At 35.4% G+C, this 122311-nt stretch overlaps 14 protein-coding genes, 1 long non-coding RNA gene and 1 pseudogene across 18 annotated transcripts; 8 read left to right on the top strand and 8 right to left on the bottom strand.

The window, feature by feature from the left end:
* Positions 1–4997: 4997 nt before the first annotated feature.
* Positions 4998–11100, bottom strand: LOC143452851 (uncharacterized). Its single transcript, XM_076953989.1, has 9 exons — positions 11081–11100; positions 10229–10337; positions 9447–9596; positions 8898–9256; positions 8713–8809; positions 8231–8378; positions 5828–5959; positions 5499–5616; positions 4998–5323 (listed from the first exon to the last, which is right to left on the bottom strand). The coding sequence occupies exons 2-9, from the start codon at positions 10317–10319 to the stop codon at positions 5183–5185; spliced, it is 1236 nt and encodes a 411-aa protein (XP_076810104.1). The 5' UTR covers positions 10320–10337; positions 11081–11100; the 3' UTR covers positions 4998–5182.
* An 8457-nt stretch (positions 11101–19557) lies between these two features.
* Positions 19558–24334, top strand: LOC143451521 (uncharacterized). The gene is made up of 8 exons (XM_076952141.1): positions 19558–19738; positions 19894–20040; positions 20743–21200; positions 21320–21419; positions 21488–21641; positions 22630–22761; positions 23383–23497; positions 23691–24334. Exons 1-8 carry the CDS (start codon positions 19648–19650, stop codon positions 23835–23837), a joined length of 1344 nt encoding a protein of 447 aa, XP_076808256.1. The 5' UTR covers positions 19558–19647; the 3' UTR covers positions 23838–24334.
* A 5005-nt stretch (positions 24335–29339) lies between these two features.
* Positions 29340–30051, top strand: LOC143452987 (V-type proton ATPase subunit C 2 pseudogene; annotated as a pseudogene).
* Positions 30052–32262: 2211 nt separating this feature from the next.
* LOC143453191 (uncharacterized) lies at positions 32263–34787 on the bottom strand. The gene is made up of 7 exons (XM_076954377.1): positions 34164–34787; positions 33951–34078; positions 33679–33779; positions 32913–33368; positions 32703–32802; positions 32476–32610; positions 32263–32402 (listed from the first exon to the last, which is right to left on the bottom strand). The coding sequence occupies exons 2-6, from the start codon at positions 34010–34012 to the stop codon at positions 32565–32567; spliced, it is 765 nt and encodes a 254-aa protein (XP_076810492.1). The 5' UTR covers positions 34013–34078; positions 34164–34787; the 3' UTR covers positions 32263–32402; positions 32476–32564.
* Positions 34788–37530: 2743 nt separating this feature from the next.
* On the top strand, positions 37531–41997 carry LOC143451522 (uncharacterized). The gene is made up of 8 exons (XM_076952142.1): positions 37531–38037; positions 38193–38339; positions 39038–39420; positions 39540–39639; positions 39708–39861; positions 40478–40609; positions 41247–41361; positions 41555–41997. Exons 1-8 carry the CDS (start codon positions 37947–37949, stop codon positions 41699–41701), a joined length of 1269 nt encoding a protein of 422 aa, XP_076808257.1. The 5' UTR covers positions 37531–37946; the 3' UTR covers positions 41702–41997.
* Positions 41998–45354: 3357 nt separating this feature from the next.
* On the top strand, positions 45355–47572 carry LOC143452010 (V-type proton ATPase subunit C 2-like). The gene has a single exon (XM_076952818.1). The coding sequence runs from the start codon at positions 45433–45435 to the stop codon at positions 46582–46584; it is 1152 nt and encodes a 383-aa protein (XP_076808933.1). The 5' UTR covers positions 45355–45432; the 3' UTR covers positions 46585–47572.
* Positions 47573–47621: 49 nt separating this feature from the next.
* LOC143452009 (coiled-coil domain-containing protein 102B-like) lies at positions 47622–52857 on the top strand. The gene is made up of 11 exons (XM_076952817.1): positions 47622–48145; positions 48487–48616; positions 48815–48982; positions 49540–49597; positions 49760–49883; positions 50194–50302; positions 50383–50499; positions 50608–50817; positions 51073–51243; positions 51453–51556; positions 51921–52857. Exons 1-11 carry the CDS (start codon positions 47625–47627, stop codon positions 52024–52026), a joined length of 1818 nt encoding a protein of 605 aa, XP_076808932.1. The 5' UTR covers positions 47622–47624; the 3' UTR covers positions 52027–52857.
* A 2665-nt stretch (positions 52858–55522) lies between these two features.
* LOC143453289 (alpha-L-iduronidase-like) lies at positions 55523–58744 on the bottom strand. Its single transcript, XM_076954564.1, has one exon. The coding sequence runs from the start codon at positions 57897–57899 to the stop codon at positions 55971–55973; it is 1929 nt and encodes a 642-aa protein (XP_076810679.1). The 5' UTR covers positions 57900–58744; the 3' UTR covers positions 55523–55970.
* A 5028-nt stretch (positions 58745–63772) lies between these two features.
* On the top strand, positions 63773–68342 carry LOC143453288 (transcription factor CP2-like). Its single transcript, XM_076954563.1, has 3 exons — positions 63773–64866; positions 65155–65718; positions 65977–68342. The coding sequence occupies exons 1-3, from the start codon at positions 64081–64083 to the stop codon at positions 67036–67038; spliced, it is 2412 nt and encodes an 803-aa protein (XP_076810678.1). The 5' UTR covers positions 63773–64080; the 3' UTR covers positions 67039–68342.
* A 142-nt stretch (positions 68343–68484) lies between these two features.
* LOC143453291 (uncharacterized) lies at positions 68485–70504 on the bottom strand. The gene is made up of 2 exons (XR_013115155.1): positions 69818–70504; positions 68485–69452 (listed from the first exon to the last, which is right to left on the bottom strand). It is a non-coding gene; the product is annotated as an uncharacterized LOC143453291 (long non-coding RNA).
* A 521-nt stretch (positions 70505–71025) lies between these two features.
* LOC143453285 (sodium/hydrogen exchanger 3-like) lies at positions 71026–92435 on the top strand. 4 transcript variants are annotated; one of them, XM_076954558.1, is made up of 21 exons: positions 71026–71893; positions 71989–72039; positions 72506–72613; positions 72781–72882; positions 73408–73722; positions 73857–74026; positions 74960–75216; positions 75478–75698; positions 76475–76677; positions 77015–77104; positions 77456–77526; positions 78221–78360; positions 79566–79668; positions 79925–80048; positions 80381–80518; positions 80740–80812; positions 82306–82344; positions 83622–83726; positions 89900–89986; positions 90983–91105; positions 91380–92435. In XM_076954558.1, exons 1-21 carry the CDS (start codon positions 71797–71799, stop codon positions 91562–91564), a joined length of 2802 nt encoding a protein of 933 aa, XP_076810673.1. In that variant the 5' UTR covers positions 71026–71796; the 3' UTR covers positions 91565–92435. The 4 variants fall into 4 exon arrangements, with proteins under 4 accessions (XP_076810673.1, XP_076810674.1, XP_076810675.1 ...); XM_076954559.1 differs by lacking the exon at positions 82306–82344 and having other exon boundaries at positions 71027–71893; XM_076954560.1 differs by lacking the exon at positions 89900–89986 and having other exon boundaries at positions 71027–71893.
* Positions 92436–95401: 2966 nt separating this feature from the next.
* LOC143453290 (cell cycle control protein 50A-like) lies at positions 95402–101112 on the bottom strand. The gene has a single exon (XM_076954565.1). The coding sequence runs from the start codon at positions 98333–98335 to the stop codon at positions 97271–97273; it is 1065 nt and encodes a 354-aa protein (XP_076810680.1). The 5' UTR covers positions 98336–101112; the 3' UTR covers positions 95402–97270.
* A 5573-nt stretch (positions 101113–106685) lies between these two features.
* On the top strand, positions 106686–109747 carry LOC143453286 (zinc finger MYM-type protein 1-like). Its single transcript, XM_076954562.1, has one exon. It carries the CDS (start codon positions 107013–107015, stop codon positions 109515–109517), a length of 2505 nt encoding a protein of 834 aa, XP_076810677.1. The 5' UTR covers positions 106686–107012; the 3' UTR covers positions 109518–109747.
* Positions 109748–109909: 162 nt separating this feature from the next.
* Positions 109910–111051, bottom strand: LOC143452188 (uncharacterized). Its single transcript, XM_076953057.1, has 4 exons — positions 110891–111051; positions 110625–110795; positions 110298–110460; positions 109910–110194 (listed from the first exon to the last, which is right to left on the bottom strand). The coding sequence occupies exons 1-4, from the start codon at positions 110987–110989 to the stop codon at positions 110016–110018; spliced, it is 612 nt and encodes a 203-aa protein (XP_076809172.1). The 5' UTR covers positions 110990–111051; the 3' UTR covers positions 109910–110015.
* A 4317-nt stretch (positions 111052–115368) lies between these two features.
* Positions 115369–116217, bottom strand: LOC143452237 (uncharacterized). Its single transcript, XM_076953125.1, has 3 exons — positions 116059–116217; positions 115697–115828; positions 115369–115566 (listed from the first exon to the last, which is right to left on the bottom strand). The coding sequence occupies exons 1-3, from the start codon at positions 116131–116133 to the stop codon at positions 115384–115386; spliced, it is 390 nt and encodes a 129-aa protein (XP_076809240.1). The 5' UTR covers positions 116134–116217; the 3' UTR covers positions 115369–115383.
* A 2754-nt stretch (positions 116218–118971) lies between these two features.
* LOC143453501 (uncharacterized) lies at positions 118972–120316 on the bottom strand. Its single transcript, XM_076954854.1, has 4 exons — positions 120068–120316; positions 119740–119910; positions 119457–119622; positions 118972–119270 (listed from the first exon to the last, which is right to left on the bottom strand). The coding sequence occupies exons 1-4, from the start codon at positions 120158–120160 to the stop codon at positions 119092–119094; spliced, it is 609 nt and encodes a 202-aa protein (XP_076810969.1). The 5' UTR covers positions 120161–120316; the 3' UTR covers positions 118972–119091.
* Positions 120317–122311: the final 1995 nt, after the last annotated feature.

The raw sequence follows: 122311 nt of genomic DNA, 5'->3' as shown, positions 1-122311 counted from the left end.
ATTGGATTGTAACCAAACTTTCTTTGACCAGGAATCTTCCCGCTCTAACGGCTAGTCACTTAGCCGGTTTTGCCTTGTTAACTTTTAATGGCATTTTACTTAATAAAAACGATCATCTCTCACTAAAACCCAAAACGTAACTGCCGACAACCGTCGCCCAGCCGCGCACAGTACTACACCAAACAAATTCCACGCGATGAAGGAATCAACGTGGAACGTAAAACACGATACTAATTTAGCCTTTGGGGTAACTACGTGAGACGTCACAAGAGATTTGATAAAAACAGGTGTACAAGAACAAGTAAAAGAACATAAACAAGTAAAATACGGCAGACCGTGAACATGCATAAAAACAACACAATGCAAAGAAAAGACGGTATATAATGTGGTGTCTACAAAACAGGTGCATAAAAATAATCCCGTGACAGGATTACCTTGATATAAAGCCTAAAAATTCCAAACAATTCAATGAAGAGATTTTAATCAGGTTAGTGTAAAAGAATTCACATCAAATTCGATGCAATTACAAGGCAAATAGCAATCACTGGCAAACAACAATCATTAAAATTTAATGTTACCACAATTATCACAGAAGTAAAAGTTGGTATATATAACGTCTGCACATTCTTCAAGAATACATTTTAAGCAGCGGCTTTTGCATCAGTGGATTTCTCGCATAGAGTGCAGTTGTCGGCACATTCTGTAGTTTTGGACTTCGTCTTCTGCTTCGTTCTTACAGGTAGGGTTTACAAAACCTGTTTCAACCTATAAAACGGCAGCATGGTGTTGTTTTTTTAGCCTGGGAATTCCCTAGCAATTTGCGCGTTTCCAAGTTCCAGGTCGTGCGCAAAACTTTGATAGAAATTGGCATGAAAAAGTGAGAAATGTGTGTTTTTAGACCAAAAACTCCACTTTTGACTTTGGGTAAGTAACGGAAAATAGTGATATTTGTTTTTTTGCCATATTCCAGTATGAAATAGTATCACGCTTGAGAAGGGAGGGTTATAAGTAAAGACGTGAACCGTGTATGTGTGTACAAACTTACTAAACACAATAAAAGGAGCCACAAGTGGCATATCAATAAATTATTAATACCAAACACGCAATCACACATTTTGTACAAGAGTGGCCGCAACAATACAGGTGGAATACGTCTTAAATTACACCCAAAAAGCGTCATGAAATACATCTAAATATACATCCAAAAACATATCAAAGTGCGGTCCTACATTAACACGCTTGCCAGCGTGTTTAATACATAAAGAATACCCAAACGTGAAATTTGGTAGCATTTCCCAGGTCACAAAACAATTTCCTGTACAGTTGTGGATGAAAATTCAATTGAAAAACCTTACGTCCTATAATGTAAAGGTTTCTGAAAAAACAATCATTTCGTCTAACATAAGAATACGATTAAGGCATGGGAAAATTTCACATAGCAACATAGGCCTAGGCCTATTGCATAGGCACCTGAAAAAGCAAATTTAAGCTTGCCAGAGTTGATAGAAATTAAAATTAACCTTTAAGGTGCTACGTTATTCTATTATTGCTTTTACATACTGCATACGTTTTATTTTCATTTCGCCATACAGGACTGCTTGACAGCTGTATGTCAAGCAAGTAAAGATTTGACAACCAAACCACGCACCTAGAGGCTTATTTTTTTTTATAAAAGCTTGCGTATTCCGACGGACCGATTTTAGTGAGTGGGGAGTTTTAGCATTTTTAATACTGTAGAATTTTTAATTTTGCCATCCTGGAGATGGCGGGCCCTCTAGTGGTTATATAACTTACTGTCATACCTTACTCTGCTGTGTCAGCTATGTGCAACCGAAATGCCTTACTGAACTAAAGTTTTACATCGCTTTTTAATGGTGGCTGCACTTTATTGTAAATAACTTGTTACACATCCATGGCCAAGGTTACCATAGATTTTTATGAACAAGAATTAATCAATTTGATGATTCCTGCTGCACTTGGGGCTCGCCAGTAGAAGGAGCAGGTCAGCACGTAGTTTAACGAAACTTTTCACTATTTTAGCCCACACCCTGCAGCGGCTATGTTTTTCTGGACAAGTAGGCCTAGTTGTTCTTTGTTAAAAGTAAAACATGTTGTTATTTTTGTGTACTTTACTACTGTGCATAAATACCAAGGAAACCTCTTTACTAGGACACACAAACCCTCAGCTGGTCGGCAAAGGCCACAGTTGGATAGTGGATCCATGTTGTCAAATGCTTCATTGAGCCTGCGGAATGCAAAAATCTTGTTCCCAAGTGCTAGCCTAATGATTTTTCAACGTTATTAAACTGCTTTTCAAATAAACCGAAAATTTTAATATTTGTATTATCTTTTTTATTTGTGTTTGAACGAGATAGTGATTTAATGTAATTGAATATGGTTATCGGGTAAAACAACAGTAGAAATCGCCTAAGTCGCCGCCAATCGCATGGTTCCAGAGGAAAGCTTGTTTTCTGTAGTATCAAGTTCGGCTAAACCGTCTTCGCCTAACTCGTCTATTCGCATAACTCGCCACCATTCTTGGTTACTATGAGCGGAGTAATTCGCTTAATTCGCCACAGTTCTTGCTACTATGATGAAAATAATTTGCATAAGTATTCAGGTCTTTAAAACACTTAGTCATCGTGATAACATGGTAAATTTAATCTGCTAAGACTACACTACCGCTGTATCGCCTAGCTGTCTGCGATCCTTGTGCAATGGTCGGCAAACTTTTATTACGATGGTCCAAATTTTCACTTCATTAGAAAATGAAGGCCCAACATCATATGCAAAATGTACTTAGCCTAACGCGGTAAATATTACTAGCTAACCAGTAATGTCAATGTTCGTTTTTTCTTTTCGCAGCAAGCATTATTTGTTGAAGCTATATGCATATAACTTCAATTAACTTATAACCTAATTACGTGCTTTCTACAGGTTTTAGCAAGATACTGTAGCCTAACATTAATAGGCAGTTAACAAATGAAAATGCACTCGTATCATTTACGTTAAGTTGTATTGCATTGCGGCTTTGAAACTAAAACTTTCATATTTTTGTGCGAGCGTGGGTTAGAAATCCACCAGCTAACCATAGCAGTCAGTTCTGAACTTCTGATTACCCTAAATTTAACATCTTAATTATGAGATATGAAATATAAATTCATTTTTTCCCAATTTAATGGAAATTCTTGTTTCATCGTTACTAATAAAAAAAGCTTGAAATTCTGTGTATATCTGTTCGCTGCCTGAAGTGTGACTTAGTTATCCTTAAAATAAAATATAAGGTTGTAAAAAAAATAATATAGGTTGGCACTCTGAATGTTAAGTTTATTTTTGATTTTTCTACACGAGTTTTCGCAAGCATAAGTTTGCTCCTTTTGGTTTACTAACAAATCAGAAATCAAATTCTTAGTACACCTGAAGAAACAAGCTTATGCTTGCGAAAGTTATAGGTATCTTTTGTACACTCACTGTGAATTATTCAACTGTTGTCACAGTTGGTAAAGAAATGTGGAAGGGTAGTGAATGATTAGCGTTATATCATATAAAAAATAGGCTTGCACTGTCAATATGACGTAAGAATTAACGCCGTGTGAGTGGACATTACTGGTTGCTTTTTCCAGATGTTTGCCGTCATAGCTGTAATTAACCATAACTTAAGATGGAAAAAACATCCAGAAGTTTCCTAGTGCTCCGATTTAACCGGACTAATAAAGAAAACACTGAAACTATCATTCAGTGCCAACATAGTCAACAACCACCTGCAATCAATCTTTGCTCGCCGTGGTATACCTAGGAAGAATTAGTCTCAGATAATAATGGGCCTCATTTAATTCTTTTGTGTTTACTGATTATTCTGACAGATTCGGCTTCAAACATACCACGAGCAGCACTTGCTTTCTTGGAAGCAACGGTGAAGGGGAGAGGGCGCAGTGCAGAGAGTGAAAGAGAGTGAGACTTACTTGGCAACCGATCGACGCCTCTTGAATTCGATCTCACTCCATCTCAACTGCTTATGGGAAGGAAGCTTCGGACGACAATTCCAATGTTATGAGTTAGTACCACCGTGGAAGAAGTACTTAGAAGAATATCGAACTGTTGAAAAGGACATTAAGGCATGACAAAAACACTACTTTGACAAGCGTCATCGTGCAAGAAACCGCTGTAGAGCCCGGCCGTTGAGACTTATGTGTGGATTGACTCGGAAAATCGCATAAAACCCTGTCGTGTAAAGTCATTTCTACAACAACCGCGTTCTTATGTTGTGTCCTGTGACGGGCAAAATTATCGTCGTAATCGCAATGATGTTATACCCGTACCTATCGAATGTATTCCACTTCTAGTAATTCTAATATTAAAACAACGCGCTCTGGAAAAATGGTGAAACCTCCTAACCGTCTTGATTTGTAGATCCGTTTCTCATAGTTTTAAATCGTGTTACTGATTAGCTACAAAAGTGGGTGTAGTGAGGTCTCTATATTATACTGTTACCACAGTATTTGATGTCTATTGAAAGTGCCACGCGTGTTACAGTTCATCGTGATTCTCATTTTTATGTTTCCTCTCTTGTGTTTGGCTCGGTTTATCTTGTAATAAACTTACCAGATCACATTTTTATTTTTCTGCTTCTGTTGCTGTCCCCTTCAATACTTTACATAGATTTCCCTCACTGTTTTTAAAACTACCTTTTTTTTGAAATATTTACGCTAAGTTAGTAACCGCATAGCCAAAGAAGTTTAGTTTGCAATAACGAATCAATTTCGAAAGAAAACTTTTGACGTTTTATCTGATTTCAACGTGCAAATTCCTCTACAGTGAGTAAATTAACAGTGATGGCAAGTGGCAGCTGACGGTTGATGAATTAAGTACTTCAGAATTACCTTATTTTTGCACGGGCCCACATTACACTCTACACGGCCGAGAGAAGGCTTGCACTATCTAGTTGTAACTTCAATATTTTTGACGGCATACCTACAAGGGATATTCCCCAACAAATATTCAAAACATAATTGTTTTAGTTTAAGTTGAATGTGTTTAATAAAATACAATCACGATACAAGCGAACAAACCACAAATCACTATATAAACCATGCAATGAAATGAACATTGACCATTTAATGAAATGACCATTTAAATGAAAGTTGAATATATTATAGTTTTTTTGCGATATCTTTATTAGGGTTTATGTGCAACTGTCCAACATGTCCGCCCATGATTCAGCTACGCAGTTTTCGTCATAAATAGTATTGATAAAATTATTTTGAGCAAAATCCCATGACTCAAGGAAAAACTGCTCAAAGCATCTCCTACCCGTGTGCAAGTCCTATAGAAAATAAGAAACAACTTTTATAAAGCTGTTTAAAGAAGCTAGAGCAAATAAAACAATCGTTAAGATATAGTTATACTATAACTTCACAAGGCTACAATAAAATTGAAATCTAAAGTACGAGGACATTCGCATTGTCCATACAATTGTCATCAAAGTTATAACAGCGTACCATAATTTTCTCATAACATCCACCTTCCATTCGGCCAATATAAATGGCAATTATGCCGATTTTATCGGCTTTGTATTTGTCCATAACGCTCTTAAGAGCTCCGGGTCCATTTGCGCATCTGTAAGTTGAACTTTTTAACTTTTACTGTAAATGCACATTTTTTTCAAGGCACAGGTTTATTTATAAATCTAACCGGTATTTAAAAATTGTGGTTTAGATTATATAATGGTTAACGTAAAAATTTTTTATCATGCTAGCATCTCAAATTCAATGAAACGTATTACCAATTAAATCTAAACCTTTTGTAAATTGTTTTGCTAATAACTCACCCATCTGTGATCAAAACAAGCAATTTTTCTACGTTAGGGTTTCCAACCCTTGCACCCTTGCTGATGTCATTCAAGAAGTGTGCAGCACTTCTCATTGCGGTTGCCAGGTGAGTGTTACCCGAAGCTGGAATGCTGTTCACAAAGCCTGGTGTTATTTGCTTAAGTTTAAAGCTTTATACTCACGCCGCTATGAAATAACATGTAATGGGATAAATAGTAACGCTTATTGTGATAAAACATTCCTCTAATTCCTGCGGTGTCCAGACACGTTTGCTTGTGCTTTTAAGGTTGTGGAAATATAAACTACGATCGAGTTTATGGGAGCTCAAATTTTACGTTTATGAGTATTCGAGCACAAACGTGTGACGTCATAATAAAAAAACAAAGTAGTTTGAATGTAAGCGCCATGCCCTTGCCGTTATACCGTACACTGCGTCTGCTCTAGAATCTAGACTGTAAAGTATAATGCGTGTTGGTAGCAGCAAGCAAAAGCACACAAATGTGGGAAACTCGTGTCCAACGTCTTCCTCTACTCCTACGTACTACCTCACACATTGCCTCGTCTTCCCCTACTACCACACTATAGCACACTTGTGAGGCATCTGTTCGTGGCCCCAGGACAACGACCCCATGACCCCTTTTGAGAAACCCTGGTCTAGAGAATAATACGTGCTGGTATATGTAAGTATAATGGGTTGTATGAACTGTAACTATTTGATGGACACAAATTGTGTGATCGATCTTTCACGAACGTACAGTAATTGTTACAACGAAACGCACACTGACGTAAAGGATGTGGCTAGTTTTCTAAAAACGGTACGAATAATTGTTTGCACTGCCTTGATGCTCTTTCATATCTTTGCACTGCTTTTTTATAACAGATTCTACAAAAACAACTGCTAATAATAGCACATAATGGAAATAAGGTTTGTACCGAAATAAATGGTTGCATTTGATTAGGTTTGATAAGCATCGCACTTTGCATTTTGCGCGTACAATCGTACATATTTCATTTAACTCATATTTCTCGATTTGTCAACAGCGACGACACTTTCCAATGCACTTTGTTACTTTTCCTGCTCAATTTGCTTTTGGAGGGCTCTTGACCTCTTGTTACTACTTTTTTGTTAATTAACCATAACCAGCAAAAATGTCAAACAGCGTCATCGCCAATACTTGTATGCCTAATCAAACTATGTGCTGAAAAAAAACTTGTTTGTAATTAACAGTAAATTTTACAAGGCAGTGGAAATGTCGCTCTTGTATTTATTTCCTTACGACGTGTTTTCCTGTGCTAATTGGCGTATCTACTAATTGCTATGGATTAACGCCCAATGTGTTCATTATCATTAGTATTCTGCAAAGACCCAGTCGAGAAGACGTTGTCATTTTAGTTGTCTCGACACAATGTTGCGTTTCACCAAGTTTAACCAATGAAGAAACAATATAATCAAGGTAAATCGAAAGAACAATTTTGCTAATCGATACCAAGACAATTAGACAGCAACTAGCGACAGTTGTACAGGATTCAACACAAAACTAATCGTGTAAGCGAATTGAACAATGTGACCTGAAGTGACAGCTGAGAAATCTCTGCAATCAGACAAGAATAAATCTGCACGAACAGCGGAACTTTCTGAGTGTGAAAAGTTCGCACGACCTTGGAGACTCATCAATAGACCAGAAATTACAATCAACCACGTGCTGCAACTTTATAACTTGATGGTGTGATCGCCTTGCTCAACTGCAAGTTATAACTACAGCACCACCAATCTTTATAAGGCTATATTTATCACATACTAAATAGAGCTATAAGTGTGATAGATGCTGGCGGCTCACTTCAACATATTTGCATCAAAAGTTATGACCGAATGACGTCACGGTGGCTTTATTCACTGTATTGTGTAAACAACCAGATCATAAACAGGATAGTTTTCACACTTGAAGAGACTCTCGTCGTTAAGATATTCACAGTCGGTAACCTTAAGATGTTTATAATGTAACAAAGAAATCGTATTCTTGCACCAATCTCACCACTACAGTCATTGTGTGCACTCGTACCGTGCATTTGGCATTGAATATACCGCTTAAAAATAACCCAATAAAATTACTGAAAAGTGGCGTTGGACTTACAACGAATATAGAAAGCTGTTAAGGCTTACAAAGGATAAGTATGCTCTTTTTGTAGATGGTTGGAAGCTTCAAAGCGTTTTGATCCCTTTTATGAGCGCTTTTTGTTCCAGAGTAAGAGCACAGTTTTTATTTTCTTAGCATTTTAACTCGTCCTTAATCGGATTGCACAAAATTCGACCTATTACGATTACGAAAAACGATGAACACCGAATGCAGCCCCAGGTGTTATAATGTTAAAATAAAGCGTTTTCTATTGTTATATCCACTTACTTCAAACGTTCGATTACATTTTCCAGTTGCCATTTTGCAATCGATGACAGAAATTGATTAAATCTGACATGAACTTGGTACGTCGTGTCGAATGACGCAACCCCAACTCTTGTTCGATCTCGACCAATGTCAACGTTGTTGCATAAAGCTAAAGCAGAACGTATTATTTGTTAGGGATGGGCCGATACGAACCCGAATAGATTCGCCGAATATCGCCTTTATGGAAGATTCGGCCGAACACGAATACCAACAATGGCGAACCCGAATACAATATTACTAATAAATTTACTAACTTTAGTTAAAAATATGGTCTAGTTTCCCGACAAAGCTAAACTAAGGTCAGCAATACTTACAATGAAGGTCATTTTCCTAACGATTTTGCTTTGTCAATCGTTTTTTAAACACTATTTTTCGAAAGAAAGCGATTTGTTTATCGATTAAGTCTTTTAACTTCAAAGAAGTAAAGCATTTTTTCTACCTACCATGTACAACGGCAGCTCCAATGTCTTTTATAGTTTGCATGTGGTTGCCAATACTTCCGCTTTTATCGAGAAGAATCACCATATCCCTTGCTGTTTCCTATCAAGAGGTAAGAAAGCTTAAAGTATGTTGCCTTGAAGGTATGATTTACTTCATCTAAAAACGTAAGTTGTGAGTAAAAAAGTACCGTTGTGCGCCGAACTCTTCTTAAAAACTGAGCAGCAGCCGACACATCTACTTCTCTTCTCTGTCTTCTACGGGTTGTTTGGCAATTGCCTGACGCAATAATCGAACCTGATGGACTTCTAATGACGTCACAAAACTTTCCCGATTCTGATATTGCTTCTGAAACTAAATCGTTCTCCATTCTACTTCGATCAACGTCTTTGTTCACTTGGGATGTCAGTCCAGGATGTTTGGACAGATACGAAGTATCCAGAGGCAAATATGCGGCGGCATCTGTTTCCGTAGGGCTAGCTTGGCCGGATGACAATGCTGAACGAAAGAGTTGTCCAACAGTTGTACTGGTCACTCTTTGTTGACAGCCTTCACATGTTAAAATTAACCATATCAGTTATATTGCAAGCGTAATAAACTGATTTATTGGCTAAGCCTGTACGTCATAGAATTTAAACGAAATTTACAAGTGTTGTAGAAATTATAGGTTACTTTTGTCTAATTTTAAGTACAAATAATTTCAACAGTATTATTTTTTTCTCGCATCACAAGCTTTCACTTTGTGTTTTTGCAAGTTGAGTGTTTGGATCGCAAGGCCGACCGCCATTCCTTGCTCGGGCCATGAAACGGATTTGAGTTTGAGTGAAGGAGCCCAGATCGTTTCTCACACATTTTGACCATCTTCCCCAATTCGTGACTGTGCAGTCCCCTGTTAATTAAAAATTGTATGATCTATAACTTATTATTTAATTAGCATAATATTCGCGGATGATATTCTAGAGAGATTTAACTTGAAAAATATATAACCTAAATACCGGGATTGTGGAAAATTGAAAACAATTCGGGTTCGTGCATTAGAACACTTCAAAATAGCGACCTTAGTGCAGGACCTTTAGGTTCAACACATCCCTATATAAGCTACGTATGTATAATAGTCTGACCATCAATGTATAATAATATGTGTGTACATCAGAAAGCACCTGCAAGCAGCATTAGAGCTATAGCCAAACTAAGCGCTTAAAAAGAAGTAGCTTGCTAACGATTGCCAGCAAATTATACTATAAAGATAAATCTTTGTATTTTTTTGAAAAAATGTTTCTCATTAGGACAATAAATATGCCTTTGTTTTATTCGGCAAAAATAATGTAAACGTTCGAATGAAGCTAGATCGAGTTGGTGACAATATTTAAAAATTGATAGGTTCGTTCCAATGGTTTGGGCTGCGACGTGAGAGTTTGATAAACCTTTGTTAAACTAAGTTCCGCAAAACAAGAAGATTTGTTTGCCTCTCTAAATCACTAACAAATAATAGTAATAAAAGTAGTATATTTGTGCACTAACTTGGTCGTCTTTGGAAGAGCACTCCTTTTGCAAAATGGCCCTGTGACCATATAAATGCAAATGCAACAGCATTAATTAGCAGTAGTTTCATTATTCTGCTGAAATATTCCTGTAAAATACATTTCCGATATTACCAATAAAATACCAATACCATAATTATATCTTGTTGGCCACACGAACAATTCAGTTTATACTTTAGCTGAGCACGGGAGTCGTGCATCTTGTTTTTGTATAATGTGACGTCAAAATTAGCAGCAACGTTGCCATACTTTTCTGTCTTTTCTTTTCAGACATATACTGAGCGAAGCAAGCCGAAGCCACAGTAATCGATGTGAGTATACAATTTATATAATGAGGCGCTCAAAGTCAACCGCAATGGTAGTTTACAGTATTCACCGCGCTATAATGGAAAAAGTTAACCAGAACGACTTTCTTAACATAAAATTCTTATATGCTGAGGGCATGTTAAATTTGATATAACTTATTGCCAAAATGTTATTTGAACTACTTAGTAACATCCATAGTTAAGCATACTAATTTATTATTTACGTTATTCCTTAATTCTTATTGTATTAAATCTTTGGTTCCCAATCTTTCTTGTTGGCCGTAGTATTTTTTGTTTCTTATGAACATTCTTCATATCTTTATAATGTCCAAATCAAATTCTTACAATTGTAAACAAGTCAAGAAAAAAATTAAAGTATATTTCGTGTCCCTCGACTTCTAATGTCGTACTCCCATTCGGTACAATTACCCCAGATTGTTAACGTATGTATTAAATCATTCAAAGTGCTAAGCTGGAGTATTACAACTTCTATGGTGCCCAACTGTATTTATATTTTGACCACTTACCAATCTTTTCTTTAAAGCTGGAAATATTATTTTACTCAAAAATAGGCTATACTGCGCTACAAACCTAGTTTGTTTGTTTCATTTTCATCGTTCCCTTTCAATGTAAGCTTAACGTACAACGTTGTACAGTACAGTAGGTTACTAGATTGTTGAGGAGATTTTACGATCTGTTATATATAATTTTTCGAGTTGAAAATGTTTACCAAAAGTTGACCATGTTTATTTCCGTTTCAGTTGCGGAGAAACTATGTTTTCGAAACAATACGGATTTAACTTGCCCATGAAAAGATCAGATTTTCACCAATATAACATTACGTCACCTTCCTCAATAGCAAAACTCGTGTTTGTTTGGCCAGTAGGCCTACTAAAGATTTTTTTACAGAGGGACTAAATTGTTTCCTATTGATTTCCGATTGTTGGTCGTATTAACAAACTTCGAATTCAAACCCAATGTTAAATTCTATCCTCCCCGTTTTCGAGTACACTACATATGAGTCCTGCGCTTTTTGAATTATTTTCGATCACCTCCCTTTATATGTGCTGCGTGTTCACCGCTTCCGCTCATTAATGACGCAAATCTAGTTGCTCAGTTTTGTTTTGGAAGTGGACTTGAGTTCAGTGGCCTTTTGTTACTGCTGGAGAAGCCAATATTTAAAAACCTTGTTGTTTTGTCAGTGTTTCTTTTCGTCGTGAAAAATACATCATCCCCTTTTTCAATCGGCTTGTTACAGCAAAGGAAATAGCCAAGTTCAGGAACGAGTCAGCGAATCGTGGTGACATAGATCCTGTGCAGGCTTTCGCCCCAGCCGTCGCTAACGACTGGCGTATTTTACACCCACGATAAGTGAAAATGTTATGAGCTGTCAAGTGCCGCTTCCTATTTTCGTTATATAGCCCAGCTAACCACTTCCATGGGTTACGTGAACACAATCACTTGGCGATTGTTCAGCACTATTAATAAAGTAAAAAGTACATAGCTTGAAGGATATAGCATGTCCCTGCCCTGCAAGTTATCATTCTTGGCAAAATCTATACACTCTGCTACGCTCTACGGTCAAAGTAGTTTTCATCGTGAGCTCAGCGCTTTTAAATTTGATAAATTGTGTAACAAATAATTTGTTTTTGCAAATAATATTTTTCAAAGAGAGCAATTTCATTTTTCTTCTTCTATAAAACTCCTCATGAAGATGAAATAAATCAATCCATCATTTTATCTTTCGCTAAAAGCGTGGTGGGGACGAAAAATCAAGCCAATTGTTACTAACATGGGCCAATGAACAGGAAAAAGTGACAAAGCTGAAAAGGTTTAAAACGTGCGCAAGAAAATTAACGTTAATAATTACTAGTAACAACTAGCACGGCCACTAACCCTATAATAATTAATTAAATCCCTAAAACATAAGTTGAAAAAGCAAACATTAAGCAGTCGAGCAGGTGGTGTGTTTAAGCAACTCATGAATTAAAATTGTTTCGGTGCTGTACATCAGCGGATGGGAAAAGAAACTCACTGTAAAAAAAGCATCTCGGGCAAGAGCCCGGTTTCTGGTGGCCATAGCACTAAGGAAGGGCGTTGTTAATTAGCCCGAGTTTGTATAGCAAGAATGCACACCAATGATAATAATCTTTGGAATATGTGATAACAATAATGCTCGTTGCAAGATGGAACCCTCTCTGGTACATCGACAATGATGTACGGAAAAAGATGCCAATGCTGTCTAATAGATGGTAGTGCTGAAAGGTAACTCCTCTTGGTCCGAAGCTGAAGACTTGAGTGGTGCTGGTGGTGACTTTCAATTCAGTAATTGATTCCACTCTTATATCTCGAAAATATGTAAAAGCGATCTGCAGTATTTGCAGTAAATATCCGAATAGTTGTGTAATGAGTGTTGAAAATTTACAAGTTACTAAATAAACTGACTGACGTATAAATTTCTTAATCCGATTCGAAATTTTCAATACCATCATCTTGTCAAAGTACTTTATCAAAAGGTATTTGTCGTACGCATGCTTGATGCTTACTGCCTATGTCTAGAGTTTGGCAACAACCAATTTGGTGGCATGTGGTTGAGGAGAGCTTTAAGTATTTTGAAGTTAAAAGAAAGATACAACAAGTGAGTGTGTTTTTAAAAAATCAGTGAAACCTCGTCAATATGATTACAGTTCCAGTATTACCAAATGTTGCCTACACTTAATAACAGAATGTGATTAAAGCCAGTAAACATCCATTTTAGTAAATGGAAAATACAATTGAAAATATATACATAATAAAAAGAAAAAAAAGTGTAGGCCTATAGCACAATAAAATATATGAAAGTGCTTGGTGCTGGTCTGCTGGAATGCAGATTTACACCGTGCATAATTACAATTGTCACATAGTATCATGCAACTGTGATGATGAAGCAAAATAACTTTTCAATTTTTTATAAAAAAGTTGTCTTATTCTGCAAACGTTTCAAATCATTAGGCAGAAAATTCCAAATTGTTGGTCCCGTGTATCGAATAGTTTGTTGGGTTAAGGATTTACTATAGAAGGGAAGGCAGAAGGAAGAAAGAAGAAGGAAGGAAGGAATGGAAGGAAGGAAGGATTTTATAAATTCTAGTGAGGGGCGCTCTGCCGTTTTACAAAACGCCTTTAAACTAATCAAAGTTTCAAATTTATACAAATCGATTCCTTTATTAATACGTTTCAAAAACATGTTTATTTTTATTTCTGGTTTTTCCACTGACCTACTGATCGATAGAGAAATGAAACATACGCAACAGTTTTATAATAACAATAATCTCATAGCATTTGCTCTGGTGTAGTAATAGCAGCAAAACAAGGTTATCCTGCTTTAAAAACAAAAAGATACCATCACCTAATATTTGTTGTTACATGTGTTTGACCATATAATCACCAATTGCCTAAGGATGTCAATAAACACTGTAAATTTGAATTTGAGTATGATCTCAACCTTGCTTAAAGTTACCTATTTACAAAGATATATTTGAAATGACTTAAAAAGGTTTACCTAGCTGGAAGCTATTCACTTCAATCTATATGCTTACGTCGTTGCATGAATAAACAAGATTTTAACACGATTTTATGTAATAAGTGAATTATGTGTTTACTATGATATACCATAATCAGTCACTGTCTGTAAGGTTTTACAGTACAGTAGGCTACATCTTGGATTTACACACTCAGTTCGTGAGTCAATGACAAACTGGAAAAGCTTTTTCACGGCGGGGGTGCTTCGAGATTCCAAGTGTTCACAAAACGAGCAAAACGATACCGGTCAGGTTATAATGCCCTTTAATTGTCGATTTAGCCTTTCGCGCTAGGGCAGCTCATACGTGTGTAGGAAAAACTATAGTCAGTAATTATTTTAACTTTTTACTTTTACTCTGTTACGGTTTTAGCTCTCTATCGTGCTTCTGCTCTTACGTATTTGCATTGTGTGTTTCTTTGTGCCTCAATCATGTTACTATTGTGAAAGGCAAAGTGCGCTTAAACTCGGTAAACGAAGTGTTCCTTTTAATTAATTACTTCAAACTTGTAGCTGAGCTTACTATATTTGCTGTTATAATAATCTTACTTTGAGTTTACATATTTTGTAGGTATAGTTCCGTTATAAGTGTATCTAAGCCTTAATGAAGTGTTTAGTCATGTTACACTTCACACTCGATCGTTTATAGATTCGGTCAATTTTGACATCTCAAATATCTCCATAACATGGCAGCCCATACCACTTTCCAGCGAAATAAAATCTCTATTTTTATTCCAGCCATAATAACTTAAAAGAACGAACATTTACAAGTCTAACCTTTAAAAAAATTGCTTTAACTGTTTACGATTACTCCAATTACGTTTGGTGAATTTTGACAAACAATATTGACTGTCAATATTATTCACTGGACCAGCTATTTTGGTACTTTTCACTACAGCTATACTTTTCACAGTTTCTTGTTAACATGACTTAGATATTATAACATAGTAACTCAAACTTCTTATCTGTAAACTAACTCGAATTAAAACCAAAACAGCTAAAATTAAATTTTTATATCCATTTTTCTAACATATTTATACTTATAAGCATATCTCATACCATTTTATATTTAACAACGTGCTGCATAATGTATACATACGGTGAAATGGTTGCTTTCTTAATTATATCTAACCAGGCAAACATTCTTCATTCAAGCTATGTAATCGTTCTTTTAACTGCATTGATAAGCAAAGAAATCGAATATTTTTTATGAATGTGTAACATTTGACAGTATGTTTTAACATTACACAAATGTACTGTCACACAATTCAGGAATTAAGCAGAAATTTTTTTGGCAGAGGGAATTTTCCAACGAGAAGGCTGTGGGTCCTTTAATGTTAAATGTAGAGTGTGTATGCATTCCATTGACCGTAATCAGCCATTATACGGATATTATACAATGATGACATGACCTTATTGACCTTTATAGTTCAACTAATACGTCATCCAAACATCAGTGAACTTTATTTTTTCTCCGAAGTGTACTTCTCAAGACACATTTTTGATAAATACCCAATTTCTTCTTTCTCTTCCTTGGCTGAATGCTAAACCACAAGTTTTAAACTAATTTCAGGAAAGCAAACCTTTTAAATGTCAATTATAGTTTTACTGAAAATATTTTTCTGTTTTCTTGTTATCTATACTTTTAAAATACCAGCCGTCGGCTCATTATGTCGTTTTTGACATTAATGGAAAGGTCAATGGAAATCCCGTGGTTTTCTGAACTAATATATTAGTCGTTTACTTAAGATTACATGGCTTGCGTAAGATCTACTTACAAGCTTATGAAACAAACCTTTAAGCCAAAAATTACCCTGACGTCGGACAAATCTTTCCAAATTTTTACAAGGATGAATATTCGCCTCATACATCTTCTGATTGTCGCGCATTAGATTGAAAACGCTCTAAAGATCACTTGCTGTTTTGAAAATGAACCCTGTTTGATATACAGGGAGTCCACGAAGTCTTTAGACAATTTAAAAATGATGAATATTGATTGTCTGAAAACTCTGTGAACATCCTGTATTTTCCGATAACAACACTACGTAACAAAATTCAAAAAAATTTTTGTTTGGCTACATTTATTAAGTGTATCTGTATGATTTTCAAGCGCTGATTTCAAAAATGCTATCAGTTTTTTTCTATCATCGATCGTTTTCAAAATACAAAAATTTCCGTTTTTTGTGATTTTCCATTAACTGTAGGTATTTTATGCGGTTATGATCTGTGTCTGTCAGCACTATCATGTTGTAAATGGGCGTCCTATTTACTTGAGAAAGTGAATGGGAGTGGGAGTTTGAAATGCAGACGAATGTGCTTTTATTTCTTATCTCAGTTTTCATTTTATCTATTTATGTTAAATTCAGTATAGTCTCATTAGAAAGTCATGTTTTGTGTTTACAGAGAGAAGTATGCCATATAATTACATTTTGTACAGTTAAGTATTGTGTAAATCTTAGATTCAGTTCATCTTTTAAATAGTAGAAATCAAAATGTCTAGTAGAGAGTGAAACAATTTAAGTAAGAGTACTGCCTACCCCACAGGAATAGGCACTTGGAGTTTTCTGTCTACTTTGACATTTTTGAAGACCTTTGCTATTGCAAAGATGTGGAAAGGCCTGTTTTGTGCTGTTGGAATAGATCATGATCCTACTCAGTAGCGGCGTTTCATTGACAGTTCTACCAAAAGTCTTAAAGCAATGTTACTTCACAATGGCAACATATACCCATCAATTCCACTTGCTTATTCCTTACAGATGAAAGAAGATTATGAAAACGTCAAGCAACTGCTCATTAAAATAAATTACACTCAGTTTAAGTGGTATGTTTGTGATGACTTTAAAATGTTGGGAGTTTTGCTTGGTCTGCAGGGTGGTTACACAAAATACTCTTGCTTTCTGTGCTTGTGGAATAGTAGAGCTGACGGTGAGCACTATGAGAAAATTAATGGCCGACACGGGAAAAACTAAACCCAGGAATGTACAACGTTATTAGGGAACCTCTTGTAAGCCGGGAAATAGTTTTACTGCCTCCACTTCATATCAAATTAGGTCTGGTAAAACAGTTTGTCAAAGCTTTGGATTTTCAAGGACAAGTTTTTCAAGAAATCCGTTCAATGTTTCCCAGACTATCACTTGCCAAAATAAAAGGAGGAATATTTGTTGGTCCTCAGATAAACACAATGTTAAAGTGTAAAAGCTTGGAAGAAAAAATGAATAAAACAGAAAAAGAAGCGTGGCAAGCATTTCGAGGTGTGGTTGATGGATTTTTGGGAAATAAAAGGGACAAAAATTACAAAGAGTTGGTGGAGAAACTTATCAAAAGTTACCAAAACATGGGTTGTCGCATGTCTGTCAAACTTCATTTTTTATGTTCGCATCTGGATTTTTTTCAAGAAAATCTAGGTGACTTCAGTGAGGAGCACGGTGAGAGACTTCATCAGGATATTGAGCCAATGGAAAAACGATATAAAGGCCGCTGGGATAGTGTAATGATGGGAAACTACATTTGGTCTTTAGTAAGGCAAGACAGGAGTAGTCATAAAAAAAAACTCTCTCAAAAGTACATTTTTGAACGACTCTTACTGTTTGACAAAACTATGTTACATTTATCTTCAAGCCTTCCTTACTAACGTTTTTAAACTTGTTTTTGCGTTTAATAAACCAAACAGAACCTTGATGTGGAGCTAAAATCTACTGCAAGAGTAGAACACGATTTGCTGTACTTACAGCTATATCAAAATTTGAATATCTCAAAAAGTAACGATGGTACGAAAAAACTAACTGGATTTTTGAACTCAGCACACAAAAATACATAAAGGGGCATTAAAAAATGTAGCCAAACAAAAATTGTGTTACGTAGTGCAATCATTGCACTGCTACACATGTCACAATACTGTATAAACTGCAACGAACAAACCAGTTATATGCGGTCAGTAGGAGTGGTGCCATTCCTTTGTGACACAAACATAAATGACAGTTGTAAAAACAATTACCGAAAACCTCGATCAACGAATGTGATGAATTGGTGGCATCGCGAGCGGGCCCAATATATACGTTTGGGGCAATCAGCTACTGAGCATCATGTTACCAAGAATTGAATTTTTTCAACCGTTCTTAATCAAAAGTACATCAGCGAAGTATTTCTTGTTGATTTTAATGACAACTTTGTTTGTCGTAAAATTGCAAGGTTTAAATTAAGTTCAGTCCAGAAAGAAATCTGGAAATGCCCTTTACATGTTCAGTGAAAAAATGTTTTTACTTTTGCTTAAAAACTACAACAAGGTGAACCAGCTATACAAGTTTTCTAAATCTTGCAGGTTTATATGCATCTGATTAACTTTCAAGAAAATGGATTAAGGCAATAAGCTAAAAACATTTTTCGTAACTGGTACACTGACAATTGTGACGTCAATTTCGAAATGCCCTAAGCATTAAAAAATTATATTTAAGCAAATGCAAGCAAAGTGGGATTCGCAGTTACAAACTTTTATCGCCGCAATTGCTAAAGTTATATAATCTCTAACATCTCGTAATAAGGCAACGTTTCATTTTGGTGATACTTTAGAGGCGATTTAAGAGAAACATGAAACTTTTCATTGGCAGTTTTAGATGCAGTTGTCTTTCGTAATGAGTGAGCTGTAGGTTCTGGTTTTGCACTCTTTTTATACAGTACTACTATAAAGTAGTTTAACTTGTATGCAAACTACCTTGAACAAATGCAAATTGCGTCTCTGTAACTTAAAATTTGCTGTTTGGTTTTCTGAATGCAGTTTTCTGAATCTAGTGCAGTTTGATGTGATAAAGTGTTCGTAATTGAATACAACTAGCCCAAAACACCCAATAGAACCCTGACATCTCGACCATTATAGTCTAATATAAGTAAAGTCTGCAAAGAGTTTTAAATTGCAATTGTTAAATCATAAATAAATAATTGCAGCTGCGCCGTTAGCGCCTAAGACTGTCTTCTATAGCCTTTCTAGTGAAGCCAAGTCGAATCGAAAGTACCAACGTTGCATTATAATAATAATAAACATTTTTATAGCGATAAAAATACTGTCAAAGGCGCTTTACAGTCAAAAGATAAAACCTACAAGTAATTTACAAAATACAAAAGACTAAAAGCAGCAAAACATTACAATAAAATTAGGATTTAAAATGCTAAAACACAAAAGCATAGCGGAAAAAATGTTTGTTTAGCCCTTGTTTGAAAGAGATAAGATTTCACGTATCACGCACGTCTTGATGTAGATTGTTTCAGCAGGCTCTGGGAACCGCTACCAAAAACAGAGTTGTCCCCGTGTAAATTGTAAACAAGTAATTTTTTGTTTTTCGGTATGTAATGTGTATAACTGTTTCGACGGTATTTAGTGTTTACTGTTTAGTAATAAAGCAAAACTGATGTTGAGACCAAAAAGACAGTCTCTTAAAAATCTTTTTCCTAAAACTTTTAACATTGATCTTTTTATATAGTTTTTTTATTAATTTGTCATAGATTTTCAGTATTTTTAAAACTGTAAACGTTTTAAGATATATAGAAATGAAGCTAACAATCTTTTTCACACTTTTGAAAATATTCCTTGTTGCATGTTTAGCTTTATCTGAAGGGTTTTTCTTAAAGAACAGAAAAAGTAAGTATATCAGTCTCTAAGTAGCTATAAATTATAACGTATCATGCAAGTGCATGTCTATAGCATATCAAGACATAATGTTTTCTTTAATTACAACAATATAGTAAAATATGCACATTTATAAGTTATACTAATAAATTGACGTTGTACAACAGGAGACTGCACGATCACGCCATTCGGTTCCTGGGGGAAGTGCAAAAGTGTACGAGGGAGTTACTCTCAAACTAGAACCAGGCAACTAACCCAGCCTCGAAATGGCGGAAAACCGTGTCCAAAAAACACCGAACTTTTCCAAACACAAAGTAAAACTTGAACATATTTTTAAAACTGCAGTGTATTAGCCGAGGAGGAATCCTTTGGTTAATCCTATTGTTAAGTGGAGTAAGCATTAGCTAAAAACCAAGAGATCAGCAAATGGATATTATCATCCCAATAAACATGAAAAGTGACACGAAGGAGTGTTTAAATTACCTGGGGGCATCTCTCCGCTTAGTTTACCAAGTAAATGAAGGCGCATGTCACAAGCTTTGGAGCATTAGCTGCACTAGCAAAGTGGTTTCTTAATAATTTGGTTACAATAACAGTGTAATCTACCTAATGAAATAAAATAATGAATCACAAGATTTCAGCTTTTTAACGCATTGATTATAATTGCTGCATTGTGAACCTAACTATGATCTATCAGTTGCTTTGTGGCATACCGCAATACAGCCGGTGAAAAAAATTTTTTCAACGTTTTCATGCTTGACTGAACCAAAATTGGAAATAAAAACTCAAGCTTTAGGCCTCGAAATACAAGCTAGGCCTGCCATGCGTTGGCTACGCCTCTTCTTGGACAAGGACACGGGGAAAGAGTCATGTTTTGATGTCATACTTTGACTGCCGTTCTTTTGTACATTTTGCTTTACTCTCTGTGGAAGGTTTTGAGCCCCCTTTGCGCATGTGCTTTTATGTAAAAAAATGATACATCTATATATAGATACTAAAGATACATCTTGTCGCAGGCTGTTCACCTCCTGTTCCTACTACAGCTGATTTGTTTTTTGAGTCATTTTCCGGGGTGTTTTCTGCGCCATCCAGCGTATCTGTCTCGCCCGGAAATAATAGACAATTACCACCTGGAACTAGGGTTGATGTTGACATATCTGCCTCTGGACAACAATGTTTGGCCATACGTGTCAAGTCACCTAATCACCAGCGATCCAAACGTACATTACGACCATTGGATACAAGTCTTTTACGACCAGTGGATACAAGTCTTTTACGACCAGTGGATACAAGTTTTGCAAGATCATTGGAGACTAGTTCTCTACCACTACAAGAGACCACTGATGAAGAGGCCACTGATGAAGAGATCACTGATGATTGGAAACTAGTAGCGATCGGAGGCTGCGGTGGTTTTGGGAGAAAGAAACGATCCGTGGTTTTGGAAGACACTTTGCAACGTTTGCGACGTCAAACAGTGAGTTATCTCGTTGATTTGCAAATCATAATTAATAGGTGCGGTTTATGTTACCAGAACTTTTGCCAAGTATAATGTCATTTTAGCAAAAATTTTCTCATTCAAGCATATCATTTCAGTTAGAGCTGAGAAGAGATATGATAATATTGATGGACAAAAGTGGTAGCATTGGCAGTCACATGGAAACCGTTAAGGATATTGCAGCTGGGGTTGTGCGAGGTTTGTATCGAAATTAATTATTCATATACACTGTGCGTCAATCGTTGATTCAATTCAATTAATTTTAGCTATTTGCAATGGCATTGGAGTACATTTGGATCGAACAAGAATTGCTGTCGCGACGTTTGAAAACACTTACCAAGTCCATTTCAATTTCAACCAATTCGATGGCAGCCCGGGAAGAGGGCAAATAAATCTTGAAAGCGAAATTAAAAATCTAAGGTAAGTACATAGGCCTTCATCAATATACGTAAGAAAGCCGATATACCAGTTTAAATTTAGTAGTAGCTGAAAACCAAACATATCAAGTGAATATAACAGTTGAACGTATTTATGACAAAGCCATAAAGAATATTTGACGTTGTTGTAACCTTTTGTCGGCTATGTACCCGTACCTCACGGAGCAGTAGAGTGGCGGGTCGATGTCCTATAGGCTATCGGTTCGGTGTTCACTGAAATCACAGCACGGCTGTATCTTTGCAAAGCATACCTAAAGACAGGCATAAAAAATGGTTTCACTTCGCTTTCCGCTCACTTAAATTAAATCTTCAATAAGCAGGTTTTAATCCGGATAAGAAGAAAATAACCTTCATCTTTGTTAAATTAACACCATCAAAATTTGCCAATCAAAACATGATTGAACTTTTTTCATAATAAACCTGTAACCATGTATCCTTAAGGGACTGTAGGCCCATCCGGAGCCTTATCTTAAACAATGCAAAGTAACATATTTGAATTTGCTACTAAACAAGCCCGGTCACCTCGCTGAGTTTTTGTATCCGCCGAGATGTAGGATAAAAGAACTTAATGCAGTATTTTGAGCAAATTCTCCTATCTGGAATTCTCACACCAAATGCTTCAACTTTTAAACAACTTTTTTCCTTACATTTTTCAAAAAAATCAGCCAAAAATCCTTAATTTTGAACCAACACAAAATGTCAAATTTATCCTGAACCTACACTCAGCAAACGCCATAACAACAACAAACCATCACAAATTAAGGTCACATGCGCACTGGACCGGAACCATTTATACGTTTTCCATAGTGACGTCTTGCATAAGACCTTCGTCACAATCGCCGTGTTGCTGTTTCAAAACAGCTCAAAATGGTACTACAGACCCTTAAGAGAGAGGAGTACTGGCTTAAAAATAATGTATAAGTTTATGAACGTAAAACAAAAATATTCCTCACAAAGCATTGTCAAAATAGGATCCGAGCTTGGGGAGGAACTCACATGGTTGATGCAATGAACAAAGCCTTGTTGACATTTAAAGACACAAGTCGTGGAGCCCGACATGGAAATTCAGACGTAAAAAAGCTGCTGATGTTAATCACTGACGGGTAAGAATAAATACGATTAATACTTTTGTTTATATAACAGCTTCAAGTATGTGCTTGATGGTATCAAATCATTACAGCAATAACAAGTTCTATTTTGTGATGAAATTACTGTACAATGTGGTTTATTGTTTTTGATTTTTCGAATGGCAATCCTACTTCAATTACTAAATCTGGCCATGAGATACCAACAAAACGTTCAGAGGTTTTATATTGAAGATTTTGTAACCTGCTGGTTAACTATAATTATTACATGACTAACAGCTTCAACAAAGTTTAACACACCGTTAGAAAACTTGTAAGCCTTGAATTTATGAGAAGTAAGTTAGGTAACAAATTGGCATAATAGTGTTATGATATCTATGGTTTACACACTAACACACTTCTAAAATATGGCACTAATTCGTGAAGCAAGTTATGGAAAAGTTTAAATTTTTTAAAGCTTTTCTCGAGAAACTTGCGGATTTCATTGTCGAATAAGTATACATTATAGTTAATAAATTAGCGGGAAGCGTAAAGCCATATAAAGAGCCATAATGTACCAAGGAACGTTAAGTAATATCATCTCAAAACGAATTGTCCAAGTTTAAATTTGGCCATAACATAACTACATTTAACTGCAAGGTGCGCAAATGGCCCTGGTGATTTGAAGAGAGTACGAGATAAGTACGTGAGTGAAGACATTGAAATTATGGTTATATTCCTGAATGATGATCAAGATTGCAAAAGCATAATCAAGGTGTGAGATGTTTGAAATAAGTTATTTCTATAAACTTAATCTGATGTGAGCATAAGTTTTATTTGTACATTTTATAATAAAACTTAATTAAAAATTTTTTATTGCGATTTTGTTAAATTTTAACGTTAAATTATTTTCTGTTTGTTCACTTTCTTGTTGTTAATTTAAACCGCTTTATGTGTGGTGATTGTAGGACTTGGATACGGGACACCGCTGTTTTGAGCAGTTTTTTCTTAACTCTTGGCAAGAAGGAGAAGAGTTTGTTAGAGACCTTTATAACCATGTTCGTGATGAATCTTGTCCAATTCCTACGTGGGGCGAACTCTTGAACTCGTGTTAAATCATAATTATCAAACTATTAAACCATGAACCGGTGCAAATTTGTATTGAGTTATTGCTATGTTTTAGGCCACTTTTACACACCACTTGGACTCAATATGTTTCTCGACAGCACACCAGACACAGTTTTTAACCTTCACCAAATGCGTCTAAAACTTGCTGTTATTCTGATGCGGTGTCCTATGGTTGTGTTTTTTCAGTATGCTTACATTTACAACAATTCTGTGATATCGTTTATGATATTTCAACACTGCAATCATAAAAATATTTTTCTTTCGGAGTTTGCTAAACGGTTTAGAACTTACAAGTGATATTGTTTTGATTTTGAACTATTTTTGAGATACATTACACTCAGAAAATGCGTCTTTCTATGTGGATGTAACCAATTATCTGCATTTCACAATATCACAAAATTGCTTTTAATTCTTTACTTTTACTTTAAGCTCTTTCAAATAAAATGTTTATTACAGCTTGATAAATACAATGATACGTAGCACATAGCTGGTGACTTTTCTTGTATGTACCTTTGACGTAGTTGTTGTATGATTTGAAACAGTTTGTCATAATATCAAACTACCGAGTTAACTGTTAGTTTGCAAACGTCAAAATTTAGTTGAGATCAGATATCATTTGTAGGTAATAGCCTATACGTTTTCCGACAGTCAGTATAAGCAAAAAAGTTAATTTTTTGACAATTCAAACAAAACATCGATACCATGGAACACATTTATTCGGGGAGGGGTTTTTCCTTATTCCAGCGCAAGAATAATTCAAACCGGGTAATAAAAATGTAGCCTATGGGTAATCGTAGTCCTTATTCGTAATAGATTGCAATTGTCAATCGTAAGCGTTTTATTGGTAACTGAATTTGATTCGAATAAATTTAGAATACGAATTTAATACTCGGTTGATTATTTGGTTGTTTTGGCATCAAAGGCATGGTAAACGATTGTATATTTGTTTGCAGGGTACCGAAGCGAAAAATAATCGATTTATTTGTAATAAGTTTGCTGTTAAATCAATTTGTAATCCATTTCCCAGCCATATGTAACGATTAACTTTTATCCCAGGTAGATTTGAATTTAATCGTAACTATATGGCCAACAATAAATATTTGCTTTCCAACATTCCGACAGACTGTACTGTCAATCAAGCATCATATACTGTAGCGAACAATGTCATTGACGCTTCATAATAATGTAAATGTAAAACAACGTGCACTGCAAAAATATGAATTGTAATTGCAAAACTATTAGGCAGGTTTCGGTTGATAGATCTTTACCTACATTCTACAATAATTTTAAATTGTTACACAGAGTTCTCTAGGTGTGATATATGTATAACCTGTCGTAGTTAAAGTACAGTTAATACATTTCATTTTATTTCGAAGATAATGTAGCAATTTTAGGTGTTGTTTTGGAGTTAAATATACCACTTGTCCGATTAGTTATTGGATTTTGACGTCCTAGAAGTAATCACCTAAGCTTTAGAATAGCGGTTCCTAAACTTTTCTAAAAATTTTGCCTGGCGAACCCTTTGCAATTATTTTGATATTTCGTGGCCCTGTAAAAATCAAAGAATGGATCCTTTGAGATTATTTTGATATTTCGTGGCCCTATATAAAAATCAAAGAATGGTATAGGAAAATTGTAAAAACCACACAAATGAAAGAAAAAGCAAAAACTATCAAATACGATAAGCGTTTAACCCTTTGCGGTCCACCTACATCCCTGGGATGATAAACAAAATTATGTAATGCTGTCCACCTACATCCCTAGGATGACTTTTGTGTACAGCGGTTTTTACGGGTCTACCTACATTCTAAGAATGTTACAACATTTATTATCGATTTTGGAACACAGTAGATGGTATTTATTAGGGTTTTACCCTGACTTTTGTTAAGTTGAAGTGAATTTGGAACTGGAAACCAGTTAGTAAAACTGGGCTAGGCAAGGGCATTTCTTGCACTCAGCTATAATGAATTTTGCTTGTTATTGTATTTTATTACTACCTTACAGACGAGAGTTGTAGTAAATAGTATTGGATTGTTTATAGTAAAATGGCTGCTAGAAGGTTTAGTGCTAATGATGTACTTGAAATGCTTGATTCTGAAGATGAAAATAATTCAGACATGGAGGTTGATGAAGAGAGTGATTTTTCTGATTCAGATATGGAAATGAGTTATGATGGGAGCTCTGATCCTGATGAGCACTCAGACAGTGATGGATCTACCTCTAATGATGTTGTAGACTCTAATGGATGGAGAGTATGGCATGATAATGACAGTGATTTTCCTCATCACCCATTTACAGCTACTGATGTGGGACCAAACTTGGAAAAGATCCCAGAAACAGAATTGGAATATTTTCAAAATTTTATGTCGGATGAAATATTTATGGAAATTTTGGTGGCAACAAATGCATATGCAACAATACGACTACAGAAAAAAAGATTTGTAAAGACTTCTGTATGGTATGGTTGGCAAGATTTAACTTTGCCTGAATTAAAGAAAATTTGTCGCGTCAAGATCTGCCGTTTACATCGAGGATCGTGATGCATTTAGTTGGCAAGCTGCTGTCAAAAGTCAGAGCAAGTGGTTATCATATATATACAGACCGGTTTTATACAAGCTACACTCTAGCAAAAGAACTGCTTCAGAATAAAATCCACCTTACTGGAACTATCCAGAAGAATAGGGTTGGACTACCCACTGAAGTAAAGCGTTTGCGATTGAAAAATTTACAGTTGAAAGCATACCGTCATCCAGAAAATATTCTAACACTTGGATGGCAAGATAGACGCTTGATACTGATGCTCAGCACCTGGCACAATGTGGACACTGCACCCCACAGTCGTTGGCGAAATGGGAGGCAGGAAGATGTAGAGAAACCTGATGTAATCCGTGATTACACAGCTAACATGGGCGCAGTTGATCGTTCTGATCATTACTGCGCATCATACTCCTTCACACGAAAAACGCTGCGGTGGTGGAGAAAGCTATTTTTCTGGTTGGTTGAAGTATGCATGGTTAACTCATTCTTGGTTTACAAGGAGATGCAACACCTTAGAGATTCAAGACAACTACAATATAGAAACAAGGTGATTGTGCAACTAATAGGAGACGTCCGCAACAGGAAACCGAAACGAGGAAGGCCAAGTGAAAGCGATTCTGCTGAGCGCCTCAACAAATCACCACATTTCATCAAAAAAGGAGCAAGAGGTCACACAAAGAATTGCATGGTTTGCAACACCAAAGAACAAAGGAAAACCACCTTATTCTTTTGTGAAACATGCCAAAGAAAACCTGGTCTTCATCCAGGAGAATGCTTCAAAAAATATCACACCCAAGTCACCTACAAAGACTGACCAAAGTCCAGGCGTCATACAGGAGTTCACCAGAAAATTTCAACAGTGTGATAAGAGTGTGTTAATTTTACTTGTAAACAAACTGCATTTGTGTTTCAATAAACGTCAGTACTGTTTGAAATATGTGATACCTTTTGTCTAGAAAATACATGATGCAAAAAATTGAAAAAAATGCAAAAAACTGCGAAAAATAGCACTTTTAAAAACGCTAAAAAAAAAAAAACTAAAAAAAATTTCGCCAAAAAAATTTCACATCCGTACTCTACACATGAAAAACTACCCAAAAATGCAATAAAAAAAAATTGGACCTAGACTGACCGAAACGGTAAAAATAAATTGGACCGCAAAGGGTTAATGGGATGGGTGCACTTGTTTTGGTGCAATTAACTCATCAATGTTTGGTTTGGTTTTTTGTCGTGTACTATATCCTCCCTCTGAAACTGCTTTAAAGCTTTAAAGACTAATTCTCATTGCGGACCCTCTGAAACTTCTTTACGGACCCCAATTGATCCGCGGAATCCAGTTTGGGAACCGCTGCTCTAGAAGGTGTATGAAAATTAATCGATTTATTCATCAAAACACACCAAAATCTTAGAAAAATTTATTAATTTTATTGAATAATCCCGGGTTTTGAAGTAATTATTCATCTTATTCGTCACAATAACCTAAAAAAGCTGATTGAAAATCAGTATTGAAAATAAATTGAAAATAAAATTATTGAAATTAACGTTTACTGGATTACTTATTCAATCACTTTGTAGACGTTATCGCTCCAACCTTATCAAGTTACCACGAACAAGCTAGTTAACTCAATCCCGACAGAATCAAATAGTGTAAAGACTTTCTTCAATCCAAGAAGAAAGATTTCAATACAATTCTGGCATGCAATAAAAACGGATCTATGATAAACTGAACAGAAACCAGCTTAGAAACTGATTGTCAATTTGAAACATAAATAGATATCTTAAAATTATTTTCTTTTTTACCAAAACTTGTCAGATTTCTATTTATTTTCATGTGACTAAGTGACCCAGTATGAAAATAGTTCACTAAATTGAAAAATTACGTAAAATGTAATGGAAAATATTTCAATTTGTTTTAACTGTAGCATAGCGAACGCTATAATAATACTGCAGTATTTAGAAAAACTCAATCAGTTTCAATTATTTAGCGTTCAACATCTATTGTTTCTCTTGGGCTAAGTTTACTAGTATTTGATCTTGTTGATTTGAGTTGTATGATCTATAGCATACGGTTGTTTGGTATTGACAAGCAAGTCTGCGGCTATAAAGAACAAGCAGGCGCAGGGTTGGTTCATTTCTGTAACGAATTTGACAAAAAGTGATATTCTATGCTTGAAACTAACGAATCGTTACCAAGAAAAGTTCGTTATACAACGTTAAAATTCTTAAAATTTATCGAATATTAAAAGATAAAATTAGCGTTTTGTAAACCTAGTCCATATATCATGCACGAGGTACGAGCTTTGCTGTAGCCTAATTAGTAATTAGAAGTGACTATTTCACCGGCGTTGGGTGAGAAAAACGCAATGCGGTGGCGTAATGGTTAACGACCAGACTGGATGAGGACGCAGGAAGCATGGCAAGAGCAAACCTGAGATTTTTTGGTCGAAACGGCATTGCATACCGGGAGAAGATTGATATCTCTAATAAACACTTCTTCTTTCTCGGTTTTCCATTATAAAAGGCCGCACCTGCACTACCACAAACCCCGCGAAGCACACTGGCTGCTTCCTTGCACTAGTTGCACAGTTTGATGAAAACTTTGCCACTGTTCTGTGCACACACGATTTTTTGTGATGGTTCAGTTCAGTTGGCCTGCACATAAATGGCATCAATAATTTCGTTCCACTTTTTATCCTCCATATTTCTCACTTTCTTTAGACTGCATGCTGCTGTTAAAAGATCGTAATTTTGAGGTTGCTCATTATCGTTTCTTATTAACTTATAGGCCATTATGTTAGTCTAAATTTTCTATGGAAAGACTAACTTCGGCTTTTACATTATTTATTTGCTCTGTGTTAAGTTCCTTGTTAACTTAGCTTATATGTTGTTACATCATAAGGTAAACTAAACCTAAATCTTTCTTCTAAATAATCTAAATATAAGTTCAAAGCATGTCAGTTTGCGTTAATGGCGCTTACTGCAACCACTTGGAATGTAAAATGCAGCTTAGCCCTTCTAAAGTTACATTCATAATATCGCTGTTTCTAGTAGACAAATTGTTAGTGATTAATATAGCCTATGGGTTTAAAAATTCAATATTTAGGTTAAGCAAAATACTAGTATTTGCATTACGGTATATCTGAGTACTGGATAATCAGTGTTCCAGGAGAAAAAACAGCTCAACAAGCATGGGATCGACTAAACAAGGCAACGTCTGGACAAGGAGCGAATAATGTCCTTTCTCATAATTATAAATTTCATATTCCTGAATTAAAAGTCGGAACTTTGGATTCATTAATTGGACTTTCAAACGATCTCGGAAAGATTGATACATTTGCAGAAACTGTGTGCAAGAAAGTTGCTAATTACATGGGTGATGTACTTGAAGATCAGCGTGATAGGCTTTCTTCTCTGTTAAAAGCTGGTGATATGACGCTAACAAATTACTTGCACCATTTCCAGTGGAATTTAGCAAAGTATCCTGTTAAACAATCTCTTAGCAACTTATGCGACATCATTTCCAAAAGTCTCACTCAGGTTGATGGTGATTTGCGAACAAAATCACAGTCATACAACAACATAAAAACAAGCAAGCGGCTATTCTGCTGCATACGAAAATCACTTGTATGCGCGTCACCTGCGACAACCGTATTACATCATTAACGTTTGAATGTAGCAATTAGACGGTTCGTGGACATAAGTTTGTTTTTCAGGGATTTCCTTGAAAGCTTGACCATGCCTATTACATTTCACGAGCAGTTTGATAAAGATCATTCATGCCAAACTTTTCCAGTCGCCTATTATACATTAATCATGTATGTCTGTCACAGGATTACTTTCCTGGTTTCAGCGCAAGAAACATTGTTATAATCAACGCACGATTTTAGGAATCGAGTCGACGTTTTTGCAACAGATTTCGCTGAAATGTTACAAAAGGTATTTTTCATCAAGGCAACCGTGAAACGTCCAGCGCCAAACATTCTATTTGGAATTTCAGACTAATAACAATCAGGTTGATTTGGATCAAATGAAATTTAATCTTTACTTGTCATGATATGTACCTAATTAATGATGTTTCAACAAAAAAATACAGAAAGAGTTAAAAGCAATGTTTTACAAAGACAAACACAACAAGCTGAAAAACATTCAATTTGTCTTTTGTAATCACTTAGAGAATGGTAAAAAGGTTTTCGTAAGTCGGCAGCTTATGAAATTTGTAGCATTGGTAACTGCCAATAAAGTCTTTTTTCAGCACTGCGCTTTCACATCGATCAACGACCGTGGATATCTTATTTGAATATGTGATGATCTTTTTGCGAAAATTATTTGCTGTATAATTTTTTTCGAAGGAAATGTGGCCTTTCGAAAACAGAAATTATTTCTGCGCTATACCTTGTCACCAATTATACTGTTGACTCATTTCTTTCAGTAGAAGTACGAGTAAATCACGTGCCACGCGTGCAAGAAAATAATACTAAGCAACACTTTGGTTTGAAGCCATGACCAATAGGTGGTATGTACCGTAACTTTACGGGTGCAAGAGATTGGGCTTTCGGATTTTTAATGTTTATAACAATCTTAATTTATTCAGTTACGAAGCTTCACGTTCCTAATTTCTTTCCATGACGCCTAATTGGACATAGGCTAAACTCCTATGATCTACACTTTTGACTTTAGTAGGCTAAGGCGCAACGAAAACAACAGCAGCAGAATGTTATCAAGCCATAACCTTGACCTAGGTCACAATGAAGGCCAAAAACAGAAAATTTTTTGTAAATTTCTTATGCCGATAACCACATTTCATGAATTGAACAATTTACCATGTAAACAACTTCATGTTGAAATTCCTACAATGTCTTGTTAACGCAAAAAGCAGCCCACTTACAATTTTGTTATTTACCAAAAAAAAAAACTTGTGGTAGATATGGGCGGGGTAATTCCATGCAGTAGCTCAGGCAATTTCAGTGTTTCCGACTTCAATTGAAAAGTTTTGGATGTTGTCGTACTGCCAGCCAGCGATGATTTTTGTACCTGAATCAACTGTAAGGATAACGCAAGTTGGCGCTCTAAATATGGTTCACACTTAACTTAAAATCATCAGCGCGCGGCGTTGACTTAAATTTCAAAAGAATCCATCTGATTCCTTAATAGATTATTGCTAATTACTGTAAACTATAATCCTAAAAGCAGGAAAGCGAAACACAATTTCAAATAAGCACAGAAAATGTATTGCGAAACGTATGTTAATAAATTCATCATATAGTCTTATATAATAATAAATTTAAAAATAAAATTAAGATCTTCTAAAATCGTTCACATTGAAATGTAATTAAAAAAGAAAGAAAATAACTTACGAAAGTGGTACTTAAATTCCACAAACTTTGCTTTAAACAATAAAAGATCAGACTTTTTCTCGAATTCGCAAACGACAAATGGGACAAGTCGATGCGTTTTCAGCGCAACCAACACAACAAGCAATATGTCCGCATGGAATAAGCACAACAGTCGCACAACATTGCCATAAACTTTACACATTCTTTCCTCCTGTAAACGACGAATCTCTTGAAGTCCGGATGTTGTAGATAGATTGCTGGATGATGTTGAAGGAGTTGCTTTATTTGTTGCTGATGCTGATCCTTCTTCTTCAGATCTATTGGAAGCAGATTCTTCCTCCATCAAAAAAATAGGCTCAACGAGGATTTCAAGCCTTGAAAATCCATTACCAGTGGCTTCGTATTTCCTGTAGAAAGATCGGTTTTCAAATTAATTAATAAATTTAATGTAATAAAAATTAAAAAAAAATAGGACGACTTTCTTGACAAAAACATAAAACAGTTACAAAATTTCACCTTTTGAAAGCAGTTTTTATCATTCTCTCATCGAAACCCATTAATTTTGCTTGTTCCACCAACTCAGATGAAGACATCTCCTCATCTACTTTCCTCTCTAGGGATCTTACCTCTTCTCCTGGATCGATGATTTCAGGACCACTATTTCGATGTCCGTTATGTAAACTAAATAAGTAAATAGATTATAAAAAATAACAAACCAAGATTACAATCAAGAAAATGACTTCACGAAGCTTACATTGGTCCTGATTGAACATTCCTGAGTTGTATTGGATTTGCTGGATTCCGAATTATCGGTCTTCTTAGATTAGGGAATCGAGAAACGATTCAATGAACATAATCAGGACCTTTTTGTTGAAGAATGAACTCGCACCTGCGGACAAAAGATAGAAGTTTGTTAAACATAGAAATCATAAAAAGCCAAATCTGAGAAATCCTTTCATTGAGACGCAAAATTTAACTTACATTGGAAACCACTTGGCGTGCTCTTCCCATGGATCGTCATCTCTCTCCCAATTTTGTAATCCTCCGTTGCAATACCAACATTTCGCTCGATCTCTTACACCTGGAGAATATTTGACTTTGTAATAATAGAACTTACCACATTTTTTTTATGTGTCATGCATGAGACCTAAGCTTGAAAATATGAGCCATTACTTTATCAGATCCACTAACCCAAGTAATACATTCCTGCGTTTGCAATTTGTCTGGGAGTTGCGCGAATCCTATGAGCAGGCCACGACGATGAGTGATCAAGGAAAGTTTGAAGATGAGATTTCTCGCTCTTCATGTGGGGATTCACCGGATTCGAACATGGAAACAAGTTCATGTTCCCCAAATTAGCTGCAAGATTTCTACGTGAGTTCGCCATGGTTGACGCAACCACACTAGGTGGAGGGGTGGAGCACGAAGAATTTCTAAATGTAGCTGTTTGAAACACTGTTATCGGCGTAGCGTTTAGTGAATTTGATGTGATGCCAATGCCATTTGTAATGACTTTTCCTGCTGTGATTGGTCTTCTTTGATCTTCTGAAGCCTGTGGATTCCCGGATGTTGGAGTTCGTGTTGCTGATCTTGTCGCGTATCGATAGCCATGGGATGGCGTAAGCTCGAATTGACGAATAATGGAATCTAGAATTTACCAATATTTACAATGCAGTTGATGTAACGTCATATGAACAGGCAATCGCTAATCACCCACGTAATTCGGTCTATTATGACAGCATAAACGGTAGTAACTTATAGTAAGGCAAATTAACGTGGCGCTTAATGATACTACAAAATGAATCAAGAATTAGTTCGTTAATTAACGCTTTTGAGACGTATTAAGCATCGATCCATCTTTACGTTTTGTTGGTATTATAGATAATATATTTTAGATTGATTCAATACTTATCTTTTTTTTCTTACAAACACAATTTAAATCTTCGCCGTAACTAACCGATTGGTTTGTTTCTTGTATCCGTTCCGTTGATGATGTCACAATTAGATCTATGCCATCGGAGTAACTTCGTGTCATCTTCGACTTCTGGAATTAAGGAACTGGAATTAAGTTGAGATTTATTTTATTATGGTGTTCTTGAACGTAAATTTATTCACGCAACTTGTTTTAACGTATTGGTTTGATTAGAAATTAAGTCCGGTATTTTACGTATCCAAGTCTCTAGTTAAATAATTTTTTTACAGTATTATTTTAAAAGAACAAGAACTTACTTGAAGCACTTGGTCTTTAAAACCAGTGAAATAAAAACCAGAAGAAGCCAACTTTCGAACATCGACCTGAACTTCTCGGGGTAATAGTTTGAAAGTTGAAAGGCGATAGGTCTCGCGTGCTGGATCACCTGCAGTAACAGAAATAGGATTGTGACGTAATCAAAACCTACGTTTCTCTGGAACTTGGTTCTCAAACATGATTTTCCAACCTACCGGGTGGAATGTAATGACTTCGTTGTCCTGGTGGGTCTCTAACTTGTCTCAACAACCTCCCACTACTTTCTAGATCTGGGAAATCCGCGGTAAGGTGATCCGTTTGCATTTAATAAAGAGATAACTTAAATTACTACTATCTCGATAAACGATGAAACTTAATCGCAATGGAATACAAAAAGTTCGTTGCTTCTTGATTATTCTCACCACCATATCTCCACAAATAATATACAAACGAACCAATGCATATAATTGGATACAGGTTCTCTTACATACAATCTTACAATCTTACTTTACATACATACTTTACGTTTTTTTACATACAATCGTCTAAGCATTCATCTTATCACGATTCCAACTAAGGTAAAGTATCACAAGAGTCATCTAACTTCACTATAAATTACTAATACTTGAATTTGCTGCGATCAGCACACTTCGCTATGGAAAGGAATCCCTTGTTATTATTCTTTTTGCACTGGTTTGGCATTGGCAAGTAATTACTTTTTTCATGCTGTGTTTCAGCACTGACTTGAACCGCAATAATAATCCTTTCGAAGCGCTTTGGCAATAGCTATTGCTCCTTTCCCTTCATAAAGACTAGTCTAATTGTCTTCGCTTCATCCCTCTAGATTCTAGAATATACGTGTCAAACTCCCGGCCCGCTTTACAATAAAACTTGGCCCGCAATGCTATTTTATACATTGAACTATTTCCGGCCCGCGAGATCATTGTACAGTATAACTTACTTTTTTCAAGCAAGAAACAATATTATAACAAATCGCACAATACAGCAGCACAGCAGTTGCCTCATCATACGATAGAATAAATCGATTTATTTTAACGCTTGTAATCTGGGCTGCTTTTTCTTTATTGTTTGTTAATTCTTTAATGATTTTGCAAGGAGATGAATGAAACATAATGATGTAAGAGAAGAATAATCAAAAATAGCCCAATCAAAAATCGTCAATAACATCAAAAATTTTGTGTTTTTTCGCTGCCTGTTCCAATTTATGTACTCGTGTCACGAAACGTTCAATCAAGTTTTATCCTTACGGCCCGCGGCATTAAATAAGTTTTGTGTTTTGGCCCCTGGTTCGATTGAGTTTGACACCCCTGGACTCTAGAATCTAGAATCATGTGCTGAAACTATACGTACAAAACACCATATTCAACAAATACTACGCTATTAAGGTTTCTTTTCAGGATCGTAATTACACTATCTACTCTATATCAACTACTGTTACATTTTGTTTTTCTTTATTTTTTTCACCTTGGTACAGGTCAACTTCTAATTTTCACCACAAATTATCAGGATTTCGACATCTCTGGTTGCCTTTAGTTTTCGCAAACAACCCGATTTGTTTTGGAAAACCCGACATTTCTAGCTACCTTTAGTTTTCGCAAACAATTCGATTTGTTTTGGAAAACCCGACATTTCTAGCTACCTTTAGTTTTCGCAAACAACTCGATTTGTTTTAGAAAACCCGACATTTCTAGTTACCTTTCTTGTACGAACTCATGTTTCTCCTCCATGGCTGAATGCTAAACCACAAGTTTTAAACTAATTTCAGGAAACCAAACCTTTGAAATGTCAATTATAGTTTTAATGAAAATATTTTTCTGTTTTTTTGTTATCTATACTTTTAAAATACCAGCCGTTGGCTCATTATGTCGTTTTTAACGTTAATGGAAAGGTCAATGGAAATCCAGTGGTTTTCTGAACTAATATATTAGTCGTTTGCTAAAGATTTCATGGCTTGCGTAAAACTTGCTTACAAGCTTATGAAACAAACCTTTAAGCCAAAAATTACCCTGACGTCGGACAAATCTTTCCAAATTTTTACAAGGATGAATATTCGCCTCATACATCTTCTGATTGTCGCGCAGTAGATTGAAAACGCTATAAAGATCACTTGTTGTTTTGAAAATGAACTCTGTTTGACATACAGGGAGTTCATGAAGTTTTCAGACAATTTCAAAAATGATGAATATTGATTGTCTGAAAACTCTGTGAACATCCTGTACATTCCGATAAAAATCACTGCACTGCTACGCATGTCACAATACAGTATAAACTGCAACGAACAAACAGTTCATTTGCGGTCAAAAAGGACGGTTGTAATAAAAATTACCGAAAACCTCGACCAATGAATGTGATAACTTGGTGGCACCGCGAGCGGCAACGCAAGGTAAACTCAATCTGACACCTCGGGCCCAAGATATACGTTTAGCACTTTAGGGTAATCAGCTACTGAGCATTATGTTACCAAGAATTGAATTTTCTCAACCGTTCTTAATCAAAAGTACATCAGCGAAGTATATCTTGTTTATTTTAATGACAACTTTGTTTGTCGTAAAATTGCAAGCTTTAAATTAAGTTCAGTCCAGAAAGAAATCTGGAAATGCCCTTTACATGTTTAGTGAAAAAAATGTTTTTACTTTTGCTTAAAAACTACAATAAGGTAAAACAGCTATACAAGTTTTCTAAACCTTGCAGTTTTATATGCATCTGATTAACTTTCAAGAAAATGGATTTGGGCAATAAAGCTAAAAACACTTTTCGTAACTGGTGGGCTGACCATAGTGACGTCAATTTCGAAATGCCCTAAGCATTAAAAAGTTGTATTTAAGCAAAAGCAAGCAAAGCGTGATTCGCAGTTACAAACTTTAATGGCCGCCATTGCTAAAGTTATATAATCCCTAACATCTCGTAATAAGACAATGTTTTATACAGGTGATACTTTAGAGGCGATATAAAATAAACATGAAACTTTTCATTGGCAGTTTTAGATGCAGTTGTCTTTCGTAATGAGTGAGCTGTAGGTTCTGGTTTTGCACTCTTTTTATACAGTACTTATGCTATAAAGTAGTTTAATTTGTATGCAAACTACCTTTAAGAAATTTAAATTGCGTCCCTGTAACTTAAAAATTGCTGCTTGGTTTTCTAATGATTTTCTGTTAACAAACAAAGAGCTTTTTATGAATATTGTGTTATATCTGTTAGTTTGTATAGGTAGTGCAGTTTGATGTGATAAAGTGTTCGTAATTGAATACAACTAGCCCAAAACACCGAATAAAACCCTGACATCTCGACCATTACAATCTAATATAAGTAACGTCTGCAAAGAGTTTTAAATTGCAATTGTTAAATCATAAATAAATAATTGCAGCTGCGCCGTTAGCACCTAAGACTGTCTTCTATAGCCTTTCTAGTGAAGCCAAGCCGAATCAAAAGCACCAACGTTGCATAATAATAGTGATAATAATAAACATTTTTATAGCGATGAAAATACTCTCAAAGTTGCTTTACAGTCAACAGATAAAACCTACAAGTAATTTACAAAATACAAAAGACTAAAAGCAGCAAAACATTACAATAAAATTAGGATTTAAAATGCTAAAACACAAAAGCATAGCGGAAAAAATGTTTGTTTAGCCCTTGTTTGAAAGAGATAAGATTTCACGTATCACGCACGTCTTGATGTAGAATGTAGATTGTTTCAGCAGGCTCTGGGAACCGCTACCAAAAACAGAGTTGTCCCCGTGTAAATTGTAAACAAGTAATTTTTTGTTTTTCGGTATGTAATGTGTATAACTGTTTCGACGGTATTTAGTGTTTACTGTTTAGTAATAAAGCAAAACTGATGTTGAGACCAAAAAGACAGTCTCTTAAAAATCTTTTTCCTAAAACTTTTAACATTGATCTTTTTATATAGTTTTTTTATTAATTTGTCATAGATTTTCAGTATTTTTAAAACTGTAAACGTTTTAAGATATATAGAAATGAAGCTAACAATCTTTTTCACACTTTTGAAAATATTCCTTGTTGCATGTTTAGCTTTATCTGAAGGATTTTTCTTAAAGAACAGAAAACGTAAGTATATCAGTCTCTAAGTGGCTATAAATTATAACGTATCATGCAAGTGCATGTCTATAGCATATCAAGACATAATGTTTTCTTTAATTACAACAATATAGTAAAATATGCACATTTATAAGTTATACTAATAAATTGACGTTGTACAACAGGAGACTGCACGATCACGCCATTCGGTTCCTGGGGGAAGTGCAAAAGTGTACGAGGGAGTTACTCTCAAACTAGAACCAGGCAACTAACCCAGCCTCGTAATGGCGGAAAACCGTGTCCAGAAAACACAGAAATTTTCCAAACACAAAGTAAAGCTTGAACATATTTTTAAAACTGCAGTGTATTAGCCGAGGAGGAATCCTTTGGTTAATCCTATTGTTAAGTGGAGTAAGCATTAGCTAAAAACCAAGAGATCAGCAAATGGATATTATCATCCCAATAAACATGAAAAGTGACACGAAGGAGTGTTTAAATTACCTGGGGGCATCTCTCCGCTTAGTTTACCAAGTAAATGAAGGCACATGCCACAAGCTTTGGAGTATTAGCTGCACTAGCAAAGTGGTTTCTTAATAATTTGGTTACAATAACAGTGTAATCTACCTAATGAAATAAAATAATGAATCACAAGATTTCAACTTTTTAATGCATTGATAATTGCTGCATAGTGAACCTAACTATGATCTATCAGTTGCTTTGTGGCGTACCGCAATACAGTTGGTGAAAAAATTTTTTTCAACTTTTTCATGCTTGACTGAACCAAAACTCGAAATAAAAACTCAAGCTTTAGGCCTCGAAATACAAGCTAGGCCTGCCGTGCGTTGGCTACGCCTCTTCTTGGACAAGGACACGGGGAAAAAGTCATGTTTTGATGTCATACTTTGACTGCCGTTCTTTTGTACATTTTGCTTTACTCTCTGTGGAAGGTTTTGACCCCCTTTGCGCATGTGCTTTTGTGTAAAAAAATGATACATTTATATATAGATACTAAAGATACATCTTGTCGCAGGCTGCTCACCTCCTGTTCCCACTACAGCTGATTTGTTTTATGAGTCATTTTCCGGGGTGTTTTCTGCGCCATCCAGCGCATCTGTCTCGCCCGGAAAAAATAGACAATTACCACCTGGAACTAGGGTTGATGTTGACATATCTGCCTCTGGACAACAATGTTTGGCCATACGTGTCAAGTCACCTAATCACCAGCGATCCAAACGTACATTACGACCAGTGGATACAAGTTTTTCAAGATCATTGGAGACTAGTTCTCTACCACTACAAGAGGCCACTGATGAAGATTGGAAACTGGTAGCGTTCGGAGGCTGCGGTGGTTTTGGGAGAAAGAAAAGATCCGTGGTTTTGGAAGACACTTTGCAACGTTTGCGACGTCAAACAGTGAGTTATCTCGTTGATTTGCAAATCAAAATTAATAGGTGCGGTTTATTTTACCGGAACTTTTGCCAATTATAATGTCATTATAACAAAAAGTTTCTCATTCAAGCATATCATTTCAGTTAGAACTGAGAAGAGATATGATAATATTGATGGACAAAAGTGGTAGCATTGGCAGTCACATGGAAACCGTTAAGGATATTGCAGCTGCGGTTGTGCGAGGTTTGTATCGAAATTAATTATACATATACACTGTGCGTCAATCGTTGATTCAATTCAATTAATTTTAGCTATTTGCAATGGCATTGGAGTACATTTGGATCGAACAAGAATTGCTGTCGCGACGTTTGAAAACACTTACCAAGTCCATTTCAATTTCAACCAATTCGATGGCAGCCCGGGAAGAGGGCAAATAAATCTTGAAAGCGAAATTCAAAATCTACGGTAAGTACATAGGCCTTCATCAATATACGTAAGAAAGCCGATATACCAGTTTAAATTTAGTAGAAGCTGAAAACCAAACATATCAAGTGAATATAACAGTTGAACGCATTTATGACAAAGTCATAAAGAATATTTGACGTTGTTGTAACCTTTTGTCGGCTATGTACCCGCACCTCACGGAGCAGTAGAGTGGCGGGTCGATGTCCTATAAGCTGTCTGTTCGATGTTCACTGAAATCACATTCAAGTGGGTGAGAAGCGAAGTGAGGCCATTTTTCATGCCCGTCTTTAGGTATGCTTTGCAAAGATACAGATATACAGATACAGATCTTTGCAAAGCATACCTAAAGACGGGCATGAAAAATGGCCTCACTTCGCTTCTCACCCACTTGAAATAAATCTTCAATAAGCAGGTTTTAATCCGGATAAGAAGAAAATAACCTTTATCTTTGTTAAATCAACACCATGAAAATTTGCAAGTCAAAACATGATTGAACTTTTTTCATAATAGACCTGTAACCACGTATCCTTAAGAGAGAGGAGTACTGGCTTAAAAATAATGTATAAGCTTATGAACGTAAAACAAAAATATTCCACTCAAAGCATTGTCAAAATAGGATCCGAGCTTCCGGAGGAACTAACATGGTTGATGCAATGAACAAAGCCTTGTTGACGTTTAAAGACACAAGTCGTGGAGCCCGACATGGAAGTTCAGACGTAAAAAAGCTGCTGATGTTAATCACTGACGGGTAAGAATAAATACAATTAATACTTTAGTTTTTATAACAGCTTCAAGTATGAGCTTGATGGTTGCAAATCATTACATCAATAACAAGTTCTATTTTGTGATGAAATTACTGTACAATGTGGTTTATTGGTTTTAATTTTTTGAATAGCGATCCTATTTTAATTACTAAATCTGGCCATGAGATACCAACAAAACGCTCAGAGGTTTTATATTGAACATTTTGTAACCTGCTGGTTAACTATAACTATTACATGACTAACAGCTTCAATAAAGTTTAACACACCGTTAGAAAACTTGTAAGCCTTGAATTTATGAGAAGTAAGTTAGGTAACAAATTGGTATAATAGTGTTATGATATCTGTGGTTTACACACTAACACACTTCTAAAATATGGCATTAATTCGTGAAGCAAGTTATGGAAAAGTTTAAATTTTTTAAAGCTTTTCTCGAGAAACTTGCGGATTTCATTGTCGAATAAGTATACATTATATATTATATTAACTATAGTTAATAAATTAGCGGTAAGCGTAAGGCCGTACAAAGAGCCTTAATGTACCAAGGAACGTTTAGTAATATCATCTCAAAACGCATTTTTCAAGTTTAAATTTGGCCATAACATAACTACATTTAACTGCAAGGTGTGCAAATGGCCCTGGTGATTTGAAAAGAGTACGAGATAAGTACGTGAGTGAAGACATTGAAATTATGGTTATATTCCTGGATAATTATCAAGGTTGCAAAAGCAAAATCAAGGTGTGGGATGTTTGAAATAAGTTATTTCTATAAACTTAATCTGATGTGGGCATAGGTTTTATTTGTAGATTTTATAATAAAACTTAATTAAAATTTTTTTATTGCAATTTTGTTTAATTTTAACGTTAAATTATTTTCTGTTTGTTCACTTTCTTGTTGTTAATTTAAACCGCTTTATGTGTGGTGATTGTAGGACTTGGATACGGGACACCGCTGTTTTGAGCAGTTTTTTCTTAATTCTTGGCAAGAAGGAGAAGAGTTTGTTAGAGACCTTTATAACCATGTTCGTGATGAATCTTGTCCAATTCCTACGTGGGGCGAACTCTTGAACTCGTGTTAAATCATAATTATCAAACTATTAAACCATGAACCGGTGCAAATTTGTATTGAGTTATTGCTATGTTTTAGGCCACTTTTACACACCACTTGGGCTCAATATGTTTATCGACAGCACACCAGACACAGTTTTTAACCTTCACCAAATGCGTCTAAAACTTGCTGTTATTCTGATGCGGTGTCCTATGGTTGTGTTTTTTCAGTATGCTTACATTTACAACAATTCTGTGATATCGTTTATGATGTTTCAACACTGCAATCATAAAAATATTTTTTTTTCGGAGTTTGCTAAACGGTTTAGAACTTACAAGTGATATTGTTTTGATTTTGAACTATTTTTGAGATACATTACACTCAGAAAATGCGTCTTTCTATGTGGATGTAACCAATTATCTGCATTTCACAATATCACAAAATTGCTTTTAATTCTTTACTTTTACTTTAAGCTCTTTCAAATAAAATGTTTATTACAGCTTGATAAATACAATGATATGTAGCACATAGCTGGTGACTTTTCTTGTATGTACCTTTGACGTAGTTGTTGTATGATTTGAAACAGTTTGTCATAATATCAAACTACCGAGTTAACTGTTAGTTTGCAAACGTCAAAATTTAGTTGAGATCAGATATCATTTGTAGGTAATAGCCTATACGTTTTCCGACAGTCAGTATAAGCAAAAAAGTTAATTTTTTGACAATTCAAACAAAACATCGATACCATGGAACACATTTATTCGGGGAGGGGTTTTTCCTTATTCCAGCGCAAGAATAATTCAAACCGGGTAATAAAAATGTATGCGTAATCGTAATCCTTATTCGTAATAGATTGCAATTGTCAATCGTAAGCGTTTTATTGCTAACTGAATTTGATTCGAATAAATTTAGAATACGAATTTAATACTCGGTTGATTATTTGGTTGTTTTGGCATCAAAGGCATGGTAAACGATTGTATATTTGTTTTGCAGGGTACCGAAGCGAAAAATAATCGATTTATTTGTAATAAGTTTGCTGTTAAATCAATTTGTAATCCATTTCCCAGCCATATGTAACGATTAACTTTTATCCCAGGTAGATTTGAATTTAATCGTAACTATATGGCCAACAATAAATATTTGCTTTCCAACATTCCAACAGACTGCACTGTCAATCAAGCATCATATATTGTAGCAAACAATGTCATTGACGCTTCATAATAATGTAAATGTAAAACAACGTGCACGGCAAAAATATGAATTGTAATTGCAAAACTATTAGGCAGGTTTCGGTTGACAGATCTTTACCTACATTCTACAATAATTTTAAATTGCTACACAGAGTTCTCTAGGCGTGATATATGTATAACCTGTCGTAGTTAAAGTACAGTTAATACATTTCATTTTATTACGAAGATAATGTAGCAATTTTAGGTGTTGTTTTGGAGTTAAATATACCACTTGTCCGATTAGTTATTGGATTTTGACGTCCTAGAAGTAATCACCTAAGCTTTAGAATAGCGGTTCCTAAACTTTTCTAAAAATTTTGCCTGGCGAACCCTTTGCAATTATTTTGATATTTCGTGGCCCTGTAAAAATCAAAGAATGAACCATTTGCAATTATTTTGATATTTCGTGGCCCTATAAAAATCACAGAATGGATAGGCCTACTTTGAAATTATTTTGATATTTCGTGGCCCTATATAAAAATCAAAGAATGGTATAGGAAAATTGTAAAAACCACACAAATGAAAGAAAAAGCAAAAACTATCAAATACGATAAGCGTTTAATGGGATGGGTGCACTTGTTTTGCTGCAATTAACTCATCAATGTTTGGTTTGGTTTTCTGTCGTGTACTATATCCTCCCTCTGAAACTGCTTTAAAGCTTTAAAGACTAATTCTCATTGCGGACCCTCTGAAACTTCTTTACGGACCCCAATTGATCCGCGGAATCCAGTTTGGGAACCGCTGCTCTAGAAGGTGAATGAAAATTAATCGATTTATTCATCAAAACACACCAAAATCTTAGAAAAATTGATTAATTTTATCGAATAATCCCGGGTTTTGACGTAATTATTCATCTTATTCGTCACAATAACCTAAAAAAGCTGATTGAAAATCGAATAAAATTATTGAAATTAACGTTTACTGGATTACTTATTCAATCACTTTGTAGACGTTATCGCTCCAACCTTATCAAGTTACCACGAACAAGCTAGTTAACTCAATCCCGATAGAATCAAATAGTGTAAAGACTTTCTTCAATCCAAGAAGAAAGATTTCAATACAATTCTGGCATGCAATAAAAACGGATCTATGATAAACTGAACAGAAACCAGCTTAGAAACTGATTGTCAATTTGAAACATAAATAGATATCTTAAAATATTCTCTTTTTTACCAAAACTTGTCAGATTTCTATTTATTTTCATGTGACTAAGTTGGCTACAGTATGAAAATAGTTCACTAAATTGAAAAATTAGGTAAAATGTAATGGAAAATATTTCAATTTGTTTTAATTGTTGCATAGCGAACGCTATAATAATACTGCAGTATTTAGAAAAACTCAATCAGTTTCTATTATTTAGCTTTCAACATCTATTGTTTCTCTTGGGCTAAGTTTACTAGTATTTGATCTTGTTGATTTGAGTTGTATGATCTATAGCATACGGTTGTTTGGTATTGACAAGCAAGTCTGCGGCTATAAAGAACAAGCAGGCGCAGGGTTGGTTCATTTCTGTAACGAATTTGACAAAAAGTGATATTCTATGCTTGAAACTAACGAATCGTTACCAAGAAAAGTTCGTTATACAACGTTAAAATTCTTAAAATTTATCAAATATTTAAAGATAAAATTAGCGTTTTGTAAACCTAGTCCATATATCATGCACGAGGTACGAGCTTTGCTGTAGCCTAATTACAAGTAATTAGTAATTAGAAGTGACTATTTCACCGGCGTTGGGTGAGAAAAACGCAATGCGGTGGCGTAATGGTTAACGACCAGACTGGAGGAGGACGCAGGAAGCATGGCAAGAGCAAACCTGAGATTTTTTGGTCGAAACGGCATTGCATACCGGGAGAAGATTGATATCTCTAATAAACACTTCTTTTTTCTCGGTTTTCTATTATAAAAGGCCGCACCTGGACTACCACAAACCCCGCGAAGCACACTGGCTGCGAAGCACACTAGTTGCACAGTTTGATGAAAACTGTCATACTTTGCCACTGTTCTTTGCACACACGATTTTTTGTGAAAAGCTGTCGCACTTTCCAGTTCAGATGGCCTGCACATAAATGGCATCAATAATTTTGTTCCACTTTTTATCCTCCATATTTCTCACTTTCTTTAGACTGCATGCTGCTGTTAAAAGCTCGTAGTTTTGAGGTTGCTCATTATCGTTTCTTGTTAACTTATAGGCCATTATGTTAGTTTTAAAAATTTTCTATGGAAAGACTAACTTCGGCTTTTACATTATTTATTTGCTCTGTGTTAAGTTCCTTGTTAACTTAGCTTATATGTTGTTACATCATAAGGTAAACTAAACCTAAATCTTTCTTCTAAATATAAGTTCAAAGCATGTCAGTTTGCGTTAATGGCGCTTACTGCAACCACTTGGAATGTAAAATGCAGCTTAGCCCTTCTAAAGTTACATTCATAATATCGCTGTTTCTAGTTGAAAAATTGTTAGTGATTAATATAGCCTTGGGATTTAAAAATTCTATATTTAGATTAAGCAAAATACTAGTATTTGCATTACGGTATGTCTGAGTACTGGATAATCAGTGTTCCAGGCGAAAAAACAGCTCAACAAGCATGGGATCGACTAAACAAGGCAACATCTGGACAAGGAGGGAATAATGTCCTTTCTCATAATTATAAATTTCATATTCCTGAATTAAAAGTCGGAACTTTGGATTCATTAATTGGACTTTCAAATGATCTCGGAAAGATTGATACATTTGCCGAAACTGTGTGCAAGAAAGTTGCTAATTACATGGGTGATGTACTTGAAGATCAGCGTGATAGGCTTTCTTCTCTGTTAAAAGCTGGTGATATGACGCTAACAAATTACTTGCACCATTTCCAGTGGAATTTAGCAAAGTATCCTGTTAAACAATCTCTGGGCAACTTATGCGACATCATTTCCAAAAGTCTCACTCAGGTTGATGGTGATTTGCGAACAAAATCACAGTCATACAACAACATAAAAACTAACTTGCAAAATATGGAGCGAAAAGCTACTGGAAGTCTTTTGATGCGAAACTTAGGCCAAGTTGTGAAAAGGGAAGATTTTGTCCTTGATTCTGAGTATTTGCAGACCCTACTTGTTGCAGTTCCTCTCCATCTTGCAGATGAATGGGAAAAGAAGTACGAGACCCTTACAGAGTTTGTTGTACCAAAATCAGCTCGACTAATTTACCAAGATGAAGAGTATGGCTTATGGGGTGTCACAATTTTCAAGAAAGTGTTAGAAGAATTCAAGTACAATTGCAATCGTAACAAGTATTTTGTTCGTGATTTCGAGTACAAGGAACAGGATGTGCATAGTGATAAAGACCAGATCAATAAGCTCATGTCTGAAAAGAAGCGAATTCTCGGCCCATTGTTACGTTGGCTAAAGGTTAGCTTCAGTGAGGTATTCATTGCATGGGTCCACATAAAGGCTCTTTTGGTTTTTGTCGAGTCCGTTCTTAGGTATGGACTTCCAGTTAACTTCCAAGCCGCAGTCCTGCAGCCTCAGAAAAAACAACAGAAACGACTTCGTGATACCCTTAACACACTTTATTGTAACTTGGATAGCACCGGCTTAACTGTTACTGAAGAAGATTCTATGCCTGGTCTTTCTTTAGGAATGCAAGAATATTTTCCATATGTGTTTTTTCGCATGGTCTTGGAGTTTGAGCATCAATAAGCAACGCTTTCTATATCACATAGACTACGTAGAAGGAAGATATAGTAGAATTTATGTTCTGTTGATCAGATTGACATGCATCTTGACTTGTGATAATGGAAATTTTCACATGTATGATATGTATTCAAACACGTTATGTGCAATGTTTTCTCATATTTGTATAAACCTCCATTGTTAATCTTTTACTGTTTTTGACTGATAGTTCTGCTTAATTTTTATCTTCGCGAAAGAATATGTTTATTTGTTTGCAGTTAAGCTTGTTTAAGTTCATCCAAGTCCATGTACTTTTTCCAAGTTATTCAGTAAAATTTGTTTTTGTCAGCAAATATTTTGTAATTTCTGAACACATGGCCTGTGTAATATAAACGTTTTTTCGTAGAATTGTCGCACATGATGCCAAAATTTAATGTCTCATAATTTGTGGAAAATCTGTTATTGATTATTATCATTGAACATTTTGTAGATGAATGATCTGCTGTTGTTCAATATAATGACATTGCCAACTTGGAACATGCTCATGTTAATTTTTTGCTGTTGTATGCCAAAATCACTGGTTAAAATTTCTGATGAATAATATATATATATCTTTTTGCATGTGTCTAAACGTCTCAAATGGATATTCTGGTACTTTTATGAATATGGCCAGTTTATATATCTTCATCTTAAAAGTGTCGATGAATTCTTCGCTCGGATTGCTTCAAATTATAGGTCATGTACAAATTTCTGATACCATAATAACATGAAAATGTTTTGTTGATAGCCACTTTCAAAAACATATTGAAATGTGTGGTTTGTTTACAAGCTAATTTATTATATATATATATATATATATACAAGGTCAATTTTTGTGTATTCTGCTGGTAGCTTGATACATTTAAAACTAACACAGTAACACAATTATATTGTCATGTTTTTTTTTCTGGTTACATGGTTCTTGATTGCTCTGTGATCGTGCTTTTACAACTTACTGTGTGTATGTGTGTCTAGACTCTAGATGATGTTCATTTCTAGTAAAATTTAAGGTTAGAAATTATTGCAGTATGTCTGGAGAAATAATAAATGGCTCCAGACATGCAAGTTTACCAAACAGTCACCATGCAAGCTCATCAAACCAACCACACTCAAGAGCTGATGCAAGGGAAAGAGACTATAGACCTAAACCAAGAACAAGGCGGTCAAAGACACCAAGTCGGGGAGATCTAATTAATGCTAACATTGTCAATCAATTTAGTAGTGCTGATAGCGAATCTGAAATCATGATTGACCAGGAACCAAACAAAATGTTTTATGAGAGCAATCGTCCCATGAAACGAGGAAGGTTGGGGAAAAACGAACACCAACGTCGCAGCAAGAGTCGTGAAAGATCATTGGAAAATACTTTGAAGGCTCCTTCGTTCGGTAGCTACATCCAGCTAGGTGATGAAGAATATAGTGTTGATGTTCCTGAATACCCACATCCACTTCAATTGAGACAACAGAGAAGATCAAGTCATCAGAGATCATCAACACTACCTAATACAAGACCACTTGCTGGGCAAGATATAAGTGACGCTGAAATTAGGTATGTGCTACTGAAACTTGTAAACAGTGGTTGTAATTAACGTTTTGGAATGTTAATAGGTAATTGTAAAATTTAAGTGATATCGAAGTATGTATGGAGTGTATACCTGATCATTATTTACGACAAATAGATGAAAACCGTTGCTTTAGCAGACTAAATTAGAAAGAGCGACATAAAAATTATTACATACATAAAGCATATGTCATAACTTTTCTATATAGTTGTTTGCATGATGGTTTTATAAGATTTGTTTTATATTTAAATATGAAAACATAAATTAAAGATGAATTATTACAGTACCGGTATTTCATTTTAATTGATTTCATACATGATTTTTTAAGTGAGTTGATGAATCTTCGTGTCCGTGCTGAGCAGATGGAGAAGACTCTTAGATGGTGGTCTGATTGTACCGCTAATTGGAGAGAAAAATGGACCAAAGTTAGGGCAGAAAGAAACAGGGCTCGGGAAGAGGTGATTTGATATATTACTTGAAAAAGTTTTCTTGAAGTCAATTATTTCAACTTGCAACTTTATAATCAATGTTAAGAATTCATGAAACCAGCAAAAATATAATTACAGTACCATGCTGCTCGACAGTGGCAGATCATGTACATTCTTTATTATCATAAACTAATCAAATATACTGTATTGGTGATAATTCTTTTGCAGGCGAAGATTGTTAAAACTGAATTAGAGGAAGCAAAAAAAGAACTGGTAGTATTGCGGCAACAACGATCGTTGTTGGTTGAAGAAAATAGAGGTTTAAGAGGTGATACCCCATTCAAAGATGGGTCTGCATCGGAAGAAAGTTCCTCACTTGCAGATGAAACTTCTCGTGTACGAATTCTCATTTTTTCCTTGTGTTAAGTTAACCACATTTTAGTTATATGAATTTAAAACAAGGATAATGAGTTTACCCACAAATAAATGCAGTGCACCCCAAGTATGTGTAGTCAAACCTATGCAGCCAAATTTGATTTTTTCCTGGAACTTGTTTTGGATATAACGCTTTTGACATTGATGAATTTCAACAATGTTTCCCAAGAGTATCAACATTAAGTGGATTAATCTGTTCCTAAAATATCTAAATTTTGAAAAATATAATTTTTAAGCAAGAACAATATGGGTACTGGTAATTTCCTTAATTTATACCCAGCATGGAGTATAATGGCAGTACTGCACCTGCACACTTGTTGTATTTGCAATATTTGTTTACTTGTTGATTACATTTGGGATCTAAAAAAATAATTGCTAAATCTTCTTGAGAAAATTGTTTGAATTTCAAGTTGTTTGAGCTCTGAGGAATCATTGTATGAAACAAAGTTTATAGGCGTGGAATCAAAATTTCAATTGAGTTTAGGCGTATGTTATTCATGCTGTATGCTTGTGTTTAGGGTTTAGATATCTCAAGTACAAACAAATCATATCAAGTAGGGAATCAGCGTAAACAAGGTATGTTAAAGCTTTTGTATTAGCATCTTTACTCTGTTCTGTAATGTGAATCAGTGATTTCGTATATATCATTGTTTTTAATGTTTACTTAATTTAGCATAAATACTGAACATGTAAAATTGTTTATATTGTAATTATATTCATATATAACCATGTTTTTAGGCAAAGGCAATTCTGTGAGCAGTTCTTCAGCCACTAAAATAGACGAAGATCACCTTTCACAGAAAATTGTCGGTTTACAACTTCGTGTAGATGAGTCAGCTAAAACTATTCAGGCAGAGCGCAAGTATGCTTTTCAACAGTGTTTTAATGCGTTGATTTTTGTGAAGAATATATTGCTGTTAAGTGCAGTATCACTGCTCTTGTTCAGCATCATGTTTTTCAATGCATTTGCTATTACAAATATGTTTTGCACACTACTTAGTTCCTTTTGCAAAAGCAAGTTATAACTACTGTCGCCACATCAGAAATATTACAAAAATCACATGGATCACCAATTGCATCACATGGTGACCGTATTGTGTTGTTTCCGCAAAAACTGACTCCTTTGTATATGATAAATGAATGACTTGATATGGTAAGTATGTGTCTTATAGTTCAAAATTGACGTTAAACAAATCGATTGAACAACTTGAGGAGGAACTGTCATCTGTTAAACATAAATACAATGAAATAAAAGAAGCAAAGCAAGAAGTTTTGAAGCAAGTGAGTGCTAAACTTCTGTCAGCATTTCCGTTTTAGTATTTCATGTGATTTCTAAATTAACTCTGTTTTCTTGTTTTCAGATGACTCGCATTCAAGAGTCACATCGTTCAGAAGTTGTACGGCTCAACCAGAATCTGGAGGAAGAGCTGGAAAACAGATCCTTTATGGAGAAGAAGATCCATGATCTTCGGGAAGAGGTAAGATGTACAAAATGTTGCAATAGCTTTTTCATTAACTGTTGACTTTCACATATATACTGCTGCTGCTCATTTATGTATTTGTACGATATACAATTCTCCTTCTAGATTGAAAGACTTCAAGAAGAAAACACCAGTGAATGGGGCAAGAGAGAAAGATTGGAGACGGAGAAATTGCAATTAGAAAGGGACAGCAAGCGCTTAAAGTCTATTGCAGATGAATTAAAGTCATCTTTGGACAGGAAAATGAAAGCCACGATGGAAGATCGTGATAATGAACTGCGCTTAGCTCATGCAGAGATCCAAGATTTAAGCGAGGTTATTTGTGCACAGTAATAAACATTGATAATAAAGTGAAACAATAGTTAATTTCGACTGTGAAGATTTATTCAACGAAAGTAATGTTGTTGTAAATTAAATATTCAAAATGCAGTTATGTAATAAATTGAAAATTTGTTTCAACACTACTCAGTAACCTCATTGAAATAACTTAACTTACACTGCTTTGGTTCAACGCTATACATTTTTGACCAAGACGTAATTTCATTATTTTTTGTCTCTTGACGGTGGTAGGAATTGAACAACCTGCGGCATCAGTCAAGTCGTGAGCAGAAGCTCTTGGATGACAAACAAGAGGAGTTGAATCACAGCCGAAGACGAGGAGAACAACATGAAACAGAAGTGAGGACCCTGCGAACACGAGTGGAAGAGTTAAAAAAGCAGCAGACAACCACAGAAGATGAGGTAAAACCACTACCGGTACTCAACTGAAATCTACTATATGTGCAAAATGTTTCCAACTGAGTTGCTATGCCATACCAAAATTTATGACTATTCTATGGCTATTTTATTTTTGTTATCACTTCGGAAAACGATTTGTCTTGGTAGTTTAGAGCGTAACAAGGAAACAGTGTTTCATTTTCTCAATTTTCTCTCGCAATTTTGTATTCCAGCTTGACAATGCCCAGAACCAAGTTAGGAAATATATTCGGGTTATTGAAGAGAAAGACGAAGAATTAGAGAAGCTTAACCTGCAAATCACTCAAATGCACACAAGGTATAAATTACAAAAACCTGACAAGAATTGTATATTTCCTAATAAATTAATTTTAGAGGTCACTGATAATATGTTATAAATATAATAACTAATATTACAGTATGTTCTACGAGGCCAGACATGATGTCCGAATGAAAGATTAAAATTGAAACAATTATATTGCCATAAAATCTTATGGCTTAATCCATTTAACAATATTCTACCCTCACTGAGCACCTGTTTAAGAAGGTTGCTCACCCCTGCCTTAAGCTAGTCGTAAAGATCTAGGGTTCTTAATTTTGAAAAGAAAATTTTAATGGCTGCTTGAAATCTGTGCTGTGCGTAAGTGTCAAATAGTTTAAAACCTGTTTTTTTTCCTTTGCAGAATGAGACGTGAGCCTATATCTTCAGGTCGTTCCAAGCCACCTCAATACAACAGAAGAGATTTGGAAAATGTTTTAAGCAGTTCTGATTCTTCGTGTGAAATTTGACAAAGGCGATGATTTTTTTCGTCTAATATACAAGCATTTTTATTATATAACTTTTCATTATAACAAAACTTGGAACTTAAGTTGCATTGTGTATAGAATTTTTTAAAAGGTGTCTTGTACATGAATCTGTAAAGATTTGAAGGAACAAGTTTGCATTCCTCTTTGGTGCCAATTTAATTTCTGTAAAACTGTAAATTGAATATTTTTATCACTGTAATTTTAAATGGTGTAATTTTGTACTTTTAAAATGTAGTGTTGCTATTTTAGTTTCGTTACTCCTAGTTTGCACTGTAGTATAGTTTTGTTCTTTTTGCACTATAATGTTCAGTTGACTTGTATATTTACAAGTTTTTTGTACCTCGAAATATACGTTTTTTACAACGTATATGATTTTTCCCGAATGTTTAATAGTCTATATTTCCTATTCAATGCACACTTTTATTGCACATTTATAACAATGTGTCTTCAGACAAATCTGTTCCTTATTTTTATACACAACTTACTGTGCAATTACGTTTAATTTCATAAATATCGTGCCAAAATTTGCATTGCATGATTATGCATTTTTTACGTCCTTTAAATTTTTACCCTGATACAGAGCTTGTAATTTGGTATGAAATATAGTTGTTTTGCTCGAACAAACAAACTATTAGTGGTGGCTGACTGGCAGTACACTGATCGCAACGCGGCACATTGTGTTCATGTACATCGGACACATCCAGTCACAAGACCTTTTATTGCATGCTGTAATAGAAAATAAATACACAATAAACGTGTTTGCTTTAGCGCGATTAAACGTGCGGCATTCAATACATTTCGACTGCCGTCGAAATTGCATCTTGTATACCGGCTACTACCAACATTTAGTTTTTATAATTTGGTCTACTTTGCATTTCATAGGTCCTTGTAACGGGGATACTTTGTTGCGAGGATATTTTTCAAATGGTTGTTGATACGAAAGTTGAAAACATCCTACAAACATTTTCCGCTTTTGTGTATATGAAATCAAATAGATAATAATAATTTTAAATTAATCTACGTATTTTAAGTTTAAAGTTTGTTAATATTATGTAGATTGAAGAAATATCATTTGATGTTGGTAATAATTAATTATTATCTACTATAGGCCTAACTATTATAATAGTAAATTGAGTCTCATTTTTGGTGGTAGTAGCACTGTAGTATAAAGTACTGCCTTGATAAACAGTTGATCACATTTTTTATTGCTACTTTGACGTGGAACTTCACATGAGCTCAGGGGCGTAGCCAGATAATATATCTGGAGGGGCGAGTTTTTTGGTGTTGTTGATGATGTCATAAACTTGCCTAGGAGATTGCGCAAGCTATATTACTACGTTAAGAGCTCAATTTCTTCACAAGGAAACTTCAAGAAATATTTAAAAAAACGATGACACTTTTTAACCTTAAAAAGTTGACAATACATGTTAATTTATACAGAATATCAACACTATATAGTGGTTACTGGTTACTATGACATAATGCTAACTTAGTACGTTATCGACAAATGATTTAACAAAACGTTGCAACCACGCGCAGTCATAGTTATGGGGTTTCCTTTAAAACGTTAATCAAAATCTAACTGCGTTTAAAATAACGAATAATACTGAAATAGATTCAACTGAAATTTTCGCCACTTAGTGTAAATTACATTCAGTGGTGGGATTCAGCCGGTTCAAGGAATTTTAATGACCTCCGCGAACCGGTTGTTAGCAAGCGTAAGTATAGGCCTATGTGTATATCGGCCCCGGTTCAATATGACAAGCTGCTAGTGAGAGAACCGGATGTTAAAATACTTGAATCCCAGTATCCCACCACTGATTACATTCCATAAAGACGTAAAACAAAAACAACGACTAAAAAGGCTGGCGACCACCACAAAATTATGATTGTAGATACATTGACAATATCAGGTCAACCATGGTGCAACATTTGTTTCACAAACAGCTTGAGAAGCAGGCGCTACGATGTCAACATATTTAATAGCTAAAAATAATAATTTAAAAAGACTTGTATTTTTGCAGGCGCCTTTCGGCCCCGTCGATTATACCAAACATCGATACCAATAAATTCGTTGTTCATTCTATTTTTCGCAACTACGTAGGAATTCGTGTAGTGCAATGTAAGGCAGAAAGATCGAATTTAGTCAGAATATACTGTCATCCGAAAAAAAGTATTTTGAGAAAGCAGGCAGTTCTCTACAAACTTCGGAATTCTAACGTCTGCCAAAACTTCAATACAGCATTGTTTATCGAAACAATTGATTGCGTAATTTAGCTTTCTATCATTTGTATTTGGCTTTGGGTAATTCGTTATTTTTCTTTTTAAGGTTGTCCGCAGCAACACCGACTAACTTTTGCATCCGCCAACTCCTTGTAATTAACTCGTCCCAAGGTTCGTTTCGCCTGTTCGATTCGCTGTTGCTTGCACGTGTACAAACGCTTGCGTAGCACCAAGCTCAACTTGTTCGCTGGCAGATTTGAGATATGCTGGGCAACACACCTTTCTTTATACAGTCGATTCCGCTTAATTCGGACACCGGATAACCCGGACAACCGCTTTATTCGGCCAAAATGCTCGGGAACGGAACAAAAGTAAAAATTGAACGTAAAAAACTCCTGTTAATTCGGACACAGGTTCGCAATTCCATCGTTAGGTTATGAATTATGATACAATAAACAGTACTTCGTTCGTTTTAAGACAAGATTCAATTGCATTATGAGTGATTATGGTGAAACAATGACGATCGATGCAGTAACAATCGACAATGAACTCATATAAGGCCGTGCCAGCTTCATAGTCGCTTTTACTTCGGTACAATTGCGTCCATCTTGTAGGACAAAATTGTACAGAAAAGTTTAGCACAAAAAGTGAAATTGCTCACTAAAGTAAACGAAGACGTTTTATGCGATCAGTGCCAGTTACTGCAGTATAGCGCAGCTGCAATTCATTTATTACGCAACAGTACAGTATTTTAAATGCATCTTTTGCCTTTATGCATGGCCATGAAACGAACAATTGATTTTCCGCTTAATTCGGACAAAGCCGTTTCTCCGCTTAATTCGGCCAAAAGTGAGCGGAACCAAAGTGTCCGAATTAAGCGGAGTCGACTGTATTTATCGCAAGATAAAGTCAATGAAACGTGTTTAACTTTTCTGAAATCGTGAAACACATGGCATAGCAGCTTACCGCTTACTTTGGTAAATAGCTAATTTAATTTCAAACGCTCAAGTTCATACATGGATTTTTATGTATTGCATACTGAAAGTCTACACTCTACAAAGTGACATTTCCAGGTTTTCACGTTTCTGGGCACTAGATCGCGCCAGAGCGTTTTATAGTTCAGTTTAAAATTTTCATTTGTTGTTTGTTTGCGCTTTGCTGTTGGACGCAAAGATTAACTGATGCTCTTCAGAAACGCCTTGGAGAACTGAAATTTGCAAAAATTACTAGACCAACACTAGTTTTTCACTGCTAGTAATTTGATTAATATTTAATAAATGAGAATAATAATAATAATGAAACAATAACAATGCTAAAAAATGCCAATAATAATGCCAAAACAATAATAATGCTAACATGATGCAACTTTATAAAAAAGATATACAGTGATGAAGAACGACACCATGCAACGAAATGTATGTTGAATATGAAATCATATTAAATCAAAACAACACAAAGGTCAACAGTTACACTCAAGGATGCATCATGCCACATTTGCGATGGTGTTCAAATAAACCTATGCAGGTTGTGATTATTTTTCATTTTTACAATTAGACCACCTTGAACAACACCTTAAGAAGCACTGCATTTGTTTGAACTAAAGATAAGAGAATTGAACAGCAATAGAAAATTTCTAAACCGATGAATTCATATTTCATGAAAGTTATTGCACAAGAGTTAAATGCTTCACAGCATGACTGCAGTCATATTCCGTATGTAAAAGTATTCGATACTACACCATATCTATCCCAGAAATCTTGTGCCCTTACCCGGTACTGGCCATGCACTCCTTCAATTTCGTTTATAAATACAAAAGAATTGAAAATAACTTTATAATTGTTGATTGTGACAAAATTGTCTGGATGGGATGCTCCTGCAAATTCCACAACATAAGTCTTAATACACTTACTTCTAATGTAAGAATCTTGCCAGGTAATCAACACTTGTCCAGACGTAATATTATGCACTTGCAGTTTTGTTGGTTCAAACAAATTCCTATCAGGTTTCCAGCATATGTGGTGCAAAGCAACACCAGGTAAAGGCAGTGTAAGGTTAGTTATAAGCAGCCCATCTTCATTGAAATATGGTTCTGTAGGATCTGTGCAAACTGGACCTTCATTTTTATGCAAAAGTTTGAACAACTCTGTTGTTGGAAAAGAAGGTGATCCCGAGTTCCACCAATGCCAATAGGGATTCGTGTACATATTGTCCATGCTGCATGTGACACCTAGAACATTATTCAAAACAGCTCTTCTGCCATTGATATCTTGTACTATGCTGGCATTTAGTATATCATGATATCTAAGTTGGACAATGCTTTTTCCTGTGGTGGGCTGAGTATCAACGCTGTTGTATAGAATCGTTGACATTTCAAGAGAGAGACAAGCTGGTGGAGAACAGAAAGAGGAAATTCCTCCTATTGTATCGCCTGGATCACTCATGTTTAGGTGGACATGACCCAGTTTGGATAACAAGCCCATTACTGTCAGTACCGGTTTTCTTACAAAATGCACATATTTTGGATTCGTCAAGTTCATCTGAAATCGTGCATTTAATGTTCGCTGTGTGAAAAAGTGAGGATAATAATTCAAAAATGCATTGTCATTACTGAGCAAGCTATACTGCATGTAACTACGAGATTTATTTGCTATGATTTGATGCTGATGTTGAGAAATTATCTTTACAATGATTGCAGCATAAGTTACATCACTCCGCCACCATTGTGGATGGCTCCAACCCACTAGAGGATCAGCTTCATCATTGTACAATGGAGTTGACATCAACAGCTTCACATCATTCTCAATTTGGGACAACGTCTCTAACTCGTCATTGATGATAGTCTGTGATTGACCTCTACCTTTTTCGTGAATGGCAATATAATCAATGCGGCTACCCTTCGCACCAGTTATATAATTAGTTCCATTTAAACAATGATGAAAAAGAGCCCAACAAATTTTATCACGCTTTTTTACCCGGCAGGATCCACCAGGTCCACCGAAAATCAATGCTTTGCTGGATTCTCTAAGACCCTCTGAACAAGCATCATAATACTTTAAAAATCCTTCTGTGCTTATTTTCAATGAGTCAAAATCATGATTATCTGGTTCATTCCAAGTCTCAAAGTTCCAAGTTGAGACATAATATTCCCCAAACATATTAATATACCTTTTTGCTAATGCTTCAACCAGTTTCTTGAATTCAACTATTTCATTCATGTTATCAAAATTTTTGAAATAACCAGAAGGGTTTCCCATTAATTCAAATCCAGGTTTTAACTGGTTAGCCTCTAGGAGTTGAAGAAGCTTGTCAAGGTTGGAAAAATCATAATCCACACCTTTCTTATTGATTAGCTCTAGAAGCCAATGCATACGAATTTGTTTTATTCCATTGTGTGGCACTGAAGCTATAAGTAGAAAGTTTTGCTTTATGTCATCTGAGAGAAAATACTTTGCAGCATTACTATGAGGTAGTGGTGGACAAAGCCCAGTGCTCTCCCAGAAGTGATTGAGAATTCCAGTTTGTTGTTTTGTGAACACATCAAAATACCTAATTTCGGCATCAACCAAACTTACAACATTTACATTCAAAAGCAGACACAAAAAGCATGTCATGTGGACACCAGAAATCTGCATTGCCTAGGCCTACCCGTACAGTCTTTTGTTAGTTCTGCAGTTCAGCACATAGAATAATTTAATGTAGAAGTGCATAACCATCATGGTGCATTTAATTTGTATTAAGGCTTCCTGCTGCCCAAATGTATGAGTCTAGTATGGAAGTGTACAACCACCATCAAGTTATCAAAATATGATGTCACTATAACGTCATCGTACTTTTAGGTCAAAAAGAAGTGACTTTACAAAAAATTGCCAGCCTACGTTATCAATTTCTGAGGGATATCCCCATCACACTGCAAAAAATAATGCCTTATTCTTAGTTCAAAAGGCTTCGAATTAGTGCAGTTGTTTGATGAATTCGAATTTTGGCTGATTCTTAGTGCATTTAACAGTTAAGTCTCATTGATAGTATATTTCAAGTTTCTTAATAATTCTCAGCCTAATATGTAAGATTGCTAGCCAATGACCTATTATTTAGAAACCTACCGTTATTGCAGCCCTATTACTAGACATTTTGAATTTCAAGCCTAACATTTAGTTCAAATAAAACTTTGTCAGTTTGCAATGAGCCAACAACGTAACATTGTCTGATTAACACCTAATGAAAACCTTGCCGATTAACCGTTATGATTCCTGTTTGGCGGCTGCCCTTTTTCTGCAAAACTCAATGCAGTGTAATCCAAAGTCTGCACCAGCTTCTAATTGTAAGTGCGAATCAATTTACTACAGTATATCACTATAAAATGTTACACGTTAACATGATTCTCTGTCGATGTCGTCATTCTGTCAATATGAAAAGAGAACGAGAGAGAAATGAAAAAATTAAATCAAAATGAAGTCAACAATAAATTTTTTGTATATTAGATCACAGTGTAGACTATTTTATAGCTGTAGGACTATCATTTACATAAACTCAGGAACTATGATGCATTAGCAGTTAGCTATTAAGCTAAAGCGCCACTTACCCATAGAAGCCTTATACGCGCTTGCCTTTATTGACGTATTTAATGTTTGTTTACTCATGTTCCCGCATTTTGATTGGGCAATGATTTCTATGCGTGTTGATCCGATTTTAAACGTTTAATAAGACATGACCACCGCACTGACTGCAGCATTGCTCAGTGCTCAAGTAAGTAACTATGTAGGAATCAATAAATCATGTCTTTTGGTTTTTTATTCCAGTTATGTATCTTTTGCAAGTAAATTAAAGAAATGTTTATTTTCAAACAATAATTTGCCAGGTTTACTTTTAGTTTTTGATTATAGCATTACAGCATTATGCAAAGTTTATTGTAAGAATTTAAAGAGTTAACCTGCATTACAGCTTTATGATGTCACAGATTCACGTTTAATGAACTCATCTTAATCAAGTGCTTGCAAAAATTCTCAATTCATGCTGGGAGTTGATATATGCATCATTTAATACTAGCCTAAAGATACAAACAAGGAGCTAACACTTCTGCAAGTGGCATGCATTTTAAGATTATTTTCAATGTGCTTCTAGAAAGACGTCAATTATGTCATGTATACCGATAGCCTAGCTAATACTGTCAGGCTGTGGTCACCACCAGCCATATTGGAAGCAAATACAACATTAGTTTGCTTCATAACCCTGTGCAACGGGATAATGAAACATTGGCTGAACACCAGAACACGAGTAGGCCTAGCCTATATAAAGTTTAGAGCAGTGGTTCCCAACACGTTTTTAAGGCGACCCATTTTTTGAAAAAATTCAGATTTGTAAAATCTTGCGACCCAAGTAAATTGTCGTAAGATTTTAAAAGTTACACAAGATTGCGTTGCAAACACACAGCACTTCAAAAGCAGCAACTTTTTCTGAAAATAATATGTTTATCAAATCACTTCATATATCACACTAATGAGATAACTGTGCTTGCTTGCTGTCAGTGAGTTTTTGAAATCGAGGCTTATTTTACTTAAGCATAGCCGCATATCGGCTTCAACTTCGAGCCGGTTTCGCTGTTTAGTTTTCAATGCACACATGGCGCTACATCCAGTCTCACAAAGCCAAGTTGTTGCAAATGGAATCAGTTTTTGAATCACAAATTTTGAAACTATGAGATACACTTTGTGCATGGAAGCCCAAAAGTGGATATTTGCAGAATATTTGGGGTATTTGTCTTTGAAGGACGCAAAAGAAATACGATTTGCTGCTTCTGTCGTCATATCCATAAACTGTTCTGCTACATGGATGGGAAGTTGAGGCAGGTCCTTTTCAGCAAATAGATCAATTTTCCAATCATTTTGGCTATTAGGTGTTAGAGATTCACCATAGTAGTGCACAAACTTTTGGGCAAGTTGTTCCAAGTGTCAAATTACACAATGTAACAAAAAAAAAAATTTTTTTGTTCCCAGGTTCTAATCGATTTTTCCCTATTGCTTAGGACCAGTAAGTGTCGAAAATCAACTTTATTTCATATAAACTTTGTTTTTGTGGTTTAGACACTGAAATTCTAAAATCGCAATATTTTTGAGAAAAGATATCAAAGATATGGCTAAAGAGCATCCAAGATGGATGTTAATCACTTTTAAATGTTAATATACTCTGCAATATTTGCTCATTTAGTCCACCTGAAAGAAAACTATGAGAATATTAAGACTTTGTTGAATGTTTTAAAGTACGATCAATATAACTGGGAAGTAATTGGGGACTTTAAAATGGTAGCGTTTTTGATGGGTATGCAAGGGGGGTTCACCAAGTATCCTTGCCACCTTTGCCTTTGGGATAGTAGGGCTACCACAGAACACTACAAAAAGCAAATATGGCCAAAACGAAACGAATTTGTTGTTGGAGAGAAAAACGTAAAGCAAACTCGGTTGATTAACCCAAACAAAGTGCTTATGCCTCCCCTTCACGTAAAACTTGGGCTTATAAAGCAATTTGTGAAAGCATTGGATAAAGGTGGTGACGCATTCCAGTTTCTCAAGAACTTGTTTCCTGAACTATCAGAAGCTAAAGTAAAAGCTGGTTTATTTATTGGCCCACAAATTAAAAAGATTCTCAAGTCGAATGATTTTATCCAAATGCTTAATGATGTTGAAAAGAAGGCTTGGGATAGCTTTGCAGATGTGGTTCTTGGGCAATAACAAGGAAGATAACTATGCCGAACTCGTTGCCAATTAGGTAAAGTCGTATGGAAACATGGGGTGCAGAATGTCCATGAAAGTACATATGCTTGATGCTCACTTGGACGAGTTTAAAGACAATATGGGAGCTTATTCAGAAGAACAAGGGGAGCGATTCCATCAAGACATAAAAGATTTTGAAAGGAGATACCAAGGGCAATATAATGAAAGCATGATGGGCGATTATGTCTGGGCCTTGATGCGGGAAAGTGATGTAGAGTACAAAAGAAAATCCCGCAAAACATCCCATTTTTAACTGATTTTATACTTGAACTGTTTTAGCCTGAAATATTTATTTAGTTTTGCATTTAACATTTAATGATGGTATTGATTCGGATACAGTTAATACATTTATGTGCAAATTCCCATGTACCAAATGCCTGTGCTTTGTGATTTGATTTTAATAACAAAAAATCTAATTCGTTACCTGTTATTATGCAAACTCAGAATTAACCCTTTGCCAGACAGAAAAATAGCCAAAAGTTGGCTGTAATTTGCTTTGCGGAAAAGCAATCGATAGCCTACGACTAACGCGTCAGAATATTTAGTAAATACATTGATAGAATATAACTTCTTAGTCGATGCCAAGCGATTAAGAAAGGACTTACAGCGATCAAAGACAGTTTGGTAAATATCCATTTCCTATAGGGTAAGTCAGTATAACCATGCACAATATTGCACATACCAGCAAATTCAAAAAATTACTCTCCTAACCACAAAATCAATGTTTGGAATGAACTATATTGATTTTTGGAAGTTTCTAGGTGAGAGAGATCAGGAAATATCAATTAGAACCCGGGAACAAAAATCGTGTTACACGGTGTTATAGTTTGCTTGATATCAACTTCCTTGCCACAAATATATTGCGTTAGCTCAGGAAACATATTGTACTCATCTCTAGTGACATAACTTTTCCAGAGTATGAGTTTTTTGTGGTAAGCAGAAACTTTGGTGGCATGATCAATCACCTTAAAACAATTGCCTTTGCAAACAATTGCAAAACAATTGCCTTGCATAGATAAATTTAGAGAATTCAGAAAGTCAAATATATCGGCAAGGTCAGCAACTTTTGCGTTGAAATCTTCTTGCCAAAACTTCTCGGCTAATCCTACATAGTTCTGTTGCTTCAGGAAGATAGCAATCTCCTCCGGCAAACCACAAACTCGCTTTAGGACACGACCTCGTGACAGCCATCGCACTTCCGTGTGCAGCAGCAGAGCTTGATAATCCGAATCCATGTCAGTGCACAAAGACGAAAACAAACGCTGATTTGGAAATAGTAATAATAGTAATAGAAATAGTAGCAAAGTAAACCTGGCAAAATTACCATTTCTTGGGGAATCCCCATATCCAAAACTTTCGACAAATGGAACAGCCTCTTCAAACATATACAAGAGCCACCCCTGCACATAGCATTTTGTTTCACTAACGCAACCACTCCTGTATCCAGACCAGAGCTGCAATAAAGCTGACACAAAATAACTATATATTTGAACCTTATCTTACATGGCCATTTAGCCAGTAGACTATTATTGCCTGTAAAGTTTCACGTAGTTGTTAAATTTTAACTAATTGATTGCAGCTGCACTGTGAGTATGTAGGGCTGTCTTCAAGTGATTGGCTCTTTGTACCCACACAGGTCACTTTCAGGTACAGTTAGCACATGACATATACCTAACTGTAAATGAACCTACTCTGACAAATTCTTATTTTACAGCACTTTTCATTGTGGTCTTTGTAGTCAAATTTATTGCTGCTATTCATAAGCCAAGGTAAAAAGAACTTTCACTTCAGGAAAAATTCCCACGTACTAGGGAAAGTTTAATGTCAGCCGATGCATAAAAGAAAAACAAGTATTTATCAAAGAAGTTTTTCGCGTTGAGAATGAGTATACTGTAGTTTTTTTTTTGAAACATCTGGAATCAGAATGTTTGCGTTCTGGCTGTAGTGTATTTGCTTGGAATAGATCCAGTCTGTTGTATTGCAGTTGCATTGATTTGAGTGATTAATAACTAATTAATTGATATCTTTGTTAGAAGGTAAAAGAATGCTTGTTTTTAGAATATGACATATGAATTGAGTATATTCAAACTCTTTGTCTTGTAGTCACAGACACAACAAGAGCAAAATATACGTTTATTCTGTTAAAAAAACAATAGATTTATATATGATACTTGATTGCCAGCCATTTGCTGGATGGCACCTTTCTTTTGCTATAAAGATTTGTTTTATTGTATTTATTTTGGTTTGCCCTGCTCCACATACAGCTTGTTGTATGTTCATCCGCTGTACTAAAGTAATGTCGGTGGTACGCTGTCAACTGTCCCCACTAAACCGCCAATCTTTAATAACAGACCACAAAATGTGCCTGTTTGTTTGGCGAAATGGACGCTTCAGAAAATTTAAAGCCCAACCATAAACCTTGAAGTATGACCTTGGCTTGTTTATTTCCAACACTTTTTGTTGTTGTTAAGCGCTGTCTCGAGGTAGGCTATATCGTTGTGTAGTTGAATTCACCTACACACCCCACATTCACAACTACCTAGTCCGAACCTATATGTTGCATATTAGGTGATGTTGGACTGGAATTGTGATGTCACAAAAACAAGACATTTGAAATTTGAAAGGACGCAATAATGCTTGCTTGCTCGTTTTTCTTTGCTGGCTGGAGTAAGGCTCCTATTTGTTTGATTTCCTAGCTTGCTGCTGTAGTTAAACAAAAAGCGATTACATACTCTAGTTGGAAAAAAGAATGTCTTGCAGTGTTACAAGTTTTTTATTGTCAAAATCGATCCAACATACGTCATTAATAGGAAAAAGTTCAATAACTTTAAGGCCAGTTTTCATGCTGGATCCGCAAGCGTTATAATCTTTCCAGTTATCGGTTGTGTGAAAATTTGGCGTCTCTGGACCCCGCCGTTAAAAAGCCTTTACGGTTGGTGACACACACTTACGTAGACAGACTGAGTAAATCCCACAAACACTTATATATATATATATAGATATACAGTTTCACACATGTATATAATCGATAAGAAAAAACATATATGTAATGAAGAAGTTTTGGACTCGCTTTATCTTTGAAATAACTTTTGTTTTTCAAATGTTAAAAATCAGTATCAGAACTATATTTTTGTTGGCCGAAAAAAAAAAAAATTTAAATCATTATGTATACTACTACTACAAAATCCATTGTCATACTGACTACCAAAATAATTCTTGCACTGTGTTTGATCAGAAAGTAAGTCGTACATGGTATTGTGTCTTCGTAAATCATAGTTGCGTAGATCGTTTTTGTGTCACTGTCACACAATCTGCAACCCTGGCTTCCAAAACTCAAACAGAGAGTGTTGCAACATCATCCAAAACATATTTACTTGTTGTGCCAACAGTTGCCCCTTCAAACAGTGAACAAAGTAAGCGCCAGGCTGTTGGAAATCTTATTACACCTGATAAAAATTCTAGTCAGTATTTTCATTTCTTGGAAGACGATCCACAACAGAAGACGCTTAAACGAAAAGTACCTACAACAATAGGGCCAGTGTCAGGGCCGAGATCTTTACATTTTAACCGGAATAAGGAACCTGTCAGCATCCGTCCTTACCCCCAACAGCCAATTCCAACCAGTCCTCCTCCAAGTAGAGGCAGCAGTACAAGCTCACTTTCATCCATTTCTTATCAGTTATCAACCGGCTCCCAGATTCAAGGTTCCATTGCTCAGCAAGAAGTTAATGACCAGGAATCATATAACTTGACAAAGCAAGTGGTTCAGTCATCTTCAAACAACACGGAGCAATCTACATCGCATCCACCTTCGAGTACAGAGTCACTTGGAAACGTAAGTTTTTATTTTAGATATCATAAAATCATTGATATACAAGTGAATAATCACCTTGCATAAAAACTATCTGTATATATGTTGCTTGTTATTAATCTTTTCCACTCCATTCTAAAACCTTTTTGAAAGCACTCTTAGCAAAACTTAATTTCTTTGAAACATATTGTAATACTCTGATATTCAGTATGCTTAGCATGATAATGTACCCTATCTTGAAAAGTGATATTTGCTCAGTGAAATAATCACTATCATCAATCAAGTCCTAACACTTTAAATTTTTTGGTATAGGATATTAGTAATCAAACCAAACAGGATCTGGTAGCCTGGGTAAAAATGGATGGAATGGAGTCTGATCTTGTGAAAGACTTTGATGCCAATCTCTCAGGCTTAGGGTTAGAGCTGGGTGCAAATGCCTACAACATGAGTGAAGTGCTAAATCTGCCAATTTTTAAACAAGAAGGATTACTAGCTGCTAACCAAGGATTGCCACCACTGCAGTACATGCTCTGTGCGTCCACATCACCTGCCACGAAAGTGTACGATGAAACATTAACATATCTTAATCAAGGACAATCATATGAAATCAAACTGAAAAAACTAAGAGATATACCAGAAATAGGAACACTGAAGATAGTTAAAAGTCAAATTCGAGTGGTGTTTCATGACCGAAGATTGCAGTATACAGAACATGAGCAGTTTCAAAGTTGGAAGTTTAATAGGCCTGGTGACAGACTGCTCAATATTGATATCCCAATGTCGGTTGGAGCCATACAGCCAAAAGAACATTCAGACCACCTTAACTTGGTAGAATTCATGTGGGATGTGGACAAAGAAGCATCCGTCTGGGTGCAGGTGAGTTTAAAGTAACCACAGTCAGATATCACTTTGTTGCATGTCTTAACGTTTGTGGTTGGAACATAATATTGATTAATAGAGGATAAAAAACGATACTAAAGCTTTAATAAACCCATTTTTTAGGATAATGATTCAATTTATCAGGTACTTTTTTTCTTTTGAAGTGGCATTAAAAATTGCTAGCTGTAGCTGTAGTGTGCAGTTACAGTCCAGCATGCACAGTTGTTCAACACTGATAAAGCTAATTTATTTCAGGTACGTTGCATTAGCACTGAGTTTACTGCACGAAAGCATGGAGGCGAAAAAGGTGTGCCTTTCCGAATACAGGTTGACACTTACGAAATAGATGGCAGCGGTGAATTGGGCCGACACATCCACTCTGCCAGCTGCCAAATTAAAGTTTTCAAGCCAAAAGGTGCTGACCGAAAGCTGAAGACTGACAAGGATAAAATGGAAAAGCGCTCAGCCCAGGAAAAACTAAAATACCAGCCCTCATATGATTCGACATTGCTAAGTGAGGGCATGCCCACTATTACACCTACAGAAACGGTCGAAGACCTTTCACGTTCAAATCAGTCGAGAATAATTGATCAAATCACAGACATGGTATCTGAGTATAGTGTCATTCAACACAACAATAACGGCACACCAGCTCATGTTGATCAGAGACACAGAAATTCGGGTAGCTTTAATAATCCATCAGTTGACAATGCAGTACCAGTAGCACCACCTGTTCTAATGAATACATCACAACGTAACCATGGCGATGTTAACCTCTCACCCTTGCCTAACACAAGCTTTAGGCCTGATATACTGATTGCTTCTTCAACTATCATTCAGACACAGGAGTGGTTACAAAGAAACAGATTTGGTGGTTATTTAAAAACATTTGGCAACTTCTGTGGTTCTGATTTATTGACATTATCACGAGACGATATTACTCAAATCTGTGGACCAGCAGATGGTATCCGATTGTACAATGCGTTACGGTCAAAAACAGTGCGTCCACGGTTAACATTGTATTTAACACCTGCGGCACAGGGTAATGACAATAACATATGTATTTACAAAGCATTTTACCTGCAACGTGCTACAGTAACTGAACTGGTTAAAGCCACAAGTTACTGCTTGTTTGAAGACTGTGATACCACAAACCCTCCAAGAATTTGCCAAATTCTGTATCAGCCAAGGCGCTCAAGCATTCACGTCCTGGTTACTGATGAGGTGGTATCTCTAATGAAAGACGAATCTTCTTTTACCGTATCTTTGATTAAGAATGAAAATTCTGATAGATACCAGGTTATTTTGAAACCTTAATTTAGCTTTTTTATTAATTGTTCACAGACTTTCTTCATTCATGTTTTTCTTGTTCAAAACACTACTTTATTGTCAATTAACTGATATTTTTAGGTGGCCATTTGATTGAGAAGTTGTTTTCTGTCTATACCATAGCTGGTTGATACTAATAGCAGAACATAGCAATATGAATAAAACATATTGACCCGATTCTTAATCGGTCTTAAACATTTTCCAATCAGCGATTAGTTTCTGTTCTTATGAATGCTGTACCCCAGTTACTGTAAACCGTTTCATTTTTTACTCTTGGCTTTTGATTAAATGAAGAATTGCCTTTAATTTCGATTTTCGACATCATGTTTTGCCCGTAATGGTCAGCCAACCCAAAAGGCAGAATCTGTATAACTGTGTGTCCGGTTGTGCACCATCCATGTATTTCTGAAATAATTTTGCTTCATTTAGCATAATGAGTTTTAAACGATGTTTATTGCAATTTTGGTTCCAACTATCATGCTAGTAGAGGTGGGCTGTAACACGGGTACACGTTACTTGGTATTGAATTAGCGTACCACTGTATATTTTCTTAAAAGTCGCCGTATTGAATTACTTTTTTATATAAGAAATTTCGGTCGGTTCTGGTAGTTTTTGTGTGATAATTTTACAGCTTAAGAAGTTTATTTTGATTAAACTCTAATGCCAACTTTTAGTGCTGGCTGTTCTTTGTAAATCTATAAATTTCTGATAACTCGTAAGAAGTGAGATCACCTATGTTGTGACCTTGTGTAACCTGTTTCTTGGCTATAGAAAGGGAAAAAATTGCATTAGCAGCAGGATCTGTAATTCAAAAAGTACCGGTACAGAGAACCGAACTACTCTTGAAACTATATCAAATACCGTCATCAACGGTACATAAAGTACTAACTGCCCATCTCTGCTAGCGCAATAGTGGATTTTATTTATTTCCAAATTATTTAAATCTATGTAATTATTTTGGAAAATTTTTAGGTGAATAATGTGCTATGTTGTTTTGCTGCAGAGAGTACAAACAGGTAGAGGCTTATAGACGACAGCGACATTGTAGAGTGGTCTTTGTTGGCAATACTAATTAATCATATTTCTAATATTGTTAATAGTTGACAAAGTAGCTGTATGTTTGTGAAAATGTGTCTTGTGTTGTTCAGATCCGATGAGTTACAATTAATTTCGTTTATTGTACTGTGTGAAAGAGTTAATTTTCCCCCACGTTTTTACATCTTCTTTCATAGGCTATTGTTACTGTTTTTATGATACAAACTTTTGTGGCTAAATAAAAAACGTTTCTCCGATGTATTGCTGTTAAGACCAGCATTGCTAAAATTCGTATTAGGATTAAGTAACATGTATTTTTGAAAACTTGTTAAAATTTTAAAATTATCACGTGAAAAGTACCGAGTACCGGACTCGATTGAAATTTCTTGATAAAAGTAATTCGGTACAGATATTCGGTACTTTCTTTCAAAAGTACTGACGATATCGGTATCGGTACTGTAAAAGTACCGCGGTACAGAAATTTGGTACTATAGTACTTCGGTACTGCCCACCTATGGCGTTGTGATGAAAGTTTGGTTTCATTCCAAGATGAGCATTCTTGTTTGTAAGGTGGGTGTCCGTCGAAGCTATTAGCCGTTTTTTGATAACTCCCAAAAATAAGTAAATAGTTTTCCAGGACGTAATCCGTGAAATGCAAACTATTACAGAAATCTTCTGGAGATGAAGATCTGGAGCAAACACGGTAGCAGTGCAGTTGTGTATGGAGAAGGATGTTAGCTTCTGGCAATGGATATCGTCATCAAAGCTATATAATCCAAGAGAGTTCGAACGTTAATATAATACAAACTGTTGTAAATCCCAATGAAGATTCACCTGAGTGGTTGATGTAAACACGAAGAAACATGTAAGCAGCAAACAATAGAACATATTGTGTTTCCAATCAGAGAAACGTTTTGGTGGAATGGTTTTACGACCAGTCCGAGAAATCTATAAATGCAGGAGAGTTTGTATAATTTTAAGCAGGTAAAGTACTTGTGGTGTCGTTGAAGTAAAGGGTATTGACTGTAGAGAAGGATCTTGAGCATGTAAAGAAAAATCTCGTTGATGCGAGGAGGATGACGGTAAAGGAGCATCAATACCGATAGTATAGCTAGGTTTCAGACGGTCAAGGAAGACGCGGTCCGGTTCCCCATAACGGGAAATAACGAAATAAGAAACATCGTTCCAAGACTGGAAAAGGGCCAACATAAAGGTGTTCCAACGCCCGTTTGACATGATCAGAACGGATATAAACACGGTAACTATGTTTCAAATCCGGATGAACGTAGGACTGAATGAATTTCGTATGAGTGTTCGTTGGAGTAAACTGAAGGTTGTTGATGAAGTCTCCGTAGGCACCGAGGTAGCTGGATGTAGAAACAAGTTTGGAGTCAGAAAAGAAACCACCTGGGATACGTAAGATGTGGCCAAAATCTAACTCATCCGGCCTCCTTAAGTACTACTACAGAATTGAAAAGGTCTTTATATCGTTCGTTGCATAGACCAACTTTAGAACATTACATTGCTTTTTTGTGAAAGAAGGATAAACACGAAACAATACAAAAACAGCAAAGAAATGTTGCATTGCAATATACGAATGCAAGTTTTCTTCTATACAGTTACATTTATGAAAACGAAAATTAGTACAAAATTTTTACAAAATACGCTCCAAAGTAATTACAAGTAATGATCATATAACAGTTTATGAATAATACTCTACTCTTCCTCATACCAATCGTACTTTTCCGAAGATCTGATTTTTTCAACAAGCTCTTGTTGGACACGAGACATGCTTTGTACTGAAGTGTTAAAATTCTTTTCATTCTCTCAATGGTCATCTTATTTCTTTCTTAAAAATCTTAAATCTTGTCTTAAAATGTAGTAAACAACTTACGTCACAAACGAACGAGTTGCAGACAGTTTTGACGAGCTGAGAATGTTCAAGACCTAGAAAAAGTTGGGAAAATGGTGGCAACCTAGAAAAACTTGGACTAAAATACAATTTTAAAAAATCCCGGACTTTAAAGTACATTTTAGCATTTCTCCCTAACGAAGATTTGAACACTAAATTCCATGACATGTCAGGGAAAATCCTGACGTATGGCAACCCTATGCTGAACGGCACCGTAATCAAATATCGGGAACTTTAATATGTGCAGCTAATGAAATAGCAACATAATGAATCAGATATTTCTTAATCTGATTCGCATAAATGCCTGACAAGGGATCAGACGTCACTTTGTACCTGTTAGCAAGGCAGTTTTTGTATGTGGTTTTAGGCCTTTTACAAACGAAGAGCCAAAATTTCCCTTTCGTTTATAAAAAATATGTGTAAATAAAGAAATTATTATTCTTTTCGTTATTTTATTAATTGAATTTGTCATAGAAGGCTGAGGTTACAATTAAAAAAAAACAGTTACGGATTGCCATGTAAGTTGTAACGATCTTACTGGAGTTGCGATTTGTAAATTTTCGCCGCAAAGTGGCAAAGCTATGAGGTTGTATGAGGCCATTTCTAAAATATCCATTAACAACAGTAAGGTAGCCTAGTCGGCTTCGTTAGTGAAGGTTGAGTGCGAGTCGAACATAAATCGCGAAACGATAGTCGAGCAAGCAGGTTAGAATTTAATGCTCTAAAATCGAATGCAAAAAATGTAATTTGCCGCAAAAATTAGGCAATTCGTCCAAAAGTTTTTCTAAAAAAACATCTTTTGCGCAAAATCCAGGCTGTAAGCGGCCAGTAACTATTTTGTAGATTCGTTCATATTTTTGACACTGATTGGGTTTTAAGGATCAGTTTCTAAACAAACATAACCTATTTGCCTTTGGTATCTTAAAGCCTATAGCCCTATAGCCTATGAACACGGGCGCCAACTTAGGGAGTGCGGACGATGGAACGTGAAATCATATCAGAATGTGATGACGTCACACCGCACGACCAGTTATTGCACTAAGCTGGCGCATATGACTATGATCTAGTAATAAAATAGATAAATTGTTCTTTTAGGTAAAAGGTAGGCTTATAAATATCGGGTTTAGTATGAACCATAGTGAAAAGTGTGGCAGCTGCAAACACGAGATTTATCAATGTGCAGCTGGAAAATTTTTATTTTCTGGACGATTTATAGTTAATAAACAAAGAAAACCTGGTTGTTTGAACACCATTTATAATAAACAAACAATTGAGGTTTTAGTGCACGCAGAATTTCCGTTTTTGCACGCACGATTTTTCCTCAGTGAGTACCATTCTTTCGAGTCCGGAGTATCAGTGGTCTCCAAGTTGAATTTGCAGGGCACGCAGTACCGTTTTCAATTATTGTCATTGCAGTACATGCAATGCTGCCAGCTTGTTTTGATTGTTAGTTTAAGTGGTTTGCAAGTTTTCTTAGGCAGCGTCTATTTCACCGGCAGCCGGTTTTGTTGAAGTTAAATCTGAAATCCAGTTGTTTTTTGCGTCTTAAGATCTAATGCAGTCCTGAATTCAGCTATTTTACAAAACTGTTTACTGTTAGGCCTAGGCCTATATTATTTCGATATCCATATACCTTGGTAAACATTTCCAAAATTTTCCCATTTCCATAATATTAACATATATGTATGTGCTATAGGTGTGCAAATTTTTGCTAGTTAGTAACCAGCTATGTAGTGGTAGATAACTGGTAAAAGGCAAGGTTTTTTATGAAATGGTAAACATCAACCACTTTTGATAAAATGAAGATAAAAAAGAATTTCTCTCCTGCAAGCCTGCTTGCAGTTTCGGTTCTACTTTTAATTTTGATATTGAAGACTGAATCTGCTTCAAATTCAGGTTCATATCAAAGCATGGGCCTAATTTAATATTGCACAGTTGTTTTGTTTTTGTTCTCTGATATAGATATTTATAATGAAAACATTTTATTGCAGATGGGTTTTTGGAACGTCATGTAAATCGAAAACTCTTTTCTACGGATTCAGGTTAGGATTTTCAGAACAATGTTATCTGCAAGACAGAAATACTGTACAGATGCTTGTGAATGATACTTACATTAGTTTCATGTAGTTATGTCTGTTTTAGGCCAGTGTTGTATCAAAAACGAAAATGCAGTACCTAACTTAATTCTTATCCAAATAGTAATCTATTTTGTAATAACTTAAATATTAACATAAATTTTTTTTAATCTGTGTGTAAAATCCGTACTTACAAAGGCATCAATTATATTTTTGTATGCTGTATGATATACGTTTTCTGCAATAAGTTATTATTGATTGTATTGTGGATTTGGGTCATGCCCTGTGGGCTCAGTTACTTCTGCATTGATTGATGAATTAGTTCATCTCTCATTACATGTCACTAGCACTGACATAGCGCTTTCACTAGTATAGATCACTCTCCCTAGCTTACTTTATATTATGGTACATATTTATATCTCATCGTCATTAGACGCAGCATACTCAGGTTCTGAAGACAGCAGTGCTGAGGTGAATTCAATGATGCATGACGCTCATGAACCATTACAGTCACACAGTGAATGTTCCAACACCTCACATGGTTAGAAAACAACTACGTATAATGGTTAAAAAGTAATACCCCAAAAATGTGTATTCAACTTAAACGCTAAATATATATATATGTAAGATTTGTTTCGAATGTAATTTGGTCGTTCCAGTAACTGGTTTTGGTAACAACTTCACAGTTTTGTTTTAATTCAAATGTAGGTGGAAGTAATAGGTTTCCTGTCGCCACTGTGAATTGGCAACGTGTGTCAAATCCATATATCATTGCTCTTTGGATCATAGGAGCAGGGATGGTAAAGATTTGTAAGTTTAGTTATTTATTTTTATTTTTATGTAAAAATACACGTACAAAGTAAACGCACTAGGATCTTTTTAATCTGTAGGTGGTTAATCTGAATTTCTCACCATCTGGCACAAATTTGATCTTCAAAGAACTGCTTTTGCTTATAGATAATAATAGTATCCATACATATTTAATCTAGCAATATTTGCATATAATATCTACTAATATGTATATTAATATACAGGTTATCATAATTTTCCTTGATTTAAATTTTTTTAATTAGTCCCGGTGAATTTCTAACGTATGATAAGTTAGTAATTAAGCAATTATATATAACCAGTTTGTTTACTCAAACTTCGAATAAATCAAACTAGTTTAATCATAATTCATAATCGGTCTGTTGAGATTAGTATCTAATTTTTACTGATATATACATTCATCTTGATTGATTAATTATTTGTTGATATAATTAAATGTTAAAGCATTGCAGTAGATTGCCAATCCATTGTTGTATTTACAGCAACAGAAGTATTTTTATTTAACAGTGTTTCACTTGTTGCACAAAGTCGTGTCACGTGTTCCTGAAAGTTGCGTTCTGATTTGCTTTGGACTCATTGTTGGTGGCATTGCTTATTCTATCAACAAAAATCATCGCATAAATGAGCTCTTATTCAACCCGGACACTTTTTTTCTTTTTATTCTGCCTCCGATTGTTATGGAAGCGGGATATTTTATGCCAAAAGAACCGTTTTTAGAAAACCTTGGTACCATCTTGACTTACGCAATCATAGGGACCATTTTTAATGCCTTGGCTATTGGTGGTTCCTTATACGGTGTTTACCAGGCTGGCTGGATGCCAGGTAGTAATGTTTTAGTATAATATTATATTCAATATTTCCAATACAAAGGTTAAATGTTGATAGGTTTATTATAAGAAATATTTAATCGAAAAAATTGTGAATTGATGCCATTTCATTACAACTTAAATGTGCAGGTCTTGATGAATTTGGTAAGTTGGATATTCTGCATTGTCTGTTATTCGGTAGTATCATATCAGCTGTTGACCCTGTAGCAGTTATATCAGTCTTTGAAGAAATACATGTCAACACTATATTATATATTTGTGTCTTTGGAGAGTCATTGCTTAATGATGGTGTGGCTGTGGTAAGACTTTTTTAAGTTTATGGGCTATCTTGTTTAATCATAAATTTTGATAAATGAGTGACATGACTTTTTTGAAGTTTTTGTTTGTAAACTGTTTCCACTACATTCTGTATGTTTGATATTAATAGATCAATAATATATTGATTAAATTATTGATGCCGTATGCATGTAAGCTATTTCAGTTGATATGTAATAGAAATTTATATGTTTGTGACTAGTAGGGATAAAGAATTCCACTTCAAATTTTTGCTTACGATCTCAAATTTTAGTGTTCGGTCCAAATTTAACAAAATTGGACAAACGTTAGTCATTTTTCTGAATTTTTTTTTTAAACTACTTTGCAAAAGACTGCACTTCAACTTCATGGCAAGTTGATCACTAAATATAACATGTGTTCCATCAAAAGAATATTATTTGTACCAATTTTACTGTACTACCTAATTTTCATTTGTTGTTAAACATTTAATGTTTTTCGATTGATCACGTCCAAGTGTATCAGGAAAAAATCTAATTTAAGTGCTCTTTTGAAGTTGAAGTTGCCTGGAAGGTATAAAGCAAGTTTTTAAGTTCAAAAGTAAAACACAAGTGAAATTTTCCATTTCACCTTTAAGTGATTGACTTTTTTTGGGCTAAAAAACCAGCTTTGTGATTCGAGATATGTATAAAATGCTCATTTACTGTATTATGAATTTGCATTTTTATCTTGCTGTGTAATTTACAAGAACAACAGTATAATAATGCAATGTCATTGTGATTATTTAGGTATCATCGTATGCCTGATAGCTACTAGTGGCTATATTCTAATCACTTTACGTGGAAAAATTTTCATTAGTGCATTTATCATTATTGCAACTTGAAATTGTTTTTAAGACTTTTGTTTCCATTCATCTTTATGATAAGTTTCATTTTCATTCACCATGCATACTTTTGCAGGTTCTGTTCAAAGTTTTTGAGGAATACATAAAAATTGGTGTTTGCAATATTATTGCCATTGACATAGCGGCTGCCATAGCATCATTTTTTGTTGTTGCATTTGGTGGATTGTTTATTGGCTTGATCTTTGGCTATGTTGGCTCATTTATAACCAAGTTCACAGTGCATAACAGGATTGTTGAGCCAACTTTCGTGTTTATTTTGTGCTACTTGAGTTATTTAACAGCAGAAATATTTCACTTGTCCGGAATTATTGCGTAAGTATACCAGCTTTCAGTAAGTTGTCTCTTTTGTACCCATAATGTTTTTAAGTAATATTTCAAGTAATACTTTTTGCTAATACATATGGTCACATATTTGTTTAACTAAAAACTCACACAGAGGTAAATTGGTTAGGAAATCGGTGTATTTTAATTACCAAAGTGTTTAATTTGAGTGGGAGTGTTATTCTTATGAATTTCATACCATTGCAATGGTTAAACATTGTATATATTATATATATATAATTGTTTTTTTAGGATTGTGTTTGCTGCATTCACTATGAGCTCTTATGTTGAGCACAACATTTCAAGTAAATCACATACAACTGTGAAATATGGAATGAAAATGCTGGCAAACATTGCTGAGACGATTATATTCATGTTGCTCGGAATTTCAGCAGTCAGTGATTTCTGGCAGTATTGGAACACAGGTTTTGTTCTTTGGACCCTCTTCTTTATCACCATTTATCGGGCTATAGGTGGGTTTTAAAAGTCAGGAGCTTCTTGAAGCTATTTTTATTTTTGCGTAAACCTTGTTTTTTGAAAACGTTTCTACATCATATGACAAATAAAATTATTAATAGTAATGAGCAATTTATTTGTGAGATTAGCGAAAATATATATACCTGAAATTATATATATATATATATAGACTTAATATAGTTTGTTTGATGTATGATACTTTTATGTAATTTGTAAATAGATGAAATAGCCAACTTTCAATAATTCTTACCTTATTTAATCTCATTTATTTCATGTATGATAGGATGTGTTCTATGGTCATAGCTTACAGCTAAAAGCAGTATTGACGTAATAGATGAGTAAAATCAATAGAAAGTGTTTCCTGTATATTCATTTGCCGCAATGGACTACTGTTTCATAATGTTGAAAATTAGTTGTCACCTATATGCATCAATTTTTTTGCACAAAATGACTGCCTAGATTGAAAGATGATTTGATTTCTTTAAGGATGTATTAAATATAGCCTGTACCACAGAATTGGTGGCACCATCTGGGAAATATGAATTACTTTAAGTAGCAAGGGCTTCAAGTGCCTAGGCCTAAACAAAATGCAAACACTTAATTATTGAGATCTTTTATTTCATTTTTTTTTTAAAGCTGAGTTGTTTTAAATATATATATATCATACATTAGAAAATATCAATTTGTGTTCTCTCAGAACTATTACTATTAAAAATCTTTGCATTAAAATCGTTTGTTAGACATGAAATATGCTGTGTTATGTTTATAACAGGGGTGGTGGTGCTTACTTTCATGGTAAACTATGTGCGCCTGGATAAGATAAACAAAGTAGATCAGTTTGTGATGGCTTATGGCGGGCTGCGTGGTGGAATTGCTTTCTCGCTTGTGTCTCTAACATCTGCTGACCATGTTCCCACTATTAAGACGATGATTTGTGCATGCATTGTGGCCATTTTGTTCACATCTTTTGTGCAGGCAAGTACTGTTTCGGCATTCCTACAAGTAAAACATGTTAAATCACAGTGTGTTGGTCATATCATTATTTTTATCAAGTACTTATGTATGTAACTGGTAAATATAGCTGTCACTCGCCTTTTGGTACTCGTTATGTGTTTAAGTGGTGTTTAACAGTGCATCCCATTTCCACTTGATCAACCACGTAACATATCATTTTTGTTTAAAAGCATTGTGATTTTCTAGTGTTAGTTCATTGTTCATTTCAATGCTGTAAAAAATCCAAATCACCTTTGTAAGTCTTTGTTTGCCCCACAAAGTTTATTTTTAACTTTTGCAAGTCATTATTACATACCAGGGGTCCACTATACGTCCCATTGTTGAATTGCTGAAAGTAAAAACTGCTGACAAACACAAGATATCTATGTTTGAAGATATCAACTTACGGGTATTTATATGTCAATATTTTATACATATCGAAAGCTGATATGTATCAATGTCTTATGTTGTTTTCTGCCTGTTCTATTGTTTAGTATACATGCCCACTGTATACTTAACATTACATTGGAACTTATGCCTCATGAAAACATATATAATTATTTATAAATTTTTGACATCTGGTAGAATATTAAACTCTGTATGTAAATTGTGTAGATATACTTTGCTTACTATCGCTTAGTAATACACCATATTACCTTACAACAACTATGTGTTATTGTAATTACTTTACGTAATGGATAAACTCATACATGAAAGAAATACTTCTTATGGATAATTCTGTTTCACTGTTGTTATTTAGCTGATAGACCATTTGATGGCTGGAATTGAAGATGTAACTGGCCATCATGGCCATCATTACTGGATGGCAAAGTAAGTTTTGGAAATAGTCAAATTACTCACCATCCAAAACAAATTATCAAGGAACGAACTTTTTACTATTTTAATGCATTGTATTTGGTTTCTTTATTCCATAAATCTCACTTATCGTTCAGTTACCTGCTCTGAGCACAAAATGGTTCAAATTAACTAATTTCCACTGCATTGTGATCAATGATTTAAATTTGCATTCTTCATCACATGGTTCTGTGTGAAAATATAATACCATAATGTAATACAGTCAATTGCTGTCAGCATTTCAATACCTGGGTCTATCAATTGCACAAAATCAGTAATGCAATATATAATAACATATATAATACAGTCCTCCCAATCTGTGTTGTTAATATAGTTGCTGTTTTGCTAGGCAAGGTGATTTGACAATTTTGAAGGTTACACAGAGGCAAGGTTTTCCTGTCCTTGAATAGTCGTTATAAATCATTCGCGTAAATGCACAACACATCCTAGAACTGCAGCTATAAAATTGCCTGAGTACAAACAAAAACCGGCACTTAAAAGTTTAGTTAGACCGATGTGATATCTAACACCACGTGCCATTGTTATAGTCATTCAATATGAACTATTGTTTGCTTACTGTATGATCTAACATTCCTTGGTTAGAGTTGCACATTTCTCTTGCGTTGTGGGTTGACCACTTATTGCAACTTATAATTTATTTAATTTTTAGACTCCATGAGCTCAACACTAAATATTTAGCCAAAATTTTCACTCGTGACCCGTACAAATCAAGGAATGAAGAATTGCTTGAAACCTTTCATAGAATCAACAAACGAGATGCAGAGGAAATAGTTCAAGAAATTGAAAAGGGTAAATCCATTCGGTCAATTTGCTAATACTTCTGATTTTCTACTTTTCAGAAATGTCTAGTAGTGAGCAGGTAAACAAAACGACTTTATTAAGGAACCTTATGTTTCCAGTTATGATTATCAGTGCATTATCAACTCCAGCTAACATAATTAAAAGTCGTTGCCAGGTTCATATGCGATAACAGATACCTTACTACATGACTTTTATATTATGTGGTTTGTTCGTCGCTTTCGTAGGTAACTGTAATGTTTGTTTTAAGACATTATTTGAAAAAGTGTGTGTGAAAACCAAATATTCTGAAATACTTTTGAACACATCGCCCTTATTTCAATGCGGTTATCCAACTTGATTCATTGCACACTCACAATCAATTTTTTGTGCGACACTCATTTAATAAATGAAAACCCAAAAATTAGTCAATTTAGTTAAACTCAATTAAACCATTTGCAAAAGAAAAATGGGCTGAAACTTGAGAATTAAACTATCTGGTTGTCCATGGTATAGTTTAAGGGTTCCTTTAGGTAAATTTTAATCGAAATTGGTGTACGCAGTTTAATTGAAGAAAAAAAATGACATCTGATGGGAAAAACAGCTAATTTACTTCTTCAAATGTTACACAACAATTCTGTCACCACCAAGTTTGCTAATTTTTTGACTAGTGTCATTTCAGCACAATCAGGGAGAGCTGTTTAAACCGTATAGACTAGGACCGGAGTGATCTTGTCACATTCAACACATCATGAAAATAGCTTTTTACACATCTGTAAAAGGCAGATAATTAGAGAAACTTCACACTCTCAGTCTGCCAAGACCCACAGTTTGAAAACTACTGCTCTGATTCCAGTGTGGTACTATATTTCCGGCAATGTGAAGTAACAATTATTGCTTGAGGTAGCCAAATGCTTGTGAACAAAGCAAGTCATCTTGTGTTACATTCCTGCAGTGCTTTTGCTTGTAATGAAAGAGGCCTTTGATTTAATTTAATCATTCCTATGATAACTTCTTATTTATAACCGTCTAACCGTTTAGTGGATAATATTTAACTTTTATTACCAGATGAATGCCATCCAGCTGCTATTCCCTTGTGTTAACTACATCCTCACATCTGTATTACGCTAAGTGTTTGCTTCCTAATGGTCAAAAAAGAGTGTTGATATACATTAATAATATTTTCCATGACATCTTGTGTTATTAAAATATTGCAGGTAATAGTTATGGAGAGTTAGCTGCAAATGGAACCTTTGCAAATCTTTTAATGCCTCTTGAGATGAGAAAGTCATATTCACAAGCATCATTTAGCAATATGATGTGAGTCTTTATTACAAGTGTATCTTATTGTACTGTGTATCAGGCAGTTAAAATCTAATATAACACTGGTCATAAATCGTTGTTCTAAATGCTTGACCTTTGACTTTTCATCTATTTGATTTACAGCATGACAATGGGTTAATAATTTTTTAGTTTTATGTCCATGGTGCCTGCTAACTATTACAATAAACTATATCATTCTTATACGATACCAATGACAAGAAGATTGTTCCCAAGTAAATCAATATTTCAACAGACGGCAGCGTGGCCCATCCGAAGCATGCATCGACATGCATGCCTTTGAAGCACACGATACTGATAGAAATGATGCTACCATTCACCACCTTTTAGAGGAAAACATGTACAAGCCGAGAAGCAGGGTATTGGAACTAGGATGTTTTTGAACACTTGAAATACTATGTGTAGCTGAACAATTCATCACTTATATATATATTTTGCAAGCTTGTTTTTGATGTTCAGTTTTGGCTTGAAATGCTTTACTTTGGAAAATTATTCAACATGTTTTAGTTTATGCTTGATTGGAAACAATCTTATGTTGCCTTAAACTGCCTTCAGCATTCAAGTGTTGAAGTTTAGTGCGCATAGGAAACTTTTGATAAGGAAGTGAAACCACCTGAAGAAGCTTTCTACACCAATCATCAGTATCATACTCGACTATTAATGGTCAATATAATCGCTAAAAATTATTCAGGAAACAACTAGGTATCGCCGTGGCAACATAGATGATGACAGCGAAAGGAAGAAACAGGAGACGGAAATATTCTTGCGGCATAAGCTCACACTGAGGAGAAGGCCCAAGCATTACAAGCATAAGCACAACAAACACAAGGTAGGTGGTTTGAAGATTTACACAAAATTACTTGGATATGTTGATGAAGCGTAACACTATAAATGGTAGAAAATCTAAAATTTTTCTAATATTTTCTTGCATGAAAAGCCAGAAAAAAACATTTGTTGTTTTTTATAGAACTGTTTAATTTAGGTTAGCGTAATCTGTCTGAAAACTTTGTACATTTGTTTGCTGACATACTGTTCTGTGTTTGCTATTAGAGCCGCACATCATCCAAAACACCTTCTCCACTCACTGCAGGCTCAAAGAATGTTCTAAAACCTAACAACACAGGTAAACTATCTTGATTGCCTGGTCTTAGTTGCACTTATTAATTATGAAGGAGCACATTATCAGGTATTTTATGCGTAAGAATTCTAAAATGTTTTGTTATCTGTAAAGTACGAAAAATCACAAGTCGTTTTGGCTGTCCCTGGATTTGTCATTAAGTTAAATTGTGTTGACAAGGTATTCGCTGATACAAGATTTTGTAACGTTTTTGTTTTATAGCAATGCAGTTTGCTGCACTGGTTTGTTACATCAATATTGGCATAACTTGTTATTTTGCAAGTTCGATGGTTTGTTATATATATGAAATTTAATATTACAATTGCGTGCTAGAAAAGAAAGTTTGGATATGAGAACTTGTTTCACGACATACTTTTGACAGTCGTTTTATTCATGCATTTATTTTTGTTAATAATTGAATTGAGAGCTACTTCAGTTTTGATAATTGTTCATTTTAGATGACTTTACAGACAAGTCATATGATGTCATTTGCTGGATGCAAATTGCTGTTGTATTGTATAAATGCTTTAAAATGAGTATAGCCTTCATGAACACATGAAGTTCAATTGGCCGTGATCGTGGTTTTGAGTTTCTGTAAAAAGGAGCCGTCAAAGCACCAAACTGCTTATATATATTTAATGGTCATATATTTATTATTGAATATTCATGAAAGCAGATTATGGAAATCTTCCATTTGTGTAGCTTTTTGCATCTCTGCAGTGTACCATTGTACAATTTACAGTGAGTTTATTGACTGTGCAGGCATAGCATGGACCAAAAATCTATGAGATTCTTCACTTAAGTCCATGCTTTTGCTTGTTTGTATGTTTTTTGTGTACAGTGGTAGCTTGTTAACTCGAAGCAGAATGAAACCGCTAAGTTATTTTGAATGAATTATTCCTGATTAACTTGGCGGAAATTATTCGTAAATTGAAAAATTGGCACTGTGCTGACGTATTGTTTAAAGCACCATGGCATCAAATAAACTATAACATCTATTACATATGAGTATAAATAGAAAGAAGGCTGTAAACACTTTGGTATGATATGATAAATTGATAATTAATTGATGTTTTGGACTGATTTTGAGATAATAAAAAGTTTTTAGTTCAAATTTATACTCCTGGGTTAACAAAAAGCTTTAAGCAAACTTGTCACGTGTTTTGAGTGATGTAATGTAATAGATGTTTGGAGGCCAGTTCATGTTCCTTTAAGTTATTATGTGTGGGAAACTTTTGTTAAACTTAAGTTAACAAGTTCTCACTGTACTTTGCATTGGCACACATAGAATTAAGTTGAAACAAAAAATCAAACCAGATGTGCCATTGACTCCATTTCAAGCACTTTTGCACAAACTTTCTATTCCTCAATTGTTTACTTTTAGAATTCCTGAGAACTAATCCAAGTTTTTACTCATTATTATCTTTCATACAACATTTTTGTGAGGAATTTTTAATTGTATTCAGTCTGCTAACTTTATGTGACTGTTTATCTCCTAGCTTCAAGCTTGTACAATGAAAGGGCCAGATTACTTCTGGGTGAGAAAACTTTCGCTTACTTTGCATGCTGTCATTCACACGCTTCAGTAGTGCAGACCTTCTCTAGATAATTGCTGACTGCTGTAGCTTCACTTTAGTCTGTTCTGCTGCTTTACCATAGCTTTTTGCTTATCTCTTGCAATCAAAATATGGTGCTCAGTTGCCATAATCAGCAAGTAGTGGTTTTTTAAAATTTTGTCAAAAATCAATTGGCTTATATGTTGTTTAATTGCCATAAGTAATTATGTTTTCAGCGTTCGTGTGTGCAGTTGTAGTCTTAGTAATATTAATGTGTCAGTACTATTTCAAAATCAACAATTATTTACTAACCCTTTGTCAGATAATTAATAATCAATCTTTTATCTTGTGCTTGAAAATAATGTAGCTTATTGTGTGACTGTTAAAATTATGTTCAAGATTAAGTTTCCTTCGCAAACAAACCTACTCTACATTCCAGCTACGCATGCTCACTTTGCCACTTTAATGCAAATTTCTTGGCCTATGCTACAAGGTCATTTTAAGCACTGTAAATAGATCAAGTGTGAAGCCAGCCAGGTGTTGCAATCAGAGTTAAATAAAGATCTGTCTGCGAGGAAAAATACCCGATCAATAGGTTATAAGGCAGCCAGTATGGGACAATATCACATCCTTGCAATCATGTTAGGCGATACAGTATATGTTGTCTGTGGCATGGGAATATGGTTATGCATCATAGAGCCTAATGGAATTGATTTTAGTTGGGTTTTGTTTGTAGTGAAAGTAATTTCTGTTTGACTTCTTAGTGTTTAATCCATAATTCAATGAAATATGTGATTGATTTTTGTGTACAATCAATTAAGAATACTGGTATGTTTTTCTCATATATATACTTCGGTCCAATGTAAAGTTGTGGTTGTGTCTAAATAACTAACAAATGTAGCAGTTTACAGCATTGTAGTTGGATGGACATAAGTCGCCGAATAATAGTTAATGCCTAGAATTCTTATGCACTTTATCAAAACTAATAAGATAACATTAGACTAATCTATACATATACTAGAGCAAATATATTCCAAAGCACTGTTAGCCTACATGTGACTGACTCGAATGTGGCCATAGTTACAATTTCTTGATTTAGAAGTAAAAACTACAGTTACTGTTATGCCCTGCAACTTAATTTCATTTATTACAAGTTTTCTCTAATGAAATGTCAAATAAAGACAAATTAATTTAAAAATGAATTTTTATTTTACAACTTGTTGTGCTTCTGCTACTTTAATGCTTTTCATTTTTTTCAGCACCTTCATTTTCCCAACCGCAAATGAAAGATGAAAATAAAAGCACAAAACCAAGCAGTAATGAACCAGATGAAGGCATTACATTTTCTGTTCCCACAAAAAAAAGTTAGTTTTTTGTTTCCATTCATTTACTATAAATATGCCTTGTGGTTTTAAGAATAGAGTGCTTTTTAATCATCATTGAACAGTTTTAACTTCAGTTATTTCAAACTCTCGCCAAAAATTTTATGTCGTAATTCTCTGCAATTACGCACATGATCCTGTGATTCTGAAGTTGTTACATAGATAACAGATATTTTAGTTTATTTGGGTCTTATGTTAACACTTTTCAGCTAATTGCATGTTTCTAAAATTTAACTTCCATTCTAAATAAACAAGGAAATTGTGCAGTGCAATTGCTTATAAAGCTTCTTTACACAAGATTTTGGGATAAAATGATACAATTTTTTTTCAATTCATAAGTCTAGATATCTTGAAAGAAGTCAAAAATAGCTCAGAAATAGCTTTGCGTATCTGCCACCTCTCCCCGAAAGTTCATGTGACCTCCAAAATCTTAGAAGTTGAGAAAATTGGTGAGATAGCTGGTTCTTGGCGTTTGTCTGCTGTAATACAACTTTATTTCTAATTGTACTGCGTAAGTCAGTAAGTGGTGCAAACAACATTCCAACTGAAAGAACATTCTGGTAAAACGTTTAAGAAATCATATTTTATCAACATAAACTTCTTGCATATTACTTAACATCCTTCTTTCTTAGTATGCAAACACACTGGAATGCATTTACAGAGTTATCCTACAGTAAGATAACGAGAACAATTAATGTTCTTAATAACACACACAGACACCATGTTGTCAAAACGATAATATCAGCTGTACATAAAAGACGCAAAATTGCTTACATCAATGACCAGCTATTTGCAATGCATGAATACAGAAATAGCTAGCAGTAACATTACTCAAAGCAAGTAATTTTCAGTGCACATAGTCTTGCAATCTGAGAGGTGCTCTGCATTCTCTAGTAGAACTTCGGTTGAGTCGAGTTGAGCATAAGAGAAATTCACAGATTGACTTGTTCTATTATTAGGTTGACTTTGAGAACAAGAGTGCTCATTTTGGTTGTTCAAAAAACCACACGAGGCTCATAATGATAATTATTCAGAAATATCCACGTTATGATTGCTTTTATCCATGTTAATATGTACCCAGTTTCTGTTATACACATGACCATTCACAGATTTAACCAAGTAATTACGATGTGCAATTTGCTTAACAATGACACCACAATGCCATCTTCTCTTATCAGGATGTTGAAAATAAACATTTTGGTTTACAAATAACTTACACAAAGATTCTGCATGCTTACCAAAGTTATGTTTCGAAAGAGAGCGATGAGCACATGCGTGAGGAGGTTTGATGCGTATTGCACCACTTTTCAACAAATTTCTGGAACTCTCTTGATGTAAGCTGAGGTCCATTGTCGGAAACGATGCTATTGGGAATCCCAAGGTTTGCAAAGTGACTTTTTAACCAAGTGATTACTAGTTTGGTTGACGTTGTTGTAATCACATCGAATTTGATGAAATTGGAAAAATAGTCTACAGTTAATAAAAAGCTTTTGTTATCATGTTCGCGTAAATCTATCCCAACCTTTTCCCTTTGAGCTATCCCTTCTTCATGCTGTTGAAGTGGTTCTTTCTGATTGTTTGGTTTGTTTTCGTCTTAAGATAGTGCAGCTGTTTGCAATTCCAAGAATATCTTTTGGAATATCCTATCCAAAACACCGTATCGCATGTTCTGCACATCATGCTTGCATAATTTAAATCAGCGTGGTCCAACTGCAGGCCCGCGGGCCAAAGTTGGCCCGCGAGCACAGAATTTTGGCCCGCGAACTGATAGTAAGCTTTGATTCAATCTGGCAACATAGCTTCAATTTTTGTTTATTTGTTATTGTAATTGACAAAAACTTTGTGAATGATCCTTTGTAATGCGTAACAATACCACTTTGTCCAAAAAGTTCTCTTAGGTTTTAGTTACACGCCTTGTTGTCCTAGCCCAGCGTGGTCCAACTACAGGTCTGCGGTCCGCGAGATTTCACAGTATTGATTTAATTTATTTCAATTAGAACAAGTATAGCATTTGGATAAAAAATGTCAAAAATTTAATTCAAAGTTGAACACAGCAGGGCCTATACTGTTTCAACCTATCAGGTCTCGTCAGTACAACTGGGCTTCTTAAACGCTGATATGTAGCCTACCTAGTGTTCTGGACGTTTTTGTTTCCTTTAAATATTCCACAGTTTTCATGTTATGTATCTTTTAAATTGGAACCCTAATACTGGCTATTGCGCAACACTCAGAAATTTGGCATAATCCAATAATTGCGACAGCATCATTGCATCGCATCATCCATTTGTGTGTTACGTCATAATAGTGGGCATTATAGATGTGAATGAACAAAGTGGCCTGCAAGTTGTCACGTTTTTGTAAAGTGGCTCGTAAGTCAAAAGTAGTTGGACCACGCTGCTAGCCTAAAACTTACCAGTTTAAACACTTCAACAAAGCTACAGAATGAGTACTTGTAAAAAAAGAAAGTTGGAAGAAAGGTCATTTCTAAATAAATGGGAAGAAGATTACTTATTCGTTGAAAATTCAGGGAAACCACTCTGTCTGGTATGCAAAAAAACAGTTTCAGCTGCTAAAGAGTACAACATCAAGCGTCATTATGAGGCTTTTCACAAAGATAAGTTTAAAAAGTATGGAGGTAATGAAAGAAAGAACGTATTGCAAAATCTCAAGAACAAACAGGAGAAACAAGTGGCAGCGATGTATACTTTTGTGAGCCGCCAAAAAACAAGCCTTGAAGCTTCATATGAAGTTGCACTCATCCTCACAAAAGAAAGGAAGTCATTTCGAGAAGGTGAATTGGTTAAGAAATGTGTGATCAAAATGGCAGAGGTGTTTGGCGAAAAAAAAGTTGCTGAAAAGTTTAAAACCGTGTCTTTGTCGCATCAGACAATGGCAAGGAGAGTGACCAATTTAAGTCGACACGTTTCTTGTAAGTTGGAAATCTTAATGGGCAAATGCAGATATTTTTCAATTGCTTTAGATGAGAGTATGGATGTGAGTGATATTAGCCAATTGCTGATATTTGCTCGAATAGTAGACGAGGATTTTCTTGTTCACGAAGAATTGCTTGAAATTCATCCATTAAGTGGTGGGACTAAAGGTTCTGACATATATGCAGCTCTTGACTCTGTTGTTTCTGAGTATGGAGGTTTTAAAAAATGCTCTTGTATTGCAACGGATGGGGCAAAGGCCATGGTGGGAAACAAAATTGGTCTTGTCGGATTGCTGAAACAAAATGGAGTTGATTGCATAATTCACCAAGAAGCACTTTGCGGAAAAGTTTTGAAAATGATGGACGTCATGCAAAGCGTTGTGAAGATGGTTAATCTAATAAGGGGTGGTAATAAAGCTCAACGGCATCGAAGATTCATGTCATTCTTGGACGAAGTCGATGCTGAATTCAGCGACCTTCCTCAATACACAAGTATCAGATGGTTGAGCGCTGGCAAAGTGTTGAAACATTTCTTTGGCCTGCGCAAAGAAATTCTTTCTTTTTTTGAGGAGGAGCGCATCGAAAACACAGATGCGTTTCAAGCGCAGCTTCAAAGCAATGAATTTCTTAGCGGCTTGGCTTTTCTAACTGATATAACAAATCACTTGAATGTGCTAAATTTGAGTTTGCAGGGGAAAGGGCAGAGCATTTCAAATTTAGTGGGACATGTAGAAGGTTTCCGCTCGAAATTGGGCTTGTTTAAGGACTGTTTGGAAAGAAACAATCTGACTCATTTTTCCTGTTGCTCTGTCATCAAAGAAGAAAACCCAAGTGCCGATTTTACTCAATTCGAAAATACTATAGATTTGCTGATCAATGAATTTAGCAGCAGGTTTGCGGACTTTTGCAAGCTCAAGATTCCTCTTTCGCTATTCAACAATCCCATGAACGTGAGAGTTAGTACACAGCCACCAGAGCTTCAACTCGAAATATGTGAACTTCAGAACGATCAGTTTTTGCTTTCAAAGAAAATGGAAAATCCTGAAAGCTTTTGGAAGTTTGTCTCAAAGGAGAGGTTTCCCCTTTTAAAAGATGCTGCTATGAAGCTGTACTCTATGTTTGGAAGTACATACATTTGTGAATGTACGTTTTCAGCAATGAACAATATTAAAACTAAAAATCGAAATCAACTTAGAAACGAGGCTCTTCAGGCTTGCCTTCGCATGGCCACAACTACGATTCCCGTGGATACCAACGCTATTGTCGAGGAAGAACCTCGACCGCAGATGTCACATTGATCAGCATTTAATTATTTTAATAGCTAAATTTTGAACTATTCTAATTTCAGTTTTAACAAAAAAAGATACCTTTTTTCAGTTCTAATTTCAGTTGTAATATCAATGTCACATTGTTCTACAGTACTAATTTCACATTTCTTCAGTTCTAATTAAAAACATTGGCCCGCAAGATAAAAAAATTTTCTGAATTTGGCCCGCGATGAAAAGAAGTTGGACCACGCTGATCTAAATGAACCATACTCAATTTCCTTTCAGTTTCGGCCAAAGACCTTTGGGGATTCATATTCTTTTTCCTTTTAGAATTATTCCATCTTGAAAGATGAGGGTGTCCCAAAAGGTTTGACTTCACCTGACAGGTTCTGCTTTTCCTTTGACAATTCCTCTTTGATCACTTTCAGCAGTTGTTTGGCTTCTTTGTCTTCACCCATGGCTTTCTTGACAGATTGTTATCTGGGATTCCTTCAAACACATCCACATCTAAAATAAAACATTTGTCAGAATCTGTAGATGTTAGGCTCGACTAAGGGTGTCAGCAATAACTAAGGAAGGTCCCAGCACATACTTGAAGTCAAAATCATACTGGTTTAATCTCATGATGAGTTCTTGTTAACTTCTAGGGGCTTGGCTTAGGGGTTTCGTTAGAATTGTTTCAACTGGCTTGTGGTCTTTGTGCACCGTTACTTTGCAACCATACGTATATTGGTTGAAATGCACCAGACAAAAACAACAACTAATGCTTCTTTTTCTATCTGAGCCCAATTTTGTTCACTCACTGTGAGTGCTCATGATGCATACTCAATCGGTTTGTCATCTTGTAATAACACAGCACCTAGACCGTCAGGTTCATAGTACGTCAGGATTGGGGCCTTGCACAATTTAATCTTGATTTTGCGCAAGTAGTTTTCACAGTCGTCTGTCCATTTTCATTCCACATTCTTGCGTGTAAGATGTCGAATTGGCTGCAAGTCTCCTGCAAGGTTTGGCAAGAATCTTGAAAGATATTGTACCATACTAGTTACTCGCTAACTGCTGAAATGTCTGTCGGTGAAGGTATTTTCCGAATCGCCCCAATCTTGGCTGGATCTGTTTGGATTTCATTACGAGTTAACAAATGACTCATGAAAGATATTTCCTGCTTTTTGACTATAACTTTCTCATCATTAAGTTTTATGTTCTTCTCTCTTCATGTTTCTTGAAGCTTTCTCAGGTTGGATTGATGATCACTCTCAGCTTCTGCTTCTGTCTCTACACAACCAACAACAATGATGTTGTCAGCCAGTACGCTTGCTTCACATCTTTTTCCACATAACTAAGTTTTGCGAACTTGCTTGCACTTCGTACAAACTTCTAGCATATTGTGTTGATATCTGCAGCAGTATCAACTTCAAATCGAACTTTACAATCGTTTGCTTTAAGAACTGCTGTAAGCTTTCGTTTTTCATTCATGTGGACTGCTTGCATATACTTAACACACAATTGCTATGACCATTAAGTTAGGGTATATAACGAATTATTGTCTGCCGTTACCAATTGGGAAGTATTTTCTTGACCTTTTGGGAGTATTATCCACCTGGATGTAGATGGCAGATATGCAAAACTACTTTGAAAGTTGTTTTCAGACCCAACTGCTTCTATCAAGATATCTAGCATAATGTATCGGAAAAAATGTTTAATTTCACTGTATATAATGAATCAGTTGCAACTAGTGCCAATTTGACAGTGTAATTTACTAGTCACGGTTGAAATTAATTCAGTATTCTTGTAGTTGGTTTAATTCATGTATATGTTGGTATTAATTCCAATATGCACTATGCAACTTAAAAAGTTACTGTCTGTAAAATTAAGTTTCAAAAGACAGTAAAGTTAGGCTTTGTTTATTATGATAGCAACTAAATCTGCATGTTTCAACATTTCTTTTATTAAAGTGTGCTCTAAAAATGGCTGGAATTTTGTACGTGACCCCCTCGGGTTTTTGAGTTCATTCGAAACTCTGCCCGAAGAACCGGCATCAGGTGATCGTAGTCATCAGAATTCTCTTTTTAGCTTGATCAAGTTTAACCACCTGCATTGGCTTATGTGCTAACAAAAACTTCATTTCTAACAAACAAATGCTTCTGTTTAACCTTCAATTTTTTTTCTTTTCTAAAGGCAAAATTTGCATGTTTCGAATTGAGTATTAATACGCAAAAGGTTAAAATTATTTGGAAATGCTTTAAAAGACTTAAACACCACGGTGAAGGCATTTGCAATGGTTAACGCTTGGAGGGAATACTGAACGGCTAAGGCTATTATGTTTTGTCCCTTTTGTTTGCATTATATTGTGCTTGTGCTTCAGTTGGGCAGTGTTTGCGTAGATGGTGTGCATCAAGTAATTACACTAGAAACAAGACTTTGTGACGTACATATAATGTACTATTAAGTCCTAACATAAAAAGCAAGTTAAGTTCCATGTAGCAGAGTATCTAGTATGTGTAGTAAACTAAACCAAAACTAAAACTTACAGATAGTTGAATTTCACTGAGTATGTACAATTGTACATATTATAAGTGTAAAAGCATTCACGCTCTACACAAAGTTTCTTTTTAAAATTGAAACCTTGGAAATGGCCTGTTCACTTTGTAGTTCACCCTGAAACAAATATTACTTACTCCAACACGCTTACGTGTTTTATTGCCTGCATGTTTGGCATCTTGCCAACATGGCATGCCAATTTGGCATCTTTATGTTGTATTTTTTTACATTTTTTTATGCTTTTTTTTAAATTTTGTGTTGCAATTAGTGTAGTTAGTTATAAAAGATTACAAGCTATTTAGATCAACAATAATACATTGTTATCAATTTTTGTTTGCAGTAATTTGGTTCATGTTTGTTATTGTAATTTTACGTTCTATTAACACCTGCTAAATTTATTGGATAAAAAATTATGTTTCAACTAATAAATTCAGTTTAAATTATGTCCTGTTTTTTGATTTTTTGCAAGCACATGCTTAAGCTTTTTTCTGCTTTAGATGAGGAAGTTGAAGAAACAGGAACAACTCAGGTCGATTCTTCAGTAGCTCTGGATCGAGAATTACCTTGGAAGCGATCAAACGAAACAGAGCAAGCAGTCTGTGATCCTCACAACACAGCAGGTAGTGAACAAAATATGACTTTCAGTAATTTTTGATCACATTTGCAGATTTTGTAGAAGAAACTTATCGGCTAAGACCATGCATTGCAGTTGTTTTATTTCTTTCTGGCGTATGTTTTAGTGTTGTTGCTTTCAGCAGTAGATGTCGTTATGCTACATGTTCCATCTTCAGATTATTCGAGATGGGATATAATGCTGCTTCACCTTGTTGCCACATCTGCACCGTAAAACTTAAAAATTTTATGCCAGTTTATTATTAATTCTTGTTATTGTAGAACCGTCTAAATCATACGAGCCAGAGACGTCACACAGTGGTCAGTTGTGGCCTTGTAAGAGTGACACTGCCGACAAAGAAGATGGCGAAAAAGCAAACACTGGGGAAACTCCAGCCAAGGAGATGATAACAATCAACATACATGGAGTTGACGAATGGGACAAAATGTCAGAGGACAGGGTCTAATAAAACAACGTTTGATACAACTTAAGCAGTCCAATATGTCAAGTACTTTTACACCCATCGAAGATCGTTAAAACACAAGTCATAAAGATGTAGATTTCTTGCATTCAATTACTTGACAGACTGTCTCCTTCAACAAGCTGCTCTGTGTTTTGCACTTACGATAATCAGCTGTCAAAATTTCTTATTTAAGCTCTTCATCTAATTTCTTTTCATTGTGGCAATAAGTTGCAGTAGAAAAGGTTTTGCTGTGTCCACTGTCGCTGGTAAATTATTGTAGATCTGGGCGCGTGGTACACTGCTTATAGTTTTTATCTCCTATGCAATTTCAATCTTGTCTAATGGCAACCTACTATCAAAAGCAAACTTAGGGTAATCAATGGAGCGTAACTTTAATTCAGTTACATTAAGCCAAATATTTTAAGTAATAAGTGGGTAGTTTCTCGTTCACCTTCATGAGAGTTATAATGATAACTATTTGTTTTAAAAACTTGTTTTTAGAAACCTCAAGTAAGTTATGTGCAAGTAAAAATGGTTCGACATTCTGGTTAAAATTGTGTATTTTAAGGAATGGCTGATGTCTGCCTCCATCACAAGCGTATGCTATATATAAGTATTAGATTAAACGTTTTGTTTTTAGTTCTTTGAAAATCTGGTGTTTGTGATCTTCGTTTGATCTGTACATTCAGTCTCACGTATTATGCAGTAATTGTTGTGCGTCTTTCATTGTTATCCACAACTTAATTTTGCCATGCCCTATTGCAACCTTTGTACATTGTTTCGAGTCGCGGAGTGGTTGTCTATACTTGTAATTCCTTTTATAATTCCCACGTTAAAACAATTATATGCTTCAATATACACATTAACTTGAAAATTTCGCTTTCTCTGATGCGTTGCTTCATTCAGTGTGAAAAGGGAATTTTATTTCTCAACATTTTCATGTGTTTAAAGCCGCGAACAAACAGGTGGACCGAATCTGCTGGTTCAGAGGTGTTGACTCCTTAAAAAGCCCCTCATGGTTATTCGTAAAGTAAATATCGTCTAATTTTTAAAAAAAGTTTTAAAATTTAATTTATCGAAAAGCTGGTAATACTTTTAATAAAATGTTTTTACTTATTGGCAATATGTATAAACTAAGTTCTTGGTCATATTTTGTGTCGTATCATTCCTATGTTCACCATTGAAAAAAAATGACGATTGTCTTTGAAAGAAATCCAGTAAGAAAAAACAATAAATCGTTTCTAGAAAGTACCGATATGAAACCACAATTGCAAATCCCAGTTTTGTTTTGTTTACTTGCTTAGTAAACGTAACAAGGACATAAAGTCTGTTGTGATTTCTGTCATGCTGGTAGTAAAGCAACTAATTGAGGTTAGAAAAAAATATGTTGAACAAAACGGTAGTTCCAGGTTTCAATTTAGAAGGCCGAATTTTACAAAAGTTGCTCGATTAGGCATTAACCGCTGGTAAACAATTAATAGCGTCAAAGCCACAAAATTGTTGTACTTTATTGGTGTACACTATAGATTTACAGTAGATCTGTATACCAGTATTGGAGGATAAGTCATTTTTAAAGGCTAGGTTTCCCTCACCTTAATACTCTAAAATAGGTTTCCTACTCACTTGGCTACCAAGTGCTACAGAACGGTAACATTTGTTGGCAGTTATACAGGTGATTATTCCCCTTTCGCTTGGTTGAGAGTTTGCTTTAAAAGTAGTTTTTGACCTTAAACTGTACAGAAAATTTCCACCAGTAGCCTACCATGTATAATTGTTTAGAAGCAAGCCTTTTGCTAAAGATGATCCGTTAATATTTTCAGGTAAGGAACTACGCTACACGAAAGTGATTTGCAGATTGTTCAGTAAAATTTGTGCAAATACCTAATCCTAACAAACACTTGATGTGTAGACCATAGCCATATACTACGTTGAGCTATTTTGCAGAAAAGTAGCACAAAAGCATAATGCAGTATACTGTGTGTGGTCGCGTAGCCGACTACAGAGCACAAAAACAAATGCTTTGTATTGTTCATTATGCGTTTTGAAAGTTGTGTACAATGTAGGCCTAGAAATATTAATTTGCTCCATTCACAAAGTTGTAACGAGTATTAGGCCATTTTATTGAGCTGGAATAGTATAGCACAGCAGTTTTTGGTCCTTTTTTTTATTTATGTTGTATGCTTTGTTCGGTCTATATTTGGACTAAGCTTGTTTTTTAGAAGAAAGGGGCAAATGCAAAAAAAGTTTCTTCCAACAAACTTTTGCAGAAGTTTCTTTTGGTGCAGAGTCAACAAAAAAGGGAACTACTGTTGATAGAGTGAGCTTAATTAAATATAGGCTACAGTATTGTTTTAACAAGTAAGTTTATATACTAGAATCTAGTATACACAGCATATATATATTTATAGTAGGAGTATATATACAGTACTTATATATAGTAGTATATAAGTATAACCTAGTAACTAGATTGTTTGATTCAATATTGTTTAGGTTAACGAGCTTTACAAATTATGAAGCTTAAGTGATAAAACATGAAAACTTTTGGTCGAAAAGATACCGAAAACGTTGTGCAGTGAAGAAATTATGATCAAGGGTATGCGGAGACATGTTGTATTTTATGTAGGTGCATATTCTTTTCTATTTGTAATATGCGTTTCTAGTTTGTTTTTGTGTGAAAGATAACATTATTGTTTCAGGCCTATTTACTAAGCTAGTGTTGTGATGTTATAAATACGTATCTGCTATTTACCGCGTTATTTTAAGAAAAACGCCATACTTACCAATTAATCAAAGAATAGTTGTTTGACAATCTGTTCTGCAAATGTATTATTTATCTTGCGCCTTCGAACTCATTGTACCAAGATAACCTCGGTAATTATAGGAAAACGGATCTGCATATAATTATGAACTTGCCAATTTTGACATAACTCCTGCGTGATTAACAAATTATTTGCCCAACACGTCTTCTGCACAATTAATAACCGCACTGGGATTCCAAAAATAGACAATGTTGACTGAACTCACTTCCTTTTCCATCTAGTTGTTGTTAGAACTTCACCTAAACAATGAATCTTCGACCCCAAAAGCACAAATCATTTCCTGTTTTGATAAGCGCATTTTGCCCCAAGTTGGAATTCTGTTTCTTAAATGCTCTCACTCAGTGTATATATATGTCCTCTTGCATGCTATGTTTTGAGTATTGATTATTATTTAGTATTGACTTTTTCAGTATCCAGTTTAGAGTTCTGAGAGTTGATCGGATTCTCCCTATATAATAATATAAGATATTCGACTGAAGTCTAAGAAATCTCTAGACAGAATTTGCAATTCACGTTAACCAGTGTATACCAGATTTGAAAAACTAGCGTTTGACCTCATTTAAAATGCGCAAGAACTTAGGCTTTTACGCTTAAAAACTGCTTTGAAGCGCCTCGAAGAATATAAATAAAGTAATAAAGTATATAATCAAAATAAAGAAAATGTGATGAGCAAAAAGAACTGATGACGCAACAACGCTTCGGACCCAAGGCCCCATCCTAGTTAGTTAGCTAGTGGGTGAGTAGATGGAAATCTGTTCACGTAGGTTACTGCCAGAGTGACGAAGGTAATAAACTAGTTACGACTAAGTTTAACAAGCGTGGAGCACAATAACATGGATGGGAGGAATGACTGACACGCAGAATGTTTTGGCTTTTATTTTGCTGCATAATATTTATGTTCTAAAAACACAGGATTCTTCTTGATTCGCTCTGATGAAGAACAAAAGTATGTCCGAAACTAGTTACCTTTAATAAAATAATATATATGCAACCTACCAGCAATTTTATTGCTTTTATCAAGGTTGTGGTGCTTGAAAACCGTTTTAACACCACCAACTCTCTAAAACAAGAAGTCGAACAGCTCCAACTTCGAGCAAACAGCCGAGAAATAGAGATGTAACAAGTGATCTTGTAACCTTTGTTGGACGAGTTGTCAAATTAAGTCGACGTGTAGATTTCCTAGAACAAGGGTCATTTTGGTGCTATTCAAGGTTTTTACTTCCTAGTGTCATCATGTTCTGCTCGTTCTGTACAAGTATTGACATACTTTTTCTTGTTGGCTCACTGCACTGTTCAGTGTGTGCGAATAAGTGCTCTGTAATGCTTTCCTTGATTAAATTTTACATTAAAATGAAAACCTAAAGCGACTTAACTTTCTTAGTGTATCGACAGCCACAATTTCTTTGTACTGTAGTAAATAAACACAATTTTATGTGTCATGTGATTAAAATTTCATGCGAATGACTTTATACACTGTATCATGCAAAAATAAACAATGAAAGATGAGTGTGCTAGTTTGCATGAGCAAAAAATGTTCCACCACTACAACAAATGGCTCAAAGCAGTTGGATAAGATAGTTAAGTAAATAAAATTTTCTTTAAGTCTGCACATTAAAGAAAAAATAATTTCTTTCAAGATCCTGTAACATCAGCGAGCAATACATACTACAGAAAACTCAAGATTGAACACGAATTACACAACTCTGACAGAAAAACACACTTTTAGAGCAACGGAATGCACCAGACATAAAGATTAGTAGAAGTCGTTGCAGCAAAGATATGACCGGTTTGAAAACTAGTGCAAAACCAACTAATATCACATGATTTGAATACATAATCAATTAATTAACAAACAAATAATACAGTACAGTAGTATCTACATATTAGGATAGATGATTATGGGCATATGAAAACAGTCTATTGCAACTATACAAGAAAAGCAGCATCATACAGCACATATCGAGAACCCAGCATTTGCTAGTGCTCTCTCAGACGCTATTTAGCTGCAAGTAAACGTATACATTAAAAAGAAACTACCAAAGTATACACACAACATGATAAAAATTTCGAAACACTGGGCATAAATCTTACAAGCACATCACATGAATTTTGCAGCAAGAAAAGAGGAATGCTAAGACAAAGAAAACGATGGATTCAAAAAACTACAATTACAAGAACTTGGTACAAGCGCACACAATGATAATACATTCTCCTGACAAAAAGTTAATATTTAACCAGGGCTTAAAGACATGCCCATCCATCTGGATATACCATACTAAATGAATGGAAACCACACCTGGAATTTTCGTTGTCAGGAAACAATCTACTGAATCATCGTCGGCAAATATACGGCAGTCATAGATGACTAAAAATAGTTACAACTCATACAAACCACACACATGTAGTAATGAACAAGCTTTGGACGTTGATAAAACTATTTAAGTAAATTAAACTATAAATATATATTATATACGTAAAAATAAAATTGGATTCTAATGACGGTATTTAAACAGCAATGAGTCCAAGTTTACATTTGCATGTCTAAATTAACCAGGAGAAATTTTAAAATATTTGCAGTGCTGTTTTGATGTTACCGCCAAATCAACTGGTGTCACCATATTTAACATATTATGATACATAATTAATGTCACATTCCCATATACCATTACGTGGTTTGTTCGACTTGTGTTCAAGATGTCACTTTTGGCTACTGGCAAGTGCTTGGAAAGCATGGCATGTTGCTTTTTGGTTATTTTCATACCAGTGCCCAATGCATAGTAAAACCAGCAACAGAAAATAAATTTGTCAATAACGCATTAACATTGTGGTAACGTAAAAATTGAATTAAATGATAAATCAAAAGAACACAAAACTAAGGATAAAGGCATGTTTAATGGACTTTGTTTTGGTTTGAGCAGTAATGCAAAAAGCAGAGAGCAATAGCTACCACAAATGAACATGTACCAACTGTGATATATGCAATTCCAAGAAAATTATTCTTTCCACCCATCCAGCTGGTGGTTGCCAGAATAAACCGCTTTGTTCCATGAAATTCAGCAACTGGATATGTATAATTTATTGTCAGATTATAAATTCCAGCAGGCAAACCTCCGACAATCCGTCCATAAGGTTTTCGAAATGTTGGAAATGCTGCCGTTCTCATCCATACCTCAAATGCCTCATTTTTGTAACCATTGTTGTCTGGAGTATCAGGATCAAGCTGTATCACGGATCGTTGCCAATAAACTGGTTTTGCTGTTTCTTCAAAGCATTCAGTGAGGTTATCACATGGGTTGTTGAACTTTAAGGTATGATCAGTGTCCCAAGCAATTCCGGTTCGAGAAATGTTCAGTGAGCTTGAATCTGGCTTTGTCAAAGTATATGTATCATTAAACAGACTGTTGGCAATCGCTCCACAGGGAGCAATTGGGAGTGTAACATTTACTCCATTCCGTAGCTCAGTAACTTTATCAAACGGGCTGCAATCTGATGACACTGTGCTAACAGTGGTGGGCTCGCCGACAAGTTGCATGTCGTCTCTCGATTTCACATAACGCCGATGATTTTGAAAGAAATTGGTCAGGCCGTAGTAAACATACACAGTACCCTGCATATCTGAAGTGACATTTATGTTCATTTGGCATGTGCATTGTTCAGGTGCAAATGTAGAATTGCCACGAAATATACTGCAGGTCATGCTCGGATTTTCCAGAGAAAAGCAATTCGTGTACTCTTCAGACACTTCTATGACAGAATTGGAAGTTACCAGAAATACAGCCCCAAGGGGAATAAATAAGATTGCTATAATGAAGAATGTGGGCAAAACTGATTTTGCAGTTAAAATTGGTTGCCAGGCAGGTAACCTTTGCTGTTTAAATGCTGTATTGTCTGGTTTCTTTGACTCTGGCACTTTTGTATCTGCGCCATCAGTTACATCATAACTTGGTCCAGGCATGGTTAACAGTAAAAATCAAATATGCTATTTTTATTGACTAGTTTGCAAAACTTAATAAAATTTGCCATAGTTATAGTAAATTGATACACTAATATAGGGCTACTAGTACAAACTGCTATTAAGTTGGATAGGCTTATAAACAATTGAAATAGATAACAAAAACATGACAGGTACAGAAATAAAAAACATACTATAAACCTATAATATGTATATATACAGTCGAACCTTGTAATAATGGTCACCCTGGATATTTGAAAATATGTATGCTATATCCATAGTTTATTGTAACCGTGAGCTACCAGTATTTAAGTAATGAAATAATCAATGTATATACAATACATTGCAAAACAAAAATTAATGCAATGCATATTCTTTCAGTAGCAAACTTAGCTACAAAGCAATGTCCTTTTATACATGTGAAGCGAATTAGGCGTCTGTTATGTCAGAAATTAAATTAATAATGTTGTGGTACAGTGGTTTACTATGCTAGTAAATACAGTAACAAGGACTTTAAGGTAGCACCGCTGATTGCAAAATTTGTTAAATTTAACTGAAGAACAAAATGATCTAAATTGAACTCTACAATAATTTGTGCGTCTTAAGACAGCAAAACACCTGCTTGACGCTGCCATGTTTATTAGTGCAACAATATAATATGATTGCGTAATAATGCTACAAAGGACAAACAAATAAAATGGAAAGCGTTACTTGGATTATATCAGTAGCCAACATTATGTGAGGACCATCACAACAACATATGAAACCCACTTCAGTCGTCTGATTTAAAATTATTGTTTATGGATATTATTTTCTTTGGTTTCATAATCAAGGAATTTAAACAAAACCAAAGATATATTCTTTGCAGAACAGCAAATAATCAAAGCAAAAAGAGCTGAAAACCACTTAGTAACCACTTAGTTACAGTTACAATCATTTTCGTATTAGCTTAATAATACTTTTGCGGTGTAAACAATTGCTAATTGTTTAGTAAAAAATCTTTTTATCAATTAATGAAGTATGTGTATGTTTACCTTATAAAGGTGTTTACGATAACTGATACGGGCATTAGGCATAATGTGTTTGCTGTATTCCAGACTTGAAAACTTAAATGTTGTAGAGCTGAGGTTTGAATGTCTGTTTCACAAAGCTACACATATCACTAAACAAAACAAATTAAGTATATACAACAGCAAAAACACAATGTTAGACGTGATGACGTGCAATGAAACCATGAACGCGTAAAAGTATGGCTCACACGTTGAAGAGTCTCGTACATACATATTCCACATTTTCCACAACTGCAGAGTATGCCAGTATTCACTAAGTTGTGTGCACTGCGGCTGAAGCCAGGATTGAGAAAGTGCTTTTTAACTAGTTTTTTCCAAGTTGTGGAATAGTGTGCACTATCGCCGAAACAGGATTGGTAGAGTATGTTATCTTAACTATATACATTTTAGTAGTAAGAACAACAAAAAAGATGCTTCACTTCACTAAAGGCCGAATAATATTCCCCGCTAAAATGGGCAAACCATGGTACCTACTGGTGTGTCAGTAGGCAATGCAGTTTTGACAAAAATTTCTCAGGTTTTACCTTCCATACCCTGCATTCTAGGCTTACCAGGAAGCATTCTAGTTAAGTTTTGCTGAAGATCGTTGGTGTGACCTAGAGTCAAGTGGGGTAAATTGATTTAACCTGGATGTGGCACAAAACAAATCGTGTCTTGGCGCAACCGTATCAAAACCATGGCTGACAACTTTATTTCTTCTAGTTTAGACAAAAAAGAGTGCAGTTTCTTTTTTAAAAGTTGCAGTTGACATAGCCAGCCTTTGGCATACTTGTTATGTGTGCACAATTGCAACACATTACACGAAATGTTGGCTTGGGACCAGTCAATACAAAGTTAAGGTTGTATGGTATCACAATGTTTTACTCAGACTAGGCCTAAGCTTAAGAAGTCTCTTTTACTCTTGCACCAAACTCTCATATCAGGATCGAGTTTTGAGAAATTATTATATCATAATTTATTTTCTTCTACTTTACAACTCCTTCCCATTTAGGCCTTCAAGTCAGACTGCAAAAGTATAAGAGATCCAGCTTAATAAAATCTCTGAATGCACACCTTCAACTTGGTGATAATTCGTAGTCCAAGCCCCGATTACCGATGAGGAATTACTAAATAATAATTTATTAAAAGTTGGAGTGTAAGTGTAAGTAACCCAGTTATTAATTACAATGGTTGCGCCACTGGGTATCAAATACGGGCTTAGTCTGAGTATTGCAAGTAAATATATATCAAAAAATTGTATGTACTATACATACATATAATATATATATAATATATATTTTGCGAGCACCCGACTGGAAAGCACAGGAGTTTGACAAAGCAACAATTGTTTGTTTATAAATTTATTATATATTGGCGTTTAAACAACCAGGTTTTCCACGTTTGTTTACTATAAATCATTGTGAAGATAAAAATATCGGTGTGCATCATATTGATGAATCTCCTGCATGCATATGCAGCTGCCACCAATTCCACTAAGCTTAGTTTATATGGAGCGTGAGCGAGAATTCAGACTAAGAGCATTTTATCTGGTATGTTGAGAAAAAATAAAATTTTGAAATAAAATGAGTTGAACATTTGAACTAGGCTATCATACTGGTTGGACTACAGAGTATGGCCAATTTCAGCAAGATATTGGGTGCACCAAGCAAACAAAAAGTGTGGTGTGCAAAAAAGCTCAAGATACAGTGAAGAAGTGCACAGAAGTTCTGATCAAGTCATTAAGTGCAAAATAACCCACCTTAAGTGCGGCACTGAAGCTCCTGAGTAGATTTTAGGTCCAAAATCTGCAAATGGCAAGAAAATAGAAAGGGCTACCAAAATTAAATATCTAGACATAATACTAGACGAACAATTTAAATGAAAGTATCATGTTGAAGAGCTTTGCAAAAAATTGTCAAGAATCTTTGGTGTGTTGTACAAAATTTGACGATTTACCAATAAAAAGGTTTTGCTAATGTTATACAGTACTACAGTATAGTTTATAGTGGTATATGACAATATGGTATACTGGATTTTGGCTTGGGGATCTGCATCAAATGGTGTTTTAAAACCATTAAATATAATTCACAACAAAATAGTACGACTAATTACCAATAGTAACAAATATACCAAACTAACCACACTTTATAAAGCAAACGATATTCTAAATATATCTCAAATTTATCAATTACAGATAGGCGAAGTCAAGCATAACTATTACACAAATCTTGTTCCCCAAATATTTAATGACTATTTCAACGAAATCCAAACAGTACACAAATACAATACTAAATCATCACAGGACAACTTATTCTTGCCCCAAACCAAAACAGTAAAAAGGACAAAAATAATTAACATTTTGAGGACCTAGTTTTTGGAATAAACTACCAAGCAATAAAAAAAATAAAGTCTCATAAATATTTCTCATATCAGTTAAGTGGACTTGTGCAAGGAAAGTGCTGTTCAGATAATTGTGAATAGGGTGATGGATGTATGGTTGTTGATTTCTTTTGCATTATTTTGTTGTTAAATTTTTTTGTTTTGCTGTTGGTTGTGTGGTGTGTGTCTGTTTTGTTTTAATTAATTATGTTTCAGTTTTTCTATCCGTTTTAATTGTTTTTTTTCTGCAATACAATCTGGGTCAGATGGCCTAGATCAGGGATGCCCAACCTGGATGTCTGACATTTTTGTGCGGCCCGCTAGTCATTTTCACTCCATAAGTATGTACTTTATGCACATTTTTCTTGAAATTTAATAGGTTCTGCGGCCCACTTGAATTATTTCAAGTGACAATGCGGCCCACTATAGGCCTAATAAAAGGTTGGACATCCCTGGCCTAGAAAACCATGAGGTTTTTTCGCTGTTCCACACCAATGAATTATGTTGAAGTTTTGTTATGATACTTTTTAGTTTGTTTTGAATGGTGAAATAAACTCTCTCTCTCATGAACACCAGTATTGGGTACGTCTATGCCAAAAAGTCTGGAGTCTGGCATATACTTATCAAGCAAAAGTAGCAGGCAAATCAGAAACCAGCAGAAAACGGACATTGGGTATAGCCTAGGGTACGCCACCGTATTCTGGTATTACTGCTGGAGCTTTTAAGTTCTGATTCTACAACAAGCGAAAAATTATAAGGTACCAAATGACACTAGTCGCTAGGCTAGCTGGTATGAATGAACACTAGCCTAAGCCTGCAAGACTGAAACGAAGAAAATAAGCTTAGGCCGATAGTTGGAAAACACTGTTTCCAATTTCAATGTGTCCTCTAGGCCTAGGAGCTTATGATACGTTCGGCTAACCTAGCCTAGGCCTAGGCCTATATAATTCCTAGTAATAACTAATTTAAACCAGCCCAGAAACTCACTCTTATCACCTAGAGCCTATAGCCTAGGCCATTAGGCCTACCCTATGTCGTTCATAACCTCGATAAATCACTAAATCAGATCGTTAGAACTTAAGGCAGCAAGACAATAATCGGAAATTACGTCAATCTCAAAATCAAAAAACCATAAAAAATGTTTATACATTTTTCAAGGTTGCCATCCATTAAAGTTATGGCGGTCAGGTCTAAAGGCATGTTTGAAAAATGAAATATTTGAATTATTTTGCGTTTACTGATTAAGAAGCCTAAGACATTTGCCTTTACTATTAAACGACCCTTCTTCTAAGGGTCCTAACTTTGGTGGCCCTTTTCTTTTAACAATAAAAATTATCGACGCATTTCGATTCTTTTTTTAAATTACAAGCATGTGATTGTGAAGGTTTCATTCACTTACGTAGCATATGAATTTCTTTACAAGGTATGGAAAATTGTTGATGAAAAATTGCTTAGTTTTTGTTTTAAAGCGTTTTGAAACCAACGCACTGGACGTGATCGATCTGACATTGCGGTGGGCCTACCTAGTCAGCGAAGCATGCGACGTTACCTGTGTAAGAGTTTGGGAAGGATTCGAAAAATTCAAAGGTCTATGTCCACCGATTCGTCTTCTTTTTTTCCCATCAAAATTCGCCGGAGTGCGAACTTCTAATCGGAAAAGGTTTACTTTGGTAGGAATGCGTTTTGTGGGAAATCCCGTTGCTCCATCTGTTAAAAATTTGCTCACTCGTCTTGGTACAAACAACCCCTCGTCTAACTTTCTCCTTAGATTTGACGCACACTGCACTTTTGTGTCTTAGCTTTACGAGACAATAGCGAGATTTGTAGTGGAGGTATAAAGCTTTGGTAAAAATGATTTAACAATTCTCCACTGTAACGTCAAACGTCTTAACCCAGGTATCCCTTTGCCCGAGGTATCCCCGGTCTACCCTATCAGAATATTTATCACTGAAAAGAGCAGTCTTTGCCCGTTTGATTTTGATGTCTTGGCTAAATTTGGAACTGTTCAGCGGAATTACTGACCAGGAGCAAACTTCTTTTACGCCTTGTCCAAGAATATTTTGTTGGTAGCGCAAATGAGGATCGAACAGTTGCTCAAATCCAGTGGCGTATTTAGGATTGCGTTTAAGGGGCTAAAAATTTTTAAAAGCTATGGCCAAACATTTTGGGTTTTTGCGCATTAAAAACCGCATTAAAACACCTTGAAATGAATTGTAGACTATTCTCTTACATTGATCATTACTAGGGCAACCAGTTTTTTGACCTAAAAAGTTTAAATTTTGACCTTAATTTGATCTAAAAAAATTGCGCAATTAGAACTAACATTTCAGAAAAAAATCATTTGATGGAAATCACGTAGTACAAACAAAAAACAAATAATGTAAAAAAACAACATTAAGAATAAGGTAAAAAGCTGTTGCTTCAGTCTAATTGCAACAATCAGCGCAATATCGCATCAACATTTCAATCGAATTTTGCTTCGGTGTGTGAGTGTGGCGATTGTGACATAATAGACGAAAGAAATTGTCGGCAACTTAGATCTACCAATGCCACCTAGAGAAGTAATAACTTGCGTATTGTAAAGCTCAAACTGCTATGATTGTTCTTGCATTTTAAAATCAAAAATCTTGCATGTTGCTAACTGAAAAACGCTATACTGATAGTCTCTACACTGTCTACAGCAACTTTCTAATCTAAAGCTGCATTTAAAATTGACAAAACGCTGTTCTAGTGTTGACTTTTTTTCGTTTCTGCGTATTAAGATTGACAACTTGCAGTTTCAAATGCAATGCCTTCACATCGTGACGTCACCAGACGCGCTGAAAGGCCTTCCCTCTATTTGTGGCTTGGGTTCTAAGTATAATTTGGGGCACTGGAATTGTTTTCGGTACAAGAAAAGAGAAAAACGGAAAAATAATATTACAAAATGGTTGCAAAATTACAAGTTTAATAGATTTTGACCTAAAAGAAACAATTTGACTGTATTTTGACCTAACGTAACATTTTGACTTTATTTGACCTAATAACTTCTATACTACACGTCGTACAAAGCTGAAATTTGTTTTGTGCTTGTTTCATAGCATTCTGAGTAGGTTAAAAAAATTGACCATATTGACTTTTGGTTGCCCTAATCATTACATTACAAAGAACTTTTAACGAGATAAAAAGAACAGGGCCTTACGGCACACTAAAGAATCTAACGCACATACTGCACAAGAACGTAGTCTACATTGATTTTCAAACAAATTATTGTTGATTTTGCTGTGATTTGAGAAATTTTATTTTAATTTTTTAATTAAAATTTATATTGTATTTTGTTACTCTAATGTGCAGAAAAGTAATTTTTCGAATTTTTCATTGTTCTTTATACTTCATGATGGCTCCTCAACTCCTCAAGCCCATGCTATACCTTAATCATTTGCCCATATGTTTTTAGTTTTGAGCTTTTTGTGTTATTAAAATTTCAGTTAGGCGTAATGTCATGAATTTTTCGTTACAATACAAGCGTAATTTGGAATAAGAGGTACATGAAAGAGTAGCTTGATAATAATTTAGTATTTGCAGAAATAGAAGTCTTTGTGTAATCGTGTTGCGATGCACACGAAAACAGTTTACGTCTTTCTTTGACTTGGAAAATAATAAACGATCCCATGATCCCATGCTGATTGCAATGTACTTTGCCTCAGTGCAGGATTAAGGTGGGTGCTATTGATGCTGCAGCATTAGGCCCATTCCTGAAATAGGCCCAGACGAAAACAGACGTGAATTTTCCGGACGCTGAACAGTTTTCCTTTGCTTAATTAACCCACAAATAATTCTTATTATGAAATTTGTAGTCCGACTTTCGCACGCCTAGGCACAGTGTTACGCCTAGGCACGTAAGATAAAGCAAGATTTTGGCATAGACTACTTATTTAAGATGAAAAATTATAACACTTTTCGAGCTGTTTCAGGGCCCTTCATTACTTCAGCCGCAGATAAGATGCACGGCTTTATTAACTCTTCCCCAATCGTGTATGCTTTTTTTGGTTTTAACTATTCGTAGAGAAACTAGATAGGATTCATGAAGAAAGGATTTTTCGGTAGTCGTCATCTTTTCATTTGCTTTTTTTAATCGTTCATATCAGAGAATATTCGTCCAAAATATTCAAGTGGCTTGCCTTCAAGATTGTTGTGCTTTGAATGAAAGTGACGAACAACTTTAGAAGGTTTCATAACGTCATTTGGCAGAATTTGGGAGCACACCAAACATTAGGGCCGTGACGATTGTTCACTACCCGGAACTATTGTAAAACCAAGCTCCAAGTATTTTTATTGTATTGCCTGACAAATTCCCCTTTTCGTTTCTTACTTCCCTCTGTGACACTCAACTTATCTGCATATGCCCTTTTCGTAGTTTACATTTGCACCTACTGATACTTGGTTCATTTCCATTTTGAGAATTATTTGTTTCAGAAGTCTTAGTTTTTTCCTTCTTGTTAAAATACACTTGTTGGTTCGTTGATTCCATATTAATCCTTCTGTAGTTTAACAGGACAAGCTATTGCAGCATCTGAAAAGTGAAGAATGACCTTGTATTACAAAACTTTTTGAAAGCTAGACGCAGTTTATGACGAAACAATCATAAACGGCACAAAATCTAGGTCATCGGAAGGTTAACCTTTATTATTAAACAGTTCTGCTGTATCAACGAAGGAGAGATAGGCTATGCCAGTTTTAGCCTACTGCTGTGAATCGGCCAAGCGTAAAATGAGTTTTACAGGAAGTATCAACTTTGCAATGCTTATGATTCCAGATTAAAATTAGCTTGGCAGAAAGTAAGATACGGTACTTCGCGGACCGGCGGTTGAGAACCACTGAGTTAGGCTAAGCCTTAGGAATAGATTAGGTTAAGGCAGTAAGATTAGTGCTCATTATGGTTGGGAAAAGAGTTAGCAATCATTATTGTTGAGTTCAATGTTGTTTCATTGCCGATTCACAAGCTAACACCGTGCAAACAACTGCCGGTTCACAACAAAAAATGATGGAAACCAGTGTCAGTTTATAACAAAAAATGATGGAAAGCATTGGGGTTCACTTGGACGCTAGCGACTGCCTTAATTCTAAGACAATTGCTAATGTTTTTTTTTTGCACTGTGACGTAGGCTAAATATACGGCGTTGTGTTTATTGTAACGGAAGATTTCAAGTTAATGCGATAAATTTTACGGTTCCACAATTTACAAATTTAGCTGCGTTTTGTGCACGCTTGCTATGGCGTCTCAACTCAGTGGATGGGATAAAGCGAAAAAGAAAAGGAAAGAAGCAGCAGAACAAGAAAAGCTTCTGGCGAAAATTCCAAAACTGAGTTCATACTTTGGAATGCGAGCAGCTTCGTCTCAATTGCCTGCGTCGGATGCGATTGCGAATTCGAGCGCTCCTGAAGACCAGGCCAAGCAAGATGAACCTGATGAGGAAAGAGAGGATAAAGAGCGGGAAAGTTCAGCGGAGAGAGCAGAGGTGAAAGGAGACGCTATCACTGGCGAAGCACTGGCGCAAACGCTGGAGGATATCACCAATGATTTAGGACAGTGGGGTAAAATCAACGCTGACACTCGAGAATATTGGGCCAAGAAAGGTTCAAAACACTGCCAACACACTGAATCGATGTTTGAAGAGAGCGCCAGACAATACCTAGGTGAATCATTCCAACGTCGATGCACTAAGACCTTCTTCGTGCGTACGCATCCGCTCAATGGTGAAAAATCCTATAGACAATGGTTGTGCTACTCGCCTTCGACCGGGAAGGTGTTCTGCTTTGCATGCAAGTTGTTCGGTGGTAATGCTGTTCAAGCAACCAAGTTCGTATCCGGCGGTTTCGACAATTGGAGGACAGGCGAATCCAGAATAAAAATCCATGAAAGCAGCGATGGTCATCGCAAGGCTATGTTGTCTTTTGCGAGCCGACAGAGGGAGGCCGGTCGTGTTGACTACCTAGCCGCTAAACAGGTCGAGGAAGAGCGGTGTTACTGGCGCCAGATTGTAAAGCGGCTCATCGACGTTCTGATATTCCTAGCTAAGCGTGGCCTTGCTATAAGGGGCTCGGATGAGATCATAGGTTCCCCTCATAATGGTAACTACCTTGGCATCATTGAGTTGTTGGCGGAGTACGATACTCTGCTGGCTAGCCATATTAGAAAATATGCGAACTGCGGGAAAGGTCACATTTCTTATTTGTCATCCACAATTTGCGAGGAGCTGGTGCAGCTCATGGGACAAAAGGTGCAGGACACCATCCTGAAAGAAGCCAAGAAGGCGAAGTATTTCTCTGTCTCGATTGACTCTACACCTGACGTATCACACCTCGACCAGCTAACGATTGTTATTCGATATGTTCTGCCGTTGGGTCCAGTTGAACGGTTCCTGACATTCTTGCCTATGATGAGACACACCGCTACGCACATGGCTAGCATACTTCTGAACTTTCTGAAGGAAAATGGCTTGGATGTTACTAACTGCAGAGGCCAGTCGTATGACAATGCGTCAAACATGTCAGGACGGTACAACGGTGTCCAGGCAATTGTGAAGCGAGAATGTAAATATGCTGCTTTTATTCCATGCTGCAACCACAGTTTAAACCTGGTAGGAGACCAGGCTGTTAATAGCTGCGCTGGCTGTACCAGGTTTTTTCATTTTGTCAATGGACTATACGTTTTCCTGTCTGAATCGACATATCGCTGGCAGAAACTGAAGAATCGCTGCACATTAACGCTCAAAGGTTTGTCTGGAACCCGATGGTGTGAACGTGCAGATGCTGTCAAAGCGCTAGTAGAAGGGTGGAAGAGCATTCAAGAAGTCCTGGATGAGCTTGCGGCAGATAAGGAGCAGAAGGCCGATACGAGAAACCAGGCCGACGGATTTTCGCGCAGGATGGACGAACTTGAGACAGCAGTTATGGCGACTGCCTGGAACGATATCCTATGCCGTCTCAACAGTACGAGCATTAGCCTCCAAGACCCTACAGTCAGTCTGAATACGGCAACTAGTTTATTGGCATCACTGGTCGACACGATTCAATTTGCACGGGACAGATTTGACGTGTATGAGCAGATGGCGATCGAAAAGGTTCCTCACGGCGAATACAAGGCTGAAGAACGTCGAGGCCGTAAGCGAAAGCGAATGCCTGATGAAGGAGCTGCAAACGAAGAAAACCTCACCCCTAGGGAAACATTCAAAACCCATATATATCTGGTCATGATCGACAGACTGTTAGCTGAACTGGAAAAGCGAATGAAGGCGTATGAGGATATATCTACAACATTCGGATTTCTTTCGGAGCTAACGTCATTGAGCATAAAGCAGATCGAGAATAAAGCTCAAAATCTCGTTTCCTCGTATCCAGATGACTTGGAAGACACGCTGGTGGCTGAGCTCATACAGTTTGCTGCATTTATGCGCACCCAGAAATCGGTGAGTGTGAACGAGTCAGCAGAGCTTACCATGTACAAGCTTTTGTCGTCGTTGAACCTTTCTCAAACATTTCCAAACGTCGAGATTGCTTTGCGCATCTATCTGTGCTTGATGGTGTCTAATGCCTCCGGCGAGCGGAGCTTCTCAAAACTGGGAATAGTCAAAGGAGAGCTGCGGTCCTCGATGAGGGAGGAAAGGCTAAACATGCTGGCGCTTATGAGCATTGAACATGAGGTGCTGAGCAGCCTTGACTGCACTGACATGATCGAAGATTTCGCGCTTGCTAAGGCTCGAAAAACAGTAGTATAAGTAAGCAGCACTAGCGCAGCATTGACAATATGCCAACGTTAAGTTGATCTGGATTAGCCTTTTCTTCATTAACTCCGCTTTTCAGGCAATATTGGTATTGAATTGTGTTGGTGTTACATAGCCTGATGTTACTCTCGAGTTTTTACGATAACACGTCGTTATTATTGTTCATGTTCATTAAAATTTGGCTGACTGCGTCGAAAGCAATAAAGGCTCTTTGGTCGGTCTGATTACGCGTGTACGGTGGAGTCAGAGTGTCGAATGCATATGTACCAATGCCTAGAAAAAATAGGCCTGTTTTTGCGCTGCAGCATCAGGCCCAGTTTCGTCTTAATCTGGCCCTGCTTTGCCTATAGGCTAGGGCTAGGCTATAAAGCCAATACTTAGGAAAATTCTTTTTCTTATCCTTTATTTGTTGTAAACACAAAATGATAAACAGCAGCAACAAACACTACGTTCTGTCGGCCTATTACTAGAATATCGCATGAACGATAACATCTATTCGTCGGTAAATGCTATAATTTTGTCTCGGTGCTGCGGGAATCTTCGTAACAAATCGTCGCGACGGATGAAGTTCAAGTCGTCTGCTCTTATCTCTGGGGTAGTCACCAAACTGAATAGCGCGAAGCGGAAATCAAACACATCGCCTTTTCTCACTTTCAAAGCGGAAATGTGTCCTTCAATGAGAAGTAGAGAAAGAGTCTAATCAGTTATTTGTGTTTATCTTATACGCTAATCTGGTTGGCTGTTGTTTAATTATTTTTATATCAAAATGCTTACCTGCTGGTATTACTGCAACAAAGCCGTCTTTTTTACCTCCCAATGTTGTGGTTGTCAGTTCCCCACTTACAGGTTCGATTATATGAATATCTATGGGTCCTCCACGAAGTAGACTAAACACGCAGACAGCTGGGAAGCTGTAAAAGTTCTTCTTTTCCCCTGCCTACAATTAAAATCAATAATAATGAAGTTTAACATTCAAGGTTAGATATCAAAAAGCATACTGAAATAAATGGACACCTGCTGTACTGGACACATGTAAGGTCTGCTTATACAAAGATGAAACACATTGAAATATGTATATTAAAAACTAAATTATAGACGTACTGCAAATTGCTCCAACAACCAGCCTCCACTGCGACGGGGTCCTTTTTCATCAAAATCATCCGAAAGATCGCCAGTTACAAATTCACCAAAGCTGCGAATTTCCGAAATATGGGGACCTTCGATCCCAAGGACCTGGTCTATACCAAACCGTTCTTTGAAGAATGGAGCAAGCTGCATGTGCAAACATGAAAAAGTTAAGTCTTTAGTAGCACTCATTAAAAAAATATTAAAAGCTGAAAACGTTTCTATTCTCAAGTTCCACTCACCAGCCTTGAAGGAGGAGGAGTGAGGGTTCGATCTTGGCCAACATTTCCAGGTACCAAGCTTGCCAGCGCTACAAGGCACAAAACTAAGATAGTCTTCATTTTGCCAGAGAAAAACTGATTTGTCTGCCGGAAAATATGCGCAAGCTCTTATTATATTTATAGGCTTTACTTTCTTTACTTTTTTCTCTCACTGTGATGGAGTTTGCTGAGCTTTCTTCTTTAGCCATTTCATCAAAATTTATAAAAATGACAATAGCAGATCACGCCTGATTAACAGCTCGTGACATGTGACACAAACTACAAGTATCTGGCATAAAACTGTATTCTCTGTATAAAGATGGAAGTCCTACTGATCGTTTTGCTTACTGTGGTGTTGTGTAAGATAAAGCAGTTCCCAATATGGTAACAAGTCGTGATAAGGGAAAGTGGCATCAAAAATTGGGGAAAATACGTTGTCACAGTAAGAATGCTTTTACACTGTAGTCATGCTTTACGTATCCACACATGTAAAGCAGAATCTTTAACTCGTTGCTTTTTTTTCTTGAAATTTATAACATATGTAATATATATGTATATAAATTTATCTGCAGAAATTTACACGCTATATATAGAAAATGCTCCATATAAGCTCAAGTTTGTCAGTGAACATCTAGCATGGAAAAAGTTGGGTATAAAATTTAACTCAGCAGTTGATTTTATTTTTGTCAGAAAACTTGCAAATTTACTGTCCTTAATATGTAATTTAGAATTTCGTGCCAAACTCTGGGCTGCTGAGTCAAGTAAATAAGCATCTTTATCATTAACACGGGTTATACATCAGTAGAGTAAAGTTGGGAATTATCACAAACATGTTTTGAAGAGCGAATTAAAAAATGTAATGAAATGAAGTATAGTTAAAAGTTTGCTGTTACAGTACTTTTTAATATCTTAATCATTAGCTGACGAAATTTAATGTGTAATTTTTAATCCAACCGATTTTAACAAGGAAGTATTGATTAACAGTGAACAAAATTTTGACAAACAATTATGACATATCGTGCTCCATTTCGCTGGAAAACTGATTGAATCTACAAAAAAAACTTTGACCTGGTCACCAGCTTGTGTTATAGTTTGAAACAAAATATTGTACTTATGACTTTTTACTGACAGCTATAGCCCAAAGTTTGCAGAAATTTGCATGTAGATTTTTGGAAATATTTGTATAAAATTCATTAAAGTATTGGACGCAAAAAGTGTTACAATCTCAAAAGTTATCCTATATCAAAATATTTTCTGGTTCGCGAGTGTAAAAAGAAACGTCTTAACTGTCATGAATTAAGTTCTAAGCCGCAAAAAAGATAAAGTTGTTTTGGCTAGTATTTATTTTTGGATCAGAAGCTTTGGCAATCAAAGCTAGACGCCCGCCAAATCATGGTGGGTGAAAATGTTATGAAATTATCTTATGACTAAAAAGATGCCTAAAAAATATTTAGTATATCATGTGTTGCTAAAACAATCAATCAACTAATATCGATGTTGAAACTTCGTGAAATAATTTTTGGAAATGCAAGACAAAGTGGTCGAGTGTACGTCAAATGTTAGCCTTGTTTATATGATAGCCTTATATGTAAACAGAAAAAGATCTAACTTCTTTATTTAGCTTAAAGTACAGTAAATTAACTTTTATCGATGTCATTTATAAGCTGTAATTGAAATGTACACAACAATAAGTAATTACAGTACTGTACTGCATTTCGAAGTTATTTAGAATTTTACTAAATTAGAATCAACATTTATATATTGATTGATTATATTAATGTAAATAAGCGTTGGGTAATTAAAAAGGCCAGTAGATGTCTTTTACTTTATTTAGTTCTATTCTGTAGTTCTATTTGTAGTTGGAAACTCAAAAAAAGTCATTTCCTTCATGTTCTCAAATTTTGGCGCGACGTTTAGAAAATACCAAAAGACTTGTTATCGTTGGAGTTCGTCCAAAGACTTAAGAATTCTCAAATGTTAAATTCGAGACAGGTCATGACGCAACGGAAAAGCTCAGATCACTACGTAACACGTTAACGTCCAGCCGAGTTCAGAAAATGAAAATTGATACTTCAACAAACATTTGTTTGCAAGTTTACGGTATAATGTTTTTTAGGCAGAAAGTTTTTTCCAGAAAATATTTTTCAGATTTATTTGTAACCAATCAACAAAGCAGGATTAATTTTTTTCAACAAAAAGCTTAATTTTAATTACCAAAAAATAAAACTGATAACAAAATTATTTTGTTATAAATTTGCAAATGCGTTACACACGTTATACTATAACGTAGCAAATTAGTAAAATGTTTTAAAAATTTTTTATTTTGTTTAATAGCAAGCTTGCATGTTTGATGTTGTGGCCTGAAATGTTTTGTCTACAGAACCTCCGAATAAAACAGCTCGCGTGACATACTTAATTACTGTTTCTAATATTATAAGGAAAGCTGGGCAGGAAGGAGAAAAGTTAAACCATCGCGATGGCACGACACTGTCGGGACCCATGAAACGTGCAATTGATTCGTGCACAAAAGCTCATCTCCACAAAACCAAACGTTAGATTTTCTGCCTTTTTTCTACTTTAAAAGGAAAGTCTTTTAAAATGTGTTTTTGGAAAAGTGCCCGAAAATCCACGTGTTTAGCGATCATGTGATGCTATTACGATTTTCTTCGCTTGATTAATGACAGTTATATCACGGCTTTTCACCTACGTGAATAAATTGACAACATTTTTGACATGTTTTTGTTAAAATCACGCGATAGTATTTTACTCATGTACAGCATGTTGAGTTGTTTCCAAGGTGTATTAGCGAGTTAACATTTTATCCGTCCTTTCAACATGAATATCGTGTCGTTATGACGAAAACTGCAAACAAAAAATCCTATCTGTCTGTTGTTATTTCACGCTTAGGTGTTTTAGACAAAAATATTTTGGGACAAAAATTTCGCGACAAAAACGTCCACTCTCGCACATTGCTTCGCGAATTGTGAAATTACTCTATAGCCACATACAGTCTATACATTTCATTTTTCATGATTGCATAACGTCTGATAAATAAAACCAGGAACCAATTATAGACATGCTCATACCAACGTTCTGTAAATATATTTCTGATAAAACTTTTGCTACGTCAGATGATATTACTCTTTATGTACGTTCAAAATCTAAATCTTTGTTTTAAAGGTTTTTTTTTTATTTGCTGCGGTAATGTCAAAACAAAATTAGCACAGGACGTACAAAAAATTAGCAACGGAAAAAAAGTTGCAATTACACTATAATGTTTTTCAGTGTGCCAAAATTACTATTATTAAGCATTTATAGCATGACGATTTATTCCGCTGCGTATCGCAATCTTTTTTGCTGATATATATACGTTATATTTATTAAAAATCACATTATTCATCTACAGAGTCGTGAAAAAGTCGTCAAACTCGAGTCGCAAGTCATATCGAATCTTTTGGTAGAAAAGATTTGAGTGAAGTTAGACCTACTGATATTTAAAGCAAAGCCTGAAAGAAAGCAAAAATATATTGTTTCTGTCAACAAAAATTTGTTTTTTATAGCTGCTCAAGTAATTAGCTTACACGTATATTTATAGATAAACTTTATTCTTATACCTACACATTAATGTGTTTGAACAAAATAAAGGAAATTGTTTTCATCGTTTTAATGAAGACAATTATATGGATTTTCTTAGGAAAATATAATCGAGTCAAGTCAAGTCTTTTCAAAACGTAACTCGAGTCAATGCGACTTCGTTTATCTCCATGACTATACAAAAATCTATTTCCAAATGAACGAAGTGTTAAGGAGTTTAATACCGTTGAATATTTTCCCTGTATTTTTAATTTGCTGCACTTAATTTAATATATTTATGCGTTTAACAGAATTTCTGTAAAACCACTTGCCTCACAAATCAAACAACTTTTTTGTTTCATTCAGAACATCAACTTTTATTTGCTTTCATATGAACAAAGTCCAATTGATACAAAACGCAACAATCATAAGTAAATATCGTTTAAAAGAAGTCTTTAATTTTGCAAGCTATAAGTTTCCGTGAGAGAGAAAAACGAAGATTTCTGTCTATTTCGAGCTGCTAGAGGGTCTGGTGAACCTCCGGATGATTCTTCCGTGCTCTCTAAATCTGCCAAGAAGTTCATCTCGATCGGCGAATTCAATGTCATCCTGAGTAATTGCCGGAACAGTGACGATGCTGTAAAGAGCATACCGTTCTCGGTCGTCGTAGGCTCGGACCTCAATCGCAAGATAACTACCTGTAATGGCAAATATGTAAAGAAAAAATTTGCAGTTAAAGTTAATATTTGAAAAAAGCGCTTATGCTAACACGAAGACAAAAAAATTAAAACTAGAAAGGCTGCAAAATTAAAAACATTTCACAGTAATACTTCTGCATACCACTTTAACAAATTCACTTCACACTTTGAGTAAAAGATAAGTGAAAGATGTAAAAATGACAGTTAATTAATCTCACCTTTTGGAACTAAGCGAACCAGCCCGCCACTGGTTCGGCCGCCTAGAACAGACTGGGACAGGTCACGTGACGACGGATTGAGTATGTAGACGTTTATCGGACCGCCCCGAATGAGGCTAAGCACGCTATCTGCGTTTGATACTCTGTAGAAGAGAGTGCGGTCTCGGCCCTGGAAGCATTGAAACAGTCTGGTTACAATTTTGGAATCAATATAAATTAAGGAACCGTAATATTTATTATTTTGCACTGCTGTATGACAATGAGACCGCATAATACTTCTTATAGAGATGTATATGCACCGTTATTTGTCCGTAAAACCATCGTCCACTAAATTGATCGTCTTTCGAGCCAACTGTCTTCATAGAAGACATGGACACCTGTCTCCGGTCTATCTGAGTTAAACCAAACTTTTCCCTCCAATGGTCCGATTTCTGAAACAAAAATATCAAAGTGGTTTGAAATAATACAACTTAAAAATTACGGAAGAAAAATTGCATAAAACTATGACTTTCGTAGAAATTTACAATTATTATAAAAAATTAATATCTGTTTAAAATAAGTTGTCGTTCAAATAAAATGAAAATCAGCTAACCGAAATACAAGTGAAATTAAATTTATTAAATAAAGGTTTCCAAAATTTAACGTAAAGTATTCAACTTACCAAATAATTTCTCTCCTGGCACAGTCCATGCATACACAAAAGGCAAAGAGCGAAGCAAAAAATTAAACCTCTCATTGTTTTCTTCTCAACGATAAGCTGACAAATCAGAAATTAAATGACATACGGTTCTGAGAGATATTCTGTTATATGAGAATATGACACGACTTTTTTTCCACGAAACTTAATAAAAAGTTTACCACGTCACGTTTAGCCCACAAGAACTGTGCCAAAGCAAAACGTTTGATGGAAGCTGGCAGCTATGGTTATTTTCGGCCTTGCCTTATTTGAGAATGCTCATGTTTAAAATATTCTCAAAAGCACGATATGATGATATTTTGTCGAAATTACTCGTCTTGTATAAATCTGATAGCGAATACGTACAAACGTCGATCATTCTACCAAAACAAATCATCAAAATGTTTTCATTACACTAGAACGACCAAGCGCGTCAATTGACACATTTAAAGTATTCAATTTCTTGTATTTCCGCCGAGCATCACCTTTTTATGCTGAAACTTCTTGACAATTATTTATTTCTTACAACGCTCAGTTTGTCTGACTAATGGGGATTTTACGATTAAAACGGCAAATTTAAGCATATGTCTACCTGGAACGACCAAGCTCGTCAATTGACCCACACAGCATAAAACCTCATATTGAGTCTACGGATGGTGTGATTGCAATCTATAGAATCACTACAACGTGAAAAAATGGAACAACGTGATAATCAGCAATACCCAGAATCTAGTGCGAGTGAATGAGGACTTGATCGGAAAAGACGGAACAGCTTGGTAAGCTTTGACCATTTTTCATGTGCAACTAAGGTGCTTGCAACAGCAAAACATACAGAGCTTCAAGCCTATCCCAACTGCATTTGCATTTGCATTGGGCAGAATCATTGAAAGCAGCCCACTGTCATTTTTTGTGTTTTGTTTGACGAGGCAATGCTCAGAAATATAAGAAAATGCACTGTATCTGAAGCCCAACGCATTTCTGGCAGAATGAACTGGGATGTGACACTTGATGAGCTGGACAAATTTATTGGACTTGTTATTGCAAGAGGGATATTAGAACAGAGAAGTCTGCCAGTGGAAAGTTTGTGGAAGGCAGTCTGGGGGTGTAAGATGTTCAACAAAACTCCATTGAGCCACAGATTCAAGGAAATAATGCGTTTCTCACGTTTCGACGTGAAGAGTGAAAGGCGGCAACGGGTAATACATGACAATTTTTGCTTAGTTTCCTCGTTGTAGAACCTTCTATTGACAACTCTAAAAGGGCATATGTGCCTAATGCTTACAATTGACGAACAACTACTTCCATGTAAGGCTAGATGCAGATTTATTCAATACATGCCGAATAAACCTGACAAGTTTGGAATCAAGTTCTGGATGGCAGTTGATGCAAAGACAAAATATCTCTACAATAGCTTTCCATATCTGGGGAAAGATGAGAGCAGAGATGCTTCTGTAAGGCTGGCGACATACGCCGTGACGCAGCTGATGCAACGGACTTTCAAACGTGACTATAATGTCACTTGTGACAACTTTTTCACAAGTCTTCATCACTATCCCTATCAATTTTATTTTATTTAATTCATCACTGTCAATTTTAAATTTAAGAGCAATAATGTTATAAGCCATAACTGCTTATATTTGTTATACTTCAAAACATGAAGATATTTGGCTTCCGGATTGATAAAGAATGCGAGTTTTACTTTAACTTATCAGATATATGAGTCGCTCGTAACAAACGTTTCAGTTTGTTCAACAACAAAAAAATGGTTTAACATGTTTTTCGCGTTAAAGATTTAATTTTCTACACATGTCATTCTTTTCAAAGAAACATTTTTTTCAAATATTTTTTTGGCCTTTGTCACGTATTATACCGTTTAATTGGAACAAGTCATTACAAGTCAATAGGTTAATTACCTCGTTAAATTTATTTATATACATACGCTGAGTCATAAAATCAGAAAAGAAGCTAAAAATTAAAGGGTGTTTTAATGTTGGTGCTTTGTACACAATAAACTGCTTAACAACTTTGCTTTATGTTTCAAGCTGTCTATTTTCTTGACAACACAAAGCACGAAAAAGCTGATTAGGAAGAGAAAATTTACGTATTCGGTGATTGAAATTGTTACAATATAGCCATATAATTTTTCCTGCAATAATCTTAATTAATTTCAATTCTATAAATTTTTAGTTTTAGTGATTGCTTTTATACATACATAAAGAATACAGTTTTACCAGTTTTAGTTCAGATTTTTGAAGCATTCATTGCTTAATTACAGAAGCTCGAAAAATACTCGTCAGTAATTAAAATGAAATCTAAACAACAAATATCCATTAGCTCAAACAATGTCAATCGTCAATCGAATTAGAAATGTTTTACTTCCTAACTTCAAAACGTGGTATAAACGTAAAACCAACAATTTAGGCAAATATATTAGTGATTGTTGACCCGTGTGTGGTTCTGGATGCATATGCATTTAAACACAAGAGATGTAAACGTTTTTGATTGATGTTTCATAAAAAGTTAAGTAGGCTTATCAATTGCTTACACAAACCTGCAATAACATATGTAGACTTGCTTACAAGATACAACTCAATACAAATATTTCATGAAATATTAAAACCGGCTTATATAGATAAATTATTGAATTGTTGCCTTAAAGTAATATGGTATAATGTGAGTTGAAATCTTTTGACTTTTTGTGTATTGGTTATTGCAATATTTTGGGTGTATATATATTTTATACTGTATTATGAATTAAGAAATTAAACCAAGCTTTAATCCTACACTTGACATTTCTCTTTTTTTATGTTTAGAATTGCTCATACATCTATACCTCCTTTAGTTAGTAGCCTACACAAGCATGCAGGTCATAACAAAAATGATCTATGCAACTAAAGATATTGTGCTTGTATCTTTTATTTCATTTTGTCGTTATGATCTTTGCTTCCATACAGATGATCTGTTTTTACAAACAATATGCGAAGTAAAACAAGACAATAAAATAAATTTTACAGTCAATCACTCGTTAGTAAATCGCGTGATGAGTCGTTTTCGCAGCGGGAATTTGCTCAACAGCTCCGCCCGCCTCGGACATGATTCGTCCCCTTCCATCATTTCGGGTAAAGAGACTAAACTGAACAGAGCAAAGCGAAACGGGTATCGTTTCGTTTTCCTTACTTTGAAAGCAGAATAATGTCCTATAATAGAAAAAATACTTGCAAGTTATTTTAGTATAAGCCTACAGTACTTTTTGTACATAGTTTAAATAAATGTATTAAATAAATGTTTTAAGGAATCCATTTCGAACTGAACTTAAACAAAAATTAGGCAAAAGAAAAATTTTCAGAAATTTTACCAAAAATAGTTGTCATGAGTTGTACTACCTGCTGGTATTTGCGCCACAAAGCCATCCCTATTTTTCGGTCCCAGTGTTCTTGTCGTCAAGTCTCCTGATTCGGGGTCAATTATGTGGATGTCAATTGGGCCTCCACGAAGAAGGCTGAAAACTGTGACGGACGGCACACTACAGAAATTCTTCGTTTCATTCACCTTTGAAAAAATTGACTTTCAATGAACTTTTAACGTTAACGTTTGTATTGTCTAATACCGCACTGTTTAACATTTCATAATTTTTTATTTAGATCCTACAACCTAGAGCGGTCTTACCGCGTATTGTTCCAGCATCCAGGACGCTGTATGTCTCGTGCCACCTGATCCAATCCCAGACCGAAGCCCGGTAGGCAGCAAATGACCAAAACTAACAACACTGGAAATATGGGGCCCTTCAATGCCATATGACCTTCTCAAATCAAACTTTTCTTTGAAGTACGGGGCTAACTGAAAAAGTAACCACAAGCAAATAAACTTACATTGCTTAACTTTTTCGTATATATAAGAAATTTTGTAAATACTAAGTGCTCATAAAATAGCAAGTATTTCACAATTTGTTTCCAGGTTATTAGCCAACAGTAGACTATTTAACTTTTATTATTACCAGTCTTGATGCTGGAGGATAGAGAGCATCGTTCAGACCTCCTTCCACAAAAACGCAACAAACCACTACAAAGAGTATGCGAAAGTACTTCATTGTACAAAGATCAGCAATTTCTGTCAGTCAACGAATGTAAGTGCAGACTCTTAAAGACGGCACGCCTGCTATTCCGTGCGACTAGCGATGATCTATATAAAGCGTGTTTTGGCACTGAAATTATATCACGCCAAAGTCTGTAATCGCCCCAATGCAATTTACCTTTTGCGTCAGACGACCAGAGACATAGTGTAAAAGTGCGACAACATTATTATCTTCTTTAAAGTTTTGTTGATAATAGAAGTTTGATTAAAGTTTAATTAGACAAACGTCATAATAAGCACTTACATTGCAATTTCTTTTCGGAGAAGTGAGTTTTTTTTATAGAATTATTACATAAAGAAGAAAGCAGATTAGTATCTGTCAATTATATGTGGATTTTATTAAACTATATCTAATAAAATGAGCTGTGTTTATAAACATGAAACTCATATCAAACACTTTCAACAAACATGCGCCACTCATCTTGTTAAAACTGGGCATGCTGAAATAAAATACAAAACAAATGACAGATTCAAGTATATGTTTGTTATGATAAAATCTTATGTTAAAGTTTATCTATAACTTGCTATTGTTGTTGCTTACTTATGTGTTGATATCAGTCCTAACTTTTAGAAACGCAAACTATACAAAAACAATTAACTTAACATAGAGTTGAGAAGAAAAATTTGCGTGCAAGAGTGTATGTCTATGCATTGACCCATTTTAGGATCGAAGAAAATGGATTTTTCCTGTTTTGGTCTAAATATGCAGTCCATCTTAGGTCAAGCAAAATAGTCTGACCGACCACTTACGCATGTCTGGCTATACACGTCAACGTTAGACAAACTAACGGCGTGGTTCTGAGCCATATCTAGAAAACGTCTCGGGATGGAATTGGCAAAGAATAAACTTTTAATGATGTGTTTTTAAATGCTTGACTGATAAACCTTAAACAGTATAAAGTGCACATGCAAATAACAATTCAAAAATAAATCTTCATCTGTTGGTAAACAATATGTTAAGCTTCAAAATGTATGTTAATGCTGTCCCCTCATTTAAACTTGAGAACTATGTCTGAGAAATCTACTATGATGCGTAAAATGTGTAGCATGACCTGCAAAGTTTTGCGAAGTATCTTCAACATCATGCTGGTTAGGGGGGTAAACGTTTATTAATAAAATATTGGTCTGGCTTTATGGTGCTTCAAAAGGTTAAATTGTCTTTTGATGAAACATCTGCATAACTTAATTGGTTGTGACAATTTACAGACAGCTGAGTTAAAATTGACAATTTAAAATTTGAGCCACCCCCGACTGCCAATTACTAAGTGCGCTTCGTCAATTAAAAGAAATAGAGACGACTTTATTATGACTAACAACAGGCCTACAACAAGTGAATATACCTACACAGTACGAAACAACCAATGCTATTAACAGTTATTCCTGTTTATTGAAATTTGACGACGAAAGCGGTTGTTCTAATAATGAGCAAGATAAATGGTGAAAACGAAAAGTCGTAATACAGAAGAAAAGCATGCTTGCACCGTAGAGTAGAAATTAATGAGATCGTAGTAATTCAATTTTTCGCTTGCACAACAATTTGCACCACAAATCTTTGCAGCAAATCTACGGCATTACGAAAATTTCAGGTTTTGTAATATGGTCGTAAAAGACGTTTTTGTTATTTCCTTTAACATTTGTCAACTATACCGTCAACGACAGAATGATTGATCTCCATTGTGTGCCGTATAGTCATTTTATAACGTTTTGATCAAAAGTTAAAAGAGTGATATTACACGAAACTTTATTATGCATTATTGTCACCCACTCGATGTAGCTTATATACCTAATTTCGTGTCTGCTTGTAATTATACTGACGCAAGGGTAATGCATTCCGTCTGGTGGTATTTCATGATGGGATATCTACTTGTCTTAAATATTGTCCATTCATAATCAAAATACAAAATCATGAAGTCTTATATTTGTTTCTAGTGTTTTGTAGTTTGTGCAGAAACGCCGAAAAATTTCTTTCTTTGGGCTTGCTTTTTGCCATTCTCATTTTGGCTTGCTGTGATGACTTTGCATTTTGACTAAATATATACGTCAATTACAAATCGCCAATTCTTCCTCATAAAAAAGTCAAATCATTGAAACAATGAAAGAAAACATC

The sequence above is a fragment of the Clavelina lepadiformis genome, chromosome 4, assembly GCF_947623445.1.
Source record: "Clavelina lepadiformis chromosome 4, kaClaLepa1.1, whole genome shotgun sequence".
NCBI classification, from domain to species: Eukaryota; Metazoa; Chordata; class Ascidiacea; order Aplousobranchia; family Clavelinidae; genus Clavelina; species Clavelina lepadiformis.
Note: the sequence above shows the minus strand (reverse complement) of the source record. Positions and strands in the feature narration are given on the sequence as shown.

Bases quoted from the DNA above. Each gene is read 5' to 3' on its own strand.
- LOC143453191 (XM_076954377.1), bottom strand. From the start codon at position 34,012: ATGTTCGAAAGTTGGCTTCTTCTGGTTTTTATTTCACTGGTTTTAAAG. The intron at 33,369-33,678 runs GTTAGTTACGGC...GGTAAATTCTAG, and splicing joins TACAAGAAACAAACCAATCG to ATTCCATTATTCGTCAATTC. The intron at 32,803-32,912 runs GTTAGTGGATCT...AATATTCTCCAG, and splicing joins CGCAGGAATGTATTACTTGG to GTGTAAGAGATCGAGCGAAA.
- LOC143451522 (XM_076952142.1), top strand. From the start codon at position 37,947: ATGAAGCTAACAATCTTTTTCACACTTTTGAAAATATTCCTTGTTGCA. The intron at 39,640-39,707 runs GTTTGTATCGAA...AATTAATTTTAG, and splicing joins TGCAGCTGCGGTTGTGCGAG to CTATTTGCAATGGCATTGGA. The intron at 40,610-41,246 runs GTAAGAATAAAT...TTTAACTGCAAG, and splicing joins CTGATGTTAATCACTGACGG to GTGTGCAAATGGCCCTGGTG.
- LOC143453288 (XM_076954563.1), top strand. From the start codon at position 64,081: ATGAAGAAGTTTTGGACTCGCTTTATCTTTGAAATAACTTTTGTTTTT. The intron at 64,867-65,154 runs GTAAGTTTTTAT...TTTTTGGTATAG, and splicing joins GTACAGAGTCACTTGGAAAC to GATATTAGTAATCAAACCAA. The intron at 65,719-65,976 runs GTGAGTTTAAAG...AATTTATTTCAG, and splicing joins AAGCATCCGTCTGGGTGCAG to GTACGTTGCATTAGCACTGA.
- LOC143453286 (XM_076954562.1), top strand. From the start codon at position 107,013: ATGGCGTCTCAACTCAGTGGATGGGATAAAGCGAAAAAGAAAAGGAAA.
- LOC143452237 (XM_076953125.1), bottom strand. From the start codon at position 116,133: ATGAGAGGTTTAATTTTTTGCTTCGCTCTTTGCCTTTTGTGTATGCAT. The intron at 115,829-116,058 runs GTAAGTTGAATA...TTTTTGTTTCAG, and splicing joins GCCAGGAGAGAAATTATTTG to AAATCGGACCATTGGAGGGA. The intron at 115,567-115,696 runs GTGCATATACAT...CAATGCTTCCAG, and splicing joins GGTTTTACGGACAAATAACG to GGCCGAGACCGCACTCTCTT.
- LOC143452009 (XM_076952817.1), top strand. From the start codon at position 47,625: ATGTCTGGAGAAATAATAAATGGCTCCAGACATGCAAGTTTACCAAAC. The intron at 50,500-50,607 runs GTAAGATGTACA...TTCTCCTTCTAG, and splicing joins TCCATGATCTTCGGGAAGAG to ATTGAAAGACTTCAAGAAGA. The intron at 51,244-51,452 runs GTAAAACCACTA...TTTGTATTCCAG, and splicing joins AGACAACCACAGAAGATGAG to CTTGACAATGCCCAGAACCA.
- LOC143451521 (XM_076952141.1), top strand. From the start codon at position 19,648: ATGAAGCTAACAATCTTTTTCACACTTTTGAAAATATTCCTTGTTGCA. The intron at 19,739-19,893 runs GTAAGTATATCA...GTTGTACAACAG, and splicing joins TTTCTTAAAGAACAGAAAAA to GAGACTGCACGATCACGCCA. The intron at 21,642-22,629 runs GTAAGTACATAG...TTGTCAAAATAG, and splicing joins AGCGAAATTAAAAATCTAAG to GATCCGAGCTTGGGGAGGAA.
- LOC143453285 (XM_076954558.1), top strand. From the start codon at position 71,797: ATGAAGATAAAAAAGAATTTCTCTCCTGCAAGCCTGCTTGCAGTTTCG. The intron at 72,883-73,407 runs GTAAGTTTAGTT...TTTATTTAACAG, and splicing joins AGCAGGGATGGTAAAGATTT to TGTTTCACTTGTTGCACAAA. The intron at 75,699-76,474 runs GTGGGTTTTAAA...TGTTTATAACAG, and splicing joins CACCATTTATCGGGCTATAG to GGGTGGTGGTGCTTACTTTC.
- LOC143452851 (XM_076953989.1), bottom strand. From the start codon at position 10,319: ATGAAACTACTGCTAATTAATGCTGTTGCATTTGCATTTATATGGTCA. The intron at 5,960-8,230 runs GTAAGTGGATAT...CTTTGTGAACAG, and splicing joins AATGTAATCGAACGTTTGAA to CATTCCAGCTTCGGGTAACA. The intron at 5,617-5,827 runs GTGAGTTATTAG...TTCAACTTACAG, and splicing joins CTTGTTTTGATCACAGATGG to ATGCGCAAATGGACCCGGAG.
- LOC143453290 (XM_076954565.1), bottom strand. From the start codon at position 98,335: ATGCCTGGACCAAGTTATGATGTAACTGATGGCGCAGATACAAAAGTG.
- LOC143452188 (XM_076953057.1), bottom strand. From the start codon at position 110,989: ATGAAGACTATCTTAGTTTTGTGCCTTGTAGCGCTGGCAAGCTTGGTA. The intron at 110,461-110,624 runs GTACGTCTATAA...TTTTAATTGTAG, and splicing joins GGTTGTTGGAGCAATTTGCA to GCAGGGGAAAAGAAGAACTT. The intron at 110,195-110,297 runs GTAAGCATTTTG...TTCTCATTGAAG, and splicing joins TGTTGCAGTAATACCAGCAG to GACACATTTCCGCTTTGAAA.
- LOC143453501 (XM_076954854.1), bottom strand. From the start codon at position 120,160: ATGAAGTACTTTCGCATACTCTTTGTAGTGGTTTGTTGCGTTTTTGTG. The intron at 119,911-120,067 runs GTAATAATAAAA...TTACTTTTTCAG, and splicing joins ATCCTCCAGCATCAAGACTG to TTAGCCCCGTACTTCAAAGA. The intron at 119,271-119,456 runs GTAGTACAACTC...TTTCTATTATAG, and splicing joins TGTGGCGCAAATACCAGCAG to GACATTATTCTGCTTTCAAA.
- LOC143453289 (XM_076954564.1), bottom strand. From the start codon at position 57,899: ATGCAGATTTCTGGTGTCCACATGACATGCTTTTTGTGTCTGCTTTTG.
- LOC143452010 (XM_076952818.1), top strand. From the start codon at position 45,433: ATGTCTGAGTACTGGATAATCAGTGTTCCAGGCGAAAAAACAGCTCAA.